General features: G+C 41.2%; 6 protein-coding genes across 12 annotated transcripts in view; 5 read left to right on the top strand and 1 right to left on the bottom strand.

Moving 5' to 3' along the window:
• Nucleotides 1-4,932: 4,932 nt before the first annotated feature.
• Nucleotides 4,933-17,490, top strand: notum1b (notum, palmitoleoyl-protein carboxylesterase b). The gene is made up of 11 exons (XM_012849971.3): nt 4,933-5,622; nt 7,497-7,549; nt 7,634-7,729; nt 8,040-8,100; nt 9,916-9,974; nt 12,558-12,660; nt 12,748-12,939; nt 13,011-13,108; nt 13,181-13,328; nt 13,418-13,465; nt 16,457-17,490. The coding sequence occupies exons 1-11, from the start codon at nt 5,252-5,254 to the stop codon at nt 16,788-16,790; spliced, it is 1,563 nt and encodes a 520-aa protein (XP_012705425.2). The 5' UTR covers nt 4,933-5,251; the 3' UTR covers nt 16,791-17,490.
• A 1,739-nt stretch (nt 17,491-19,229) lies between these two features.
• tmc6b (transmembrane channel-like 6b) lies at nt 19,230-51,921 on the bottom strand. Of its 4 annotated transcripts, none has more exons than XR_004931074.1 (21): nt 51,843-51,921; nt 44,467-44,619; nt 43,722-43,861; nt 42,080-42,241; nt 37,950-38,105; nt 37,724-37,832; nt 37,510-37,594; nt 34,915-35,172; nt 32,899-33,092; nt 32,677-32,821; nt 32,318-32,473; nt 30,335-30,513; nt 30,145-30,238; nt 29,936-30,045; nt 27,371-27,466; nt 27,214-27,289; nt 24,268-24,396; nt 22,106-22,282; nt 21,853-21,931; nt 21,638-21,721; nt 19,230-19,804 (listed from the first exon to the last, which is right to left on the bottom strand). XR_004931074.1 is itself a non-coding variant. In XM_036137268.1 (21 exons), exons 2-21 carry the CDS (start codon nt 44,520-44,522, stop codon nt 19,790-19,792), a joined length of 2,505 nt encoding a protein of 834 aa, XP_035993161.1. In that variant the 5' UTR covers nt 44,523-44,619; nt 51,843-51,921; the 3' UTR covers nt 19,230-19,789. The 4 variants fall into 4 exon arrangements, 3 of the variants coding, with proteins under 3 accessions (XP_035993161.1, XP_035993162.1, XP_021164912.2); XM_036137268.1 differs by having other exon boundaries at nt 24,268-24,401; XM_036137269.1 differs by having other exon boundaries at nt 24,268-24,401; nt 44,467-44,614; nt 51,843-51,908.
• A 2,885-nt stretch (nt 51,922-54,806) lies between these two features.
• On the top strand, nt 54,807-69,029 carry tmc8 (transmembrane channel-like 8). The gene is made up of 16 exons (XM_036137267.1): nt 54,807-55,101; nt 55,692-55,953; nt 57,949-58,097; nt 58,209-58,340; nt 58,423-58,475; nt 58,626-58,765; nt 60,139-60,286; nt 61,691-61,855; nt 61,950-62,101; nt 62,183-62,252; nt 63,553-63,665; nt 63,869-64,055; nt 65,204-65,352; nt 65,491-65,640; nt 67,421-67,499; nt 68,617-69,029. The coding sequence occupies exons 1-16, from the start codon at nt 55,059-55,061 to the stop codon at nt 68,737-68,739; spliced, it is 2,115 nt and encodes a 704-aa protein (XP_035993160.1). The 5' UTR covers nt 54,807-55,058; the 3' UTR covers nt 68,740-69,029.
• A 208-nt stretch (nt 69,030-69,237) lies between these two features.
• On the top strand, nt 69,238-82,231 carry LOC105915757 (carcinoembryonic antigen-related cell adhesion molecule 5). 3 transcript variants are annotated; one of them, XM_012849965.3, is made up of 11 exons: nt 69,238-69,363; nt 69,455-69,481; nt 73,072-73,344; nt 73,421-73,714; nt 76,020-76,292; nt 76,396-76,701; nt 78,545-78,598; nt 78,685-78,786; nt 78,876-78,900; nt 78,996-79,080; nt 82,041-82,231. In XM_012849965.3, exons 1-11 carry the CDS (start codon nt 69,282-69,284, stop codon nt 82,059-82,061), a joined length of 1,542 nt encoding a protein of 513 aa, XP_012705419.2. In that variant the 5' UTR covers nt 69,238-69,281; the 3' UTR covers nt 82,062-82,231. The 3 variants fall into 3 exon arrangements, with proteins under 3 accessions (XP_012705419.2, XP_012705418.2, XP_021164910.2); XM_012849964.3 differs by having other exon boundaries at nt 73,069-73,344; XM_021309235.2 differs by lacking the exon at nt 69,455-69,481.
• A 2,841-nt stretch (nt 82,232-85,072) lies between these two features.
• Nucleotides 85,073-95,407, top strand: si:dkey-93h22.7 (titin). The gene is made up of 13 exons (XM_012849962.3): nt 85,073-85,275; nt 85,364-85,390; nt 85,467-85,593; nt 85,671-85,849; nt 87,603-87,786; nt 89,212-89,318; nt 90,587-90,877; nt 92,670-92,975; nt 93,646-93,747; nt 93,835-93,862; nt 95,010-95,058; nt 95,134-95,196; nt 95,283-95,407. Exons 1-13 carry the CDS (start codon nt 85,245-85,247, stop codon nt 95,346-95,348), a joined length of 1,560 nt encoding a protein of 519 aa, XP_012705416.2. The 5' UTR covers nt 85,073-85,244; the 3' UTR covers nt 95,349-95,407.
• A 5,866-nt stretch (nt 95,408-101,273) lies between these two features.
• Nucleotides 101,274-111,941, top strand: part of syngr2b (synaptogyrin 2b) — a 13,651-nt gene continuing 2,983 nt past the window's right edge. For both annotated transcript variants that reach the window (XM_036137266.1, XM_012849959.3), the window contains exons 1-3: nt 101,274-101,513; nt 105,314-105,551; nt 108,104-108,240. In XM_036137266.1, coding sequence (XP_035993159.1) covers nt 101,403-101,513; nt 105,314-105,551; nt 108,104-108,240 — 486 coding nt within the window. In that variant the 5' untranslated portion in view covers nt 101,274-101,402. The remainder of the gene's footprint in view (nt 101,514-105,313; nt 105,552-108,103; nt 108,241-111,941) is intronic.

Below are 111,941 nucleotides of genomic sequence, written 5' to 3'. Positions count from 1 at the left end.
TTTGCATGAAAAAAAATGAAAAATTTTCATTGGTCAGATGCAATATTCTAATCTTAAATTCAGTGGTTTTATTGGCTGTAGGTGGGGAAAAACATATGATTAACAGATATAAAGGCTTTAAAACATCATTAGTCTGTGTTAATCTTTATAATATGTTTCTCTTAGTGAACTGAGTTGTTGAAATAAATAAACTTTTCAGTTATATTCTAATTTATTAAATATGACTATATACCAAGAACAGAGGATCAGCCTGATTTTACTATATGCTATGGTGGTAAGATACTCTGTATAAATGGGAAGAGGACATGTGGTGTTGCTGGTGAAGTTTACCCACTCCTTTGAACAGTTCACAGCCATAAACTGTTTTATGCAAAAACACTTTTTATGCAAAAAACATGGGCATGACGGTAAAGCAGTAGGAAGAGGATATGCGGTTTTCAATTGCTTTAGCAAAGAAAAACTTTAAAATGTGAATGTGCATTTAGCCCCCTTTACTCTAACACCCCTCAATAAGAACCAGGGCGACAAATTGCTTTCTAAAGTAGTGATCAGTAGATGTGTGTAATTTAGGAATCAAATCCTGTCCGGCCATTTCTGTATGAAGTTTGCGTGAATTCTTCATCTCCCACAGTCCAAAAGCATGCATGCCGCTTCATCTGGCTAACCTGAAATGCTCTCAGGACAGAGTGTGAGCTTGAGCAGTTGTTTTCGCTCTGATTTGTCTCTGTGCTGCTCTGCGATGGCCAGGCAGCCTGTCAAGGATGTGCCCACCGACTACCTAAAAGACTTGCAGCTGTAACTGCAGTGAAAGCTGGTTTGACAAGGTATTAGCCCACAAGGGCTGAATGCATACCTCACTTTTTAGATATTTATTGCCTTTTTAAAGGAAAAAAAAACAAACAAAAAAACAGGTATCGTTTCCTTTCCGCTTCACAATTATGTACTACTTTGCATTGGTCTTCCACAGAAAACCTCAATGAAATACATTGAAGTTTGTGGTTGTGACATAATGTTTCCTTTTGCAAGGCACTATGTAAGTCACCACATTCAATCTGGTTAACAAAATAGATATTTATAAGACCATGAAATCTGGCCCCCAAACCAAACGAGATCTTCTCTGGAAAGGTCCAACACATCTTGCATTGACATCAAGACAAATGGGTCTTTTGAAAAAAAAAAAAAAAAAGCAATGTTTGTTTAATTTATTTCTGTGGATGTAACCCTACAATTGTGGATTTACGATGCAACAATGCATTTCGAAAACGTCCACAACGGTTAGAGCCACATGTCGCTGATGCGAGGGTGCTGAAGTTTCTCCCATTGTTTTGGTGAATCCCAAATCCATCCATCTGCAAAGCATTATCTTCCGCAGTATGAAGCTCTATTTTTTGTTTTTTTCAAATTATTTTAGGATGTTTAAAAGCAAGATGACAAAACACAAAGAGGTTGGAATTTATTTGCAGTGGTCTTGTGAGGAGAGGAAGATTGATCCCGTCAGTGGACCGACCACAACACAGCCAATCTGCTACCCAGATGACTTCATGTGTGCACCGCCAGGGGTCTGACAGATGACCGGCGCAGATACCAGAGAATCAAGGCTATTTTCTGTCAGCGAGGATCAAACTGGATCAAAGCTGGAGTCTGACCGAAGAGACAACGGGACACGTGGCACCGACAGATGGAGAGGTGTGAGGAGAAGGGCTTTAGAGGCCCGACAACTGACTGGCTGGGTTTAGGCTACGTTCAGACACAAACTAGAAAGGAGAAGCAGACCTCTGGTAGGAAACTGTCACCATCTGAATAAACAACTAAACAACGAGCTTCCTTCCTCACTCAGCAGGACCCAAGCTTTGACGTTTATTGGATGGAGAGCGTTTTATGATTTTTCTCAACCCAGGTGTTTAAAAACACATGAAGTAATGTTTGTTGTGTTTAAGGTGATATTCAGCACCTCCCTTTCAGCCAAAAACACACCTCTTTCAATGTCTGATTGGGATGTTAGGTGATGGACCAACACAAAGCGGAGTATAATTGCAAAGTCACAAGAAAATAATATATGACTCAAATGTATTTTTTTTTTTTTTTGGTGCGCATTGGTTTTTAGAGATGTGAAGGAAATGTCTCGACAGGTGCAACAAGCCTGACAGGAGGATGGAAGGAGGAGTCTGAGGAGTTGATGAATAAGGACAATGAGAGAGAACAAAGAGCCGAAGAAGGGACCACTGTGCATCAGGAAAGAGCAAAGATTGATAATGATGAAGTAAGGGAGGCACTGAAAAGGATGAAGAGTGGAAATACATTTGGTCCCGATAAAAGCTGTGGAGGTATGGAAGAGTCCAGGAGACACAGCAGAAGAGTTTTTGACTAGGTTGTTCTAGGCAAGGCAAGGCAAGGCAAATTTATTTATATAGCACATTTCAATACAGAGACAATGCAAAGTGCTTTACATGATTAAAATATAGGGGGGGGGGAAAGCAAGCATGAATAAAATGTAGAAACAAAATAGAACATGGAAAAATAGAAACTAAAAGCAAACATTAAAAACGGTTTGACAACAAAGTTTAACTAATGGTGTTTCAGTAAAACAGCTTAACTAGAACAGTCAAAGGTAATTCTAAACAAATGTGTTTTTAATCTTGATTTAAAAGATCTCAGGCTTTCAGCACTTTTACAGTTTTCTGGAAGTTTGTTCCAGATAAGTGGAGCATAGGAACTAAATGCTGCTTCTCCTTGTTTAGTTCTGGTTCTAGGTATGCAGAGCAGGCTGGTGCCAGAAGACCTGAGTGGTCTGGAGGGTTTATACGCTGATAACAAGTCTGATGTATTTAGGTGCTAAGACATTCAGGGATTTATAGACTAACAGAAGTATTTTAAAGTCTATTCTCTGAGATACAGGGAGCCAGTGTAAGGACTTTAGAACTGGGTTCATGTTCTCTACTTTCTTGGTCTTAGTGAGGATGCAGGCAGCAGCGTTCTGGATCAGCTGCAGCTGTCTGATCCACTTTTTAGGCAGACCTGTGAAAACACCGTTGCAGTAATCTATTCTACTAAATATAAACGCATGGATTAGTTTTTCCAGATCCTTCTGAGACATCAGTCCTTTAATCCTGGAAATGTTCTTCAGGTGATCTTCTGGGAGATCTTAGAGAGCGAGAAGCCGCCTGGTGAATGGAGGAGGAGGGTGCTGGCACCAGTTTTCAAGAGCAAGGGAGATGTGCGGCAGCTACAGAGGAATAAAATTGATGATTCATACAATGAAGTTATGGGAAAGAGTGGTTGCTGCTAGACTGATGTCAGTGAGTATCTCTGAGAAGCGGCGTAGTTTCACGCCCTCTTAAACGTACTACAGATGCAGTATTTGCTTTGAGGATGTTGATGTAGAAATACAGAGAGGGTCAGAAGGAGCAGCATTGTGTTTAAGTAAATTTAGAGAAGCACACGGCAGGGTGTTGAGATAGGAGCTGCGGTGTTGTATGATGGAGCCTGGAGTAGCAGGAGGTGAGCGGTGCAGGACATGAGAGCTGTTAGAGAGTTGAAGCAATGTGTTCAAGCAGGCTGGAATGGGTGAAGAAAAGTGTGACCAAAGCAAGATGGCGGTGAGAGCAGCGATGATGTCTGGTTCAGAGACAGCGGCACTGAGGAAGAGACAGGAGGCAGAGCTGGAGATGTTGAGGTTCTCTTTGGGAAGGATGAGGATGGATAAGATCAGGAATGAGTTCATCAGAGGTTCAGCTCATGTTAGATGTTTTGGAGATGAAGCTAGAAGAAGACCAAAGAGGAGATTTACGGAGGACATGAAGGTATCTGGTGTGAGAGAAGAAGATGCAGAAGATAGAGTTGGATGGAGACAGAAGATTCACTGAGGCGACCCCTGAAAGGGAAAAGCTGAATGAAGAAGATTTCTATTCAGTCAATGCTCTGTCTACAACTACAGCTGCAGGGTTTTTTTTGGCGTAAACCTCAACCAGCTTTGTACATTTAAAGTGAAATTTTTTGCCTAATCTTGTTTGCAAATGATCATAAACTTTTGACCAGCTTTATTTAATGGGGACTGGCCGCAAACCAAGGCTAGCAAATGATGCAAATTCTCAGCGTCTGACTAAATACTCAATAGGTTTTCATCTGGTACTTTGACTATTATTGTTTCTGTTTGTTTTTTGTTTTGTTTTAGGGTTCTTGTCTGCATTGGGTCATCTCTTGTTCAAAATACAGATACTCAGGCATGATCAAATCTGACCTTAAATACTCTACATGGAACAGTTGCATCACACCTTCAGAATATGATTTCCATACTTTTTTTTTGGCTTTGGTACTAAATTAGACTAAGGAAAGCGTAAAAAGGAGAAAGGTCAGGAGGACGGCCTCACCCAGGGCGATATCAAGCCAAGATCCAGCACCGGTTGCAAATCTGCTTAAGTTTCCAGGAAAAACAAACCGCTTTATTTTTAGTTTGAGAGATCAGTAAGTTATGCAGGAATGAGGCCACCTCTACCTGTCTCAGTGCTACACGTACCACTGACACGATTAAAACTCCTCCAGTGACCCGATCACCTCTAGCAGCAGCACAACGTCATCCTCACAAACGACATGACAAGTCAGGTCTCCGTTTCCAGCTCGCGCAAAGAGCAAAAACATGTGCGTGAAGCTGCAGCGCTGCGTGACCCTCACCAGCCTGCGCGCGCCCCACTCACACCACCGCGTCCAATCAACACTTCAAAGGCTGCGCGGTCATGTGACGAAGCAACATCAAAGGGGCCGGGTGCGCAGCTAGACCCGGCGAGTGGGCGTGCGTCAGGGTGTGGGGACCGACGCCCCGCGAGGATCGTCGGCCAACCACAACACAGACTGATTGGCCCGCGGTAGTGAGAGGGAGGGAGGGGTAGGAGGGAAGAACTTCAGATAAATACCCTCCTCATCTGGAGATCATGAGCACTTGGACCAGCAGGGAAATAACGCTGCGCTCAACAGATTTTACAGGTTTGCCTGTGCGCGTAAAGACGCGCGAAAATGGACTAATTTAGTGATCTGAACCGAATCTGTGCCATAATTCTGGGTGATTTCGAAAACAGTGGCCTTTCTCTCAAAGGAATGATGGAGATCCATAATCTGCGCTCGTTCAGTCCACCGTGAGTGGGCGATTGCTTCCAGGGGGACTTCATGCGCTTTAACAGGACTTCCTATCTCTCCATAACAAAGCATGCTGTGTTTGATTCGGGCCCAGCTCACCTACAAGTCCCTGTAACAGCTAGAAATGAGGAGCCGTGGTGGGTTTAAAAGCTCGGCCGGACTGTCAGCGGTGCGCTCCTGTCTGCTGCTGCTCTTCATCCACATCGGCGCTCCGTTGGAAGCGCGGCGAGTGCGCGGCGGCCGTGCCCAGAGCAGGAGGATGCAGCCGCAGCAGCAGGAGCAGCAGCAGCAGGCGGGCCAGCAGCGGCTGGAAGGGCCGGAGAGCTTCCCATTAGACTTTACAGCCGTGGAGAGCAACATGGACAACTTTATGGTGCAGGTTAAGAATCTGGCGCAGTCACTGTACCCGTGCTCTGCGCAAAAGCTGGAGCAAAACATGAAGCTGCACCTCTTGAAGAACTCGTCCGTGACTTGTAATGATGGTTCACCTGCGGGGTAAGTGGACTGTTGGAGCTTGAACATCAGCTATTAAAAGGATTTTCTATGTAGGCATAGAGACAGCTGCGCCCGCAGGCTCTGGTGGTTGGGTCCCCCTGCCCCTCAATCCCCTGTCACTCCGGATGTGACCAAAATGGATCAAAGGCTCAGATCAGAGAGTGCGCAGAGTAAAGAGATCATGCCCGCCGACCCACAGACCTTGATCCCTCATGTGATAAAGTTTTAAATTCTTGAAAGTTATCCAGACTACTAAAGCAAAACTAGATTTGAGTAAAAAAAAAAAAAGAAAGGAAATAAAAAACTATTTTAAGTGCCTTATTGTAATAATTACAATTTGTGACATTACAGCTACCAAATTCAGTGCGTTTTATTGGGATTTTTTTTTAGGATAAACCAACTTTATCTCATTGTAAAGTTGAAAGAAAAGGATCCATGATAGCGTTACACATTCAGAGACTAAATGTTGTTCCCATCTTTCTCTGCGAAACTGCTCCGTAAGAATATAACACACACTTTCATCTTCTGTCACAGATTCCCAGTTGGATTTAGGTCTGGGCTTTGACTGGGCCATTCAAACTCATGAATATGCTTTGGTGTAAAGTTTAAACCATCCCTCCGTAGCCCTCGCTGTTTGGTTATGGTCGTTGTCGTGCTGGACAGCGAACCTCATCCTCAGCCTCGAGTCTTTCCCATTTTCGCTTCAGCTCCAACCAGCTTCCCTTGTAACCCCGCTGAAGAAAAGCATGCCCACAGCATGATGCTGCCACCACCGTGTCTCCTTGATAGTGGTGGTGTTTTCTGGATTTTGTGCGGCGTTAGTTTTTCTCCATCCATATTGTTTTGCATCTCAGGCAAAAAGTTAATCTGACCAGAGCACATTCTTCCACAGTACAGCTCCCTGCAAGATTTCCAATAGATTTGATTTTTTTCTTGTCAGTCTTCCATAAAGGCCAGATTTGTGGAGCACAGTCAACAGATTCTTCCACCTCAGCTGTGAATCTCCGTGTTCTCCTTCCAGTTTCAGATTATGGATCGAAGAGCGTCTCTGTGAGATGTTCAGAGCTTGGGAAGCGGTTTTATAATCTAACTCTGCTTAAAACGTCTCCACGATGTTCTCCCTGACCTGACTGCCTATACAGAGATAAAATTAAACACAAGTGAACGTTATTTATTGATTAGGTGTCCCCTGAAGGTGACTTGGTTGGATCGGAGTAAAGAGGGTTGAAATTCAAATGCACGCAACACTTGTAGCTAAGTTTGGATTTTTAAACCACATATCAGTTTCTTTCTGCTGTGTTGTGGTATCCCAGAAAATCCAAATTAAATATATGAATGCTTACATTTGCAAAGATTAATAAATCACAAATACGCAGGACAACTTTTTTTCCACTTTTGTTGAGCGATCTCGTTTTAATTGTCTGTATTAATCACACAGTTTCCTTTTCTTTATATAGTACATCCTCAGGTCTCGTGTTTTTAACCAGTCAAATATGTTTACATTTTACTGCACTTATTCATTTTTCAGTGTAGTTGAGATGAAGAATTGCTGGTTATTGTCCCAATAATGATTATGATAGCGATTGTGCTCCTGCTCCAGAGTTCACAGAAATGTTTCCTAATTTTTTTTAGAATGACATTTTATTACTTGCAATATTAATAAATTACTATTATTAACACCGTGGTCCCTGATGGCGAGCATGCATATCTCCAGAGTATCGGTGCGTGTGCTCACAGGGCCTATGGGGGACTGAAAAAGTGATAAAAGCGCTCCTAAAGGATCCAAGGCCTCCATCAGAGAGCTTAAGTTGTGTGAATGCAGCAGGTGGTTGTGTGCACAACCCGTTTCTCCCTGACGCGATGCTCTTCTTCAGGTACTACATCAAGGAGTCTAAAGGCAGCAGGAGGTGGCTCCTGTTCCTGGAAGGTGAGAGTGGCAGCATGAACTAAAGTCGGCCTGGTGCAGCTTTGGGAAGCCTGTTGACGAGCTCAGTGTGTGTGTTGGCTGCAGGTGGCTGGTACTGCTTCAACAGGCAGACCTGCAGCAGCAGATATGAGACCATGAGAAGTCTGATGAGCTCCTCCCAGTGGCCACAGAGCAGAAAAGGTACGACTGCGTCACCGCATGAGCCCAGTTTGAACAGTCAGGATTCATGCAGGACTTGTGTTTCCTCTCTGAGTTTGCATTGATCCTGAAAAGCCAAGCTCTCACCGATCTCCTGCTAACCTTCTCCGTGAGCATAATCCCCACTGTGGACCAGAGCTGCAGCTACGAAAGTCTTCAAAGCCATGGGCTCACCCGCTGCAATGAAAACACTTTCTCCACAAAGACACACAGAATCACCCAGACCTGAACCATCATGAACCGGCACACGAGAGGTTTTCCCTCCTCTCATTCATCTTCTGTGTTTTCACAGGAACGGGAGTTTTGTCTCCAGAGCCAGAGGAAAACCCTCACTGGTGGAACGCCAACATGGTGTAAGTGCTCGTCTCTTCATTCAGCTGTTTTAGTTTCCCTCCTCCTCCTCCTTTCCATTTCCAACTTATTTAAACGAAGAAACTTTTATACTTAATGCAGACATGTTTGGGGGGAAAACCTGGCAAATATGTCTTTTAAAAAAGGTTCACAACTAAAATATTCTAGTTTTTAGCAAATGTGGGACTCTGGTAAAAGAAAAAAAACATTTATTATAATGAAAAAAAGAAGAGCAATCAGGGATCAAGGCAGATGAAAATATTTGGAGGATTTGAATCTAACAAACCCGTCTCTTTGCCAGCAGCAGCAGCAGCAGAGAAGAGCTGTCTTAATAGTGTCGTGAACAGCAGCAGCTTAAATGGATTCAAAACGCTTTGTCAGCAAGAGAAAAAAAGCTAAAAAAGCTAAGACTAGATTATTTTCTGATTATGATCATTGGTGTTGTGGAGTTTCATTCTGGAGAGACATTTTCAGGCGATGCAAGACGCAGTCAGCCAGAGATCAGAACCAGTCTAGCTTTCCCAACTTTGAATCGATCTGCACATCAAGTACTGAAAAATAAGATTTTTTTTTTTAGATTAGATGAAATGCACCTAAATATGCACCCTTAATAGATAAAAACAGACGCAGTTAAAGTGATATGCTATCATGCATGACGGTAATCTTGTAAATTTTTCATCTTCTGTTGGGTGTTAAACCACTTTCTCAATCCAAAAACTATGCAGCAATTAATTTTTCTAATTCCTCTTTTTAGATGTTATATCCAGAGTGCGAAATATGGGGGGGTTCGGGGGGGCTCGACCCCCCCGATTAACCCATGAGACCCCCTGAAAGCCTCAAAAGCAAAATTTAAAGGGGGTCCTAAATTGTGTCAAAAAAATTTAAAATCAAATATTTTTTGTCACTAATGGTCACTAAAATGTTTTTAAGCTCAACATGTCCAGTATTCAATTCAAATTTTTTTTTCACAAATATATTCTGTTTTTTTGCCAAGTGGAACCAGCCAATCCTGTTTGCGTATGCAACTTAGCCATGTGCGCGCGCAAAACAGAAGAAAGACGTAACGTTGACAACAATTAATACTAAAAATGTTTACATTTTAGTATTAGGAACTGATCTTATCTGTTGTGCCTGTGCACTTTATCTGTTTCACTGTTGGTGAATGAGAAACATCCTCTCGAATCCTTGTATGTCTGGTGAATGTGAAGAATTGACATTAAAGCTGACTTTGGTTTTGACATTATAATGTTATAGGCCTACTGCATATTGAGAAAATTTAGATCGGTATTGCGCAACAATCGGGAGATGAGGACCCCCCCAAACATTGACAGGTATTTCGCACACTGGTTATATCCATTAGAAATAGTAAAAATGGAATCAGACTGAAAATCCCAACCGGCCAGGAAAAGACTGATTGGTGCGCCACAAAAAATATACTTCAATTATGTGTTAGTTACTTTTTTTTTTGCACCTGTCCTGCTCTGACAGCTTCAGCAAACAATACGGTCTGGTTACCTTTGCTGTGTCGTGGGCAGATTCGCTCAACAAAACGGGGTTCTCAAGGTAACAAAGAAGACAGGTGTGATGAGCCAAAAAAGATGATGGGCAGAAGTCTAACAATTTACCCGATGTCGGTGTTTAATAGCTGAATTTGGCCCGTCAGTCACGCCTAAAAGCACATCTTTGTTCAGTTTGCTGTCATGCAGGCAGATTGCTTTATGTTTGAAAACTCACCAGCATCGTTTCACTGATCTGACTGTAGTTTTAAATCCTGCTGTTTTTGCTCTAACAGTGTTTTTTCTACCTATTTCCTGCAGTTTCCTGCCTTACTGCTCCAGCGACGTGTGGAGTGGAGCCATGCCAAAGACCGAGCACAGTAAGACGCAGAAAATCAGATCAATCACCCCCCCCCCCCTTCCCCAGTTTGCAGGTTTCTGGAAGCCACAACAAGCCAAAACGTAGGGCTGATTACTTTTTTATCAGTTTCAGAGAGAGGGGTGTTTGCACATGTGTGAGACAGGATTCTGCTGAGGCACAAATCTGGGGAAAAAGGATACTTCTGATACTTTGTGGAAATGGGAAACATGAACACTCCAGTACTTTGGCCTTTATTGCCCAGATTGGAACCATTTTCTCATTACAGGGGATATGCAAGACCTTTAAAACTCTGCCAAAAAGCACCGCAGCGACTTTCAGACCATAAGATACAAAATCATCTGATCGGGTGAAAGAAGCTCGACCTTTCTGGCCGCGGCTCGCGGGCCGTGTGAACAGACCACCCACCGATCGACGGCATCCCTGCGACCGGCTGTGACGAAGCGCAGCAGCGTTCGCGTTTCGTCTTTCACACAAACGCAACAAACAGTTCTCAGGGTCAGGACGACGATGGAGGCCGATAAAGAAGGAGCAAAGCCAGGGGGGGAAATTTCTTTCAGAGCGCTTGGAAGCAACAACTGGCGTCATGTTGTACGTTTTAACGAGATTACAGCTTGAAGCGGAAAGCCAAGAAAGAAATGAAACAAGCAGGAAGGACTGGACCCGGTGGAGGATGTATGAGAAGGCTCTGACTCCTCAAAGTCCGACCTGGTTTGATTTAATTATGAAAAAAGAACAAGGGGGGGAAAAACAACCTTTGAGGAGGAACGCCGTGCAGAGCTTGCTGGATCCGTCTCTGGGAAGAAATGATGGTGCCAAGGCTGCCGAAGGTGCTTTTTGTCTAGGTCAGAGGTTCACATGTGGTCATCACAGGCGTCGCTTACTTCATGTTAAGTTTTTAATTCGTTATTTTAACCATTATCTTTCTAATCAGTGACAACATAGGGAACAAGCTTGTCATTCTTGTCGACTTTCTCTACACCACATACACTTATACGCCTCCACTAATGTTTGCCTAAATGCAAATGGCAGAGCAAACCGCACACACGCTTTCATAGGCTCAAACTGGGTTTCTCTCAAACCGAGAGAAACCCGGTTCAAATCAGCGGGAACCGACCGGCTGGAACCGGCAGGACTCAAGCCTGTCGCGCTCGCAGCCGGAAACTGCAGGCGCACCAGAGTCACCATCCTCAGCTAAAACCAGTTTAGCACCGCCGTGGACCGAGAGCCGGCAAAGACATCCTGATATCTCTGAGCTCAAGGTTGCAGCTGAACGAAACGAAAAAACTCCCCAGGCTCCTTCTGGAGAGATCCTTCCATGGTCACGTGAGACCAAGACTCAGCTGTTTGGCCACAGGGACCAAAAAGTAGATCTGGAGGAGCCTTTCGAAGCCAGAAAACTCCCTAATGGCTGCCAAGCATGGCGGTGGTAGAGTCATGCTGAGGTTTTGTTTCGCTGCCAGTCGTACTGGTGCAGTGAGGAAGGTGCGTGAAGTCATTCACAAGGATGACAACCTCAAGTACTTCTGCAGCTGGATGGTTTACGTCTGGACACTGCAGCCTCGCACCAAAACGGGTTAAAAAAATGGATAAAACCAGTCCAACAGTGTCGATCTACGTTCCTACCCTCATCTATGGTCATGAGCTTTGGGTCGTGACCGAAAGAACAAGATCCCGGATACAAGCGGCTGAAATGAGTTTTCTCCGTAGTGTGTCTGGGCTCTCCCTTAGAGATAGGGTGAGGAGCTCAGTCATCCGGGGAGGACTCAGAGTAGAGCCGCTGCTCCTCCACGTCGAGAGGAGCCAGTTGAGGTGGCTCGGGCATCTGGTCAGGATGCCTCCTGGACGCCTCCCTGGTGAGGTGTTCCGGGCACGTCCCACCAGGAGGAGGCCCAGGGGAAGACCCAGGACACGCTGGAGGGACTATGTCTCCCGGCTGGCCTGGGAACGCCTTGGGATTCCTCCAGAGGAGCTGGCCCAAGTGGCTGGGGAGAGGGAGGTCTGGGCCTCCCTACTGAAGCTGCTACCCCTGCGACCCGACCCCGGATAAGCGGAAGAAGACGGACGGACGGAAAAAAACAGTCCAACAGTGCAGTGGACTCAACCTCAGCCCTATTCATAACGTATAAACTATGCCTTGAGTAAACGCGTAAAACCAATTTAAACAAACACTTCAGGGTCTGCTGAGAAGAACCCGAAGCACGCCACACCTTTGTGGTTTCCCTGCAGCCCGCTGAGGGACGTGTGACCAAACGTTGGAGTGGGTGTCTGTAGAGTTAAGCCTCTATGTATGATTGCGACCCTTTGTGGCTCATCTCGATGCCAAATGGTGATATCTGCACTAAAGCGCTCTAAAAAGATTTCCTTTCTCCTGCCGGCTCTGCTTCCTGACTCCCCCTGTAGATGGAGCATGGATGACGAAAACATAACCAGACATTTACAGCCTAAAGGGGGATAAAAGGACAATAGCAACATGATAAATTACGGTCTTAGGTTCTGTCGTTTATTGATAAGGGCAGAAATGCTGATATTATCCAGGCGTGATGTTGTGTCTCTATAAACACAGACTCATTTATTTTCTCAGACGATTACGCCTTCATGGGCTCCCTGATCATCAAGGAGGTGGTGAAGGAGCTGCTGACTAAAGGTCTGGACAAAGCCAAGGTCCTGCTCCTGGCGGGCAGCAGGTGAGCTCACCAGGAGGCCTTCGCTCGGTCATTTTTCCTGTCATAACCTCGGTTTTGTCCCTCTGACTGGACTCTCGGTGTCACCAGCGCGGGAGGCACCGGCGTCCTGCTCAACGTGGACCACGTCGCAGAGCAGCTGCAGTCAGCGGGCCACGGGGGCGTGCAGGTCCGGGGCTTGGCCGACTCCGGCTGGTTCCTGGACAACAAGCAGTACAAAGTCACCGACTGCCTGGACACCATCAGCTGCGCCCCCACCGAGGCCATAAAGAGAGGCATCAGGTCAGGCAGCGACGGAGTTGCAGAAGCAGACGTAACGTAGGAAACGGAGAGGTTAACTTTAACGTTTGCAGGCACTGGGGTGGGCTGGTGCCAGAGAGCTGCAGACAGGCTCACGTGGGAGAGGAGTGGAACTGCTTCTTTGGGTATAAAGTCTACCCCACGTTGAAAAGTGAGTCACAACTCTCCATGAAGCCCCGAGACAACAAGCAGGGGGTTCTGATCCGCCGTCCGTACTGTGCAGGTCCGGTGTTCGTGGTGCAGTGGCTGTTCGACGAGGCGCAGCTGACCGCCGACAACATCCACCTGACCGGGCAGCCCGTCCACGAGGGCCAGTGGAGGTACATTCAGAACCTGGGCCAGGAGCTGAGGAGCACGCTCCGTGACGTACCGTAAGGCTCCCCCAAACGCTCCTCGCAGACACGAAGCGCCCGGATAAAGCCACGGCTTTCTAACGCGATCCCCTGTTTTTGATTGGCAGAGCCATGTTCGCTCCGGCATGTCTGTCTCACGAACTCATAACCAGAACGTAAGTCAGAACCTTTGTTCCTTCAAGTTGCCGACTCCTAAATGAACGTCTCTAGTGACACGTCTGACCCAAGATCCATGTTCACTTCTAAATAAGACTTTTACCAGCTTCTCTGCAATCAACCTGAACACGTGGTTACATTCCTAGTTTTCTCAATAAAGAGACTTTCCTGGGCTTGGATGTTCAGTTCTGTTAAAAGTTGACAGGCACTCATCACGGGCATCAATGTTATAGTCGCTTTACATGCTGCGTCTAAACTTCTATTTGTTTATTTTTAACTGGGGTGGAACAATTGCGTTAATGTTTTAAAAACAAGAATTTTAATGCTAATTTATTGTTGATTTTCTGTCATCCATGCCTGGCCAAAAATCAGTGTTGTAGTACTCGAGTCCGAGACTCGAACTCGAGTCCGAGTCATTAGCTAAATTTAGAGACTCGTGACTTGACTTGGACTTGAGCACTGATGACTCGAACTTGGACTCGGAATCCTACATTCAGATCATTCTGAATCGAAAATTGAGAAAAAGACTCAACTTTTTTTTTACATCATTAGGCTATAATTTTAATATGTCATTAGAATATTGTTTGGTGTAAGATTTTAATATCTAGATTATTAGTGCAATGGAATGTTACTGCTTCATGTCATACATCACACGTCACGGCATGTTCCTAAAACGAACGTTAATTTTCACTGCGGAACTTGGACTCAACTTAATCAATAGTGACTCGACTCGGACTTGACTCAGATTTTTTTTTTTATGACTTGGACTTGACTCGGACTTGAACACTGGAGACTCGAATTTGGACTCGGACTCGAGGCATAGTGACTTGACTACAACACTGCCAAAAATATACATACACCTCCCCACTTATCAAGCTGCACCTTGATCACACACCTTGTAGCCATCAGCAGGTTTCTGGCATATTCCTGGCTGGATATGTGACCACTTTGAAGCGAAGCCTGGACATTTTCTATAAGCCTGAGGCCGGAGACGTCCCAGAAGGTTAATGCCTGGCTGATTTATCCGTTAGTGATCACAGTCCTGCTGGAACATCTAGCTCAGGGGTCACCAACACGGTGCCATCGGGCACCAGGTAGCCCATAGGACCACATGTGGTGCCCGTCAGACTGTTCCAAAAATAGTACAACCATCCAGTGAGCTGCATCTGAAATCTAACCTTACGCAGTCACTCTTCCTTTGTAATCACGTTCCCATTTAAAAGATTCATAAATTACATTATCTAAAAAAAAAAAAAAAAAAAAAGCAGAAAAATGTGTTTATTTTACATAAAGTTAAGGTGAGCTTGGACTCTTCTAGTCCAAAGGTCAGCACTGGTAGCCCTTCGTATGACACAGTACCGATGAAGTAGCTCTCAGTTTCTAAATGGTTGGTGACTCCTGGTCTAGCTGTTGATTTGAGGTTGAAGAACTTGGAGGTAATCAGCAATATTCCACCTCTTTGTGCAACGCTACCAGTTCCACTGGCACTATAGCAGACCCTTAGCATGATGCTGCCACCTCCATGCTGCACAGCTGGTTCAGCGCTCTTTGGTTTGAAAAACCTCACCTGCCCTCCCCTCCGTACATTTTTCACGTCGTTGTAGACGATCTATACCCCAATCTGACTCGTCTGTACGTGAAACACGTCCACCAAGGTTATTTGGGTTTTTTATGTAGGAGTTAAAGGCGTCAGTGGATTTCAAAGCACAGGATTCTTTCTTTGTTGGCATCCTATAATATATATATATATATAAAAAAAAAAATACTGTGGGCATACATGGATATAGTATGCCAACAGTAAACCTGTAACTGCAAATTTATAATTTTTGATCCCTATATTTCTGAGACCTCTACCTCTGCAACATTCAATTTACAATATACAAATTATTTATATATTTATATATTTTACATACCCTATGAACATGAGGAACATATATAATTTGGTCTAATGTATCAATTACGATAGAAAGAAAATTTGAAAGCATGTTTTATTTTTTAAAACAACCAAAAAGATTTTCTTTTTTAAAAATGTGGAGTTTCCTCACAATTACCTGTATCAGGCTTTAAAGGGATTAAAGGGTAGCTCACCCCCAAATCCATTACAAAACCCCCAAATCCATTACAAAACAAAAAACACATTGTTTTGCTAATAAACTGCTAATAGGTTGTCTTATAGTGCTCTCTACATATGTTGGTCATTATTTTTATGACTAATTACTGCATAGTTCTTGATATCCTGCTTTGGGGTCTAAAACAGTCAGTGTGGCGCCCTCATAAGGTTTAATGAGTGTCTTGCATTGATTTCGAATCAGTATTACTATTGGTTCAAAATACGTTCAGTTTTCAGGAAGCATCCAAATTCAACCCTTACGAAAATGTATAAACTTTGCCTAAAAGCCAGGGCCTCGTTATAAAACGAGCCAATTTAAGATCTACACCATTTGCCTTAAGAAGAATTATGACAGAATCATAATGATAATTGGCAACGTAGTTTCTTCACACCTTGCTGAGGGACATTTACCTAAATAATGTAGGTGTTGGTATCTGAGTCTAATTCATGCTATAAATCCTACATAAAAAAAAAACAAGACTCCAACTTACTGACTCAATTCTAGATTTGTCTGACGGAAGAACAAGGTAAAGGCATCATTAAACCTCCTCCATTAAAATGGGATTCATGTCCATGAGGACATGTAAGCCTCTGAGAGGAAATACAGATCCATCCGCCGATAAAAGTAGTCCCCAACTCCCTGTAGTTTGGACCCACCTGCTAATTAAACCAAATTTTAATTGCATATTGTCACCTGTGGGAGCCAAAAATTAAGCCAAATGGATGCATAAAATATGCTAGTTTCATGTGGCAGCCATGTCTTCTTATTTTTTGTAAAAAGGTAATGCGCACAGTGCTAATTTATAGATTTTCAAAGGGTAAAAGCTGGTTAAGAAACCTCTTAAATCAGTTTTTCTGTGTCCCACAAACCGACGTGCAGGAACTGGATGGACATTCAGGTGAAAGGCTCCTCCCTGCCCAGAGCTCTCCACTGCTGGGACCGAAGCCTCCAGAGCAGCCTGCACCTGAACAGCAGCCAGGGCCTGAAAAAGCCCAGGAGCCCCCCGCTGAGAGGCTGCCCCCTGCATCTGATGGACAGCTGCCCCTGGCCGCACTGCAACCCGTCCTGCCCGACCATCCGGGACCAGCTGACGGGACAGGAGATGAGCGTGCTCCAGTTCCTCAAGCACATGGGCTTCGACGTGCAGAAGATGGCTCAGCAGCAGGGGATGGAGCCCAGGAAGCTGCTGGGCATGCTCAGTAACGGAAGCTGAGCCGCTTCCTTTTAAGCTAAAACGGGGGGCTGTTGTGGTTTTTTGGAGGCCAGTGTTTAAAAGCAAACGGATGACGTGAAGAGGGAAAACTCCTCTGACTCTTGACGCTTCGGTGACAAACTGAACAATGTGAACATTCACAAGTGCCTTGTATATGATAAGGACTGAGTTATGTATAACCAAGCCAGGTTTGAGCTGTTTAAGGCTTTATATGGGATCAACGTAGACCTACAGATATGCTATAACTCGGAGGTGGGTACAGCCAGTATAAAGCAGAAACATATATTACATTCTAAAGCTAATTTATTTCCATAGAACAAAACAAAAAAATTAAACAGGGTGGTAGATGTCGAGTTTTTCTCTGTTATTTTGGAAGATTATGGATTTTAGCTAATAAAAACCCAATAGACTCAGTTTCTCCTTGGATTTGCATGTTGCATAACTTCGACAAAATAGGATTTTAAAAAGCAAAATGTCATCTACCGCAAAATATGTTGATGCGATGTTCAGCTGGAGTTTTAGTGCATCGATGCAGCAGAGCATCGAGATCAGCCCTGTGGTGCTGCTGGGATGTTTTAGTGAAGCAACAGTAAGCTGAAACAGCTTCTGGTAACTCTGGCAGTGTGGGCCGCTGTCATGTCCTGCTGGAAAATAAAACCACCGTCTCCATAAAGCTCGTCAGCAGAGGGAGGCACACTGCAAAAAGGGAACTAAAAGTAAGTAAAGTTTTCTTGAAATTAGTGTATTTGTCCATGATTTGGGCAGGTAAATTAGATTATCTGCCTTTGGAATGAGTATTTTGACTCTTAAAATAAGATAATTAGATATACTGATCTTGAATAAGATGATGGAGTTGTTCCCATTTGCAAGTGCAACAACCTTATTCCATTGGCAGATCATTTAAACTTGCTCAAATCAAGGACAAACATTTAATTCAAGAAAAATTTACTTACTTTGAGTTCCCTTTTTTTTGGACTGCATGAAGTACTTTAAAATGTCCTGGTAGATGGCTGCGTTGGATGTGGACATCATAAAAATAAATAAAACTTCATTGATCCCCCGAAGGGGAGATTCATAGTCACAGCAGCAGCAGATACAACACAGACAAAGAAAGGTAACAGTATCACTGGTCCTGTGCAATAACAGCAGTAAAAGCTAACAATAATAACTAAATCATGGGTTCTGTCTCAGTCCTCGCACAGACTCTGAGACCGTGATTTCAGCAGCTTTAATTAGCCCAGGTAGGACACTTCTAATGAAGTCTGTGGTTCAGGAGCAGCTTGACATGACATAAATTTAACAGCTGTAGCTCATGCGCGCTCATGTGCTTGGATGCAGCCCCCTGAACAGACAGTTTCCTCAGCAATGACCTGTTATGGCTCCTGATATTTAGCTCTGATGTCTGTTGGAGAACTGCACTGCAAAAAGGGAACTAAAAATAAGTACAAATTTCTTGAAATTAGTGTATTTTTCCTTGATTTTAGCAGGTAGATAAGACTATTTGCCAATAGAATGAGATTTTTGCACTTAAAACAGGAACAATTCATCTCTAAAATAACATAATTAGACATCCTGCACTTGAAATAAGACGATGGAGATGAATTGTTCCTATTTTAAGTGCAAAAATCTTATTCCATTGGCAAATAGTCTTATTTACCTGCTCTAATCAAGGAAAATTACAATGATTTCAAGAAAATTTCACTTACTTTTAGTTCTGTTTTTGCAGTGTGTGTAGTCGACCATAGCATTTCTGTATTGAAAACCTGTTTTGTTTTGTTTTTGTCTTATGTAATATTGTAACATTCTGAGAAACTGAATCCTGGGTTTTCACTGAGACAAAATCATCAAAATGAACAGAAGTTGATGCTTGAAATATATCACTCTATATAGTGAGTTTGTAATAGATAAGCTTTTATATTCTTGAGAGACATCTGTATATGCGGTAACTTGTGCTGCGTTCCCTTATGTGGAGGTAAAATATTAATGCCAGCTGTTTACAGCAGCCTGAAGGGTGCTAGCGGGAAACGGCCGGACTGAAAACCCTTCCCAGCTTTATGTGGACCTTCCACATTAATGGCTGTGTGGATGGACAATGTGGCCATGGGAAAAGAAAAGAAAGGCCCGTCTATGATGCTGACCACTCTACTCACTAAATATGCTGCTTTTTTCCATGTAAAGTTATTGCATGGGTATTATTTACTGATAAAAAAAACTATTAAAGTCAAACCCTGTTCTTGTGCCTACAGTTCAATGTTTTATTTATTTTTTTTACTGCTCAAATCTTGGAAATCTCAATATTAATTCTACGTTTTACGTGCATGTTTGTAATAAATACCTGCATGCTTGTGGCTCCAACAGTGTTTGTTTTGTTTAGAAAAGTATTTTCATATACTGTATTCTGCTCACCTTTTAAATAAAATAAATAGAGATACACAGTGATGTAGTAAAATGTAATTTACTTACAAAAGCAAAACGATAATTTCACTATGAAAAAAAAAAAAGGAATAATATTTACACCCATGACAACACCTGAAATCCCAAGGTTTACCTATGGCACAATAATGAAATCTTTGGATTTCTACAACAGAAAAAAACTTCACAGTTAGTATAAAAGTGCTCCTTTAAGAAGAGATGAATACTAAATATTTCTCCTTTACAGACAAAATGATCTTGATGTTTCTCAGTTAGCTTCTAAAAAGACCTTTTTCTATCCTATGACACATAATTCTGCCATTCCTTGATCGTTTTCAGAACTACGTGCAGATAAGGCATCAAAAGTAAAAATATAAATATCTATTAAAATGTTTACTATAAAAAGAGATGGCTTTGTTTATGCCAGTGGTTTCATTTTGCTAATTTCCTCCAAATAAAAAGCATAATTTAACTTCCACCACTGCATAAAGTTTATGACGGCTCGTCTTTCCTTGTTGCTATTCCAGTTACAAACCCGGTGGCTGAAGATTCCTCAGACAATTGAGGAGGTTTATCTTCCAGAAGCCTTAACATCCAGAGTCCTGCAGCAATGAAAAACAGAAGAAAGTGAGCAAAAACAATAGAAACGGGACGCTAGTTTCGGTATCCAGCAGAAGTCATTGTGTGCTGTAATGATCGTAGGACAGGTATGGTGTATGTAGCTTTGAGCATAAAATCCCAACATACAATCACAACCATTTACTGATAAGCTCCTTTTCCAACGAAAGTCGTGGGATTTAAATATTTGGGATTTTAACTTTACCCGGATAATTTGAGTGATTTCTGTTTCCACTGCTCTGAAAGAAAATTTTTATTAAATCAGCCTAAAGACGTATGGGGGAAGTTGTGAAGAAAACTACACCTCCAGTCCAGCAGGTGGCGGTAATAAGAATAAAAGGCCAAACAAAGCTGAACCAAGAACCTCGCATCCCACCATTTACTCACAAAACCAGATCCAGAAAGCAGACCTGACGTATGCCGTCTTCCTTTAGTCCATTCTCAATCACAAAATATACGCTTAGATATGAATCTCGTTTAAAGTAGAAAACAACACCACGCAGGTCTTAAATATGGGTTTCGGCCAGAAACTGGACTAGACCTGCGGTAGGTGTCACTGTGGGTGCTTGGTAGTGCTCGTGCTACCGTGGAGCTGTGAAGTGAAGTGCGGGGAGCATTGCGTCACTACTGGCGCATCGCCATAACGTGCGTTGAGCTAACAGCTAGCGTGTTAGCTGTTAGCTATTTAGACCAGGAGCTTTTCTGACAATTTTATGTCGCTCTCAAACAATGACGCATTTAAAATAAACAAACGATGCTTAGCCTCACGGGCAACGAGTTAAGCCTGGCGGCCCGCCTGGCTTATTATAAACTGGGGGGAAAAAAGTCCGAACACTTCAAGAAAGGGTCCATCATTGTTGCTCGATACATAAGCCTGACCCCTCCATGATCCTGGGGTAATCTGAAAGTCATATCCCCAGACCAGGACCCTTTAATCTGAGAAAGTTTGGACCCAGGAAATTGGATTTACTCTGGTAAAATTGGGCTTGCTTTCAAAATCTCGGGTAATGGCGCAAAGTCCCTGCGATGGAAAAGTGGCTAGAGTTTCAGCGACGTCGCCCACTGAACTTGTGACAAGGATGAATTAAGTATGACAGCGCCACAGCACAAATCTAGTGACAGTAAAATATATACTGAACTAAAGCAAAATGTCTCAATCATGGAAATCTCCCCAAATGCTGTGAATCATCTTGTTATTTTAACAGCAGACTTGCCAAGAGTAATGAACAGGCACATTTTACCTGTACTGGATGAGGTTCAGTTCATCATACAACAAAGTGTTAAAGGAAATCCACCAGTCCAGCTCAATATTGTTTAATACTAATGGCCAATATAAAGAAATGGGCTTTCTCGAGAGTCTGTAGCAGTTTTCAGGCTGATCCAAATCAGACCCATTTCCCATTCGGTACCACCAGAGTGAATCTAGACAGTGACCCCTGGATCCATGTGCACACCTCAGATCTTCTTAGGAAATGTCCAGGTGTCTAAAAACCCTGGTTTAGAAAGCTCCTGGCCCTTTAAAGCTTTGCAATGCAGGATGGTCTGATTAATCCTCCAATAAGTCCTGATTTATACGGCCTCAATGTTTCCAGTACCACCAACATTATCCTCAGAAAACTTGAGCTCAGTTCCAGTAAATTTTCACTTTTTTTTTTTTTTTTACTTACACTCCTCAGTATCTTCCGTACCGTCAAAAGATTAGGCAAGTGTCCGTGAAATTAACCTCTGAGAAATAAACGTTCAGGGACCCATAGTCCAAATATGGCTAAATGTAGCAAGAGCAAATGAAATGTTTGTTTTCAGACCCAAAGACTGACCTGACTTGTGACTCTATTTGACGCTCGTTTCTTCGCATGGATGGACTGAAGCCGAGTAATTAGGAACTTTTTATCTTCTCCCTCCTGCACAGACAAATGGAAAAACAAGACAGGAAACACGAGTGAGGGAGAGGTTATGATCTCTCTGACTGCTGATTGTCTTTCTAATGAATTGGACTAAAAACAGAGGCGCGTGTGCAGACAAAGAGTCTTACATTTTCTATCTGCTCCTGCAGCAAGGTGATGATCTTCCGTTGGCCGTCCACCACCTGACTGTGGAAGTAGATGACTATCCTGGAGAAAAAATGTGATAAAAAGAGTCAAAACACGCAGAGTGTAATTAGACACCTCGCATGATTGTAGCATTTTAGCAATCTAAGTTTAATCATTATATTCTGTTGTTTTTTTTTAAATCTGCTTTAACTCTGCATCATCCTGCTACAGCTTGGTGAATGAGTGTGAGCTCACAGAAAGATGCCAGCGCCCACGAACAGGAAAAAGGGGTTTTCCACCAGGTAGGTGTGAGCCTTGGCCAGCAGGGACAAGTGTGGGTTTTCCCTCTCCAGCGCTTCCATCCAGTGTTTCCCCGCCTTGAACATGGTTTTGAGGCCGCGGAAGGGGCCGCACGACGCCGAAGGTTCGATACTGCCAACACAAGATGCCGTATGTGTTCACACAAATAAGTGGCAAATAATACAACAACTACTGAACCTGTTTCTGTTTTTTTTTTTTTTTCTGCATTTACACAAACATTCCCGTCACCGTCCCTAAAAAAAAACTGCTTTTCTTACAGCGGAGGCCAAAAGAGAGCAACTGATTTTTGTTTTGTTTACCAAAATGTCTCTTTTCTGTAGAATAATGAAGTTCAATAAGAAACATATTAAAACGCTTTTAATATCAAACAACTGATCATTGTTACGTGTTAACCTGTGTTTCCTTGCTTATGTCCAGAATAATATTTCAGTCCCTGAGTCTGTTTGTTATTACTTTAGTGTTTGTGACACGTTTTGCTGCTTTCTGTTAAAATCTATTGTTCATCACTGTTGGTAAAAGTTGCTATTGGAGGATGTTTTCATCCCATTATCAATCCGTGGCAGTGTTTTTAGGCACAGTTGCTACAGAGCCCACTCCCTTGGATGAGAGGTAGCCCCCTCAAGATGCTTCACTGTTAATATGGTAGCATTCGCCTTTTCTCCTCCTGCCGTTGTTTTTCCAGATGTCTGATGGGGGATATTTTGCAGAACAGAACTTGACCCCAGTCTCAAAGCCTAGCCCTGGTACTTCCTATTGAATATCAGTCTGTCCTTGGTGTTTCTGATAAAGGGAAGTGGCTTCTTTGCTGCTCCGTTAGACACCAGGCCAGCATCTTAACGTTTAGATGCTATACAGCTATACAGATGTGAGAAAGCAAACGTCTGCTTGCTGCCAGACCGTGGGAAGCTGTGCACTGTTTGCAGAATCCTCTTTAGGAGACAGATGTGGGACTTGCTGGACAACTGGACCTCTCTCCATGAGATTCTTAATTGTTTAAAAAAAAAAAAAAAGTTGGACTTTGGTACAATCTTGCTGGCAGCAGTTTCCCTGCCTATGAAGCAGTTTTGAGTTAAGCAATTATGAGAGCGAATGTGTCTTTGAAAGTAACAATGATTGACAAAAGAATCAACATTCTAACACAAAACACGTGTAAAGCAGCCGTTTACGCTCTTTAATTAACTTTAAATTACACAGTGATATCAGCCTTCTGGTCTTTGTTAACGTTTCCACTGGCTAACCCTCAACACGTCGACATGCTCCTAGCAGGCCATTTTGTAACAATAATTGGATTTTATCTGATCAATCTGCATAACAAATAAAACAAATAAATAGATAAGCTACAGCAGCATATTTTGTAAATAAAAAAATTTATCAACTTTTTTCCATGACTGTAAATGTTTAGTTAGCTCATGATCATTAGCTAAATCAGTGGATATCAGGGCTGGGCAATAAATCGATTTAATTGATTAATTCGAATTTACAATTCATTAAGATTACATTTTTTGGAAAATCTGAGTTTCATTTTGCCAACGCACTCAGAGGGCTTCCATGAAGAGAATAGCAAGCAATGCTGAATATGTTTAGGTAAATATATTGTCAAAATATTGTAAAGAGGAAACTTTTTACCATAAGACAAGGCACTAATTTAGTCATTTACTTATTTTTATTTAAGTTAGTTTAATGTTACACAAGTGAAGTCTGTTCTCAGCTCATTGTGTAAAACCACCAGCAGCAAACATTTAGTTATATTTTCATTGTTTACAATGACAAGACCGCCATCTTGTTTTACAACATGTATCACAGCTTGTATTTAGTTGTACTCTGAATTACGGTAAACTCCCAGACAAAATGCTTAACATAAAAGCATGTTTTTAAAATAATTTTGTTCATTTCTTTTTGTGAAATAAAAAGGAGGAAAAAAATAGATTAACTGGATTTGGTGTAATGTAATTGGACATTTTATTTTTAAGCCATATTGCCAGCCCTAGCGGATATAATGTTTTACTTGCCTCCCTATTCAGTGTTTTATTGGCGAGCACGGTTGTCAGATTATATACGGCGTCTGACTATAGTAGTGATAAAGGCGACTGAAGTACCTCCACATGGTGTATGTGACACAGACAGAGGCTCCGAGAAAGGAGGGGAAGCACAGGAGAGTGATGAAGATGGTGGTCATCTGGCTGACTCTGTACGGCCTCCTGGGGGCCTGACAGTTCATCATCACACTGCTCTGGGGAAGGGAAACACACACACACATACACACACAATTAAAGGGATCAGAGGTCATCATGTCTATAAAAACTGAGAACTCCAAGGTGAGGAAATAACCAGGAGTACTGAGCCGCTGGCAGGGGCGTGCATACATAGACACTAGGTGGTGCTAAAGCACTAGGAAGTTTGCCCTTTATCAACGAAAATGCCCTTTTGAAACTTTTTTTTTTATTTATTTTTTTATTTTTTTATTAATATTCAGGGCAGTCAAAAGTAGCCGGTCAACATTTCCCTGATTATATAATGGAGCGATATTTGTGCCTTCTGGGTGAGCGCGGAGCAGACCCTGGACTGGAAGCCGTCTTCTTTTTTTCTTTTTTTCTTTTTTTTTAACCTCGGAGTGGCCATCGTCCTTTTAGTACTATCTTTGATGTGTCAATCATACAATTTAACCAATCAAATCAACGACTGAAGGCAACATGCTAGCCAATCACAGCTGGAGAGGGGCGGGACACTGAGTCATAGCCTTTAGTCGCCGCCGCGGTTCGGCTGTGGTCACCGTTGGTGTCGGTAGAGCGGGATGGAAATTTGGTCTGATTACCAAACAATTACAAGAAGTGACAACGAAGCAGAGAGCGAGCTGGAAGGAGCGCTATTAATTTCTGTTTGAAATGTCAGCGCTGAAGTCTAAACTGGAGTAAACATTCACGCTAGGAGGGTTAGCTAGGGCAGCTAGCAGGGTTAGCTAGGGGACAGCTAGTAGCACAAGGAGCAGAACCAAGCACTAAAACTACTAAACTGAAGAGATTTGAGTTACTTGCAGGTAGAAGGGAACTCTGCTTTGTTCTGCTCCTTGTTCTCATAGCTGCTGTAATTACAGAACCTGTTCTAGTCAGAATTCTTACTTCAGTCAGTGTTCAGCCTTACACCAGCGCTCATGTTTATTAGCGTGTAGCTTATGCTGGACTTTTGAGTTAAGACACAGCGCTACAGGTTACCCTATGTCACTGTTAGTTTCCAGTAACCCAAACCAGCATAAAACCTGCCCAACTTAAAAGAAAAAACACAAGCCCAAATCTCAAACTCTCTCATGTTAAAAGCAAAGAACTATTAAACACATAAGAACATGCCATTAGCACACAACTGAGCTGAAGCAAAGAAAAAAAAACTGCGCATATGGGCTCCAAACAAAATGTACAATCAGACAACCAAATAACATAAGATCTCTTTAACAATCAGGATATTTCACCCAGAAAAAATAAATTATAAATAGCTTCCCAACATGAGTTGTAAAACTACCTTTAATATGAACTTAATTTCTCTCAGTATAGCTCAATTAAACATTTCTCTTACACGCAGTCATGAAATATTTTTAAGTTGATAAGTAGAACTCAACCCCTCTTGGGCGTTTACATTGACCAAACACTTGATTAACCATTATTCTTTTCTTGTTTTATTATAACAATCAATATTATTCATTATAGCTAATTTTCATTGACGATGTCAGATCGACAGATTCAACATATTTAAAAAATAAATGACTATTTTGATATATTTTGTTAGTAATTCTTTCTAAAAGCCCAACAAATGTCATGAAAAGCTTCCGAAATTTTTTACAATCTGCCCATAAGCTATTTTTTTTTCCAGCTCAATCTGTTCAAAAGCCTAATTGGTTGGAAACCTGCCTAATTTGGCAACACCGACTACACTATTGCTATTTGTTTGTTACAGTAGTCACAGAGCCACTGTTCAGTCTGAAGTATATATATATATATATATATATATATATATATATATATATATATATATATATATATATATATATATATATATATATATATATATATATATATATATATATATATATATCCTCCTACCTGATAGTGTGTAGCCTGCTACTGTAAAAAAAGTTTGACTGGCCTGAATATTATTAAGATTTTACTGAGGTCGGTTTTGAAATTATCTTGTGAAAACCTGAGCCATTAAAAACGATTGAAACAATGCCCCGAAATGAGCCACCTCCTTGCGCACACCCGACCAGACTATCTCTCTTCCTTTGTCAAGTGAACTCGCGCGGTCGCCTGCATCTTCTATGGAGAAGATGAGGAGCAGCTTAAGACAGAGCTAAAGGTCTTCCACTCCAGCTTTACTTCAAAGAACCTACAAGAAATATGTTCAATACTGAGGGAAAACAATGGCCAGCTGATCTTTCCTGACTTTGTCAAAATGATCCAAATATATGCAACATTACCAATGACGACAGCTTCAGTTGAAAGATCATTTTCCAAGCTGAAAATCATCAAAACTAAACTAAGAAGCCTGTGTGGAGCAGAAAGGCTCTCTGACCTTCTTCTGCTTGCCATTGAAAAAGACATTGAGGTAAAACACAGCGAGGTCATCAACATCTTTAAAGACATGGCACCAAGGAGGATGCTGCTTTAAAGTAGTACGCTTTAGTCTGTTCTGTTGGTGGTGTGACTTTTTACCATTGAAAACTCACATTTAGTAAATGTTACAAATAAAAGTCAAATTTCATTCAACATGCGTGTGTATTTTATTATTATTTTTTTTTATAATTAAGTGTTCCACGTGCGCTAAAAAGTGCCCTCCCCCCCTCCTGAGCACCTGCCCCCCAAAATGTCTGTGCACGCCACTGGCCGCTGGCATGAAATTTAGGGAATAACTGAAGTTTCAAGAAGACGAACATATAAGTACATGCAGTCAAAACAAAAACTACTTTGATGCGTGGTAGAAGCATGGATGTTGGGTTACGGCGAACAAATATGAAAGGTGTCAAAGCAGTAACTGAGTTGGGAGTTTAAAGAACTTACCATCTTAATGTAGAAGAGCAGCACCAACTTCAGAATCTGCACAGCAGGCAGGAGAGGAGTGAAAAGTAGACCCAACCTGGAGAGAATACAAAAAATTATAGATATCACAGCACTCGCGCGTGTGTGTGTGTGTGTGTGCTAACAACATGCTCTTTACCAGGCTAATGTCTGTCCGTAGATGAGGTCCAGGACATTCTTAGCGATGTCAAAGCCCGGTCTTCTTTTTCGCTTGAGCGCATTGTCAGAAAACAACCTTCAGAGAAGCAAAAGGAGCCACATCAAGACTTTGCTGAGCTAAAGTTCAGCCACAAGAGTAAATAAACACATATTTAAATTGTGATCTAGGGCTAAGAATCCCCATAGATTAAAGACACTGCACTACCAGAGGCTTTTTGGCTGTTTACGCCCAAATGTAGCACATATGGGCGTTTACTGGTAGACTCAATGTCTACTAAGGTTTAATGAATGTAAAGCTTCAAAAGAGCTAATACTTTCCATTATACTAATCCTACGTCTTAAAATCCCCTCTTAAAGACATGCCAGAGAATGTTCTGGAGGGAGCAGAGTTTCTGCAGCTGGATGGAGCATCAACTAAAGCCGGTTTATGCTCGACGCATACGCGAGGTCCACGTGGGCATGTTACGTCATTTTAGCTACTACGCCACTCCATGTGGCCAAAAGTTTCCGCACCGCGCACCTGGGAAAGTTTGTAACAACACGGACAGTCTCCCTCGGAAAAACATGGCGGACGAGCAAGCTGGCAGGAGTCCAGAAATATAGAGATGTTGATGATTCGGCTCCCAAAAAAATCTCAGTGACCAAACAACAAATTGTTAACAAATCGTGGATAGAAATCTCCGTCACTCTCGGAAGAAAGTAAGAGGCTTAAATGTAGAAAACAACTGTGTTTTCTACTTTTACGTGTAGTGGGGTGTAGTACGCTTGGCGTACGAGCACAATGCTGCCCTCTAGAGTCTAGGAGAATAGGGCTGCAATGATTAGTCGACATTATCGACGCAAAAAATCCTGCGTCGACGCGTCATTTAAATAAACATTGTGGCGGTCTTAATATTTCCCTTTCAGTGGTAGACAGTTTAAATCACATAAGGTTCACTAAGGCTGCAGCAGAGGGCAGTATAGGGTCAGTTTCCCAGTTAGCAAACAGCACCCCTGTCACATGACCGCAGCTCTGCAGTAATAGTTGGTAGAGGAAGAAACTATGGTTAGCAAAGTTTTGTAAATTACACTTTCTTTGACACAAAATAAACTTTTAGATTGGTTTTAGGCGAGAATGTGGCTGCGTAAAACCGACATGTCTGCCTAGATAATGAAGATATGGATTAGTTGTGAAATGCCTGTTATGTCGGTTCTCGCTGCGCTTCAGCCAGCGGTAGCTGAGCGGGCGATCAAGCCCCTCAGCCATGGAGTTGGAGGCCTCCATGGACAGATTCAATCTAACGGTTATTATTGGTTTTATTTCAGCGTTTCATTTATCACTGAGATTAATAGTTGACATCAAATTTAACCTAAATTAGGGCTGGGCGATAAATCGATTTAATCGATTAATTTGAATTTACAATTCTTTAAGATTTCATTTTTGGAAAATCTGGATTTTGTGTTCCCAAAACACTCATTGGGTTTCCATGAAGAGAACAGGATGTGATGCTGAATATATGTTTAGGCAAATGTATTGTCAAAATATTGTTAAGTGGAAACTTTTTTTTTTTACCATAATACGAGGTACTTCATATACTTATCTACTTTTTTTTTTTTAAACTTAGTTTGAGGTTCACAAGTGCAGTGAAGCCTGTTCTTAGCTCAATGTGTAATACCACTAGCAGCAAATGTTTTGTTATATTTTCATTGTTTATAATTGCACGGCTGCCATCTTGTTTTACAAGGTTTTAAAATAATTTATTTAATTTCTTTTTATGAAACAAAAAGGAGGAAAAAAATTGATTAATTGGATTTGGTATTATAAAATTGGAGATTTATTTTTTAATCCATATCGCCCAGCCCTAACCTACATGAGGGGTTAGTTTTATATAACTTTAATGTGTGACAAGAGCGATTGAGTTTATTTGGAAATGAATAATTAACTAATTTTTAATATTGATGTCCGCATGTCTCATTTCTGCGTGGATTGTGCATGCGTCAAGCATAAAGTAACCTTATAGCATGATTTATGATTGATCTACGAGGTGGCCATACTACGTCATTTTGACCACTACGCCCCTCCGCACGGCCAAAGCTAACGCTAGCTGTGATTAGCTTGACGGACAGCCCCATGATCAGGTCCTGTCGGTCTGAGCTCTCCCTTTGAGCCTCTGCGTAGTACTGCATCACGCAACGCTCCATTCTGCTCCCCCAACCCCCTGTCCGAAGAGTGGGGTTCAATTTCAGCCCTCAACCCCGTCACTCAGCAGCCAGGTGCTGGCACCAAGGAGAAAGAACCCCCCGCAAGTGTTAACAAGCAGTCTCGCAATCCACACAGTCACAAAGACAAACAGGGGTTAGGCAAGGTGGGGCTGGGGGCAGTGTGCCATCCCATCGATTGGACACCCCCGTTAGAGCACGGGGGTGGGGCTTCCACCATGGATTGACGAAGGCCCTACAGCCCACAACCGTTGAACATCCCAGATAACATCTAGCTAGTTGAGTGGTATTTACACACATTTATTATGCGGTATTAAGAAAACTTGGCTCTTAACCGCTGACCCACCTCCAGAGCAGCTCCCCAAACAAAGTGTCCAGCAGAGTGAAGATGAAGTCGATGATTAGGAAGCGATAAAGCTCCTGACCAACAAAGCTCTCCCAGCACTCTGATGAGCTCTACAAAACAAACATGCACGATAGACAATGCATTCCTCTGCAAAACAAACAAAATTACTGTATTTTTTTTATAAATTAACCTCTCTCCAACAAGGTTACCTTAATGTAAGTAGTATTGTTAGAATTAACAGCCACCCGACCCAACCAGTGGTAGCAAAGGACTCCGAGCACGCTCACTTTTAACATCAAGTTTCTACAAAACAAAGACAACAGATCAACCAAAAGATACATCATGGTCTCTCCGTAATGAAATAGTTCTGCGATTTAACAATAATCTCGCCGATCGTACCGACTGAGTGCAACATATGTGCGTACAGATGGCGAGTCGTACTCCTCCATCCAGGCAGCGACGTTGAAGAGGACCGGCAACAGCAAGTTGAACAAGGAGACGAGGACAGGCAGGGCCAAGAGGCTGGCCTCTCTCAATAGTTGGTTGCTGGAAATATTATTGCTCTTCATCCGCTGGCTCTGTAGAGAGCAAAAACCACATAAAATGAAGAAAGTTACTACTAGGCATTTTTCTCATTGTCATTCAGATGCAAATGCTGTAAGAAGAAGAAAAAAACTTCTAAAGTTTTACACAAATGTTTCCTGATTTTAATATTCTTATTGTCAGTTCTGATTACGGATTAAAGTAACAGTGTCATACAAAATAACTTATGCCTCTTGACCTATTTCACATTTTGTTACGTTACTGCCACCAACTTCAATGTATTAGTCGGCATTCTATGAGACAAACTAAACACAAATAACTAAATTGACACTTTTTTTGTGTGTTTTTTTCCACAAATGAATTGGAGGTGTGGCATGCATCTATATTAGAACCCCTTTATTGTGAAGCTCCTTTTTAAAGGTAACCTCATCAGTAAACACAGTCCACCTGTATGTAAGGCAAGGCAGGTTTATTTATATAGCATCTTTCAGTAACAAGACGATTCAAAGTGCTGTACATGAACAGAAAAACATTACAGAGGCAATTATTTAATAGAAAAAGAAAAACATTACATTAAAAGGTGCAAAGCCACGTTATTTGACTTTTTCTTAATTTATGCGTCAGTAGCTCACTCTAGTTGCATACAAAGTTTTTCTGAAAGATTATCATGTCCTGCTGGTGTATTAGTTATTATTTTGGTGTTTTATGTTTTGTTTTTGCTCAATTTATTAGGAAATAAAGCCTTTTGTGTTTAACAGAAGCACGACACTGCACACGTGGATACCAGACGGCATATTCTCCTTGCTATTATTAGAAGGTTGTTGAGCAATGGGAGCCGACAATATTAAGACCACATCGTAGCGAGACGACGTAAGGTAAGAAAAAAAGCAGCACAGCTTTTAACAACGGTCTTTTATGAAGCGCTAGCTGCTACTGCTGTGTGGAGGTGGAGCTGGAGCCAGGAAAGTGACGTGAAAGATGGATAAAATGCGACAATTACCGGCAGACCCTTTGAAAAAAATCTGATACGTATCCGAATTAGTACATCACATGGAAGAAGACCAGATCAGATTTTTTTGTGGGGTGAAAAGATCAGAATTGGGCCGTTCCCACTGCCATGAAAAAGACAGATATGGGTCATATTTCCCTGCAGAGTGAACGTAGCCTAAGTCGCGTTTTTCTCCTTTCAAACTTAGAGGTACGGTCTGGAACTACTTCGGTTCAGAGTGCAGCCCGGGTTCACTTCCTGGTTCCTTAGCCAATCATATGAGAGTTCCCCGGGTTTCCCAAAACAGAGCGCAGCATTTGGTATTTTATGTTGGCATTAGAGCAGCAACCTGCTAACATGGGAGCCAGTAAGAGAAGCGGACCAGAAATAGAACAGAATACAGCATCATATACCTGTTCTGTAGGTCAAAAATCAGTGGAGTATCACAGCAAAAACACGACGTTGAGTAAAAGGCATTGTGTATGTATTGTCCAAATTTTTACAACAAAGTGTGGTTCTTACTTATAGCTCCTTAAAAAACTTGACATACTTTATTTTCTGTTGGTCTGTCACATTAAACCTTAATACTGAAATTGTTGTTGTTATCTCACAAAATGCAAAAGTTAACTTGTAGACCAGACTAATCAAACTGCCAAGATATTTCAATATATTTTCCAAACAACCACTAGGGGGCACCCTCAATAAGACAGTTTTCTCTAACCCATGCAAGATATTCATCAGCGTGTGTCTGATTTGCCTACAAAACAGAACTGGAACAGTGGAACAAAAACATCTTGTGTTCATGACCGTGCAACAAAAACAAAAAAAGAGAACAAACCAGTCAGCCTTACGTTGTGCATGTAATCTGAGAAGAAGTAAATGCTGGTCACGCATCCAATGGTTCCCGCAATGCAGATCGCCCAAGCCAGGCCGTGAACCATCGCTCTCCACAACGTCTGTAAAACCGTGTCCTTATTATTCCTGTCACTTAATTCTGCCAAAAGTTCCTGGAGAGAGAGGAGGTTGGCAATGGTTAAATGTAACGTCAGAGGGAAAGAAAAGAAAAGGAAGTGGTGATGGGAGTTCATAGCAAGGAATGCAGAGGGAGAAGAATGTGTCGGATCATCACATTCCTGTGAATGGCAGAGTAGGGAAGGACGAGAAAGGAAGGAGGCGATGGCATAAACACTCAAAGTGAGTTTACCCGTACCTTGAGCTGGGTGCAGATGTTTTCAGACATGAGTTTGACCGGGTTCGGCTTGATGACCTTAAAGTCCCACGAGCAGAACACCTTCATGGCCAGCATGCTGTGAGACTTGTCGATCCTGAAGCTCCGTCCAAACGATTTTGACATGCTTTGGGGGGGAAATAACATGTCGATATTTGGATATTTGCCTCCAATTAAAAGAATATCTGATTAACAGAAACTCACCTGTACACAAGGATGATGCATGTGATGAAGAGGGCCATTCCTATTGTGAAGAAATAGGCCAGTGGCATGTTGTAGGAGAGGTACTTGCCCTCCGTCTTGGCAGAGATGTTATTCTCCGTACTGTGAGTCCTGCTGCTCTGTAGTGTGTTGTTGCTGTAGTATCCGTAGTACATCAGGGTGTCAGAGAAAAAGCCCTGAAACAGAAAGGTGTTACAGGGATGAACGTCTGAACGCTGCTCACACCTTGTGCTGAAGCTAAGTAAAAAACTAACGAAATATTTTTTGAAAAGATAAAACCTGTTAAAACAGATTTGTTTTGGGTATTCTAAAACACAACAACCTAGCTCACGCAAGTTCATTTGTCTGGTTACATCTGCTTATATCCCGCTTTCTTCTAAAAACCTTAAAATTAAAAAGGCCACCGTTTCAAAATATGCACGTTTTAAACTTTTTTAAAAAAGGGGGGGTGAAAAATAACCTGAAATGGTTTTGAAGCTTTAACTTTAAACATTTCCAATTAGCCACACATTAGATTTCCAATCAGTACAGGAAATGTAACATTTTGATCAGATAACTGTTAAAGAAAAAAAACAAAAAAACATGCATAATCAATCATGTACAACATCCTGCACAGTGAAGCAGAAAGATAAAGAAGACAGAGAGCAAAGTGCCGCTGTGTGATTAATTACAAGCTGGCAGCCCAAACTGTAGCGGACATAAAAAGGCTGGAAGGTCTTGTCAACATTAAATAAAGACTATTTGGGCCAAGAATAAACAATAAATGAGTCAATTTAAAGCAAGTAAAACATTTTACCGCTAACCTTTATTGTATTCTGTACTAATGCTTACAGTTATAATTAAAGGACAATTTTCTGTGGGGAACTAATAAAATAGCTTTTCTTTGTAATATAATAGGCTACCTGCCATAAAAGATCTCAATGATCCACGAAAGTTTCAAAGATTTCAACTCATTTTATCAATTCACTGGTTTGGTTTATTAGGCAGATCAAAAATGAAGTTAACTCTGGCGTCTTTAACCTCAACATTAATTCATCTTTATTTGACAGGGACAACGTAAACAAACATGGCACTGAAGTGCTGCATATAAAGTTCATAGCTAATGCTAATTACAACCTGTCCCTAATGGGGCTTTTATACAAAATAGAATTTACATACTACACTACTTCAAATTGTAATACATGCATATCACACACAACTCTTACCTACTTACAATAATTCAAAATAAGTACACTTTTGGTTTGTCTTTAACCATTTTTGAGTCTGGACTATGTCCATGACTCTGCTGGCTGCCTGGCTCCAGCTCCTGAGGAATGTGGTTCCTCCCTCCCGCACAGCTAAAGGTGCCTTTCCACAACAGGAACCGTTTCTAGGAACCAGGGCTGCTTTCTTCTACCGTTACCACGCCAGGAACCAAAGTCCAATCTATACAGCTGAAAACGGCCCGGGTAAGAAGGTAGGCACACCATCATCCCTGAAACTGGCTTCCATGCTGTATTGATCTGATCCTGTTATGTCATTTTTATGGGGTTCTAGGTTTGGCTGTTGCTTCGTTCTCACATCAAAGTAGAAGCAGTGATGAAACCAGCGCTTTCAAACAGCGACAATTGACCAGGATGGGCGCTAATCCTCTCATAGTTTCGTCACGTTTCCAAAGCAGAAACAGGACTCATGCTGTAGGTATGACCAACAGAGCCGTTGGTTGTAATCTATACAACTCTAGTTTTTCCATGGTGCCCAGCGTGACTCTACACAAGTTATAAGATGTAAGGTGTTCCCCTACAGTGGGAACCGAGTGGCAGTGTGAAACGGCACGCTCCAGGAAATTAAAACTCTGAGGTAACTAACTTCTGGAAAGCTTAGCTGACATGGTGCTGAGACAGCAACCGTGAAGATCCGTAAGTATAGTGAGCGAATTAAAGGTGTGCTGGATGTTTCCACAAACTTGCCACCACTGCATGTGAAGGGTGTTGCAGGGTGCCGCATCAAGCCGCTTACCGCTCCGGTGAGGAGCTCCAGCCCCGTGAAGGCTTGGTTTCCTTCGTGCCGCCCCGGGGGGTACACCGCCTGCGGGACCACCAGGAACGAGCCCGTGACCAGAAGCAGGAAGACGTTGAAGAAGAGAAGAGTCTTGATGAACAGGAAGTAGGAGAGGACCCCGCTGCCGAAGCGCCCGCTGACTCTCTTGAGCGGCATTTGCCACAGAATAAGGGAGTGCAGGAAGGACAACAGGCTGTACCAGCAGTGCCTCAAAGCCTGAGAGGAGATGGGAGGAAAGACAGAATAAATACAGTAAAAAAAAAAAAAAAAATCACTGCTGCAATTCAAGACAGAGTACACACATCTGTGGTTTATTTCAGTCAAAAGACATAATTGCTTGGGCCGCAGAGCAACTGAAGTGCCGTAATAAAAGCACCAACAGGAAACGCCCACTGACATCTGATGGCAAACTAAGTGCTGCTAAAACCTTAAAGGGGATGAAAGATGGAAACTGAACTCACATTTTCTCTTTTCAGAGCATTGATTTACCTATCGTGAGTTAAAGGTAAAAGAATAGAGTCCTATCCTTTTGCATTATCCAGCTTCCTCGCCTTTATTTGTCCTCAAAACTCCACCTTTTACTACATTTGCTCTAAATAGACCGTGGCATACTGCGACTCTTTAATCTTTAACAGTAAAATCTCATTAGTGCTTTTAGTCTGATGCAATGTGCTGATAACGCATGAGGAGCGTGTCCAGAGGGATCCTGATGCACAGAGATCAGCTAGTGACTGGCACTGAACAAATAATCAGTGCAGAGTGTTCAAAAAAATTAATAAATCTGATTTCTTCACGATAAGCAACCCCTGCCAGGTCACGCCAACAAGGTGACTGTGTTTTCTTTCCCTTTGAAAATATGCACACTGTGCAGAGGAAGTGTTTGGAGAGCAGCAGCTAATTTCGTGTACTGATAGTGGCTGCCCTGCTTTGGCTGCTGACTGTTCAAAGACAATCCTCCTCTGTGGGCGTTAACGGCATGCTCTCTGCAGCAGCTTTTGCACCAACACACATCCTCTTACCAAGTCCAGCACGCATTGTTAAGCAGGCACTTTACAAAATAAATGATGGATATCTCAACCGTATACATGGATTGGGCCTTGGGTGGAATGCTATATGAACGTCTTCGTTGAAAGGCTTTTAACTCTGAAAGTTTGCCGTTTAAAGGAAGCCTTTGGCTGACGTAAAAAAGGCAACGTGTAGCAGAAACCTACCACTGCACATCCCCCACTAGCTAACCACTAAAAAAAAAAAAAAAAAAAAAAAAAAAAAAAAAAAAAAAAAAAAAAAAAAAAAAAAAAACAGTAAACCCTGGAGTTTACTAGTAGCATCGACTAGCTTTTCTTCAGCAGGAATAGGACAGCTTGTCAGGCTGGGTGAAAAAAAGGCCTTCCATTAATAGGATGATCTTAAATAGAAACTCAGAGCTGGAATAGTAGATCAAGGTAGACAGAAGAACAGTCGTGCAATTAAAAATGGACCAGTCAAAGGCCAGATTTAAGCCCAAATAAAAATCCATGGAACAAGACAAAAGCTACATTCCCACTGCAGGTCTTAAAGGTAGAAGTTTCCCCAAGTCCCTTTTTGAATGACTGCGCATGCAGTCATACCTTTCCCTTCTGCTCCTCAGGAGGATCACGTCTTAAAAATCTCCAAAATCCACTCTGGTCTCATTTCTTTCTACTGAGTCATTTCTCTTCTTCTCATAAACTTGTATGCGATTTGCTTCTGGCGACTCTCAGCCATGTTCAACATATACAGTGAGAGCAGCGGCGGTACAATGAACGGCTAACACTGAAGCTAATCGCTAACCTAGCCGCTAAGCTAACCTTTATAGCTTTATAGAACATAAACACTAGAGGTGCGAATGGGCAGCCAGTAAGCGGAAACTAACTAAGACGGTGCACTCACACTGGCGATACGTGAGCGCGTCAGAATGATCGACATTTGCCTGCAGTGGGAACGGGGCCTTTGTTCACAGATGTGCTTCTTCCAATTTGAGCTGGAACCATTTTGCAAAGACAGAGCCAACAACATCTTTATCTAGATGTGCCAAACTGGTAGAGACCCCCCACAGACCTGCAGCTAAAACTGTACCTTGAAATGTGAAAGGGTACGGGAAATGTAATTGAACCTTTCACATTGTTATCAACGAAGATAAATATGTATCATTTCCCTTTTCACATTTATGTACTATTTTGGGTGGGAATAACGGGGACGTTAATGGCTGTAAAATAAAAATACAAAGAAGTTTAAATGGTGTGACTGCCCAAAGAAGAAGAAACTATTCGTTCATTGCAATTGTAGATTCCAATGAAATTTGTCTTCTGCAACTGCATTTAGCAATCTGGGTGTAAGGGTCTTGCTCGGTGAACCGGATACTTGAAGCCTTTTCAGAACACAAGCGTGTCGCTCTAACCACTAAGCCACAACTCCCCAAAAAGTGGCGTAGGTGCTGCTACGTCACACCTACGCCACTTTTTGGGGAGTTGCACAAATGGAGTTGATATCTACCAAATGAGCCAAATAAAGCCTTATATTGTAAGTGCTACTTACCCTCATGATGGCATATTTCAGACGACTGTAACAGGTAATCTTACTGCTGGAATGCGTTTGTTTATTTTTTTCCAATGTCAACCTCCTGGTGGGAGACAGAACAACCATAAATGATACAGGTGCATTGAGAAAATATATTTATATTTATTTTTTTTTTAAACGGGAGCAATAATGAAGTTGAACTAAAACAAAAGAAAATAAAACCCAAATGCACCTGAGGTTTCTTTTCTCAGCCAGATTGAGAGGCATCGCTCGAAGCATCCTCTCTCTGTCTCCCACCGACAAGTTCTGCAGGTTGTTCACCAAGCGTTCCTGCTTATTGTCTGCAAGACATCCAACCGGTTTCATTTTAAATGAATTAAACTTAAACCTGTCTGAACGGATCAGGTTTTATTTCTTGTCAAACTTTGCACCAAAGATTTTCATTTTTCTTATTTCACCTGCTGAGTCCGTAGTGTCTGCGTCCATGCCATAACCCCGTATGCTGGGTCTGGCAGAGTGAGAGAAGTCTTTGATGGCCGGTCTGCTCTGCCTGCGTCTTCGGAGCTGCATGGACCTGTTGTAGTACTGAGAGATGATGGCTCCTCTGCTACGGCCTGGAGGAGGAAAAAACGGGCAGACTGGTTGGTGCATGGGTAATTCATCGTCTTGTTTCAACCAAAGCGATCTCACATCCGCATCAGCATCAAAATCTGTTCAGCCGCCCTCTGGTTACCGTAATTTTCCGCTTGGTTCATACGTTTCTAAGGACATTTATAGCAGTAAAATGGAAGCAATAGTCTGAATCCAAACTCCTCGACCTCCACCTATTGAGACAAAATTTATCTTGCGCCTCCATAGGGACAGGGAGGTGTTTCCATGACAGTCTAGAGCAGGGGCGTCAAACTAATTTCTATATGGGGCCACTTTGGCATCATAAAGTAATTAAAAGGGCCGCTTGCATGTGTAGAGACGATACTTTTCATTTCATAATTTCATTCCAGTTCACACAGTAGTATAAAAAATGCACAGTAACATAAAAGTAGCACCCTTAGGCCCAGTTTATACAGTTTATCTGCAAAAAAAGTTGATATTGGGGTGAGTTACACTTACAGGAGGCACAGTTTTAGCCACTTTATACACTTTAAAAGGATATGTGCCTTTTTTTTGGCTCTCGAGGGCTGGATAATTTACCCTGACGGGCCGGATTTGGCCCGCGGGCCTTGAGTTTGACACCTGTGGTCTAGAGAAAGCTCTCCCATGAGTCTGGTGCGGTCCAAAGACTTTCTGTATGTTTGTTAATGTATGAAAAAAAAGTCTAGTCAAGGATTTACTCAACTTATTCCTTTGTTGATGTAATGTTTTTCTTTTCCTATATAATATTTCCCTCTGTGATGTTTTTCTGTTCACGTACAGCACTTTGAATCATCTTGTTGCACTGAAAAGTGCTATATAAATAAACTTGCCCTGTCTTGCCTTTCCTATTGATGCATTCTTGAAACACGTCTCCAAGGAGACACGGAGCAAGAGCCCAAAACACATTAGCAAACTTCTTTTGATTTGGAGGAACAGATGAATAAATCAGAATATCATTTAAAAGTTCATTTATTTCAGTAACTTAATTCACGAAGTTAAAGACATTTTATAGATAACTACACATCAATGTTTTCAAGCCTTTTTTTCTGTTAATTACATTGATTTTTCCACCTACAGCTAATAAAAACATGATATTTAGGATTAGAATCCTACATCAAACCTACAAGAAATTATTTTATAGGGTCATTGCCCAAACTCCAGGATTCCAGGAAATAACACCAGTGTCGTGCAAGCGCATGGGATAAGAGAATAAAAAGCTAATCGTTAGGACATTACGCCTTACCTCAGAAGATGTAAGGCCTTCTGAGGTAAGTAAGTTAGAAGTATTATTTTGTTGTATAATATTATATAGAAATCTTATTTTATTTTGAAAGGAAATGTTTCATATTCAGTCAATGTTAATCTTTTTAGGGGAAAAACATAGCTACCCTTTTAGTTCGTCGATAACAGAAGGGGCGGACTGGCCAACGGGAGCCTGGTCCAGTCCGCTCAGCGATTTTGGGTCTCTGCCAGACAGATTGCAGTTGTGAGACGGAAAACAGAGACACACATTGTCACAGCAGCACTGTGGCCAGTGACTTTTCAGATCTCTGCTCCACCGATTTATTCATTTTCAAAAAAGCAGCTTCTCGTCTTTTTTTCTGTTTTATTTGCGACGTCACCGTGAAAGCACCATTTGTTCTCCAGTTATGTGAGGGAGCCTTTCCACTTCTCCAGTCAGTCTCACAGACACCGCTGTAAATGGCTTGTACTTGTATAGCGCTTTATCAAGTCTGACGACCCCAAAGCGCTTTACACTACAATCAGTCATTCACACACCCGTTCACACCCTGACGGTGGTGAGCTACATTGTAACCACAGCTGTCCTGGGGCAGGCTGACAGAAGTGAGTCACCTCTGACCACCACCAGCCGACAATTCGGGTGAAATGTCTTGCCTAACTGACTGGATTCGCAATGTTTGCTGAATGTGCGCTTCCGAAGCAGCAGATGCAAATTTTGTCAGAAGTAGAAGATCTCTTTGAAGATCTCTTTCACAGCATCTTATCTTTTTAGCAAAAGAAGTTCCTTTTCATTTCCAGGGCAGAACGGAGCTCCCTCCATTGCTTGAAAATTGCCCTGATATTTAGTCTGGTTTTGTTCCTTCGTCGATGTGAGTCACATTTTGCCCTTTTCGTTGCACTAAAGATTTTGTTTTTTTTACTCTTGCGTGGAGTCTGTGTTGGGGTCTGAGATGAGCTTTTTGCTGGTCTTTTGTGATCCATCTCTAAAACAGACGGTGTTCTCTAATGCCTCAGTGACAGCGGAAACACTCAACAAAGTAACATTTGAACAAGAGTTCAAACCGTTTGAACAAGAGAGCGTGCAGAGCGTCACACACGCACACGCTTGCCCACAGGATTCGGCCCGAATCCCTCTCATAAACTGACTAACGGGGCCTATAGATGCAACTCCTGTACATAGACGATAACTCATTTTACATGTCAGGCAATAGTAAGGGCCTGAATGGGAAAGAAAATTAATAATATTTAACTTCAAAACCTGCGCAAAACACCTTTAATACATTAATGTGGGCGCAATGAAAAGTATGTTTGACACCTTCTAAAAGGTTTTTAAAAGGTGCTTTTAATCTGACAAAAGAGCCTCATCAGGACACATTTTAATTTAAGGAGATGTAGCTGTCCTTCCTGAGATGACTCAGAGCAAAAGCTAATTTCAAACTCCTGTTTTCTAGTCCCCAATTTTTCTATCCCCACAAAGAAATGAAATTATAATGTATACATTCAGCTGGATGTCACTAAATTAAAATTGTCAATTATGTTATTAAAAAAAAAATCCAAACTATATCTCATATAGATCATTACTCAGAGTTATTTATTTCCAGCTGTTCATTTTCTGTTAAATTTTGAGGTTTATGGCTTCTAGCCAATACAAATCCAAAATTCTGTTTTTCTGCAAATCCAAATGCAGTTATTCCTGTAAAAGGAGGCCCAACCAAGTGTTGAGTCCATAACGTATACAGTAAATGGATCTATTTTTCAGGAAGACATTTTTTATATCCTCATCTGCCTCATTATGTCTGGAGTCTCTCCTCTTCTTCCTGACTATATAACACCACAGCTCATCTATGGGTTTCAGATCAGGCCACTCACCAAAGTGAAACCACAGTCATTAAAACGGGTAGGCAACGTCCTGCTGACAAATGAAGCATGAAGTGCTCTAAAAATGTCTGGCAAGTGGCTGCTCTGACTGGACAATAATGGTAAAAAAATAAAAAAAATAATAAAAAAATCACATATAGATGTATTTATTAAACACTTTGTGTAATCTATATTATTAATCTAAGGTTCATTTTTTAACTGAATTACTGACATTTTAATATATTCTAATTTGCTGAGGCGCATCAGTAGAATATCAAGACAAGTCAGTAAACAAGTCAGAGGAACTAAACAATATTACACATAAGGAGCTGTAACATGTGACCCCAGGAAATCATTACATTTCCGTTGGTTTTGGACAAAAGCGATAAGTCATCCTTAAAAACACGCTGTACCACCTGACCTTCCTCAGAAAGGAAGATTAACCGCTTCCTCATGAAAGGCAGCTCAGTTGCAACACATCCGGTGTTTCTGAGATGTAAACTATGGCACCAGTGATGCCAGGTTTTCTGTTTACTCTGAAAATAATAAAAAAAATTAAGTTTTTACCGGTTCCGTTGAGCAACTCTCAATGTTTACAAACGATACCTTTTAGATCAATATCAGGTTTCACCATCCTGAGGGTGACTGTGATACAACTCTACAAAATAAAAACTGCCTTCTTACAACATTTAAGTGCTGCTAAGAAGAGACATTTTCAGAAATGTTGTTTGAGTCAGCCATGCAAGAACAGCCTGTTCTCATTTTCTCAGAGGAACTATTAAGTGATAGAATATCTGTGAAACAAATACACTCCTTCGTCATCAGCATATGCTCTACTTATTGAACCTGTACTGACCAATAGTGCGACTAGGCATGGAGGAGAGGATCTTCATGGTGGCTGAAGACCAGCGCTCCTGGACAAGAGGGTCCGTTTGTCTGCCATTGTCCTCTTCTTCAGTGTCTCCACTTCCTATCCTCCATCGCGGGTCCTCAGGGTCTGACAGACGTGCCACATTGTCTGTCAAAGTAGACATGCAGGCACAAAATGAACATACTGCTGCACAAAACTGAGAGAAGAAAACTCTTTGATTTTAAAGACCAAATCTAATATTTTAGAGTAAGAAAACTTACAAATGTTTAAAGCATGAAAGATCAATCGTACATAATTTTCATTATGTAAAAAAAATGTGTCACGTAAAAAACAGGACTGTAACGAAATACGTTCAATAAAAGCGTGTCTCTTTTTGACACCGGAAAACGACGTGTGGATGTGATTTTTGTGAAAGCAATCCAGTGAAGAGGACAAATTTCTGGTCACCCACAAAAAAAAAAAAGCTCTGCTGGAAACACTGCCCCCCCCCCCCCCCACCACCCACACACACACACGTTTGTGAAACAATTACAATGTTGCATTTGAAGGAACTAACAGACATCACAGTTCATGACGTGGTATGACGAGATTGTTTGGGCAGGCAATCAACAGGCAGACCATAGCATTTATAAGGTAAGAAAATACTTTCTTTTAGAGTAGCCTTTACTCATTATCTCTTCTGATATCTGCAGATGGTGCCAAATAAAAAACTTGCCAAACATTCCTGCTGCATGGTTTTAATCAACAACAATTAGTTTCAGCTGCGACTCAATTTTTCCTCTATCTGAGGTAAATAGGCTGAATGGAGGAGGGAACATTACACTACTCCAGTTATAATTTTACTTCCCATCCATCAATCACATGAGTGGCATTAGCTTGAAGTGATTTTTAATGGCCAAACAACATGTTCCGAGTAAACGAACATAAGCAAACTTGGGATTCTGAGGGGTGTGACAAACAGCATCCTCAGAAATACGGACTGATTTATGTGGAGAAAGGTGAGACTTGCATAACAAATGCATAACTTCCTAACAAAGTATTCTGGTGACACAGCTGTGTCAGCAGAGGTGCTGACTCCAGTGCATGGAACTGGAGCAGAAACTGAATCTATGCAAGTGCTGACAGAATTTGAGTTTTTCAAATTACAGTTTTTGTCACAAGCAGTCGTTTCCCACCTCGGTTAATGACAAACAGTTGTGTTCAGCACAGATCACTTCAAAAATCTGACATTTCTCCTCATTACCTTCTTCTCATTAGGTAACAAACCCCTAAATGTATGAATGCAATTTCTAGCTAGATACTTTGCCATCACTGCTTCTCTGGTTATTTTGTTTGTCATTGGGGTTGTTGTTGTTTTTTTTTTTGGGGGGGGGGGGGGCACTATTTTATGATGGACAACTTTGGAGCTCTAAGCTAAATGTCAACACTCTACAGCAGCTTCAACCGTTTTCTCAGCTCCCTCGTCTTCACTTTTTTTCTGGTGAGTTTTTTACGCATATTTGGATTTGCTGCACAAGCATGAACATAAGTGAGAATCAAAAGTTACAAACACTAAGTCACATTCCATTTAACTTAAGCTTTCTATTATTCATCTCAATTGACGTGCAGAGAGTCTTAAATGGAGTACCTCGATCCTCCTCTTCCAGATCCTTCTGCAGATTCTGCAGCTCGATGGCAGCCCAATCTTCGCTCTGACTCTGTTGTTCTCCAACTTCTGAAATCAGCTGGCTGAACGAATTATGAACAGCATCTTCATCTGCTGGGCTTCTAACAGAGGAGCATAGGGAGAAGGCAGTGGATTAAAAGTGAGGCACATAAGTACAGACTAGATGTTTCAGTTAACAATGAGGGGCCATTTGAGGACGGGAAAGAACTAACTCTATGCTGAAGATGAAATGCAATGATTCAGAAACATCATCGGTTGTAAGCGCAGCCTTTGATTGCAGTATAATTAGCGCTTAAATCATCCTTCCGCTTGATGTACAGTAAATACAACAGAGACGTAGCTTTTACATTTATGCTAAAAAACAATTCAAGATACAGCAAGTCTATTTTCCTTTCGACCTCTATACAGACACCAGAGGAAGGAAGCACAGATTCAAGAAGCCAAAGTAGCATTTCTTTCAGTAAAGAACAATGAACTAGAAATTAGCAGCAGATCACATGATACACAACTAAAAGCACAGAGGGGGGAAAAAATCCCGGGACAGAGTTCAGCATGTTGCTCCTTTCCGTTTGATCTTCTCTTCCCACTTTCTGAGTCTTATTGTAACAACCCACGAGCTGACAGCATGAAAGAACAAGACCAGGCAAGAGAAACCAACAAAAGTGAAACACCAACTTTACATAAAAGTATCAAAAATGAGACTCACTCCAGTCCAGCTTCCACTTGGGGGTGACCCAGGTCAAAGTTAACGCTTTGAGCCATTTCTTCTCCTCTGACCAGCTTGCTGGCCTCGCGGCGCGATCACACCCTCACCTGCTCAGACCTGCGCTCCACTCCCACCATGGTGTTTACTCCTAACCTGCCGGAGGAGGAAACAAGTTAGAGGAGGCGGTGCGATGAGTTGCGGCGTACGCATGACTGAAAAAATGCCCACAGTCTCCTTTCCAACCCACTGCCTCTGTCGTGTCTTAGCTTGTCCTGAACTGTTGTTATCAACGCGCACAGAAACTGACTGTACATAACCCTTGTCCCTACACTCGACATCAATATGGAACAGAAATAACACAAAAGTAATTGCTTAACCACCAAAAAGGAAATAGTTATTAGCTTACAGCTCCATATATCATCATTCCTTTGTCCCTGCAGCCTGCATTCAGACACAACAGACATGAAACGACAATGAGTCACGTTTTCGCCTCGCCGTGACGGATTACGTCAATTATCCCCAGACCTAAAAAGAGATCTATTGTGACTGAGGCCAGGAGTCCGCCGTCACCACTGTAATGAATATTAATGAGACACACAAAGATAATGACAGATTATAAAGAGTTTTGCATATGGGAAATTTGGAAAATATAAATTGGTCCGCTATAAATTTGTGCGTTACCGCTCCGTTAAAAAGTTTAATCCAGCATCCAGACGTGTCCTGCTGCACAAATGCTTTACGGATGTGAAGTTAAGCATTAATGAGGAGTTTAAGATTGAAGAAAACAGAGCCAGACCTTCAGTAATGAGTAATAAAACCTCCCTACCCGGACTATCCAAAATTACTTTGAGAAGGGGGGGGGGGGGGGGGGCGTTTGGATGGCATACACATCTGCTTAACTGATGACTAACAATTAAAATTACAATTACGATACTTTTTTGGTCGTCAAACAGATTTTTGAACACAGTTGGTAAGATGCATCTGGATTTTATTTAGGGGTACAAGAGTAAAGGGGGCATAATATAGATTTATTTGTATATTTAAAATAGATTTTTTTTAAAAATGTCCTTCCACTTCACAATTGAGTGCATTTAGGTCTATGGTTGTAACATGATAAGATGTGGAAAAGCTCAAGCAGTATCGTCAGGATTATGTGAAAAGTCTGCCCATACACCTTACAGCTTGGAGGTACAGGGAACCCTCCAGCTGAAATAAAGCAAAAGCTTCCTACTCCTGTGAAGGAGCGTTAGGAGTCTGATTTTTTCTTTTGCCTATCAGCGGTGCCCATTTTCATCACCTCTTGCTATTATAACTGAATCCATTCAGATGGGGTTTTTTTTTATAAAAAGTTTGAGGAAATAACTTTTCAGTTTTAAACAAATGCCATTCAATCATTCCAACACCATTCATAGATAACACCTTTTCGGCTTGTCAACAATCTGAATAACCAGCTCAAATCGCAGTGATACTGAATGAATCAGCTCGCTGGAAAGATTGATATTTGCAACGTAATCACCATGTGCGCTGAAAAAATAAATCTGTGTTTCTCAAAACAAGTGCTGCGTTATCATTAACACAGAGTTTTGTTTTCTCGTGAGAATGAGATTTTTTGTTCTCACGTTGAGCAAACCACATGAAGGACTTTGAAGCAGGAGCACCTGTTCTTGGTTTCCATGACTCAGCATATTTACTCTATTGACTCTTCTTTTTTTCTTTTGCCCTTTATATGTTCAGCATGGTCGACATGACCGCAGCGTGCACTTTAGGATCTGAAACCAGATTTATATAAAACAGCCGACAGAAAAATGATTGTAGAGGATGGCTTTCTACACTACATATGAAATTAAAGACCTAAAGGCAGGTTTGTCCTGTTTTCCACCTTTGACACCGACTGGACAAAAACGAAGAAGAAAACGCTGCTCTTCTAACACACCGTAACCTTCATCAAAAAGAGATGTCAACAACGTGAGGGCTTACACTTTAATGCCAGGCTGTAATCAGCGAAAGCCGGCACCTCCGCCGTGACGATGTAGCCGGGTGTGCGTCCTGAAAGGGCGCCCCCGGGCCACGGATGAGTGGATCCGACTACGCTCTGGATCTGCTTTGGGATGGAGGAAAGTTGGCAAAACCACGGGAGGAACGGTAGCAGCGGGGAACATCTAAATGGTGGAACCTACTTTAGCTTCTTTGCCTCAAACATGCCTGTGTAAAGTCTCAGTTATCCGAGTAATGGCTGCCCCAAACAGGCTTAAACCGGAGGCAACCGGACTTTTCAGTCAGTGTGTTCCTGAAAACGGTTCGACATCTATCCAGGATCCTTTGTGTCCATTTAATTTGTCTTTGAGATTGATAAGAAATTATTAATTGAATTGTAGACTGCTGGTAAGGCGTTGAAACAGAAGTCCCGTTTTCAGTGGGTCGTTGTCTCGAAAACAAAGTCCAAGTTGCTTCTCTACCTCGTTTTATTTGATAAGGTTAACATTGGAAGAAGAATGAAAAGACGAAGGACAGTTAAGCGTTTATGATTTCTATTGCTTTGAAGGTCTAAGAGAAAAGTTTAAACAGCCAAGTGCCACTGGAATAGCAGCACCGCTTTTACATCTAGTTTATGCCATTTAATCAAAGTTGGATGATTGAACATCATTGTTATATATATTCATTTTACTATTAGAGATCTCTTTTCATAAGACACTTGCTGTGTCCAGAATATCACTCTTCCGTGGTTCGGTTTTCTCCTGAGGCACAGCTGACATGGAGTTTGTCCGCATTAGGAGGAAAGACCTAACCTGACTCTCGCCAGCTGTATGTCGCTCCACCTAGCTTCACTCACATACATCTGGGACCTCTCCACAGGAATTACCTTTATTGAAGGCTGGGCCTTATCAAAAATCCTTGAATATGATTGGATAAGCCACTTGTCTGTCATCTTTATCGACGTGCTATTTCAACCACTCACACCGAAGCTAACCCGCGACACTGTGAGAACAACGCAGGAAAAAAAAAAAGATGTGTTTTGTTGACAGTGAGTTGACAGGAAGAGGGGGAAGACAGGCGGTAAAGCGCCGCGGGTCGGAGTCGATCCCGGGCCGACCGCATCGAGGACAAAAGGCCTCCTAACATGGTTCACGCTAACCGCTCCGGGGCGCGTCCGCGTCAAAACTTGCCAAATCCGGTCAGGAGAAGGGTGAAAACATGGTTTCCACCAACAAAAGCCTTCAGAGGTGTTCTCTGATGTTCTTTTAATGAAACAATATTAGGTAGATTGGACAACACAGAAGAAATAGCAGCATCAATGCTAACGCTTGCTTCCTCGATGCGAGCCGCCATTGTCTGAATCAAAACAGTCTCACGTCACGGTCGCTTCTCCACTACGTCACATCTATGAAACTCCAGCCCTGCGTCCTGATTGGCTGGACAATAAAATGGGTTGAAGAAATCACTCTCTATGGGAGATGTCCCAGATGGATGTGAGTGAAGCCAGGCGGAGCGACATGCATCTGGCGAGAGTCAGGTTAGGAAAGACCACGGCTGATTTTGGAAATCTGTTGCAGGCCACTGAATCTGTAGAAATATCGGTCGCTATTTTTTTTTTTTTAAATTGTTATTTTTTAGGATTTTTTTTTTGTGGCTCTTTTATTGAAGTAAGGGTGGCAGGAAGGGGGGCTGAGAGAGAGGGGGAAGAGATGCGGCAAAGGGCTGCAGGCCGGAATCAAACCTGGGTCAGCTGGTCGAGGATTAATGGGTCATGCCTGCTACCCACTGAACCACATTTAAACTCAATTTGTTTGTTTGTTTTGTTTTTACAAGAGCCAGACAGGGAAAGAGCACAGATATAAAAGCAGCAAAATTGTTCAATTAGATCTATAAGCTGGCATCTTTACTGATTCTTGTATTATGTGAATCACATTGCACCTAAACCAGGAAAATAATTTTGACCAAATTTCAGTCCAAATCAGACAAATTTAGCAGCTTACTTGATAGATCATACTTGGCACTGATTAGTCTGCAGTCTCAGGACTGTTTAATGAACGGCAATTGCAACATATACTATTCAAAGTTATGAATCGGCATATATCATTGGCTGTTGTTAAAAGGCTTAAAGGAGGAGCCGGATAAGCAAAAAAAGGGGGAATCCAATAAAACGTCTTCACATAGATCGCATTGTCTGAAAAATCCGATTTATCTCTGTTTTGTTCTCCCCCTTTCCTTAAAAGAAACCTCTTTCACTCTCCAGCCCAGGCCTTACGTTCGCGTCCCTGCACGCCTGGCATTTGGCAGCTTCATAAACGGGAACAAACTTTCCCCACAATTTCTACGACAAGCAGTAATCCAGACTCTGAACAGGGCGCACACTGGAGGTGACTGAAGTTTAACACCCTGGATGAAAATCTGGACACTTTTAAGACTTTTTAAGGCCTTAAATTTAAAGTTTCGTATTTATTTATTTTTTTAGACGTTTTAAGACCCTGTGGGAACCCTGTTTATTAGACATTAGGGTTATCCTAAAAAGACAGTTTATGTGAGCAAAAACAGCTGATGTAAAAAAAAAAAAAGGAAAAAAAAGAGGAAAGTTTTTATTTAATTAAAAGGAAAACAATGTGAATTTTAACTATTTCATGTTGGAACTATCAGTTTATGTTCAGGATGTTCATGTAGTTACATTTGATCCTCAAACCAGTGTCAATATGTGAAAACAGATCTTTAAACTTGTTATAGTTCAGGCTATTATCCAGCAACGACACCGACTGAGGAGCCGGTCTGACCGAATAGACGACAAGTCTCTCTTTTCTTTTCTTGCTGGAGGTTACATTAAACGGCACATCCACTTCCTGTTGACACACAGGCATGTAGTTCCAGACCGAGAAACAACTCGACTTCCTGCTAAACAACAACCTCCCCGTACAGGTCGTGTTAAACGCAGTATAGGTGTGCCATTACGTTTGCTTCAGATGGACGCAGACGTTTTGTCAAGCTGGATGAGAATATACGAACTGCCCTACATATCAGTCAGCCTGGGATCAACACACCCAGGCGTCCTCTGGAGAGACAATCTGATAGAGTTGGAGACCTTCTGCAAGGCGGAGTGGGTAAATACCCTCAGCTCAGGGAGTGACCTGAACATTGTACCCAACAAAGGGCTTCCAGTCTAATACAGCTAACACTATTATTACACACTGAAAGGCCTTTTAAAAAGGTGTTTTTGTTTGTTTATTTATTTTTTAAATCCAGTGTAACATACTCACAGTGCTTGGTTACGTCTACGCATGTGAAGAATGTGCACGGACATGAGATAAGACCCTTTTCTCGGGGTGTGGAGGCACGTCTAGATTTAGTCCCGGCTGAATGCAGGTCATGCCGCACACACGTACGTCAGTGAAGCTCCGAATATCGGCAGCCAAAATGACCAAAAGTCCTTCTATAGCCGCCCTCTTTTTTCTCTGCAAACACATTCTTCCCTCGTTACTCGCAGCCTTTTCTCATTACCAAGACGTTTTTCCAGGATCATGTTACACTTTTTCTCCATCTGCTCCGTTCATATTCTCTGTGCTTTTCTGTGCAGCTCGAACACTTAAAGACACGGCCGTCCCCGGAGACTCTGCAGGGGACGGCTGAGGATATTGTGGGAGTGGGACAAAACGCATTGGAGATCGGGTCAGAGTTGAGGCGTTCTTCTGCCAAATAAAATACCCTTGACAAAACGAGGAAGGGGAGCGGAGGGGAGGGTCGGGTACGGAACAAAGACTAGCAGCGTATGAGTTTAGGCTGGATTCAGACAAAGCTGGTGAAAAACAAACTAAATTAAAAGCTGCAAAACATGAGAGCAGACTGACAAAGCACCCAGGATTAAAGGTCAATCCCTTGCATCACAAGGACGAGTGTTTATGATCCAGAACTGAAACCGAAGGAGATTTAATCAGCAGAAACGGACGGTTCTGAAAGGTGGCGATGAGAAGAGGAAGAAGGTCCAAAAGTCATCTGTCCGGTCCACGCTGAGGAACTTAGGCGACAGCCAGGCGGTCGGTTCCCACAGCGCCGGGAAAGACCAGCAAACAGAACCAGCTGTGGAAACGAATGGCCTGAACTGATTATGTCACGATCCTAATGCAGGGTTTTGTTTTGTTTTTTTAAATCCATGCAGGGCTGTGAATGCAAACAAGCTGCTGATGCACTGCGTCGGAATCTGCTAAACTTATGTAGACGGGTTTGTACTGATGCTGGGATGAGTTCAACGCACCTTAAGGTTCATAAACAACACGGGAAGATGACGGAAAGGATGACCTGAGAGGGGGTGAAGTTTAGAAAACTGTGGATGAAGCACTCTGAAACAAGGAGGGGGGGAGCAGACTGAGCGATGACATAATCTGTGGTTATAACTTAGATGAGCGTGCAGTCCCAAAAAACATCTGACATGATCGGTGCATCTCTGTCATTTATTGACAGCATCGTGGCAGTATCTGTAAAACGATTTTCTCTTTTCTTGTGATCTTGGGTCAGATAACTTCACAAGTTTACACCCTGAAGACCGAGAACCATAAATTATACATAGAGTTTCAGCATTTATAACGCTGCAGCTGTCACTTAAAGGGGCAACACGACGCCGCACACAGGCGCAAGCATACGCAGCCCAAGACGATCCTAATCATGTTCATAAGTACAAGATCAGTCGATCATATCACGGCAGGCGATTTAAAACCAAAAACAAAGCTTTCCATCTGAGATATCCCAACCGAGCCGATGTCTTTCCAGCGACCAAGTGAAGCTTGTGTTGACAGACAACTAACTAAAACGCAGCTTTTTATCTGAACTGTGCAGGAATCCGGTTACAGTGTAATTTCACACTGAAGTCTGTTCCTGACCTAGAACCGTCCTCATTCGGGGCAGGGGAGGTAGGGGAGGGCTGTAAATTGTAGGTTTACCGCTCAGAGAGAGATAATGGGAACACAGACAATAACAAAAAAAGTTCCTGTTGTAAAAAGAGAGAAGCAGAAGAAGCCCTACCTGCCATCACAGAGCAGAAAACTCTCCGTTCACCACCGACTGTCAGTCTGAACCACCTCTGTCTGAATGAGCTCCGACCAGAGCAGCTCCACAGCCCTCCCCTCCTTCCTTCCCGCAGTCCGTGCACTTTAAGCCCTCCACCATCGACTCTGCTAGGACTCCTGCTCGTTAAAGTTACCGACTAGCTTACACTTTAACTGACGAACGGTTACGGACATGCGAGCCAGATTCGTTGTTTTTTTTTTTTTTTTGACGGTCTATTAACCTGGCAAAAGTACTTAATACGCACAATAAACTTCACCAACAACTTAATGAATCAATAAAAGGCAATAAAACAACAGTTAGAGCCGTGCAGATTGTGCTTGGAGCTCACTTACCGTCTCGCCAACTTGTCAAGCCCGTTGGTTCGACCGTTGCTGTCAGTCATAGCAGCAGCAGATCTGTCGGTGCCAGCAGCGGTGGGAGAAACCATTAACACGTTGACTTTTTAAAAATAAAAAACATTAAAACAAACACATACAGCGTCCATAACGGTTCAAAGCCACGCGTATCTGTTTGAATATAGGATATCATATTCAATGGTTTCAATTCGTTTTTGTTATAAATGTTTTTTTTTTTTTTTGTTAAGATGTCGAGTTTAATGTAAAAGTTGACCCCCCGCAGAGCCGGCACGGTTGGTTCAGTCCAATTCTGGCTACCTACAGAAGACGAAGCCTGACATATCAGTACAGTAAAAGAAACAAAAACATATTGTACATCGTACATAAAGACACACAGATTATGATAAATTATGGGTTTTCCAAGATGTTTAGGTCGCTTAATATGTGAAAGAGTTCCATATGTTTGTCTATCAGCTTCATAGATACTAAAAAAAACTGTTGGAGTAGCTCTTTGTGGAAGAACAGGGAAAGATGAGTTGATTTTTAGAAATCGACATTTGTGAATGAAACATTTCCCCATGATAAATATAATGTTCATTACGTTTCCAAAATGTAGGCTATATTGTTTATTCTCTCAAGTAGTCGCGACCTATAAACTATATCGTATGATGTGATGTGAAGCAACTCAGAGATGACATGAGGTTGTGGCTTGGGGCCCGATGTGTGGAGGATATGGGAGAAGAGGGCAAGTTTAACGGGCTGAACTTAATAGCGAACCAGGATGATTTGTTTATTTATTTTTGTTCTGGTGAGATGTATGTGTGGACAATCAAATCACAGTTTCAAACATACACTTTGTTTGATGTTTGGTCTGTGTTGAAATTACAGCCTTTATGAGAGCCTACTGATGGTTTGGGCGCCCTAAGCAGTGGTTTGGTTCACTTCTGCCAGGGGAAAAATGACTTAAACAAAGTTGCCATAGTGCCCATTATTTTACCTACTCGCTCGTTCTTAATTAAAGTGTTAATTAAACGCTGATCTCATCACCATCATTTCATTCATTGTCCCAGTTGCGGAGCTACAAGTTTGCAGCAGGTCCTATATAGAAACACATTGCAACAATAAAAGACTCAGGTCACACCCTAACATCCCACACATCATAACAACATTACAAGTTATCAAATATAAATCGTTAACAAGCAATTAGATCACATGTACTTATTTAAAGAAGCTATTGCATGGGGAACAAAGGAACGTTCCACCCTATTGCTTCTCACTATAGCTTAGATGAAGCAACCTTAAACTGGGTGTGCCTTGGGTGCTTTTGGTCTCCAACCATGACTCTGGCTTTTATACAGATCCTGCTGCTCATATTCAGCTCATAGAGTGTTTCTGTAAAATCCTTAATTGTGATATTTTCAAACTAGGCAATGATAAGAATTGTAATACATTCTTGTTTTTTTAAAAATAAAATATCAAAAGCATGTCAGGTCAATGTCTTCCTCCCCCCAGAATAAAAACCGTCTTTCGCTGCATGTCCAGTTGTCTTTCAGGGTGTGTCTCTGCGCAGCTTTACATTTCTATTGACTGATGTTTGCCACCACTTGAATGTATATAAGTCACCTTAAATCTCTTCTTCTTTTAATTTCCTTTTTTTTCCCCATCCACTGTATATATCTAGATGCACTGTATATACTCCATGCACCTTTTCCTCCTTTGTGCACCTTCTGTTGCTTATAAGAGCCGATGTCACAAGTAAATCTCTCCATTGTGAGATCAATTAACTTCTATCTTATCTTATCTTATCTTATCTTATCTTATCTTATCTTATCTTATCTGTAGGTCATTCATCTTTGAACGATCGCTTAAGCTTGGTCAGAATAAACGTCAGAATAGACGAGTGTCTATAAACATCGATCTTCAAGTTTTGCGACTGACATTGAACCACATTTAGGCCATTCTAACGCATTTTGATCAAAACCATCCCATAGTAGCTCTGGTTCTATGGTCCAGCTTGAAGGTGAACCTCACCTCAGTCTGAAGTCTTTTGCAGCATCTAATAGCTTTTTTGTTGCATGTTATTTTTGGCTTTGGGTGTGTGTGGAAGGAAGTGTTACTTTTTCATTTTTTTTGTTTTGTTTTTTTTAGCCATGAAAGTCTAGCGGGGTAGGGCTGAAATGACTTTTAACACCATAAAACTGAGGTTTTCATTTAGTGTTTTTTTTGTTAAAAAAAAAATGCAAATTCCTTTCTCAGCCACATCTCCAACTCCCCTACAAGCTCAAATGTTGTTCGTTCATTGTTTCCACTCCTTCTCACAGATCTGAGCTTTACCATCATTCCCCTCTTTTTTCTGTGCAGATAAAATGTGTCTGTGAATGTTTCATAAGAATGGAAACCAATCGTGTTGAAACAGCACCTAAGAAATGACGTCCATCCTCACGCTTCCTTGTAAAAACCTACTGACTGGAAACCTCAGATGTCTTTTGTGGTCTCCTGAGAGTGGGTGTAGAAAGCCTTTCATGATCTCCTTTCTTTCCGACCACTCAAATGGTGAAAAGCTTCTCTGGCAAGATGCCGCGATGTCGAGCTATAGTTCTAAAAAAAAAAAATCTTGTGATCATCTTTTCTAATAGAGCTGTGGAGAAACTATTCCCTGCGAGAGTAAAGATCTGAAATGGTTGCTGAATAATTTATGTAAAAAAAAAGTTCTCAAATCCCATTTTGGAGGATTTTATTTGTGCAACATCGCTAGAGTAAAACATCATAAATTGACCTATCAGTGTCAATGGTGAGTCTAGGTCTTTAATTACATCTAAGTTTACTTCATCCACATTTTTATGCCCCTTTGTGTTTGTATTTGTGTTTCTTGTCAAGTGAAACCAACGCCTGCGTTCATATCCTGTCACGTGACTTCCTGCGATCTGTCAAACTTTGGTCTTGGTGTGGACAGATGTTAGACTCAGCTCCACCTTCAGACACTGAAGCCTTCCCAAAAGCGTGGGGCGGAACCGGTCAGCTTTTCGGAGGCACGTCTTGCATGGCATCTGCTCTGAGGCGTAAAAACGCTGCATTTCGGTGCAGCCCTCGGAAGTGGCCCTTTCCTCTTTTCTAACTTTGAGCCGCAGCTCAGGAGGAGAGGTTGTCGAGATGCGCGGCCTGTGAAGACAGACAGTTTTGTGAGTAATTAAAGAGGAAGTGCAGGGAGAGGAAATGGAGGGCCAGAAGACGGTGAACTTCACGAGACTCTTGTCAGGTAAGAAAAGGGGAAAGTGCTCTTTGTTTGTCAACTCGGTGATTGATAAAGGGAGACGTCAACTTGTGTTTTTTTTTTATCAGGAAGGTTGTATTTCCTATAAAATGTGTATATGGTGACCAGATTTATTAGTTCAGACCTCCGAGGCCTTCACTGAATAGTTGTGTTTATGCTGGATTCAATTACATGCAGATGGACTCTGTACACTGATGACGTGACTTGTGATTGCAACTTGTTGCTCTGGGTTTTATTTCGGGGTATCGGGGTAAAAGAGGCTAATTACAATACTCAACACAGTTTTCATCATTTTAAAATCATGCATCACTTCTATTTTGCATACAGGAAGCTGACGTTTGTGGCTCTAATGTGACAAAAGCTTAAGATGAATTCAATCTTTTGCAGGAGTCTATATTTAAATAGCTTTAACCCACTCCAGACCAGCGTTATTACTAAAACTGGATTTTTACGACTTCACATTTCTGGAGGCCAATGAAATATTCCTAAATTCTGCTTTTGTATAAATCGAAGAAAAGAAACAAAATAAAAGTGAGGCTATATTGTGCTGATGACTTTTTTTACTCTCCCCACAGAGGAGAGCGTCGGGTCCACCCTGTCCTCAGACTCGTATGAGTACTATCAGACGGAGATATATGACCTGCTGCCCAGCGTGCAGGCTGTCCGGTCCCAGCAGAACGGATATGACCCGCAGAAAAGCAGCGAGGCCTACCATGGCGGTCCAGGACCTGAGGAGGCCTTCAGCAGTGACAACCAGTCAAGAGGACCAAGACCCAAGGGCTCTCTACTACCACTCAGAAACCTGACCATGAGTATGCAGGGAAAGAGAAATGAAAGGTGGGAAACTTTATGAATATATATATATATATATATATATATATATATATATATATATATATATATATATATTTTACATTTTACATATTTACATTTTATCTTAACATCATTCTGACATTTAAGTTCGAGAACCTAAAAGCGGAACTTCTGCATAAAATGTGGAACGCTGTTTTTATTCGCTGTGAGTGTTCAAAGTAAGCACTTTCAGCCAGAAGGGTCCTAACCCCTGTCTGGGGTCTTTCTGCATGGAGTTTGCATGTTCTCCCTGTGCATGGGTGGGTTCTCTGCAGGTACTCCGGCTTCCTCCTACAGTCCAAAAACATGACTGTTAGATTAATTGGCCTCTCTAAATTGTGTCAGTGTGTTTGCATGGTTGTTTGTCCTGTGTGTCTCTATGTTGCCCTGTGATGGCCTGATGACCTATCCAGGGTGTACCCCACCTCTCGCCTACTGACCGAGATCAGATAGCAACACTTCAGGATGTCCAGGATTTTGACAGCCGTGACGGAAGAGTGCAGGAAATGGTTCAGATGAAGGAAGGTGTTAGTTCAAAATCGGAACATCTGACAATGGTTCATTTAACAAAGTAGTGATTCTGCAATCATTCAGCAGGGCAGTATTTAGGATAAACAATAAAGAATAGGATTTTTATAAAGCTAAAACTTTGAATCAAATGCACACATATTGACTGAATTAATTTTGACAGTAAAAAAATTAAGTAAATTACTATATGTACATATCTATATATATCTATATCTATATCTATCTATCTATCTATCTATCTATCTATCTATCTATCTATATATATATATATATATATATATATATATATATATATATATATATATATATATATATATATATATATATATATGTATTTCCTTTCCAATAAAACAGAAAATAAGGAAAAAACATTAAAACAACTATTATTTCTATGTTCAACCGATCCTGACAGCGGGGTTTGTATTTCATCCTACATGTAGGACTCACCGTAATACGAATCAAACTACATCTTCACATACACTTTATAAAAAGCCAAATAACATGTTTTATCCTCACATTAGAGCAGACCTAACTTTTCCTGTTTAGGATCATGACTACCAGAATCATTAATATTTATAAAACGCCTGAATAAAGCAAGATTATTTTAGAGAGAGAGCATTGTTCTTAGCTTTCCTCTAACAACACATTCATTTAGCATTTGGTACAGTTGCTTCATAAACTGTATGACTCGGGTCAGGCATTTCGCTTTTGGCTTCAACTCCCCTGCTGATGTCTAAAGATGTTGCTTCAGCGTTTCAACACGATGACGTCTAGTTTGATAAATGCACCAGTACCTCCTGCAGCAAAACACCCACACAACATGATGCACAGTTGGGACGGTATCCTGAGGCTTGCAAGCGTCTTCCCTTTTCCTCCAAATATGGCAATGGTCATTATTGTCAAACACTCAAGCTCTACTTCCATCAGATCACAGGTCATGCCTCCAAAAAAATTAAGGTCCTCATTCCATAAGGCATGTCTGAGCTGTAATCTACTAGTTTAATAACGCTTCTGGCTATTTGTGTTCTGATCCTCGCCTATGGTCAAGAGTTATGGCTCACAACCAAAAGAGCAAGCTTCTAGTTACAAGCGGCACAAATGAGCATCCTTGGAAGAGGGTCCAAGCTTCGCTTAAGGGACGATGTGACAGGCTCTGTCATTCAGCAGGAGCTCAGAGGCATTGTCATTTACTTAAACTGGACAGTTTCAGTCTCCATCAGAATTATCTTAGTATTAAACAAGTTTTTTAAGCTTGAATCTGTGTCTATATATATATATATATATATATATATATATATATATATATATATATATATATATATATATATATATATATATATGTGGAAATTTGAGGGGTGACCCTTGATACGGTTTAATAGTGTACCGTGAATGTCGCATTGTGACAATAAACTCTTTGACTTTCAATACATATTTATCTCTGCTTCTGATAAGGGAAAGGAGGAAAATGCACATCAGCAATATCGGTTTTTGGCAGTCGTGGAGTCGGAGCCAGAGCATCAGCAGGAGGAGGGTTTGGGCTCACCTGAGGGGGGCGGGGTCCAGCATGTTGCCATGGCGACACACGCTCCTCAAGATTCAAGGTAACACAGACGAGCAGAAACATCCCTGCATGCAGGCCTGTAGACGCGCTGCGCTGTGCTATAACAAAGTGCTCCCCCCTGTAATCCTGTTTCTCATCCGCGTTTTTTCAGCGAGGTTCGGAGTCGGAGTGAAGTCCTACTTTGTTTTCCTCAGATATCTGATCTACTTGAACCTCCTGCACTGCGCTCTTATTGGGGGCTTCATTCTGGGGCCCACTGCATTTTATGGCACAAACAACAGCGGTGAGTTTAATGGAATCCCATGAAGTGTCTAAATCAAACAGAAAACTGAGCTAAATGTGAAGGTACATCTGTCGTTTCACAGTGCCTTTGAGATTTGGCGGAAACGACTCGGTGGTAGATTTCTTCCTGGGATCGGTAGGAGCTCCTGTTTGGTGCATGAGCACTAATTGTTTTTAGACATGAACGTAAAACAATAGTTTATTCCACCAGCAAATAAAACACATTTTTTGTTATAAAAAAATACCTTCCATATTCGCCATACATGTTTTCTAATGTTTTGAACAGGGATTTCTGGATCGTTCTCCTGTTTTCTATGGCTTTTACACCCGTGGCTCTCTGGATCTATTCTGCCTGAACACATCCCTGCTATACCTGGCTGGGATCCTCAGCATCTTCTTCTTTAGCCTCATTATGGTGGTTCGCAGGTCAGTGATATACTGCTCAAAACTCTGGTCATCTTCAGTTTAGAGAGGGATCTCAAAAGGTGTACCGGTTAAGATGCCAGACTTTTGTCATCTAAAAAAAAAATAATAATAATAAATTAGACTCTGAAAAGTGACTTCAACCCTTTTTTCACTATATTGCATTCAAATTATGGGGTTAACAGTAGAGTTTCTCTGGGTTCCTGCACATATAAGGGTAAAAGTAAATTAAATGGCAGATAAGAAGGCCAACGAATCAACAATGTGGTGTGGGAATGATCTCTTTCATCTTCTGATGAAAGAGTAAATTAGTAAAATTATTAAAAGAAAAATTAAAGAACAAAGGCACAAATTGTGTGAAGATGATATTAAAAGAAGATGGTTCTACAGACAAAGAGAAACTAGTGAAGGAGGCTGAGAAGGGTTCTTTCAAAGAGATGCAGTGGGAATTTGGAGCAGTAGCTGGTTGCATTTTTAATGGGACAGTAATTGATAGTATTGATCTTTTTTCTTCCCAAAAAAATAAAAATCAGGACCTGGAAAAAATATTTTAAAACCTAAAACCTAGAATCTGTTGGGCCTCAGTACAAAAAGTTGCTTATCGTGCAAAAACAACTATGTGATTCACTAAATGGCTCTGTACTCATAATAAAGCATGGTGGTGGATCATGCTGAGTGGGTAATTTTCTTTCGACCTGGTTGATTAATTTATTTCAACCTAAAAAAAAAAAGCATATTTTGTACATATATTTCACATTGTACCCCATACAGGGCAAAAGAAACTAATGAAAAGAAATACATACTTACAGTATATAGACACAACTCTATGTGGTAAAAATGCACACAGGACAGACAACAAATTGTTCAAGTCATGCAATTCATATCTACGTATTACATACTGTATTTAAACAAGTCAAATTAGCTCGAAAAGGAGTGGAACACAAAAGGATTTACTCCCACATCAGCTATTCCCCAAAATTTTGTTTTTTTTTTGTCAGGGTGGAGGAAATTGTCAACAGTTTAAAAGGCCAGCTAATTTTCACTCAAAATGTTCAATTGCCGGCAAGAAAGCTGAAGATGGATTTTATTTTTTATGCATCAAACTCCAAGCATACCTCCTAATCAACAGAGTAGTGGAGAAAATATTAATGGTTTTAAAATGTTCAGAACTAAATCTGGGAAACAGAGATTTGCTCACCGTCTGACAGACTTAGAAAGTCACGTCAAGCTTCCATAGTTTATTTATACAGGACATATGTCAAGTAGAAGTTGCAGCACATTGTGAAATGATCTATAATGGTCTCGTTTCCTCCCCCGACGTTTCATCCGGGCTGAGTACTCTTGTTAGATCCGATGCATCTGCTCTGCTCTTACAGAACCACTGTTGGCTACAAGCACACCTGGATGCTTGAGAAGCGAACCAGCATGAACGTGAGCTTTAAGATCTTCTGTGGCTGGGACTTCAACGTCCAGGATCCTCCGGCTGCGAAGCTCAAGCACAGCTTCATTCGCAATGATCTCAAGGTGAATGTTAGGATACTCCACTTCAGCAGAGAACATCTTCCCGATCTTCCATAGTGGTTGATATGTTGGCTACGGCGGCTGACCTGACCCTGGTAAACCTTCTTAGGGGGCCATAATAGGGGCGACGCACAGCATGCTGGGAACTAATGAACCAGCACTGTCGGCACAACAATGGTTGAAAACATTTTTGGGAACTGAATGTTGGGAATTTGGGAGGCTGCTTCCCAGAAAACAACCATTTAAAAAAAAAACTTTCCAAAAAAGTAAGCAGTACAGGAGAAAGAGAAGTTAGTTCCTATGCTCCACTTATCTGGAACAAACTTCCAGAAAATTGTAAAGGTGCGGAAAGCCTGAGTTCCTTTAAATCAAGATTAAAAACACATTTATTTAGGATTGCCTTCAACTGTTCTAGTTAACTGAATCACCACTTCTATGTTCTACTTTCTATCTACATTTTATTCCTACTTGCTTTTATTCTGTTTTAATTTGCTATATTTTAATCATGTAAAGCACTTTGCATTGTCCCTGTACTGAATTGTGCTATATAAATAAATTTGCCTTGCCTTGCCAAGTGTAACGTTAAGCCGATCCCTGAGACGGTAAAATCAAAATGGGCAGAAAACTGAGAAATTACGAGAAAAATATAGAAACCCAAGAAATTATTGTTTTTCTACGATATATGATCACATTTTATGCAACTCATTTGCAATCATGTTCTTTTAGTTTGAGCAAATACTTTGATAACAACATATCTCTATATTAGAATAATTTAAATGTAACTCCAGCTGCAAATCTGCCTGGTAACAAGGAGAGCAAACCACATCACTGTCATTCAACCATCCTTACACTGGATAAAGCACAGAAATGGCTTTAAATGGTTCCTTATTCAGGGTTAGTGTATGAGGAAGGTCTTACTTCAGCTGTGTCCCCTCAAAAGCTTTAGATTCCTCTGCTTCCCATTAACATTTTCGTTCTTTTTTTTTAATCTATCTGTTTTGTCTTTGTTGTGTCACCCATTGACAGCTGGAGATAGGCACCAGCACCCCTCGCAACCCCACAAGGGACAGGCGTGGTAGATAATGGATGGATGAATGACTTGACCAAATAAGTCACTTTGGATACCTCTGAGCCAGCAAATGATATTATTTAACACTTTAGCTTTAACAGTTGCAAAATACAGATTATTTCTTGGATTCGTAGTTGAGGTTTCTCTGGGGAAAAAGTTTCTCCTCCTTAACACCAAAGCAATCTTAGCAAGACATGAGGCAAAGCTTTAATGAGCATCATTTGTGCTACTGTATAAAAAATAGCGCCCTTGCAGTATAGGGGTTTCTCTTGTGCCACCTGCAGGCCTGTTTTTCATACTGATTTGGACATTTTCGCTGTAAAAAATCTGTTTCCCAGCTTTTTCTGGAGGAGCAGAGCTTCTCCCTGAGGAAGGCTCAGAGGACTCTTCAGCAGAAGGCGCGTCTGTACCTGCTGAGATTCATCCTTAACCTGGTGGTTTTAACTCTGCTCGGTGGAGCCTTCTTCCTCATCTACATCTCCACGAAGACATCCCTCAGTAAGGTAAGGATTGGAGTCTGGCGTTTTGCGTGTTTGCATTTTATAAATGAGTGAATAACAGTTTAAAGTGTTTGTTATGTTTGACTGTTTCTCTTAGAGTCCACACGGCTGGTTTCTCAACCTGGTCCTTCAGTATCTTTCTCCCATCACCATCTCCTTTGTGAACCTAGTCCTCCCTCACATATTTCGCAAGATCTCCTCTTTCGAGGACTACTCTTTAACCGTACAAATTAATGCAACGCTTGTGAGGTAAGAAGCAGAAGGAGACAAATACTCTCAGTAGATTACACACACACAGGGCTGCGAGGATTCACTCTGTCTGCCTTTTAGGAGCATCTTCTTGAAGCTGGCTTCCCTGGGAATCTACTTATTTTTCATCTTCAAAACGTCGCAAAATGCAGTAAGTGAAAGGAAAAGTTAATGTTTTACCTTCTTAAAACTGCTGAGTAAAAGCCAGCACAATCTGATTTATTCTGCTAACCTAGTCCCGGGTCAAATAGGGGCCGATCCAGACCTGGTTTTATTGAACACAGCGAGCTGGGTTAGGTTTACAGAGAAAACGTGGATCATTTATAACTACCCGTCTTATTATCATTGCGGTGTAAATGAAGAATTTATAACATGTATTCCTAGCCACCAGAAAATGCCTGGAAAAGCAGTGTCGTTCATACCTGAGGATCGGCGTGAACGGCAAAATGTTAGTATCCCAAGACTGAAGGCAGTAAACGGGTCTGCTGCCTGTGTCTGTGTTGGTGTCACGTTTGATGCACATCAGAAATGCAAACTGTTCAATAAAGAAATAGCAGTAAGCTCGTTCCTAAATCTTCAGTGAAACGTTGTACTCCGCCCACCGCTGCCAGTGCAAATATTTCGTTCAGAGAAATTACCTTGTATGTATGCTTTTTTTTCACTGTACGGTAATAGGTGATGCACAGCCTCCAATTATGGAGGCAAGTAATAATAAATGTTTTAGTTTACCTGCCTGGTGCAAACATGGCAATGGTATAAAGGATACGTACATACAAGGATACATCTTTTTAGCTCTTAAATACATTTTGTTGTGTACTTTGAGTCTCTAAGAGGGAAATAGAAGTTGAAGGTAGTCTGTCCAGGAAGATGCGTAGATATCTTTATGTTCTGTTTGGGTAATTTTTTCAAGCTGGTCAGTTTTTTCCGTTTTCTATTATATTTCGTGCAGCTGCTTAACAGCTTACCAATTTCATGAATCCACCATCTTTTTTTTTTTCCCGCCGGGATTTTGTAGTCCAAGCTGGAGGATGCCAATGCTACGAGTGAATAATGTTCGGTTGTTGGGTGTGTTAACTAAGTTTACCTTCATAGTTAACCCACACAATTCATTACTGCATCCACCCGAAATACTATAAAAATGGCCGATGGAGGGGGTGGGCCTCCTTTGGATTTAAAGAGACACTACCAAAAAGAGACACACGTCAGAACTGGGGTAAAAGAGGGGCTCTGGGGCAGCAATAATGAGGAATTCAGACCAATGCATTGCAGTTCCACTTTATATAGACCAAAACTGAATGATTTAAATGTGAAAAGGAACAACATAAATAGCATGATATACCCCCGGTTAAAGGCTCCTAAAGGGTTTGCATAAACCATTCATCATATTTTTAGACTGAAACATTTAGCTGATTTTGACGATTCTGTTATTGTTGTTGTGTGTTTCCTTGTAGGACCAGCCTTCTTCGTGCAGAGAAAACCAGATTGGCAGAGAGATGTACAAACTGTGCATCTACAACTTCCTCAGCATTTTCTGCAACACCTTTTTTGTGAACTACCCCAGGAAGTAGGTTTTTCTTGAGATTACGAGTCCGTTTCTTTCTTAGTCATTGTGGTGATTCAAACAGAAAGATCATATCTGCTTGAAGTTTCTCCTGACTAGATTGCATCGCTAAGGTGGAAAGATTCATCGTGTCCATCTTATAATTTTTTCCTTTTCTCTTTTTGTGTGAATTTGGAAAATGTGCTTGTGTTTTTGCTCTTTGGCAGGCTTTTGCAGGAGAAGTACCCAACATCCTTGCTGGCCAGGCTCACAGGCAAAGAGCGGTTCCTGATCCCTTTCAATGTCCTGGATCTGGTCTATGTTCAGACTGTGTCCTGGGTGGGAGTCTATTACTGCCCTCTGCTGCCTCTGATTGGAATGGTCACCCTGGTGGCCACATTCTACATTAAAAAGGTTGTTGATTGAAACAAGAAATGTACATTATCAAATTCACTGATCAGACATAGCTGGAAAACATCCTTATTGTGGCTATGCAGGCCAGCATGCAATAAACCCCTTTATGAGCATTTATGAGCCTTGATCACACATGACCCCGTCACCATTACATATCCTCGGGCTTTCCCAATTTTCTACTTCAGGCACATGAAGTTTTAAGGGCAGCACGTTAATTTGCTGCACAACATATTCCCCCCTACAGGATTACATCATGAAGAGATAACCAATGTTGTTCAATTTACCTGTACGTGGTCATAATGTTATGCCTGTTATGTGTATTCCACTTTTGTTGTTAATGTTCCTTATGCAACATTTTCATCTGATTAATAAAACCAGCAGAATGCATAGCAGCTAAACAGGCGACAACATTTCTTGTTGAAATATATATTTATCATATAGAAATAAATATAAATCAATGAGAGTAATACGGGGGCCCTTAAGGGACATTGAAGGGGGAAAATGTTTTGAAATATTCCCCTGTACAACAGATACTTTCACGTGGGCACCAGACTTTTCATTGATGTTAAAGATTGCAGCTAAAGAAGTATCTGATGTACATGAGAAATTGTTTTCCTTCATTGTCTCTTTTGGGGCTTCGTATAATAATAATAATAATAATAATAATAATAATAATAATAATAATAATAATAATAATAATAATAATAATAATAATAATAAATCTAAATCAATGTTCTAGTTTCTTTACCCACTCGAAAGCACTCAGAGTAGTTGAATAACGTTAGCAAGAAGTTAGCTTAGTATTAGCATTAGCATTTCATAAAGTATCCTATAAGGGTTCTGGTTTTTACATAAGTAGCATTAAGTGTAAACATGAAAATCTGTAATTTTATAAATATGATGTTCAAAGCTGTTTAGATAAGGCATGTAGGCTTGGAGTCCATGTTTTCATAACTGCTGCTGTTTATGTTGCTAGTCTCAAATAACTACCTCCAGAGCTGATAGATTTAGATGAATTAAACGTCAATTATACTACAGTGTTTACGGTGTTAATATAGTTCTGTTTATTTCCCTAAACACTCGGCAATAAACAACTGAACTGCTTTATTGGTGGTCATCTCTCCATCTGTTTCCCTGTGTGTCTGCAGTTCAATGTCCTGCGGTGTTGTGTGGCAGAGCAGCGGATGTTTCGAGCCTCCAATTCTTCGGTTTTATTCCATTTCATGCTGTTGCTGGGTCTCCTCATGGCTGCAGCCACACCAGTCTTAGACTCCTACCAGTCTCAGCGAGCAAACGCGTACGCATTTTCTATTACTCGCTGACTCAGTGCTATAATCCAGATATGTTTTAGTGACAGCTCTCTGTCTAAAATTGTTTGAAAAGTTGGATTCTCTCTTCAGCCTTTTGTGATGTAGATCTTCTTCTCCCTTTCCAGCTTCAAGATCTCCTGTGGTCCATTTAAAAATCAGCAAACTGTCTTCAGTGTAACAGATGAATGTGTGAAACATCTTCCCAGCTCAGCCCAGACCACTATTCACTACCTGTCCTCAGAAGCCTTTGCCCTGCCTCTCCTGCTAGCTGAGATGTAAGTTATGTTGGGCTACATTTTTGCATTACAATGAGCACAATGAGAAATGCAGCATTACCTGTTTCAAGAATGGCTTGACTGAAGAAGAACCAATAATTGTTTCTCACATTTTATCACATTACAACCTCTAACTTCAGGACATTTTAGATGAAGACCAATATGAATCGATCTAAGTGGTAAATGGCCTCCACTTGTATGGCGATTTATTAAGTCCAAGGACTCCAAACAATTTACACTACATTCAGTCTTTCATGCATTCATACCCTGATGGTGGTGAGCTACATTGTAGCCACAGCTGGCTTGGGACAACCCCTAGCTCCTACAGCACTATTGCCCCAAAAGTTTAAATCTATTGCAAGCAATCGACTTTAGAAGTCATCTAATTCATTAATGTAGTCAACATGTGTGTAAGTTATCCATCCATCCGCCTGTATACCCAACGATCTACCTGCATGTCCATCCATCCATTAGCCATCCATCTATCCACAATCACCCTGGAGGACAGCATCCTCCAGCTCATTTTGGGGGATCCCAACGATCTATATAGTCCCTCAAGTAAGTGCCGGATCCTCCCTGGGTCTCCTCCCAGTGGGATGTGCCTGAAAAACCTCCAAACCAAGACCTCCTGGGCAGAGGCCTGAAACACCTCAACTTTTTTTCAGTGCAGAGAAGCAGTGGCTTTAGTTGACAACGCTTCTCACCCTATTTTCAAAGCTGAGTCCTGCCACCTTGCAGAGGGAGCTCATTTCAACCGCCTGTATCCAGGACCTCATCCATATCTCATTATTAAAAATGCAGATCGGATCATGGATGTGTGTAATTTAATCTGAGCACAAACTGAGCTGTTCTGTGAAGGCCTCGGAAGATTGTCAGAAAAGTGTATTGAACAAAAAGCCTCATGAAGACCATGGACACAGAAGACATGTCAGGGATAAGGTGGTGGTGGAGAAGTTTAAAGCAATATCCCAACTTTTGAACATCCCACAGAGTGCTGTTTAATCTATCATTCAAATATGGAAAGTATGGCTGTATACCTTCTAAGACAAGCCCATGGTGAACCTGTCTAAAGGACAACTGTTGACTGTCCACAAACTGGTCTTTATAGAAGGAAGATAAAAGTAATTGTTTTTAGAAAAACCTCTAGATGTCCCGTTTAGATTTTGCCACAAGCCATGTAGGAGATCAAGCAAAGAAGGTCCTCTGGTCAGATGAGACCAGAACTGAACGTTTAGCCTACACATATAATGCTATAGCAGACAACTAACGCTGCGCCTTCCCCAGAATAAAACATGGGGGTGGGAGCAACGTCATGGTGTAGGAAAGCTAGCTTGTCTCCGATGTCTCCATCCATTCTGATGCAGCATGAGCTAAAGATTTCAGTCTCTGCTCCTGTACGCTCAGCAGACACATACTCTAAAAGACCTGCAGCTGTAATTGCAGAAAACATTTATCCTAAAAAGTACTGACTCTGGAGAGCTGAATAAATATGCAGGCAACAGTTTTCAGATTTTTATTTGAAAAGACTTTTGCCAAAACAGGCATCCTTTTACTTCTTCTTTACAATAATTGGCCACCTTGTGTTGCTCTATTACATAAAATCATAATAAAATACATTAAAGTCTAGAAGCATAATGGGATTGAATACTATTGAAAGGCGGCGTCTGTGTTGTATAAAGCTGAACTAGCACTAGTGTATAACAATTGTTATCTATCCTGACAGGATCCATCGGATATCAACCATGATCTGAAATTCAAATGTGACATTTTGTTTCCTCAGCATCATCCTAACATCATATGTGTCGCGGGGACGCGCCAACAAGAAGGCCATTGAAAGGCTTAAAGACATGCTGGTTATGGTAAGTAGACAAATAATGTTTAACCTTTTCATACATTTTATGTTTCTTTAGTGCTTCTTTAGTAATATGCCTCATGAGATGCTTTCAGGGTTCGTAGGCAGTCTTAAAAAATCTGGAGAAATATTTAACATTACAGTGCATGCACATCTTTTCAAGTGTGGATTAGCTTCTTTAATTTGCGACATGAAAAGTTGTTTTTTGTCATTGACAGTATCCACAGATCAATACATGCTCATTCTAAAAACACGAAAGAAGGGACATTTCACAAAGGTTTTGTTGAGTTGTAGTCTCTTGAGGGTAAACTCTGGAGGCGCATGATGAATAGTGAAGATGATTTTAAAAAAAACAAAAAAACAAGGCTGACTAAACTAAGAAAGAGCAGGCAGAAAATAAAGATTTAAAAGAACTACTGAAATCACGAAGAACAGAGGCTAACTAAAACAGGAACGGAATATAAAAAGAAAACACCATTAACATAAACACTGAACAGAAGACAGAAACTAAACAAAGGACAGAAACAAGGATCTATAAGGAAAAAGAATACTAAAGGTGCACAATATAAATAGGCTGCAGGATCCCCAGGGAGCTACAATAAGTAATCAAACCCCTGACAAGTTTTGGCTTCTGTACCCTCTGCGATCAAGATCTTAAACTGAATCTGTTTTTTTTTTTATTGTGCCTGATTTACTACTCACAATCCTATTTTTCTTATTTGTTTGTTTCTTTTTTAGAAACTTTACAAAAATTCTGTTATCTTGTCCTATTTATTGTTTGCTTCACAGTAAGAAAATTCTAACATCTTTAACGTTATCGGCATGTTCTGCAAATAAAATGGTGCAAAAGTATCAAACAATCCATTTTAATCGCAGGTTGTGAGGTAACAAAATATGCATAAAAGCCAAGGGAGGGTTAAATTTTCTCCAGGCACTGTAGCTTTGTTTTGCTTTAACAAAACATTGATTATATGCTTTAATTTGGTTAATTTCTGTTGGAGAAGGAAACCCCAACAAACCTCTCTTTAGTTTGGCTCCTATCATTCTAACTTGTATGTATGTATTTGATGAACTTCTGCCCGGTTTGTGTTAAGGCTTGTGTTCATGCCGTTGTCCTCCTACAGTGCAGCTCTGATAAGCGGTTCCTGGTGAAGCAGCACGCCACCTTACTGCGAGGTCGAAAGAATGCAATACGGAGTCGTCCTGCAGCCGTGAAACAAAGAAAGTCCCTCCAGGGAGATCAATGAAGCTATTAGTTTGTCGGCCTCACCGGGGAGCAGCGGACTGAATGAAGGAAAAAATCAGAGGACCTCTGAACTTCCATGTTTTACGTTAAATTATTCACAAAGAAACAGGGTGGCATATTGGAACCTTTAATGTTATCGTGTAAAAAAAACAAAAAAAACATCATTGCCACCTTCCTTACAAGAGCTTTACACACCTGTGTTTGAGCTGATATGAAACAGTTCATATACTTCTTGAAAAACTTTTTATTAGTCTAATTATGTATTAGATGCACATTCATTTTTCTATACATAAAATTATGTTTGTTAATATTCCAAAAATGTTAATTTAATATTTTTCAACTGATTTTTTATTTTTTTTTACTTGTGTGTTCATTAAACTCTTTGAACCAAAGTATGTTATTCAACCTTCTTCAGTGACATCATGCAGATGAAGCAGAAAACATCCCCTCCGTCACGTTATCTACTCACAACATATGTGTGGCAGCACCTTGGCTCGACTCACTCCCGCACACACACACAGACACACAGAGACACGGCCATACATGCAGGAGGAACCATGCCAACGATGCATTCATAGCCCGGTTATGAAGAACCATCGCACTTTGTATTTGTTGCCAATTTTGGGTGAGTTCGTTGGGCTGTATGGAAGTTTAAATGATCTAATTGCTGGGCTAATATTCTACCTGCCTGTTGTTGAATTGTTGTTTTTTTCCAGCTCTTGCAAGTTTGCCCCCCACAATAGGTAAGTGAGATCTTTCAGATGTGGACCTGTTAGTAGCTGGCAAACCTTTTTCAAATACTTCAAATATAGTTTAATATAAACATTGTACAGTCAGGCAAAGAGAAGTTTAGGCAGGACACAAATACGTTTATTTAATTTTTAATATGTTTCTATGGTGTACTGAAAAACAGTGCTGTTTCAAGGGGTTTTATAAGCAAATATTCATGTGATGAGGTAAAATTTGGAGGACAGATTCACTTTTTTTTTTGATAACTTCTTGAGTTATCAAATTATGGGCCAAATTTTGTCTCAGCGCAGGTTCTGTCAGGTCCAATCTCATTCTCTTTTAGATCTGACTGCAGATTCTTGGTCGCGGTTAATAAACAGGAAGGTTCCTGACCACATGTTCAAAATTTTGCGTCATTGCTACCTCTGCCTTGTAACATGGTGCTCCGTCGTGCTGGAAACCCACAGATCTTCACTGGATTTTCCTGGGTTGTTAGAACTTTTTTTTGAGCCCACTCACTTATATATGGCATTGTTATTGGATAAAATCTCTAATGGGTTCGCTTTCAAATGTTTTTTTCCAGAAGAAGTATTAATGTGAAGAAAAAAAAACTTCATAAAGAGAAGTCAATTTTTCTGCTCCTTTTTGGCACAAGGTTGTAGTCCAATGGGCTTCACCTCACTTCCCATGCAAATTCCCCGTGCAAGCTCTGCACTGGTGGCAAAATGGTTCTGTAGCATTCGCGTCCGGAGGAGACCATTCTCCTCCTGAGAACTGACAAGGGTTGACAAGAACCCAAGTATAAATACTCATTGGCCACAGTTTGGTAGAATGGGTGATGCAGTGGATGAGAAGCCGACAAATCTGCAAATGCGTGATGTCATCCTGTCAGTATGATCTCAGAAGAATGTTTCAGACGTCTTGTTTTGTCTGTGCCATGAAGAATTAGTGAGCTGAGTCTAATAAAGGGGGGTGGAGGGGGGGGTGACTGTAAGTCTGCAAAGGGATCACATGAAGGAATGAGTGAAATGGTTACACTATATTATGTAACATCTACTTTTTTTTAGTCCTTAAATTCATTTAGTTGTGTACCTGGAGTCATAAAGTTTTAAATTTACTCTGTCCGGTGCTGCTTTGATAGCTATTATAATATCCTATTTCTGTCATATTTTTAAACCGTTCTCTTTTCTCTGTTCTCTATTAATTTTGTTGAACAATAACATCACAGTATTTACTGAAGAACTATCACAATTTTTTGAAACGGACCGAAGCGCAGACAAGAGCTCGGGGGTCGCACATTAAAGACAGTGGTAGTTTAATGCTGGAAAAACAGGCTTACAGGATGACAGGAACCAGGAAGGACACAGTGAAGTGACCAGAGCGGGCTGAACTTATAGGGGAAGTGACGGAGGGAACAATAAACGGATAATTAGACACAGGTGAACTGAGTGACACAATTATGCTGCAGGAAAATAGGGACGATGAACTGGCAGGTGTAGGGGAATAACATAATCTAACAGGGAACTAGGGAATGGCCAGACGTGGGGAAAAGACATGAACCAAAGTTTAAACTAATAACAGAGACAAGGATCTCAGGCTGAATAATACTGGAGGTGAAAATATAAAGAGACAGCAGGATCCCCACAGAGCTACAGGAAACATTCAAACCCCTGGAGATCCTGACAAGAACTAATAAATAGGGCGTGCTTCAGTGGCGCAGAGGTTAGTGTTCACAACCCATGTATGGAGGCCTTAGTCCTCCAGGCTGACCCAGGTTAAACGCCGACCTGTGGTCCTTTCCCACATGTCTCTCCCCCTCTCTCATACCCCCTTTCCTGTCAGCCCACTATACAAAAAATGAGCCACTAGAGCTGTATAAACCTAAATAATAAAAAAGAACTACTAAACAAGCTCATGGACATCTGGCTTACAGATTATTTAGAAAATCCACCATTTTTGTGGTTTTCGCTTCGATTATTTTAGTCCAAGTTCAAGAATTCCGAAAAACTTGAAAAATTAAGATGTTTCATTGTTGCGTGGATTGACCCACATGATTTATTACTCTTTCCCCTAGCATACTATAAAAATGGCCGATCGGGGTAGAGTGGAACCCTCTGCGACTGGAGGGTGGCGGGGTGTGAAGTGCCTCCTTTAGATTTAAAGAGACAGTATCAAAACGAGCTGCTCTCAGGCTCACCTCTGAACAGGGTTAAAAAGGAGGAACGTGAGAGTAAATTAACGAGGATTTCAGACGAAAGCATCGCAGTTCCACTTTATATAGACCATAACTGAATGATTTCATTGTGAAAAGGAAGGCATTATAAAGCATATGTCCCCTTTAAGACCAAAAGAGGCACACAATCCTGGCATATGGACACAAGAACTGACTTAAAATGTGAAACCAATGTTAAGATACAGGAAAGATTAAAGGTCTAAAACATTAAATCAAGACAAAATCCTTAAACAGAAAAACCTAAATGTCTTTAATACCAAGACACCAGTAAACTAGCCTCTCAGGTTGTTAGCTGCAGTTTCCTGCATATTCATGTGATGATGAATGTATGCTTTTCTTAGGGGTGACCATTGCTAACTCAAGGAGACGGTGATAAGGACATCTGTTTTTAATTTACAGGAGTCAGTTTGCTAGTAGATGGAGGGATTTCAACTCAACTGTCTTTGCTTCTTTAAAGGCATACTATGCAACATTTTTCAGTTAATTAATGTGTTCCATACCGTTTTGGATGATTAAATGAGTCATTTCAGGTCGAACAAAGGTTTTCTCGGCCGCCCTGGTGGTCTGTGGGGGAAATACTGCACTTGCAATTGCAGGAGCCCTCGGCCCGCAGACACAGGTTCAGAAGTCTCGTGCAAGACCACGAGAGTCGGTCTTGCTTTACGGCAAGAACTCCATGTGTTTTTGCCCTGCTATTCACTATATGCACGCGCGAAAGCAACAACAAAGAACTGCGTGTTAACGTCAAATAAACAGGCAAGTATATCGAGTTTTGTTTATTATTATTATTATTATTATTATTATTTTTAATTATTTATTTATTTTTATTTATTTATTTATTTTTGAGTGTTGGCGAGGCGGTAGCGTAAGTTTGGCGAGGCGGCTGCCTCGCCAAGATAGCGCTGCGGGAAACCCTGATGTTCATACTTTCACTGTGTTAGTCATTGTTTGTACTGCCGTTTTTTCCACTTTTTGTGCGTTCGCCTGTCTGCTAAGCTCAAAACAACCGTGCCTGGCTTGATGGAGAAACCAGAGCAGCTGAGCATCTTTATGATAGTGCACTTTTACTTTCGCCCTCTGGGGGGAGCCTCGCTGGAAAATCAACCCCGGTTGCATAGTATACCTTTAAATGACAGTCAAAAAAAGAAATAACTGATCATTTTGTACAATGTCACAAATATAAGTGAAAAACTATTTTTAATATTCACCAATTCACACGCAATACATTACAACTCATGTAAAAAAAAACGTAGGCCCTGACTGTAGTTTTAGAGTATCGACAAGAAATAAACTGAAGTGTAAAAAATATATATATTGCAGACTTATCACGTGTTATATAACGAGTTTAACCTAAATGTCTTGGTGAAGCAGGTTCTCTTCGCCCAGTGCTGTCTGGTCCCGACAGAGCCTACCTCAACACCAGGGTGGTCTTCCAGTGTTCTGCCCCCGGCTTGTCCTCCAAGGTCATCTACAGGCTGGTCAGAGATCGTCGTAACGTGGTCGGCACACACGTCGTCCACAAAGGGGACCAAACTGCCACGTTTCCCCTGAAAGTCAAAGCAACTTCGGGCGGATCCTATCAGTGTAAGGCGTCGGGTGGAGAAAGCACAGGATTCAGCAACAGGATCAGGCTGACTGTAGTCAGTGAGTATCAGACTGGTGGGGTTTCACTGAACATTCCCAAGTTTTCTTTGACTAACGCTCTTCACCCTACTTCCAGCTCCACCAGCAAACACCAGAGTGACCTCTGAACGCACCCCTCCGGTTGCCTACGAGGGGTCACACTTTGTCCTGAGCTGCGATGCTGAACAAGGCTCCCACCTTAACTACAGCTGGTATTTCAACAGGAAGGAAGTAACGTCATCAACGTTTGGCTACAGCGTCGCTGGGAACAAACTTGTGATGAAGAACGTGACTCTGGAGCAGGAGGGAAGTTATAACTGCATCGTTTGGTCTACGGTGCAAGATATCAGCAGGTATTCAACCAGCGCAGAGGTCAAGGTGACTGTCAAAGGTAAATAAATACCAACAAAACGATAGATGCATCAAACAAATATAGTATCTACTGGTGAGGATAGTCACTGTATGAAGGTATACATATCACAATCTAACAAAGAACACCAAGAAATTGGATCCATCCATCCTGACAGTGTTAAATACATTATGTATTCAGAAAAAGGAGGTTAAAAAATATTTTATTTGAACGCTGCAGGCCTGTTCAGTCAAAAATGGCAGGGATTTGTCAGAGTTTTGGTCTTACCTTCACTCCCCTCTGTCCTTCGAGTTTTGGTTGGAATCATCAATTCTATTGGTTGTCCCACATGGCAATCATTCTGACGCGCTTGCGTAATACCAGTGCGTGCGCTCGTTCATTTTCAGGTTCCGCTTGCTGACTGCGGATGCACACTTCTGGAGTTTATGTGGTTAGCTTAGCGATTAGCTTAGCAGTTAGCTGCAGTGTTAGCCGGTCATTGTCGCTTCACTGCTGTCACTGTATACGTTGAACATGGCTGAGAGTCGCATAAAGCAAACTGTGTTTATGTTTACGAGAGAAAGAGGAAGGCCTCTGTAGAAAGAAATAAGACCAGAGTGGATTTCTGAGATTTTTTTATGCGATCCCCCTAAGGAGAGGAAGAGCGGGTGAGACGGTCTTGCACATGCGCAGTTATTCAAAAAGGGACTTGGAAACTTCTGGAAAAATCGCAGTCTCTACCTTTAACATATTCATAATTTTTGTATGTCCCCTCAACACTGGTTTAAGAATGCCTGATCTCTGAAACCTCAGTTTTTTCCTGCTGTTTTTCCCCCGATCATCTTATTAAAAAACTACAACTGTCATCACAACTGCACATCTGAAGTTTGCAGATCACACCACTGTCATCGGGCGGATCCAGGACTGTGATGATTCTGCATGCAGACTGGAGGTGGTCTAACCTGACTCCGCCAGATGGATTTGCTTCGCATATCCATCTGGAAACCTTCCGTTGAAGTAATTTTGGGAAGGGGCGAAAATACTGGTTAGCTGATTGACCTATGTTGGTGATAGACGGGCCAAATAAACCAATCAGATCAACGAAGCATATGACGTACTAACAGCGACGACGAAAACACAACCACAAGCTCTTGCCGAAACCAGTCGGGAGAAGAGCAAAAACATCTACAGCCTCCAGAGCAGTGTTTTGCTCTTCTTTCAGTGAAGAAATACTCTGTAATTCCGATAAAACTTGCTCGATAGCCACGCTAACGCTAGTTTCATCGGCTGAAGCCGCCATGTTCTTCAGACTGAACTGTCGCGCTTCTTGTTACGTCACACCTTAACCCGCCTCAAAGCCAACGCTGATTGGACGTTCGTTTGGTGAACGGCTCCAAATTTTCTTTAACGGAGAGTAGCCAGACTGATCTGCGAGTGAAACCTTGAAAGCTCGCGAGATCAGGATGGTCTCACGAGGCTAGAGGTGGTCTGCTGGTGCACTCAGAATCACCTGAAACTAACCTTGCTTAAGACTGTAGAGATGACAGTGGACTTCAGGAGAACCCCCCCACACTCTGCCCCCCTCGCTATCCTCAACAACACTGTGTCTACAGCGGATCACTTCTAGTTCCCAGGAACCACCGTCACTCGGGACCTGAGATGGTCCTCACACACTGACTCCAGCCGTAAGAAGGCCCAGCAGAGACTGTACTTCCTGCTGCAACCTAGTCAGTAGAACCTTCCTCAGGAGCTACATATCATCTTCTACACTCCCATCATTCAGTCTGTCTTGTGCTCATCCATCTCTGTGTGGTTCAGCTCATCCACAAAACTTAACTGGCCCAGACTGCAACAAATAGTTAGAGCTGCAGAGAGGATCATCAGGACTGACCTTCCATCCATTCATGACCTGTACAGGTCCAGGGCCAGTAAAAGAGCAGCTAACATAGCTGTCAACCCAACTCATCCGGACCGCATGGTATTCAGACACTATTGCGTTCAGGTTGGTGCTACAGAGCGCTGATGGCTAAAACGAGCCAGTTACTACTCCCAGCCCGTGTCTCTTTTGACCACTTTACAGTCTAATCTGCAGGAAACAATAAGCACATTTGCACAATCTCGGTACAGTTATGTTAATTAATCAAATAAATGAACTTTTCAACTGTATCCAAAAATTAATGAATACAACTACATATTGTTTTTCTTCATATATAATATATCATTAAACATTAACCATACATTTTTTATTCCTCCCCATGTGTTAAATGTGTTTAGTGGTTGATTTTTTTTTAGTTTCTTCTGAGATGCCGTTTCTTTCTCTATCTTTCTCCTTCTTTCTCTTCTTCAGTCAGGATCTCCAAACCAGACATCTCCATATCCGTGTTCAAGGATGGGGATAACTACTATGGGAATGTCACCTGCTGGTCAACAAAAGGGAGCCCACCGGTGAACTTTTCTCTATTAATAGATGACAAGGAGGTCAGGTCGGTCACAGCTGCGGAGTCACTTGCAGCCTGGTTTGATGTTCCTGTTGTAATCGGGCTGAACATGGGAGAGGCCCGATGTCGAGGGAGAACTGAGGTGCAGGACGTGAAGAGTGAGGCCCTCACTCTGGAAGTAGGTGAGAAATGTGTTCACGGTGCACGGCATTCTGTGATCCACTCTCTGGGGTTCGCCTTTGAGCTCATCATCGCTCTGCTGTTCTCCTCTTCCTGTGCCTCCAGTCCCGGTCGGGGGGGACGTACGAGTGGAAGTGGACTATCTGTACTCCGCTGAGGCCAAAATGAGCGCCGCCAAGCTGAGCTGTCACATCAGCAGGGGGACGTTCCCACTCTTCTCCTGGCTCTTGAATGACTCTATTCTTGTGGAGGATTTCCAACCTCCCACTGTCCTGCCCCCCCAAAAACAAGCCCTCTTCTTAACTAAACTCAGCCGGGAGGATTCTGGTTATTACCGCTGCAGGGCCAGAGACAGCTACGAGGACTCTGGGCCGTGGGCCGAAAGTGCAGCCGTACTCCTCCAAATCACCGGTGAGAAGAAATATTAACCATTAAGGAAAAGTTAAAGATGTACTTGTCATTGTTTTCTAATCTGTCTGTGCACTTTTGATGCGGAACAAATAGATGTGTAACATTTTTGATTCAAGCTTACCTTTTATTAGAGAGTAAACGCTTTGGTTTTCTGGGCAAAACAGAAGAAAAGTTTATAAAGTTGGGTCTAAGTGCAATATTATAGCCTGTGAAAACTATTCCTTTAATGTCATTAAACTGCAATTATATTGTTTTTATTTGTCTTGATCCCACCTCGACGCATTTAAAGAGCACCAGTCGCACTGGCTAATTAACACATACACACCGATTAACAGATAAGGGGTAATACCTTTACCCTGGTAAATGTAAGGTTAAAAAGATGGAAATAAACAGGTTGATTGGTCTGCTACTTCCGAACAATGTTAGACTATCTTTATCTGGCAGCTTGAATTATTACAGATATATTTTACTGCTGTATGAGAACGCTTGACACATTTTGGTTGAAGGTTTTGATCTAAGTTATAAAAGTTAAAATATGAGACAGAATGGATGGTGAAGATTTGTGTCATGGACTAAATAAAACAAAAGAGCTGAAAGGCTTGTAAAAAAACATTAGACTTCAGTAGTTTCTTCCTGTAAATTTGCAATTTAAATAAATCTGGATTTTTTTAGCTAGGTGGCAACAGAAATGTAATTTATTTCAATTCAGTGTATTTATATAGCACCAATTCCCAACAACCTTGTCAAGTACATACATTTCAATTAGTCATAGTTATGAAGCAATCCAGTTAACTTCAGGCTATAATCGGAATTAGTTAAAAACAGTATGTGATAAAAACTCAGCAGATTGAAAAGCATTTTCACCTATCCACTTGTAGCTTCGGCATCTTTCAGCTTGGACTACAAAATCACTCTAAGAAATAAAAATGGCAGCTTGGTGAGACTTGTTAGCTGGAACTCAATGACCTTGTTTAGCAGCTCCACAGAAAAAAAGGTGACATAATTGTTCGAAAACGTAATAGGAAACAGAGAAAACTGAAAAGCTTGAAAAATATTACCCAAAAATAATATAGAGATATCTATGCTGTATTTGGAAAAACTACATTTAACTTTTCTGCACTCCCACAGACTGCAAGTACATAACTAAATGTATTGATGGTCAATAAAGAACAAGAGAATTTTGCATGATATGTCCCCTTTAAATTACACATTCTTGGAAAACTCTTACCGCACATTACCCTGAATAAACCATCCTGAACGTGAAAAATGGAGTAAGCATGGCGGTGGTAGCATTGAGGTAGATAAAAACAAGGCGACCCTGAAAAAAAGCCTGATAGCGGTTCCAAAATCCCGTTCTAGCAGGACAAAAGCATACTGATATGTTAGAATGGCCTAGTCAAAGTCTAGACCTCAACTATGATATTTGATCATTGTTGGGAATGCAAACTTTGACAGTTCATGTGTACAGATGTTCTCCATCCAGTCTAAATTAGTTTGGGTAATTTTGTAAAGAAAACTTGACCGTTTTATGATTTGACCCGCAGATACTGAATAGAAATCAAAGATTCAAAGATCCTTTATAGTCACCACGTGTTACCGAGGTGAAATTTCTTTTTGGACACACTGGCTAAGGGTACACCTAATACAGACAAACAGGCAATGAACAAGGGTTACAGTTTTTTTTCACATTATAAAAAGATGAAGATCAAATAAAGATAAAAGATGAAATGCACGCCACAGCTTTCATAATGCAAATCTAAATAAAACAAGTTTGATTGTTGGAATGTTGACCAATTTTAACACCTGTCATATTTTTTTCTGTCCTCGTTTCTCCATCAACCAGAGGAAATCCTTAACTCAGTGGCTCAAGCATCATCCTGCACAGAAATAACCCAAAGTAAAAATAAGATATTGCACTATTAATACACTTGCATGTAGCATTGACAATGTCATATTAATGGCTTAGTCTCCTCTGACCCACAGACCATGTTACTGAAGTTATCACTATAGTATTCTGCTGCTTCTTCCTGCTGATGCTGGCAGTGGCCTCAGCCTGCGTGTGCAAGATGTCTGACCCCTCCCAAGGTCTGTGTATCAATGCATGTGCATAGTCTGTTGGTTTTAAATAGGGTATTAAATATTTTTCTTCACTATATGTCTCTTTTTTTTTGCAGCTCCTACTAATGTTTCTGCAGATAAGTAAGTTTTCAGCTGACTTTACAAGCATTTTAATGTTTCTTTAACTCAAATCAGCATCTTACGGCATCTGAAATGCACATTTTCTGTGATTCCAGCACAATAGCATTTCGTCTCTCTGAACCCGAGTCTCAGTCCGTGGGTTCACAGGCTGACAATCTGTCATGTGACGCCCAGAACCAGGTAAATGCAGCCGCCACAGGACACTGGAGCTGACCAAGTAAAGCTTTCTGCCAGGGTAACCAGAACGCTTCGTCTCAGTCCCCAGATTTTGCTTTGTTAGAAGGTTTCTGGGTTGGTTGAGATGCAAGTTTTTAAACACAAGCAATGTTGCTCTTTGAAAAAAAAAAGAATAGGATTTTTATTTTTATTTTCTTTCTGTGCCAAAGAGAAATATCCACAACAGCAGAAAAAGGGTCTGGATATTGTTAAAGCTGCTGTAAGAACTGAAAGTGGGTTGTTTGTTTTGTTTTGGACAGCAGACTGCCATTATCTGTTCTTTTCATATCTATTATAAACTGATAATTTAATTTAACACAAAAAAGACAAATTTTTATGGTAAAAAACTTACAGAATCTTTGCTTAACCCTCCCAATTGGCCTACACCATCGTTCAGTAGTTTTATTGTTATAAACAATGACGTTCTGTTTAGTTTGTTTGCTATTTTTGCACTGATATTGGGATAAAATGCCCTGGACATCCATTCTTCAGACCATTTATAAATGCATTCTGCTTCTGGATGGTCTATCTCATTGTTGAATGAACTTTAACTTATTTGGAAATGACTCCCAAAATATTCAAGCCTAAGGATAACATTTTTTTTTATTAACAAATAAGTTATTGCTTTTATTTGAAACAGAAAGCAGCATAAATTCCTCCTGCTGCTTATAATTTGAGTAACACATTATTCAAATTATAATAAAGTTATTTGTAACATTGATTGGCATTTTTAAAATGTTTATCCATAGATTTAACAAACACATGCTGAATCAGCAAATCTGTCAGGCGGATCAGCCAGCCTGCATTCTGCGGAGGTCCTGATGACAGCTTGCCAGCTGAAGTTCCAAAACAGGGGGATAGGTGGCGCTCTTTTAGTTTTCACACCACGGCTGCTTTTTAGCACAATTGGAGGTATTTCCAGGTTTCCTTTTCCTGTAGTAGACCAGCCTCAGCCAGCTAAATGGCAGTGTGCGGCAACATGTTGAGGGATGTGGAGGGTACTGTGTTACTCTGGATACTTTGGCACCAGTAGCCGCCTAAACTCTACCGCTATGTTGGATCTGCAGCATTTTTACAAAATGATACGTAAGAACATTACAAATCAATAGAGGGTGCACTTGCTCTATGAAATTATGTTTATGGGAAGGTTCCCAGGAAAGAACCGTTAATTGTTGCTCCATTTTAGAAAGAAATGCTACTAATAAAAAAAACACGAACATGAACATTTAAAAGTTTGTAAGAACTAGCTGTCCTTCATGAGTCACAGATAACAAATAATGAAGTAGTAAGGCGCTTTTGTGCAATGATGAGTTGAGGTTTCATTTACAGAAACATGTATTTAGATATTCTGAGATAACAGTGTGTAAGTAGGCAATAACATTAAAGTAGCTTGGAAGGGTTATTACACGGATGAGAACACAAAAACAAACAAAATTAACCGGCGCGCCGCAATCTTGCTGCAAACCCTCACACGTATCATTATAATACTGTATTTGTTAATATATTATGTAATTGTAATAGAGTAATTATAATGTAATTGTTAACATATAAAGTAATAGTGTAATTCCTCTCTGTCAGTATATGTTGCTGAGGTTTCCACCATCTCTGACATGCTTGCTTCAATACTTTTTTTGCAGATTCAGCAAAGTTCATATCAGCCAAGAACACTTTAAAGTGTTTCATCTATGCGAGTTCTTGTTTTTTTTTTCAGCCATAGTTGTTTAATATGTGCTGCTCCCATTTAGTTTAAAAATGCGATTTTGGCTAAAGTTCACAGACGGCTCCTCCCCACAGTTCATTGTCATATCTAACAGCACGATCTGAACGTTGCACAGTTTCTAGAGCAGCAAAACAAGCCGGCCCACAATGCCTCAGCCACCATGTGATGGAGGCTGACTCACGACGTCTAACCGAGGAGTCCCAGACAGATCTGATGATAGAGCTCAGGGGGTTTCAGAGAATCAGCTGAATCTGTTGAGTAGGTGTGCTAAACATATTTAGCCGTCACTGGAAATCAACAATGACAGTAACAGAGTCCCCTGATGTAAAAGCTTTTGATTTGACGACTTTTATACATACTTTCACCTTTACTAATCTTTACAAATTGTATTTTCTATTTCACTGTCATTTGGAGAGTTTTTAATTTTATAATTAGGTTAATACCTTGTAATAACAGTTTTTAAGTATTGCTCGTTTATATGTCATTTTTTCTCTAGTTTATACATAAAATTTTCTTAATAGATCCCATTTATAATTTCAAGTTTTCTGTTGTAATGTGTCACATTTTTCCTTTTTTTATTTTGCTTTTTAATTTGTTAACTTTATAATTAGAATGCACTATTTGCAATTAAATATTTGTACATTTCTCAGTTGTGATATTATTAGTCAGCTTTAAATTTTATGTTTTTCATGCCACCTTTATCAACTGAATTATTTTCAATATGTTGCCTTTTTATTGCATTTTTATTAGGTACCCTTAGGACTTTTTAAATTTGATACATATTGAATTTAAATTTAACTTTGTCACCTTAATAATTATATCAATTTATCTGTTTATATGCCATCATTTAAATTTAAAATGTAGTTTACTTGTCACATTTATGATTAGATTTTTTAATGACCCTTTATAATTATACAAGAATTTCAAAGATATATTTATAAGTCTCTTATTATTTATAATATTGAAAAAGTAAAGAAGAAATAATTTAGGAAGAATGGAAAATAGTTTTTACAGTGACTTAACATGATTAGTGTATTTTGGATTCAGGTTGTATTTTGTATTCAGGTTTGTAATATTTTAGATTTTGCTCATATTTGAGCCTGTGCTGCATTTTGGTTGTAGTACATAATATCAACTTTTCAATGTGATAAACAGATCAGTTATAAACAGGAAAGACATAACTGCCCCTCAATCTATGTTTCAGATCATTGAAATCGCAGTATGAAGACATCCAAAGAAGATCCTGATCATTGCTAATCATTCTGAATTTATTAAGTAACCTAATTTCTGTTTTGTTAATGTGACAAATACAGTATTCACCCCCTTTGACATTTTTCAGATTTTGTTGCCTCACGACCTGGAATTAAAATGGATTTATTTGGTAGTTTTGCGCCATTTCATTTACAGAACATCCTGACAAGTTTGTATACATACATACATACATATATATATATATATATATATATATATATATATATATACATATATATATATATATATATATATATATATATATATATATATATATATATATATATATATATATATATATATATATATAAAATTGTGAAGAACAGAAGAGAAAACTTCAGTGTGCATAACTATTCACCCCCTCTAAAGTTAATGCTTTGTAGAGCCACATTTTGTGGTAACTACAGCTGTTAATAGCTTTGGATCCGCCTCTCTGACCTCGACACATCTGGTCACTGGGAGCTTTGCTCATTCTTCAAGGCTAAACTGCTCAAGCTCCTTCATGGTGGATGGTTTTCACTTGTGAGCAGCAATCTTCAAGTCTAACCACAGATTCTTGATTGGATTGATGTCTGGAGAAGGCAAAGCAGTGACCACATAGTCAATGAACAAGGATGTAAGAAATGTATTACATAAAAACAGAAATCCAAGTCCTTTAAAACCACTAAAAGTCCAAGCTAAAAGTCCAGAAGAAGCCTCCAGGCCTCTTGATCGCCTCCTCTCTGGCTTCAGTCCATTTAGCGGGTGTGTGTCTCCATGAAACTACTTACTCAAGGGGTCCCTTCCCCTAGTAGAGACCTTCCTTCAACCATGACTGGTTCCAGCTCTCATTCTTCTGCTGGTTTCCTCACTACCTTCCCCAAAAGTGGGTAGAGCTCCCTCTTTTTTTGCTCCTCCTCCTCATTTTTAAATGCATTTCTTTGCCACCATTCATCGTTGCTTATTTTTTCCAGCCTGGTGACTCCCTAATGGTTACTCAAATCACTGTAGGAGCTTTTACGTTCAGGGATGATCAGCAGGGTGAAGCAAACAGGGAAATATTGACATTTCAAATTGAAAGCATGCAAATAAACCAGATAGACAAACATGCAAATACAACATAGTTTCACCCTATGACAATACCAACACATTTAAATGTTTCCCCTCAAGCCACTCGAGTGTCGCTTTAGCAGTGTCCTGCTGGAAGGTGAACCTCCATCCTGGTGTCAGATCACAGGCAGACGGACCCAGGGTCTCCTCAAGAAAACCCCCATATTCAGCACCACCCATCTTTCCTTCGATTGGGACCAGTTTCCAAGCTGTAGCATTTTCCTTGGTGGGTGAAAAGGGAAATTTTAATTTCATCTGGCAAGAGCAGCTTCCTCCGTGCATGTGGAGACTTGCCCACGTGCCTTTTAGCAAACTCAAAACATGCCTTCTTATTTTTAACACCAAGTAAAGGCTTTTTTTCTGGCCACCCATGAGTACGGCTGCTTGTGGTCCTCTGAACAGATCCTCCGGTCTCTGCAATGATGGATCATTGCAGAGAAAATGAAAAATGATGGATCTGCTGGAGCTATGGGGGTAACATTAAAGATTTGGACATTTTTCAGAACCCCACCCTGACTTGTACTTCTCATTGACTTTGTCCCTGACTTGTTTGGAGAGCTCCCTGGTGTCCATGGTGTGATGCCTCTAGCTTGGTGGTGCTGCAGCATCTGTGGCCTTTCAGAAAAAGGTGTTTAAACTGACAGGTTGTGTGACACTTAGATTGCACGCAGGTGGGCTTCATGTCATTAATTATGTGGCTTTTGAAGATAATTGGTTGCACCAGAACTTTTTAGTGGCTTCATAGCAAAGGGGGTGGATCCATATGCCTGTGCCAGTTTTCTTTTTTGTTTCCTGTTCTTTTTTTAAATATGTATTTTCTCTTTTCACTTCACTGACTTGCACTATTTAATGCAGATCAATCACATAAAATAAGAATTATAAAAATATTTAAATTATAGGCTTGAATATAACAAAATACGTAAAAAGCCATGGGGTTGAATACTTTTACGAGGCAATGCTTTTTTCCAGATATGGAAATATAAATCAAAAGTATGGAAAAGTATTTTTATTTCCAGACTTGTGTTAGAAAATATTCTAAGCGTATTCTATCCCTGTGTAGAGAGTGATAAATTGTTTTGAACAACTACTGTACATTGTCATTTGCTAATAAACACATTTAAAAAATGTAAACATGGATTTTGTTTATTAAATGAATGAAAGAAAATCATGTTTTTTTGCTTCACTGTGAGTCTAATTTGTTTAGTTTCATTTTCTCATTACACTGCATCAGGACACTTGTATTTTCCATGCTGCTGACATGACAGGAACCAGTGTTGTGTAGTAACAAAGTATAAATACTTCACTACTGTACTTAAGTATATTTTGGAGTACTTTATACTTTCCCCGAGTATAAATTCTTTTGATAACTTTCACTTTTACTTCACTAAATTTTCGAACTTAATTGCATACTTTTACTCCGATACATTTTCAATGTTTGGTTTAGTTACTCGTTACAAACAAAAAAAAAAATAGAGAGAGAGAGATGCACACAATTTGTATAGCACTGACCTTACTTGAAGAAGAAAAACTGAAAGCTTACAAAAAGGTTGTATTTTCTGTCTAAACTTGGTCTAAATTTCTCCTGCACTTGGTTGTATATATTATTTTAATTGAATTTGATCTTCAAAGTTTACCAAAATGTAAAAAATGTCATTCAAACTGCATTTGCTTTGTTTTACATTTTACTTATAGTTTTCATTACATTACTTGAGTACATCTTTTTTTACAGTAATTTTCCTACTTAAGTACAAGACGTTTCAGATATTTTAAGACTTTAACTCAAGTAACATTTCAGTCAGTGACTTGGACTTTTACCAAAGTCATATTTTGGAGAGGTACTTATACATTTACTTGACTCTGAGATTTCAGTACTTTATACAACACTGACAGGAACAACGTTGAAGTTTTGGAGGCGTTGGCCATAAAGCGCTATCTGTCCCAAGCACATTTCTCTAACTTTCTGTAGTGTCATCAAACTCGCAGTTTCAGCCGCCCAGTTAAAACCGTCACTTAATCGGTCCGGTTTTGCACAGTTTGTAGCCTTGCTTGTCGGGCGAAAGACTTCAACATGCTTGCTTCCATACTTTTGGTCATCCTGGGTAAGCAAACCAACAGAAATGCAGCCATGCATCAAGGTTGTTGATATATAAATTAATATCTAATTTGATTTCTTCTTGATTCCCCTAGGGTTGTGCTGCTGCACAAAGCAGAGCAGTAAGTACATTTTTATCATTGTTTGTGTGTAATAATAGCAGACGGTCCTTTGAGTTGATGGATTTTTAATCAACAGGTCAGTTCCAACTGGATTGGCCAGAATTCAGTGTTCCCTCAGAGGCTTTGGTGATGGATATTGTTGACTTAGTATGTGGAATTTCCTATCCAGTAGACGATGAAAGAATCCATCTACAAATATTCAAGTAAAGGCAGTCAGTTTGAGTTAAATGCAATTGGTAAAAGAAAGCAATAAGAGAGATGTTTTAATTCCTGTCTCCAGGCAGGGTGACCGTGAAGTGATACTGGGAGAATACACCCTCTCAGCTGGGGAAAGCTTCGCCTCCATTCCCAGGCAGATCAAAGCCGAGGATGAGGGTTACCTTGAGTGTGTGGCCAGCGTACAAAACAACACCGAGATAAATGCTACTGTCAGTGCAGCACACTTCATTAGGGTTGTTGGTAAGTCTAGGCTGGTTATGAGGAATTTTACATTGTTTTGCACATCAAAAAGGCATTTTACTTTAAGTATTCAAATTCAATTCAAATATACTTTACTGATCCCAAAGGGAAAATAAATGTTGCTGTAATTCCTATTGATCCATGATTGCATGATAGAGTTGTTGTAGATAGTTATGAGTGTTGGCAGCAAAGATCTCTTGTAGCGGTCTGTATTTGCAGTGAATTTGAAGAAGCCTCTGACTGAAGACACTCTGTTTTCCCAAGACAGTCTCATGAAGAGGATGGTCAAGGTTGTCCATAATTTCCATGGTTTTATAAAGAATCATCTCCAGGGGTTCCACAGTCGTCCCCAGAACAGAACCAGCCTTCTTTATCAGGTTGTTGCGCCTTTTTAGGTCCCTGGCACTGATGCTGCAGCCCCAGAAGAGATGACGGCAGAAGAGATGACGCTCTCAACAACAAACTTATAGAAGATCTGCAACATATTGCTGAAACCCTTCAAGGAGCTTAGCTTCCTCAAGAAGTACAGCCTGCTCTGTCCCTTCTTATAGACGGCTTCACTGTCTAGTCTGTTGTCCAGATGAACACCGTGGTATTTACATTCTTCAACCACCTCCACTTCCTCTCCCCTGATGGAAATGGGGTTTGTGCTAACCCTGTGTTTCCTGAAATCTACAATCATCTCCTTTGTTTGGTCTACATTCAAGATGAGATGATTGTTCCCACACCATGCCACTAAGAGATCCACCAGCTCCCTGTACTCAGCTTCTTGTCCATCTCTGATGCACCCGACACTGCAGAGCCGTCTGAGTATCTCTGTGGATGACAAACGTCGGACTTGTGCTGAAAGTCTGAAGTGCACAGAGTAAAAAGGAACAGTGAGAATAAAGTCCCCTGTGGTGCTGACCACCTGGTTAGACATACTGTTCTACAGTCTCAAAAACCATTGTCTGTTTGTCAGGTAGTCTCTGATCCAGGCGATTGTCTTCTGGAGTTTCTGACAAAGCAAACCAGGCTTAATTGTGTTAAATGCACTGCAGAAATCAAAGACCATGATCCTCACAGTGCTGCCTGCTTTGTCCAGGTGACAGGGGGTTTGTTATAGCAGGTGTATGACGACATCTTCAACTCCAACTCCACGGCGATAAGTGCTGGTTTGCTTACACTGGTGGATCAACAGGAGTCTCACCAGGACCTTCATGATGAGGGATGTCAGGGCAACGGGTCTGTAGTCGTCGTTGATGACTGATGGGAGAGTTTTCTTTGGTACCGGTACCGGAACAGTTGGATCTTCTTTTGGGTCAAGCTTAGATTGAAGAGGTGCTGCAGAATCCCACAGAGCAGCTCTGCACAGGTCTTCAGGGCTCTGGGGCTGACGCCATCTGGACCTGCAGCCTTGTTCTGGTTCAGTCTCTTCAGCTGCCTCTTCAGATACAGAAAAGTGATACAGAAAAGTGGGAGGAGGAGGCAAAGGGAAGGCAAAGTTGTGGAAGCAGAACAATCCACGCCTGAGGTGGAAGACGGAACATCTATGGTTTGACAGGAAAGCTGTGGGTCAGAGGAAGGTGTGATGTCTGTTTGCCTGGGGCGGTAGGAGAGTAGAGCTGGGGACAGTTCCAGGTGAATCTACATGTGAATCTAAGATCTAACGAGGCCTCGCCAGCAGGTCTATAAAGTTGGGAAAAATCTTTGAATGATATTTTTCCTGACAGCTGTTTATTGAGATGCGTTTTGTTCTTCCTTTGTTTTGCAGAACCAGTGCAAGGCGCTAGGATTATTAACACGGGTCCAAACGAGCTCTTTGCGGGAAACAATCTAGAGCTACAATGTAAAGCTGAAGTTGGAAATCATTTATCCTACAAGTGGTTTCTCGATGGGAGCCTCATCGCTTCGTCTTCTTTCCAAGAGGTTGTAGACAACTGGTTGAAAATCCCCAGGTCAGTGCAAGAAGGTGTGGCACAAAATGTTGCGCAGCTACATTCATGGCTGCAATATCTTCCAGGCTTTTAGTATCCATTTGCTCCTCTCTGATTTTCTGTGAAAATTTATATCCTGTTTTATTATTGACAATTTTTCAGTTTTTCAGCCTTTTTTAAATTCCTGTTTTAGTTCTCAGAAAGTAAAAAAGAAAACGGTTTGGACTATAAGGGACAAATTCATGAATATTTTTGCGCATGCAACAGTAAATGTGTGCAAACCCACGTTTTGTGCCTACGTCTAATTCTCAGAGTTAACCCAAAGAAAGATCTGCTCAGTGAGCTCGACTGAACCAATCTGGTCTCTCACCAGCTTGCCTGCATTGAAATTAGATATTAAGATATGCATTTAGTAAAGAGCCGGACCACATTTATGAATAATTATAATTATAACATTCCAATGCAAAATGCTTTAGATTCTTTAAATCCAAATCTGTTTGTGTGTGGGTAGCAAGGGATGGCATAGCCAGCACCATGTGAGAGAAACAAAAGACTTTTTTTTTCTCTTAAAAGTAGTTTCCCCAAGTCCCTTTTTTGAATAATTGAAGATGCGCAAAAAAAATGTGCATCCTTCAAATATGTTTGGAGGAGACATTTAAAAGAATGAATTGGTCAATAGATTTTAATAACCTGTAGCAGTATGTAAAAACGCACCCAGGTTACTTCATTTAAAATCCTCGCTCTGAACAGAGTTGCTTCCAGTTTTAGTCAGATGCCGCTTTTAAAGTTTAGAAGAGAACCTCATCAAGTAAGAACCCAGAGGTCTTTGTGAGCAAGAGTTTGTCTCTGATCAATTTTGCATGTGCTGCGTTTGTGGCTAAAGAGAGGAGAACTGCAACCTGATGCAGGAATAGGCGCAAACTGCTCGGAGTAGCTGGACTTCATGGCTGTGTTTGCTCCTGCCTATATTTTGCGAAATTGTATTTGATAATAAGGAGCAGAACTAATGATAGAATGATGGAAAATAGTGCTAAATATCTGAAAGAAATTAGCGGGAATTAATGTTCTTTGTGAAATCCTTCCGATGTTTTTACTCTGGGTCACTTTACTGAATTTCACCTGATTTACTGAGTTGAAAGTGAACATGTCCAGTGCTGTAGCTTTCTCCGTCATCATTATATGAAGAGATAATGTCATCTATGCAAACTGTTGGGGTGATGATTGTTTTTGGGGTGTTTCCTGTCTAAAACACACTAAAAAAAGGGTTTTAAAAAAACTTTTTTTAAAGAAACAATGGAAGACTTCATGACAAATTTTACGGTTTTAACTGTTTTTTTTAAATCCTAGTTTTATTGGTAATGTGTGCAAATGTTTGCATGACTGCTAGAACTAAGCCTCCAGTCCAACACTGTCCCAGAGAGGTATCATTTTCTGTGTCTCCCCCAGAGTGTCCTTTGAAAACAGCGGCTCCTACACGTGTGTTGCTGAAAACGCCTACAATGCCACGCTGGTCTTCTCCTCCAACAGCTCGGAAGTTGTTATCACAGTGAAAGGTTGGAAGTCATCAGTAGCAAGTGTCTGACATGCAAACGCATCCAAACCCCAGGAGCTTTTCACGTTTTGTCACGTTGCAACCAGAGACATTGGTGTACTTTACTGGAAACATTTGTGGTAGACCAAAGTGGGGCACTCTGCTCTCCCTAAATCTGTTCGGTCCGACCAGTTTCCTGAAGAAGCCCTTTGAAAAGCAAAGTCCACCTCTGTGTAATTTAATTTCAGTGTTCTGTGAAGTTCTGTGAAGCCTTAGAACCTTGCTAGAGATCATAAGGGTCCAAACAGAATCGTGCAGCCCATCGAGCGCAACAGAGCCGTGCTAGCTTATAAAACAATATCCTAGGCGCTGAACGTCTAACAGAGCTCGGCTCGGTCCATCATCTGCAAATGGAAAGAGAATGGCGTAGATTTGAAGCAAATCTATAAAGCCATGGGAGTACACCTAAAAAGAAAGGACAGGCAAGAGCAGAAATCAAAAGTTACTCTGGGTGAGCTGCAGAGATCCACAGCTCAGGTAGAAAAAGTAGAACTATTAGCCTTGAGCTCCATACAAGTGACCTTTATGGACAAATGGAAACAATAAAGTCATTTATGGAACTAAGCCATAACAAGCCCATTTTGCAGCTTGCCTCATTAATTATGTGGGAGACGGTGCTACGGTGTGATCAGACTAAAACTGACCTTTTTAGCCTGCACGTGAAAAACTGAAAACTAATGCTGCTAATCACCCCGAACAAGCCGTCCTCACAGTGAAACTTGGTGGTGGCAGCAGCAGCGTCATGATGATGTGGGACAGGAGACAGGAGCTTATGAGAAAATGAATGAACGTTTAATACAGGTCAGTTGTGGAGGAAAACCTTTTAGAATAACAAAACAACTACCCTCAAAAATCAAACAGAGCTACAACGGCGCAATTTAGAGCCGAAGTTTTATTCATGTGTTAGAACGGACCAGTCAAAGTCCAGACTTAAACCCAGTTAAATTCTGCAGCATACTTGAAAGCTGATGACAACAGAGGCTCTCTGTCCAATGTGACCGAGATGGAGGGATTTTGCAAAGAAGAATGGGATGACATTTCAGTTTCTACATGTCCAAAGCCGGCAACGTAGTGTTGACTTGGCTGTCGTGCACCACTTTGTGTGGGTCCATTCCAATTCCAATCAAATACATTTAAAGTTTGTAATGTGACAAAACGCAGAGACGCTCAGAGAGGAGGGGGGGGGGGGGGGGGGATACTGTAGTAAGATGATGCGTTTCCTCTCGGCAGAACAAGCATCGTCCACCTTTCCGCCAGACTTGATGTACGTCTCGTTCACCGTGGTGAAGGAGGATGATCACCGTTATGCAGCCATCGTCACTTGTCAGACTGCGGGAGGAGATCTGCCCGTAACCTTTTCTCTCTACAAGGACAACGAGCTGATCAGCAACGAGAGCTTTCCAGAGAGGCGCGCCGCATTCAAGGTTCCAGTGGTCCTGGAACAGCAATCCGGAGAGCTGCGGTGTCAGGCTAACAGCGGGGACCAGACTCGATCCAGCCACACCATACCCTTTGAAATTGGTAGGTAGAGCCGTTCACCGACACTCTGGCACGTTTTTATTACTCTCCAGACCAGGGGTGTTCAATGTGCAGCCCGGGGGGCCATTTGCAGCCCGTAGACTAATTTTGTGTGCCCCCCCCCCCCCCCCCAAATACAACTTAAGACTGATTTGGCCTACCAGCACATGCAGTTGGAGACATTTTATTTTAATCGGGGCAAAATTATTACAGACAAGTTCAAATCTTCTTCCATTTGAGGATGCTGGGTACAACACAAATTATTCATCACACTTTTTACATTCTCATTAATTGTAAATAGAACCACATCTGATGACTTCTACTCTAAGGCAGACTTTGGTGCACTAAAATCTGCTTTTAACTCGTTTAATAAATATGGCTAAATACAGCAATCCTGTTCTTATTGCAGAGAACAGACACATTTATTTTTTTAAGTTTTTCGAGCCTGAAAGACTTTGCAAAGTGGACGACCGTCTTTCAGTGAGGCAAAAGTGCAAAACCCCTTTTTAAATTTTGAATCTAAAACGATTTATATGTCCACTCCCTGCAGAAACTCTGACTAACAAATATTGCATGCTAATATTTTTTGCCAAAAAAATCAATAAATAAATAAAATTCAGAAAACAATTTTTAACGTTCTTAGTGTTTTATTCTATTTTTTTATTTGATGTGATGTGAAGTTTGGAGAGCCCTGCTCTAGACCTATGTGTCAAAAAAAATAGCTGCTATATACCAAAAAAAAAAAAAAAATCCTGAAAAATCCAGATTCCTGCTTTATTAATACTTTTCTAACTTCCTGCTCATAGGCTAGCTGTGCTGCAGTAACGCTCTAAACAATAGGACTTTATGGTAGTACTTTATTGTGTCCTTCGCTGTGAAGCATTTCATTCAGCTATTTGATGAAGATGGAAGAACCTTACTTTAACTACATTTTTTTCCTCACAGGAACCTAAGTGTGCCAATTATCTCATCACTAAAAGAGGCGTCCTTCCATGAAACTGTTTTCTATACCCACTCATGTCCTGTTATGGACTGCAGGTCGGTGGGGACATGGCTTAAGCCTATTAAAGCGGTCAACAGCAGTCCAGGACTATGAAGGCAGTTTGGCTCAAGCTGGGACAATAAAAGCCAGCAAAGCAGCACAAAGTTGTAATGATTTGTGATCAGAAGATGAACCCGGTATTCAGCCAGACACTTGAGTTTCATGCTTAACAGGATTTATTGTAGTGATGACAAGGGAGGGGGATCAGGCAGGTATACAGAAAACAATCCACAGCCAGGTACAGAGCAGACATCCAAGGAAGGCAAAAACTAAAAAAAAATAGGCAATGGGATAAGGAGACAGGCAGATAACCAGAATGCTGGGAAACTCTTACCGGACAGGTGAATGAGAAAAGACGTTCTGGCAGAGAAGTGTTGGCAGAGGCAGGCTTAAATAGGCCAGGGCACAGGTGAGCAGAGTGAAAACTAATTAAGCAGAACAGGTGGAAGTGATCAAGGAAGTGGCTGAAGGGCTGACAGGACAAGTGGCAGGAAACAGAAGCTAAGCTGGACTGAACAGAACACAATCACATAATGGAAACCAGAACTACGACTAAGACTAAAACTAATAATATGCCAGGGAAAACTAAAAACAATAAGCAAGCTAAAATAGAAACCAAACAAGACAGAAATAAAATCTAAGACAGGGAAGTAAACTGACTAATCAAATAAACAAAACAAAACCCAGAACATGACAGAAGTCAACATAAGTCGACCATTATAACTTGATATCTCTTCTAACCTCCTCCCCTAGCCTCAGTTGCTGGTCCGGTGACGGTCGTCTCTGACTACGACATGGCGAAGAACTACGCCGTCATTTTCCTGAGGCTCCACTGCTCGCCAGCAAAGGGAACTCACCCACGCTTCCAGTGGTACCTGAACCAGACGCCTCTCCACGGCCAAGGAAGCTTCTATCGCGTGGACCATCAGCCTCCAAAGCTATCCACGCTGCTGCTGTCAGTGGGAAGCAGCAGCTCAGGGGAGTACCACTGCGAAGTGTGGGACAGCTTCGACAACAGCACAGCCATAAGCAGCAAAAGCCTCTATGTGGATAAAGAAGGTAGAAGCTGGGCGTTGCTTAAATAGTAGGGCTGAACAATTAATCGCATTTTCAATAAAATCGCAATTTTAAAAAAACACAATTTCCAAATCGCAGAGTCAGCAATTTTTGGCTATGTAACAATTAGGAAATCAGATGCGTCATTTAGGTGTCGGTAAAATGTTTAAAGTGGGTTTGCCTCCACATGGAAGAGAAGACGGTTGCAGCAGTGAGATAATCTAACTTTACTTGTTTTAGAGTTTATATAATCATACATAGCATTAAGTACAGGTTAATCAGTTTAATACATTGACTTGCTTGTTGGTTGCACTTTATGTCCAACAAGGATCGATGTCCCAATCAATTAAAAGTTGTTCTCTTGAATAATATTCTGATTAATAGAAACATTAAAAGTTCTTGTTTCGTAGGCAGAACGCGATCATTTCTGCTCCAAGTTTAGATGTTTAGATGTTTTAGCAACTAATCCGCACGGCATGGAAACAAATTGATTTGTTGTTTTGTATATGTTTAAAAAGACATGATAAATTAAACTGGATTATTTAAATCGAATTAAATCGCAATATTAAGATAAAAAATTGCAATTAGATTATTTTCCAAAATCGTTCAGCCCTATTAAATAGTCGTTCCTTGTGACAGATAAAAGAACTGAATCTAGATTTTTTTTCCTCAGCGCTAAACCGTCTTCCCACGGCGGTGGTGGCTGTCGTCTTCGGCTGTTTCACTTTCCTGATCCTCCTGGTGTCGTTTTGTTGTCTGTCAGGAGTCGTGTACAGTAGGTTCAATCAATATTACATCCACAGTGCGTGTTTGTCTCCCTCGGGTGTGACGGGGAGGTAAAGTTGTTCTGCTCTTCTTTCAGGGTGGAAGCGGCGTCAACAGAAGAGAGAGTGAGTGGCTTCTTCTTTTAAGTGTCAATGTTTATCGAAAAAAACGACTTCATCTTGCATAATCTCAAATGTTTTCCCTTTTTTTGGGGGGAGGAGAAACACGGTGCAAACAAAACAATAATGAAATGGCTCTATTCTTGTTGTCCTTTAACACCTCAGCTGCTTTTAAAAGAATAGGTCGGGATTTTTAAGGGAGGTTTCCGTTACTAAACAGCAGATACCTCTCTTACTGTCTTCACATCGATTGATTTCAGCTCCCACAATATTCATTGAAAATCTCCCAAGTGAGTTTAAAGAAATTTTTTGACTGATATTAATTGTCAGAATAAAGTGATGGAGAGTTAGGATCACTATTAGAATAAATACAGAAATGTATAAATGGTTTAAAGAAATAATAAAGATGCCGATAAGTCAAACTAAATTTTCAATTGGTTTAAATGATCCTAGAGCCATGAAATGTCGCATAAATTGATATTTTCATTTCTGATTAAAATTTGCTCTACTCTCAACTTTCCTATTTATTTTTTGGAGTTATTTAAATTGTATCTGACTACTTAGTTACTTCTGTGTTGCCTTTCTCATTTATTTATTTTTATTCAGTCATGTATTTTTCCTCCCTTCTCCTTTTTCTTCTCCTGTTCTATAGTTTTTAATTATTTACTTATGTGTTATATTACCATAATGCAATTATTTTCAAAGTTGATAAATTGGTACTATTTCAAATATTACTTCTTTTTTAGGATTTTCCTTTTCAGTAATCACCACAATGAGTCGTTTGTCCCCATGTAACCCTCTCTTCTGCCATTTGAAATAGTACAATCTTCAGATAAAGATTATCTTAAGATGTTTTACAATAAAATGCATCCTTCTATTATCTATAACCACTTATCTGTGGAGTAACTACCGCAGGCCCAAACCATCAACTACCACAATCTGCAGGTACTAATGATTTCCAGCCGTTTTCCTCCTTGCACGTCTACATCACAATACAAATTTGTTTTTGCTGCATAAACCCGACTCACAGGTGCTGGAGACCTAAATAGACAACAATAACATACCTTCAAAAAGATAACAAGATGCGCTGCTGTCTAAATCTGTTCAAATTTACTTTGGCTGTTGCAAAAGAATGTTTTTTTCCACTTCTCAGACCGAGTTTTGAAATGGACCGAGAGCTTGTTGTCCCTGAAGACGAGATGGTAAGTCAGAACTGCTGACAGTCTCCACTTCGTTAGATCACACCCTAAACGCATCACGCCAATCTTCCCCTGTAGGACTTCACAGTGTACAGCGAGGACGACGATGTGCCGAGAGCACCAAGCGACGAACTCTATCAGGTGAGAGCAAATTATGGTGTTTATCATTCAGTTCAAAGTTCAGCCATCAATATTTATTTCAACTATTCTTCTCGTGTCCTGGTCAGGAATCTGAAGCCTCTGAGGATGAGTGGCCCCAGATTGAGCAGGAAAAGAGCACGCTGGAGAATTAAGCTGATGCAGAATCAAACTAAAGACAAATGTACTATAATAAATTTACTTTCTGTTGATACTCTGTGCCCTGGTGCCGTTTTAGTCTGCATATTTGCAGTGATAGCTTTTAGAAAAACAATGTTAAAGGTGCTATAAAGAGTGATCAGTGCCTTGCAAAACTCTTTTACATTCTGTAACACAACTGCAAATCAGCTTATGTAAATTGGATTTTATGTGATCGACCAACAAGAAAGTAACACATAGTTGTGAAGTCCAATGGAAATAACATGGTTTTTATTAACATTTTTTTTGCAATTAAAGATCTAAAAAGTGTTGCATGTCCTTATGTATCTTCCTGTACTTTCTTACCCTTAAATCAAATCCAGTGCCACACATTGCTCTCAGGAGTCACCTTATTACTAAAGAAAGTCCACTTGTTCAGGGGGAATCCCATTTCTTAGCGATGGCCTTCAAACTTACTCCAGGTGGACGTTTAAATATCCCACTGAGAAATGGGACACTCCTGCTAGAAGCTGCTCTGTCATCTCTCTACTTCCTTCAGTGTGAACACACCTGACTCAATGTGCGTTGTGTAAACACCTGTCAACCCTATACCTTATATACTTTTATTACAGCATGTTTATTTTTTTTAAAGGTGACAATACGTCCGAACATAAACAGTTTTTTTTCTTCAGATATTCCAACAGATAAATACTTTCTTCCCTTTTCTAGGCTGACTGAGAGGAACTGAAAATCATAGCTAACAAAACACATTGTAATGCATCACACTACACAAATATAATTGTTGTGATAGGATGCAGTTTAATATCTAACGTAGCACTTTTCTGCTGCTGTTTTTAAATGCTGATTCACAATATTAAAGAATGATATTAAACATACTGTAATGCCACTGACAGAATGACCTGAAAAACTGACAGCAAATAAGTTCAATGCACCTATTTTGCCTTCTAAACTCAACATATTATAATGAGTATTTTAAACAAAACCTAAGCTTGTGTGTTTTCCAGAATTGAACTTATGGTTGTAAATTGCCCTGACATTTCTTAGGTTGGGAATATGTCAATCTGAAGAAAATGATTTGCAAAACTGTTCACTGGAGAGTTTAGCTCGACGGCATGACATGTTTCACGGACTACAAATTGAACAAACAGAGCGCGTCGCTTGGAGTTTTTTCACGTCCGTAGTTATCCGATTGGTTCTAACCTGATGAAGCTGACCTGCTCTGAAATCAAGCTCTACCAGCTCCTTACCAGACTGATAAACAATGTATATGCCGTAAGTCAGTCTGGCTGGCCAGGCTATCAACACCCTGACTTAAATATGATCTCAGTAGCAGAGCTTGACTGCACTCCAGTGAGGCAGTTCTGCCATTTGATTCAGGTTTGGAGAGCAATGGGTACATCTGAAAGCTGCAGGACACCAGCCCCTCAAGGATTTGAGTTTCAGACCACTGCTTTAAACTAAACATTAAAATAAACATTTCAAGGATTATTGTGCCACTAAAACATCCATCAATTGTCTAGATACCTGCTTATGAGTGCAGGGTCGTGGCGGGGCCAGTGCCTATCTCCAGCAGTAATTGGGAGAGAGGCGGGGTACACCCTAGACAGGGTGCCAGTCCATCACAGGACAACAGGCCCACGCTTCCTCACACCTAAGGGCAATTTGAAGAGCAATTTCTGAGTCTAACAGTGTGGTATGGGCGCTGCACAGTGCAGGACAGGAAGGATTTAGCACGAGTGTTGAGGACAGCGCAGGGGATTGTGGGATGGGACATGGTTTATGCAGAAAGAGTCCAGTAAATGACCAGGTGTATTGCCACAGATCCCACCCACCCAGCCAATGCCCTGTATGACCCACTTCCTTCAGGTAAATGCTTCAGAAAGCTTAAATCAAAAACTAATAGACCACACACACACACACACACTGAGACATGTTACAAAGACGCTACTGTCTGGCTGGACATCCATGCATGCACATTGCACCGTTCTGTAAATGAAGACTTAAAAGTATTGTATGGCATTGTGTGATTAACTCATGCAACAACACACTAACTCATATTGTTTGCAAAGGGAGTGCTATCTAACTTTGGACTCTGGTACAAGTCTTATCAGACCCCAAGGACTATATGAACGTTTAAAGCTTCTCAGGAAACATGTTGATCAGTGCAACTGACCAATTCTATTAACTAAAAAATGTACCGTGTGGAAATAGTATGTCTTGTTGTGTCTGCATGTTGTGCATCATGAGCCGGTGTCTGTCTCATTTCACTATGGTAACACATGCCGACAATAAAGATTCTTGAACAGGCCGGGATTTGAACCCAGAACCTTCTTGCTGCATGTCAACAGTGCTACTAAAACATGCATTATGGTAGACATTAGGTTAAGGCTCAAAGGTTGGAAAGGGGATTCAGCCCTAATCTCAGCATAAACACAGCTCTCCTGCAAAGAACATTAATGACCAAAACTCATCATGAAGACCAATAAAAAAAACACTTTTCAGATTTGTATTTGTAAAAATGTTGAAAACCACATCTAATTTTCAAAAGTTTGTTTTACAAGGAGTATAAATACTTTTGTGAGGTATTTGGGGTGTGGGGGTGGGAGGGTCCTGATACACAAACATATTCATGCATGAATAAGATGCAGCAGAGTTTTTTTTAGCTAATCTGCATGTGCTCATCTGTATCTCAGTTCGCCTTTAGAGTCACTTTTCATGAGAAATGACAAGTTAGCAGTTTCTTTGCTGTCTCTCTCTGAATCCTGCACAAAACAGTACTGTACAGTTACACATTTCACCTAAACCCCAAAGAGATAGGAGGGGGTGGTGTAAAACATTCGTACATACACCTTCAATGGATAGACAGTGCCTGAAACATGGATTTAAACCTTCTATCCATTGCTAAACTGCAGAGGGGTGAAAACGGAACAATTAGCATTTCTGGTCGTTTGCTGAGTCTGCACTTTGTTTCCTCAAGATTTCAGATCGTCTTGTGCGCACCAACCCGCATTGCGCAACTTCTGCCTCGAAGAGAATAAAAAGTTAGACAGAACGGAACTGATCCATGTTCATAGTTCATCATCTGAACATTGCAAATTAGATTCACAGAACCAACATAAACCAGTTCTCATTTACTCACCGCTTTTAAAAACAACAAAATAAACACAGAGGTTAACCAGCATTGGTACATCAGTGATGTCACTATGTGGCTTTTGCAATCGGTCTTGCTTAGTTAATGAACTTCTGTTTAGCTCTCTCCTTCTCTTTTTGCTCAAACATTGTACTCTGTATGTTTGCTGAATCAGCAATAAAGCTGCTCTCACTTTCCTGCTTTAACAGTCAGAATTAAAGTTATTTTGAATTCAGAAAGCTCGACTGAAGGGGCCCAATGCACGGCGAAATTGGTGTTCCTTTCTAATGAAATCCTACATTTGTTTAACTCAATTAATCAATCAATCTTATTTATTTGTTCATGCATTTGTTACATTTTTCACAAAAATGTAATGTTTTTTACGTTACCAATCATGCAAAATAAAAACCAGATCTGCGGTTCTGTTTTGTCTATACTAAAAGTTCCTATATGAAGGTCGAAGACAAAAGTTAGAAGTGAGCTGGACCCACTCCCTGCTTGCAGCAGGCTCCATGCAGAATCAACAGAAGTGTGGGTACGGAAAACAATTTGGTATAACCAGTTTGCTTGTTTGAGACATGACCCTTGAATATATATTATATTGTCAAGTTTAACACAAGAAGAGTGCTCACATTGTCGTGAATGGGTCGTTACATGTGTGTCTGACTCACTTCTGCGAATTGACACAGATGCACATGCAGCCGTCACCACGATCGTGCCCTCGAGGGGAAATGTCGCAACTTCAGCTTTGAGAAGCTAAAGTTTATCCCAAAACTTCCCCATGCACGGCTACGGGTCACAAACAAACAGAGAGCTGTTTGATGACACCAGGGAGAACTGTGCTCACTTCAAGGTCATCATACAAATCACAGCACTGTTAAGCAAGTTCTGTGCCCTCACAAACATGCTCGTTGGAAACCAGTCATTCAGGACACTGTTGACAGCCTTTCAGAAACGGGGAATCTAACTAAAAGTATCTGTGCTAATACACCAGAGTTACTGAACTTCACCATGTATGCATGAAGGAAAAGACTGTTTGTCAGGATGTTATTATAAGCAAGTCTGTGGCTGCCATTTTTGCTGCAATCCTGCACCGTCCAACCAAATAAAATAAAATAAACGTTTCTTATGTGCAAATGCAGGTTACAGTTTCAAGATTTACTAGTGATAGCATAAAAAACCCAAAATGTTATTTATTTATTTGGTTAGTAAGGGCTGGACCTTAGCATTGAAGCTTTGGTCCAATAAAACAATGCTTGATCAACCTCAACATGATAAGTCTTTTAAACCAATGGACTTAATTCATGTTATCAGTTTCATTTATTTTAAATCGTCTGATTTTATCCGTGAGCAGATTGTTAACTGAGCTATGCTAGGTCCATATCCCATCAAAAATTTGAATTAGACAATATGATCTTCAATCATAAGGATATTAGAAGTCTCTCGTTCTCGACAGCTGGAGTCTGCAACATTTACAATCAAAAGAGTAATTTTTCCCCTGGGATCAGCTAAATTAAACTCATCTACAGCCTTCTTTAATGTATTTTTCGGACCATGAGGCACACTGGATTATAAGGCGCACTTTCAATTAACGTGTCTATGCGTGTCTTTGTCCACGCATAAGGTGCACCGAATTATAGGACACATTACATATTATTCCCTGTCCCTCCAGTAGGGTGACCAGACGTCCCCGATTTCTGGGGACAGTCCCTGTTTTGGATGACCTGTCCGCAGCAAAAGCTGTCCCTGGAAATGTCCCCGACTTCGGTGCATCATGATGGAGTAAAAAGGTTCAGCACAACAACAGGTATTTACCCAGTTTTGCCACTATCCCGACGTAGTAGAGCTTTGCCGAACGCGTCTTCCCCGCTTCATTGACGTTGCAGTTCAGACAAAACAAAAAAGACTTTCGGCGCTTAACAAAATCAGAGTTGCCCCGGTTTTCATTAGAGAAATCAAATCTGGTCACTTTACACAGCTCTCTCCTGAGAGGGAGAGTTATCCGTCTCTGCCAGGAGGACAGAGCAGTTGGACTACATTGCCCTTTTTCTAACATAAGGCCAAAATAAACATAACTCCTATATTGAATTAACTTACTTGGTTTATTGTTGCTTGCCTAGCGTGTAAAGGGCATAATGCTGCATTCCATTTTTTTCTCTGTAGTCGGAATTTCCAACCTCCAAGTCAGAAATTTCTACTGGAATGGCTCCTAAAGTCAGAATTATGTCTGAAACAATTCCCTAATATCTAATTTATTTTTATTCCTACTTAAATCTCTAAGCAACACCTCTCTTTCCTGAACATATTTTACATACATTCTGAAAAAAAATGATATATGTTGTACTGTTTATAATTTTCCACAATAATTACAACAACCTGTATTATGCTTACTAATTATTTTAAGAGTACCATTTAATCCTATATGTCCAAATCTTATTCTACATATAACATCTTCTTTTTGTTTTTTAATTCTATTACATTTCCTCAATTCCCCAACTTTTAAGAAGGGAGGCATTTTTGTTTAGGGCCTAAATATGAAAGGTCATCCAGGGCAACATGCCTCACCTGTCTGCAATCAGCTTGGATGAAAATTAAGCTGTAAAGTGCGTTGGTGCTGCAATCACGGAGCTCTTTATGCGGCACAAACTTACTTTAGGAGCTCCTCAGACAATTGCGGCCTTTAAAAGCCTCCTTTAAATAAAAAGTACCACTGACAGGCAGCCAGGCAGGCAGGCAGGCGGGTCTGGCGGCTCCGCCCCGCTCCGCGTCACGACGCGCCGCTCCACCCCGCTCCCCTCGCTGCTGTCACTCTTCAGGGAAACGCTCACACGGGAGGTGGCAGCACTCCGTAGTCTTGGCGCTGCGATAAGCCCAGAGGTTGTCTTCCCTTCTCCGCAGGATCGGCTCCAAGGGGTCAGACATGGCGGAGACCGGAGGTGCAAGTGCGTACGGAGCCGCGCTGGCCGGAGGAGGCTTTGACTTCTACAAGTTCGTCCGACAGCCGCAAACCATCGTGCGGCTCCTGAGCTGGGTGAGCGAGCACTGGTTGGAGGAGCTCAGGGTTGAAAACAGACAGAGGGGAGGTTTTTAATCTGACACGATGAGCACAGGTGGTCTGTGGAGAGAAGCGGAAAATGTTTAATGAAGCGAACTGGAGAGGTAAAAGTCGGTGCGTCTCCGGCAGGCTGGCGGCGCGTTTCTTGCGTCGCGCTGACAGATCGACCCTGGGGACAAAAAGACGCTCACATGCCATCTAGAGTCTCTCTTCCGGGAGTAGTTTACCATCTGAACACAGCTGTTAATCTCTGACCTAAAACTCTTGTTTCCATGTTGTGCAACAGTGGAAACCGATAGTTTACCTACTAGTCTTGTGTGAGGACAAATTAGGGGGATTCAAGCTCAGGGGTTTTTCTTCCATACCATCACCTGTTGCTAGGTAATTTATTTTTTTATTTTCTTTGGAGGGGAAACTCTTAGAATCACTGTGAGACAAAGTGAAATATTCAAATACTGTGAGCAGGGCCGGATTCAGGAGGGTGTGGGCCCTTGGGCTATAGAGCCAGTTTTAACCTACACAGCTTACTCGTGCAAGCTTCAGTGGTTTAAAATTAAGGTATGCATCATGTTAGATGATTTTAAGTGTTTCTCTCATGAGAGTAGACTTTTTTTTTTCTTAAACGAGCAGCAGAAAATGTGATGTAACAATGCCAGGGCGGTACGTGCTGATGTAGGACAGTCAGGTCACTGAAATTGACATGAAAACACAGAAGTGGGAGGCGTTAGGCACGTGGTTGAAGCTCACAGCTCCGTCTGACGGGCCCAGGAGGTCAAAGGTTAGGTCAGAGGAGGGTGTGTGACGTCATTGCTGACAAATAGTTGCGTTGTGGGTCCTTTAAATCAAAACCCAACGATTTACCCCAAAAGCTCTGGGTGCAGGACCACTTCAGCCCGGCCCAGACTGTGAGCACGGAGGTTTGTCCGTCCTTGAGTAGCTTCCAGTGGAATAAAAACCCTCCAAGCTCATGTTGTCTGGTTGACATATTACTGAGGAACGACCACCTCCAGGTGATTCCTGAGACAAAACACGTGTTTCAATGCAGATAAAGTTCCGTATTCAGGCTGTCAGATGAGGGCTGAGGACATAACATGCCCTTGGCTGCGCTGGTTGTTTATGTGGAGACTCTGTGTGTGTGTGTGTGTGTGTGTGTGTGTGTGTGTGTGTGTGTGTGTGTGTGTGTGTGTGTGTGTGTGTGTGAGAGAGAGAGGGAGATGAAGAGTGTGTTGCTGGTAAACAGGGGCTCTGAACAGGCAGGTAAGGCGATACCTCTCGCCACCTGCTGACCCCTTTCTGTTACTCCTGGTCAGCCCCGTTATTTACGCCGCATACTTGCTGCAGCTGTGTACAGCCCATCTGAAAGTCCTTCTTTCTAGATCACAGTTTATATCTGGTGCTTTAGATCCTATTTTAATCTTGTGGGGTTTTTTTGTTTTTTTTTCTGCAGTCATACCTTTCAGGTCCCATGATGTGTTTTATCTGCTCTTGGTTTCAGGGAAAGTCAGCATACAGTGGATCTTTGTGACTGGAGCATAATAATAGAGGAAATCCTGGTAGAGGTGTAAAACTAATGTTCTGTGCAGTTTATTCAAACATAGTAGATTTGTCTCTAACATAGCACAAGTCACTTTTTTGCTTTTGTTTGACCCTGCCGTTCTAGAGACGCTCTCAGCATTTAATCCGTTGCCAATAAAACTTTTACTACGGTGGCTCTTAACATTAAGCAATGTGCTCTGTTCCGACCCCAAGCTTAAAAAAAAGTACCTAATAACATGGACGATGAATGTATTGTTATTTTAGTGCGCTATAAACTAGCTGAGTTTTCAAGCATATACATGGCACTCATTTTAGTAACATTACTGTAGAGTTGAATTTAGGAAATGCTTGATCTGAAATGACTGACTGGGCTCCCTAATAGTAATGAAAGTTTTATCAACGTTTTGTCTGCAAATAAAGAAAAACTTTGTTCAGAGTGGAACAATAATAACCCCACCAGTATTTATTGTAAATTGCTGAAGTGGTGAACACCTGCCTGTCTATCTTAACATGCACATCATGATGTTAATATACAGGATGTCTGTAGTTGGTGTGCCGGGCGGAGATGTGTCCCCTGACAGGGGACATCAGCTCCTCATGCTGGACCCCATTACATACAGCATCAATGAGCTGATAGTTGGTGTCCTGGAATGAGATCCGTCCACCACGGGGGCAGCAGGTCCTCAAACTGGGTCCTAGAAAGATGAAAGTACCACAGGAAGCGGCGGTCATCAGCGCAACTGTAGGTGGTTTTAGCTACTCGCTGAACCGGGTGCGTCTCTGGAGGACCTGGTGGACCCAGGGGCGCCGACGCTGTTGTCTGGCTTTCCACATTACAGACAGCACCGTGACTCCGTAAAACAGACAGGAGGAGCAGGCTAGCAGATAGACGTTCCTCCTATTTGATGATGTGGTGAAGCGGGCTAGGGGGAAATGACTGAGTTGTCATCGCTGATTGTTTCCGACATAGAGGTGAAATGTCAAGCGTCCAACGGCAGGAGATCCAGGAGAATTTTATACACCTCTACTCGGCTCTATCATATATATATATATATATATATATATATATATATATATATATATATATATATATATATATATATATATATATATATATATATATATGGCGCTGAATCACATTTCGAAGTCACCGCCATATTGGAAGAGGAAACTGGAGCAGTTCAGAGAAGTTGCCTCATTCAGGTGCTGCATGGAAATGTACCAGCAATTCGCAGTACAAACCAGATCTACTGCCTTTATGTTTCATACTTAAGAACAAACATATACTTATGATTGTATTTATTCATTATAACATTGTATAAATGTATTTGGGCTCCATTGCGTCTCCTAGTTTACTCATTGTGCGTTAGCGTAAAATCACACTTCGAGTGACGTGGTCTTGTTGTGGTAAATATACACAAAAGTTCTTCATTTACTAACAAATGGAGCAAAAACAAGGTGTAAAACACAGAAATGTAACAAGCCAACAGGGCACGACAAATTCATCGGAAAACCGTTTTATTCAACCAGAGAGCCACTGGCGTAGAAAACAGTAAAAACACAGCAGGTGACTGGGCCACTTTTAAACTTCCTCCTCTACGACTATTTTTCAGCTCCAGCTGCATTCTCTATCCCTCATTACTCATTTGGTTCATCACCAGCAGGACGGCTACCTCTCCCTGGTGTCCCACTTGTCAAACGGCTCCCTCTTCTCCTGTCCTCCTCCCTCTCCGCTCTTGTGGAGGGAGCTGGTGGCATCTCAGGAATCACATGGCAGGCAGCTGCACTCTAAACGAGGTCACATGGTGCAGCAAGTAATCAGAGCGGAGAGCAGCGACCGCAACCACGGGGCAGTCAGAGGAACAGTTTAGGGGGGGTTTAAAGTGTTAGCACAGAGAAACGGCACTATTTGTGACAAAGTTTTAATCCTGTCATTTTCTTATGACTGTGAGAACCAAATAAAAGTTGCTTTTAATTGTCCTGCCTCCCATTGTCCAACAGTTGAACCCATACATTTTGTCTCCAAATCAACTAATATTAAGTTCAATCCAGATTTCTTTTAGTTTTCCTTTCAGAGCTTTCCTAAGATGAACCAAACAATTTACCCTGGAGGCTAAAATAATGTAGAAATGTTTGCTTTAAAACTCTTTGCACTCATGGAAAATATTCAAATTGTAGTTAATGGCTAAACCTTCTCTGATCCTTATACCCACTTTGATCTTTTCCCCGTGTCCGTGTAGGTGTTCGGCCTGGTGGTGTTTGCCTGCATCACCACAGAGGGCTACGTCAACTCTCCTACCAGCCCCGATGCGAAGTGCATCTTCAACCAGAGGGACTCTGCGTGTCAGTATGCTGTGGGCGTCGGAGTGATCGCCTTCCTGGCCTGCATAGGCTTCCTCATGCTGGATGTCTACGTGCCCTTTATGAGCAACGCCCAGGACAGGAAGTACACTGTCATGGCGGACCTTGGATTCTCAGGTGAGTGGGGAACTTTATTAGACCTGTACAGGACTAGTTTTTGTTGTTGTTGTTGTTTTATCCGAGTTTAGCTTGGGAACTATATCAAATGTGCAAAAAAAAAATACAATCGTGTGTTTTTATTGTATAATATAGTATGTGTTTTGCATAATCTACATCAAAACAGTTTATTAATGTAGCGCCAATTTACTACACATCATCTCAAGGTACTTTACAGAGTCAGTTCCATGAAATCATGCAGGCAGCCCGATTACAAGTTTTCTACCCGAGGGAGCCCAGCAGACTGAATCGATTACTGTTGAAATTAGTCCTGGATGAGGATGTACAGTCGCCTGCATGGTGTTGCTGACTTTGCAGAAATGCCTCGTACTGAGCATGCATGTAGCAACAGTGGAGAAAACAAACTCGCGTTAACGGGAAGAAGCCTCCAGCAGAACCAGGCTCAGAGTGAACGCCCATCTGCTACGATGGACTGAGGGTTTTTTTTTGTGTTAATATTTTTATTAGGAGGAAGAGAGACATTACCTGAGGGTTTGAGAAGACGGAGCAGACACAAAAAAAAAGAGCAGAGCAGGTTCTCTGGTTTCTTAACTCAACAAGCGGGTCTGCTTTTATAAATTGTGCATTTTACAACATTCAACTAGCTGGTGTGTACTCGAGATGCACCTCTCAGATTCTGCAGTATCTTCACCACGTCTAGAAGCCCAAATGCTTTGCGTTTTGGCAATATTATAAGCTATTTTAATAGTTGTATTGGTAAGCAGGTACCTTTTTATAAAGTGACCGGCAAGTGTATTTGCCGTGCAAAGCAGGCTGAGAAGAAGTTTGCCACCTCCTGTTGGCAAACTGTCCCCCCCCCTTCTCCCCCACTGCTTGTAATCAGTTCTAACCAGGTCCACTGGACTCATAATAAACAACCAGACCTACTATCAATCAATCAATAAATCAATAAATTTTGAGAAAAGTCTAAACAAGAAAGCAGACAAACCGCTATCAACAATCACACAACGAGGCAATCAAGAATAAGCTACACATTTCCTCACTCTTTCTGACATTTACTACATTTTCAGTAGCCTGGCCAGCCAGACTGGCTTGCGGCGTAAATAAACACTGTATATCACAACATGGAAGGCCGGCGGTGGAGCTCGATTTCAAAAGCAGGACTAACAGGGTCAGCAGAAACAGGTTGAAACCAATCAGAGAACCACGGATGTGAAGCAAACACTAAGCAACGCACTCCGTCTTAGCTCTTAGAGAGAATAAAGGGCGTCATTAAACCATCGCTCTGTTGCGGCTGCCATCTTGACTGTTATGGTTACAGAAGAGCGCTGCTGCATTATGGGTAAAGAGTGACGGATCGTAAACTCCCGCCTCCCGCGCTGTGATTGGTTCAGTAAGTTTCAGACCGGAGAGTCTAAGCCTGTCCAGACCGACAAGCTGTGTATTGAACACACATGGCGTCTATAAGTCAGTCTGGCTGGTCAGGCTACATTTTCAGTGCAAACAATCCACAGTTTCTGCCAAAATAAAGCAACAATGACTTTAAATCTTTATTTTGTAAGTGCTGAATTAAAAGACAACTGAACTTCTTCCTTTGTTGCTTCTGAACCGAGGTGGCCCTTTGGATGATTTAGATGATGGCATTTTGTGTTGACCTAGCTTCAGTTCAATGCATTTTTAGACATGTTTTGTACTTATTTTGACAACAGATAGTTTAAAGTACTGCTCTGTTGGGAAATATGAAATTTTACTTTGGTAAATAATATGCGCCAGCAGGATGTTGCTCAAAGTAATATTTTGGGGTGATCATGGGTCATTTTCTGTCTTATTTCAAGTCAACTTAATCAGAATCAGTTGAAACTAAGTGCAATATAAAATCTCCAGAAAATCAAATGCAATTAAAGGACATTAAATGGGACATTTAAGATTTTCTTTTCTAATTTGGCTCTAGAAATATTTGACTATCAAGAGAAATTAACTTATGCATAGCACTACATGGGTACAAAAAGGCAAAAAAAAAAAAAGGGCTAATAAAGTTTGTAATAACAATGGAGGCTGGTAATCAGTAACCAGGTGTGTTGTTTGTGTTTTCTGTTGTTGCTTTAACTGCAATTGTAACATTTAATGACCAAATATGTGACTCTTCACACATCATCCGGAGCTTTACCTCCAGACTTAATGACCCACACACCGTCGCCTGTTCCCCTGAATGCACTAATGACTTCTTCTCTGCATAACTCCGTACCGACTGAGCTGCAGGGTGGAGCGGGAGGATGACCCTGCAGATTCTGATGAAATAAACTCTTATCAGCTGCGCGCAGCACACTTCACAATCAGCCATTCTTCAAGCAAACAAAGAAGTGTTAGTTTGAAAAGGGAGGGAGGGGGGGGAGAAACGCTTGTGCTCAGTTGAGCAGATGGATACACTTTTAGCTGTTGTTTCTGTGCAGGCCGGCGGGAATGTTTGCTCTTCATATCAGAGTTTGCAGCTGAGTTTTATCTTTTAATTTTTTTAAAGTGTTTTTGCACCCGTGTGTCTGTGTGTTTTCCAGGGGTGTGGACCTTCCTGTGGTTTGTGTGTTTCTGCCTGCTGGCCAGTCAGTGGGCTCGCACACACGATGTCAGGGCGATCCCTGAGGACGCTGCGCGAGCCACCATCGCCTTCTCTTTCTTCTCCATCGCCACATGGGTGAGCACAAAGGCCGCTGTGTTGTTTTGTCAGGCTTTCAGCATCGGTTAGCAGAAACATTATTTCCCCCAACCCCAACCCCCGAGTGTGATGGGGGATGATTTGGTTGTTAATGAGCAGGAAAGCATCTCACAGATTTCTTCTGGGTGTAAACAATGATCAAATTACAGAGCCAAGCCTTAAGTTTTCACACATTTTCAATCAAGAATACTTTTACATTAGGACTTATGTTTGCATGTCTGGATGCTTGGATTTTTTCTTTCTACTCCACATGCGTCTCATTTTTTGGGTGTTTTCCAAATGGATCCAACGCGTGGCTAGATGTTTGGGGCTCTCCATGTCTGTGTTTGTGCTGCTTCAATGGGTCCTGCATAGACAATATAGAAAAAAAGCATATTGATAAAACAGAAATCATATTGATCGACGTCGATAATTATCAAAAAATGTAAAACTTATATTTTAAGTGCAACCCTGGCAATTTTATGCTGTTGCTTAATTAATGACCTAATTTTGGAATCAACCACAGCCTTCCAATTGTAAGATGACACATGTACAGCACTTTGAATGTCTTGTTGCTGAAAAGTGCCATATAAATAAACTTGCCTTACTCTCCCCACTAAGCCTCTTAACGCCTAACATATTTGTGACTTTTTTTTATATACTTAAAGGAGCAATAAGAAAAATTTCAGTATTTTAGATGGAGCTAAAAAAAATTGTGATGTGAAGAACCAAAAGTAATATTTCAGATGGACTGTATTATGACGTCACATCGCTTCTCTCTGCGTTGTTCTCCAGTCTCTCGTTTACATGGCTGGGCTGTGCGTGTGTTGGTGAAATGTGAACAGCTGTCAATCAGGGCTTAGCCCCTCCCTGCCCTAAAATACCACCGTCAGAGCAGCGCAGCGTTGGAGCAACATGGTGCAGAGCACTAACCTGACCCTTGCCAGATGGATGTTGCTCCACCTAGCTTCACTCACATCCATCTGGGACATCTCCCATAGAGAGTGATTTCTTCAACCAGTTTTATTGTCCAGCCAATCAGGACGCAGGGCTGGAGTTTCATAGATGTGACGTAGTGGAGAAGCGACCGTGACGTGAGACTGTTTTGATTCAGACATCAATGGCGGCTCACATGGAGGAAGCAAGCGTTAACATTGATGCTGCTATTTCTTCCGTGTTGTCCAATCTATCTAATATTGTTTCATTAAAAGAAAATCAGAGAACGCCTCTGAAGGCTTTTGTTGGTGGAAACGATGTTTTCGCCCTTCTCCCGACCGGATTTGGCAAGTTTTGTTTTCCGGGTTGTGCCCGTGGCGGAGCGGTTAGCACGAACCATGTTAGGAGGCCTTTAGTCCTCAACGCAGTCGGCCCGGGATCGACTCCGACCCGCGGCGCTTTGCCGCCTGTCTTCCCCCCTCTTCCTGTCAGCTCACTGCCAATAAAACGCGTGCCACTAGAGCCGCAAACACATTTAAAAAAAAAAAAAAAGTTTTGTTTTTTCCTGCGTCGCTCTCATCAGCATCACGGTTAGCTTCGGTGTGAGTGGTTGAAATAGCACGTCGATGAAGATGACAGAGAAGTGGCTTATCCAATCATATGCAAGGATTTTTGATAAGGCCCAGCCTTCAGTAAAGGAAAATCCTATGGAGAGGTCCCAGATAGATGTGAGTAGAGCTAGGCGGAGCGAAATACATCTGGCTAGGGTCAGGTTAGCAGAGCACCCCCACCTGATCAAAATGTTCTCTTGCTAACAGCATTATAAAGTTATGAGTTACTTACTTCTTCGCTTGAAAGATTCCTCCGAAAGGTGATACTTTTCTACTGTGTTTTTATCATTTACAAGTATGCACATAGGAGGTGACGGGTGAGAAGGGAAAGGAGGGGTTTTGTTTTGGTCTTCAGAGAGTGTTCAAGCATCACCTAGTGGTGAAATATCACTTTTTACTCCTTTTTTTAAAAGTGCTTAAAATGTCTAGTCTTCTTCTCTCAGTGACAACTTCCTTACTGAAGGTTGTTTATGGACCTGGTAGCGCTTGTGGACGTTTGCTCATTGACTGGTGGGTATTTGTAAATGAACTTCTCACTTCAGATGAATTTCACAGCAGAAAGGTGTATTTTTCACCAGTTTACTCAGAAAAGCTCAAGATGTGGTCGTCTCTGTCAAAACTCGTTGCAAACAAACGGTCCTAAAGCTCGTCTGTGTGATTTTAAACTGTGGATGAGCTGCAGCGTTTGCTTTAGAAAGCGGTTGTTTCCTTCTTTTGCACATCATTGTTCACATGTCTCCTTATGGACGACTTGTAAAGGTGTAGTTGCTCTGCTGTTGCCACTGTATGACCTCACCGATCGCGCCTGTGGAGGCTAACAATGGTGTTTAGCTTCCTCTGTTTGGAAAGAAACAACATCTAAGGCATGTTGGACTCCAGGCTGCCTCTGTATGTTTTTGGAAGCTTTTTTTGGCTTAGCTAGCCTGTTGGGCAATGACGGCTCCATTTTTCTTCAGGTCTTAGAAAGGTCTCGACACATCAGGAAAACATCAAAGAATTGATTAAAGCACAGCTCTAAATTAACCTTCATAATTCCTGCCATAGGGGCTTCTTATTTTGTTTGTAATATTGGATAACCTGCATTTTAAAGCACCGAAGACGATGTTTTTCTGTAGTAGAGTTAAGAAATGCCCTTGATTGTGCTCATGCATGCACAGGTGTAAAAACGGGATGCTTTCAGGCGGTATTACACTTGATTCAATTATCATCTATTCCTTTACACTGTGTTCCTGAGAACGATCCAGAAGGCAATGTTCATGAAGCTCTTTTGGTAAAATGTGTAGAGCATTTAGTAAACTCAAATGCATGTGAAATAAACGCTCCTTAAAGTAATTTTTTATCTACTGTGGCCATTCCGGCCTTTGCTGGGAACATCTCCGTTCCTGTAGCCGGCCTTGAGCTGAATATTGCCTCCGGGTAGAGAGACGTCTTGGCAAACTCTCCCTCTGAAAGGTAAATCGACAGGTTTGATTGAATAACAAGTCTCTTTGGCCTACATGTGATAGGCGCTATCAAAATGTAGACAGGCCAGCGAGTCAACACTTCTGCCTGCTGGTGAAAACTGACTCTGAGAAACAGAGAAAAATATGAAAAAAAGATATGATTTCAAACTCTTTCAGGGTTGCCATTAGGAGGTCATAAGTCTTTGTCCTGTTGCTTAATTGAAATATATTGGTGTGAGTATTAATAGAGTATTAATTGGAAAACACAGCTATGGATTTCTGTATCACCCATATAAATATACGTATGTCATGAAACCCACGCATTGCTCCTAGAGATGCACCGATATCGATATTGCAGTAAAAAAAAGTATTTTATTTTTACATTTCTGTGATGGTTAAATTTTGTAAAAAAAAATTAAAACTATGCTAACTGAATTTTTCAATGTAGGTCATAGACTTACACACTGATTTTTCATATGCCTTCTTTCAAAACTGTGAAAAATTACCACATTGCTTCATTTAAAACCCACACAATCCAGGCTGTGATGTGTTGTTGTTACAGAACAAAAACTGCATGACCAACCTCCTTCCCTCTTAAAACACATGCACAAAGGGGAACTAGATGGAAATGAACACCGGTTGTGAATATCAGCCCAGTTTTACTTATCAGCCCATGTTAATGTCGATATATCTTGCATCCCTGCTTTCTCCT

Source organism: Fundulus heteroclitus, chromosome 5, assembly GCF_011125445.2.
Source record: "Fundulus heteroclitus isolate FHET01 chromosome 5, MU-UCD_Fhet_4.1, whole genome shotgun sequence".
Taxonomy (NCBI): domain Eukaryota; kingdom Metazoa; phylum Chordata; class Actinopteri; order Cyprinodontiformes; family Fundulidae; genus Fundulus; species Fundulus heteroclitus.
Note: the sequence above shows the minus strand (reverse complement) of the source record. Positions and strands in the feature narration are given on the sequence as shown.

Coding starts and splice junctions, on each gene's coding strand:
- tmc6b (XM_036137268.1), bottom strand. CDS start 44,522: ATGGCTCAAAGCGTTAACTTTGACCTGGGTCACCCCCAAGTGGAAGCT. Junction 43,862..44,466: donor CAAGTGGAAGCTGGACTGGA/GTGAGTCTCATT, acceptor CTCCTCTGTTAG/AAGCCCAGCAGATGAAGATG. Junction 35,173..37,509: donor TGAAATATGCCATCATGAGG/GTAAGTAGCACT, acceptor ATCTCCTCTCAG/GCTTTGAGGCACTGCTGGTA.
- tmc8 (XM_036137267.1), top strand. CDS start 55,059: ATGGAGGGCCAGAAGACGGTGAACTTCACGAGACTCTTGTCAG. Junction 58,476..58,625: donor TAGATTTCTTCCTGGGATCG/GTAGGAGCTCCT, acceptor TGTTTTGAACAG/GGATTTCTGGATCGTTCTCC. Junction 58,766..60,138: donor CTCATTATGGTGGTTCGCAG/GTCAGTGATATA, acceptor CTGCTCTTACAG/AACCACTGTTGGCTACAAGC.
- notum1b (XM_012849971.3), top strand. CDS start 5,252: ATGAGGAGCCGTGGTGGGTTTAAAAGCTCGGCCGGACTGTCAGCGGTG. Junction 9,975..12,557: donor CATGCCAAAGACCGAGCACA/GTAAGACGCAGA, acceptor TTATTTTCTCAG/ACGATTACGCCTTCATGGGC. Junction 12,940..13,010: donor GCCATAAAGAGAGGCATCAG/GTCAGGCAGCGA, acceptor TAACGTTTGCAG/GCACTGGGGTGGGCTGGTGC.
- LOC105915757 (XM_012849964.3), top strand. CDS start 69,282: ATGCAGGAGGAACCATGCCAACGATGCATTCATAGCCCGGTTATGAAG. Junction 73,345..73,420: donor GATCAGGCTGACTGTAGTCA/GTGAGTATCAGA, acceptor CCCTACTTCCAG/CTCCACCAGCAAACACCAGA. Junction 79,081..82,040: donor CATGTGACGCCCAGAACCAG/GTAAATGCAGCC, acceptor TCTATGTTTCAG/ATCATTGAAATCGCAGTATG.
- si:dkey-93h22.7 (XM_012849962.3), top strand. CDS start 85,245: ATGCTTGCTTCCATACTTTTGGTCATCCTGG. Junction 92,976..93,645: donor CCTCTATGTGGATAAAGAAG/GTAGAAGCTGGG, acceptor TTTTTTCCTCAG/CGCTAAACCGTCTTCCCACG. Junction 93,748..93,834: donor TCTGTCAGGAGTCGTGTACA/GTAGGTTCAATC, acceptor CTCTTCTTTCAG/GGTGGAAGCGGCGTCAACAG.